At 49.2% G+C, this 126925-nt stretch overlaps 5 protein-coding genes and 1 long non-coding RNA gene across 17 annotated transcripts; 3 read left to right on the top strand and 3 right to left on the bottom strand.

Moving 5' to 3' along the window:
* Positions 1 to 6017: 6017 nt before the first annotated feature.
* LOC128338459 (ATPase family AAA domain-containing protein 3) lies at positions 6018 to 30515 on the bottom strand. Its single transcript, XM_053280939.1, has 16 exons — positions 30214 to 30515; positions 28556 to 28632; positions 27232 to 27333; positions 26263 to 26322; positions 24177 to 24246; positions 22922 to 23087; positions 21569 to 21638; positions 17549 to 17704; positions 17241 to 17297; positions 17010 to 17135; positions 15598 to 15722; positions 13576 to 13627; positions 13259 to 13329; positions 11184 to 11351; positions 10187 to 10295; positions 6018 to 6462 (listed from the first exon to the last, which is right to left on the bottom strand). The coding sequence occupies exons 1-16, from the start codon at positions 30422 to 30424 to the stop codon at positions 6295 to 6297; spliced, it is 1788 nt and encodes a 595-aa protein (XP_053136914.1). The 5' UTR covers positions 30425 to 30515; the 3' UTR covers positions 6018 to 6294.
* Positions 30516 to 32747: 2232 nt separating this feature from the next.
* LOC128338665 (uncharacterized) lies at positions 32748 to 37360 on the top strand. The gene is made up of 2 exons (XR_008312665.1): positions 32748 to 34474; positions 35237 to 37360. It is a non-coding gene; the product is annotated as an uncharacterized LOC128338665 (long non-coding RNA).
* On the bottom strand, positions 34573 to 50146 carry SLC35E2B (solute carrier family 35 member E2B). Of its 2 annotated transcripts, none has more exons than XM_053281403.1 (9): positions 50012 to 50146; positions 43779 to 44277; positions 42663 to 42798; positions 40961 to 41088; positions 40605 to 40725; positions 40148 to 40201; positions 38329 to 38401; positions 37394 to 37539; positions 34573 to 35598 (listed from the first exon to the last, which is right to left on the bottom strand). In XM_053281403.1, exons 2-9 carry the CDS (start codon positions 44113 to 44115, stop codon positions 35346 to 35348), a joined length of 1248 nt encoding a protein of 415 aa, XP_053137378.1. In that variant the 5' UTR covers positions 44116 to 44277; positions 50012 to 50146; the 3' UTR covers positions 34573 to 35345. The 2 variants fall into 2 exon arrangements, with proteins under 2 accessions (XP_053137378.1, XP_053137379.1); XM_053281404.1 differs by lacking the exon at positions 50012 to 50146 and adding an exon at positions 45768 to 45893.
* A 1540-nt stretch (positions 50147 to 51686) lies between these two features.
* On the top strand, positions 51687 to 67073 carry LOC128338707 (uncharacterized). Of its 5 annotated transcripts, none has more exons than XM_053281492.1 (9): positions 51687 to 51887; positions 57404 to 57524; positions 58387 to 58540; positions 59371 to 59516; positions 61048 to 61224; positions 61425 to 61541; positions 62495 to 62581; positions 64458 to 64605; positions 65505 to 67073. In XM_053281492.1, the coding sequence occupies exons 1-9, from the start codon at positions 51868 to 51870 to the stop codon at positions 65534 to 65536; spliced, it is 1002 nt and encodes a 333-aa protein (XP_053137467.1). In that variant the 5' UTR covers positions 51687 to 51867; the 3' UTR covers positions 65537 to 67073. The 5 variants fall into 5 exon arrangements, with proteins under 5 accessions (XP_053137467.1, XP_053137471.1, XP_053137469.1 ...); XM_053281494.1 differs by lacking the exon at positions 51687 to 51887 and adding an exon at positions 53513 to 53737; XM_053281495.1 differs by lacking the exon at positions 51687 to 51887 and adding an exon at positions 54585 to 54671.
* Positions 67037 to 71553, top strand: LOC128338708 (integrator complex subunit 11-like). Of its 2 annotated transcripts, none has more exons than XM_053281498.1 (3): positions 67037 to 67165; positions 70118 to 70247; positions 71390 to 71553. In XM_053281498.1, the coding sequence occupies exons 1-3, from the start codon at positions 67113 to 67115 to the stop codon at positions 71501 to 71503; spliced, it is 297 nt and encodes a 98-aa protein (XP_053137473.1). In that variant the 5' UTR covers positions 67037 to 67112; the 3' UTR covers positions 71504 to 71553. The 2 variants fall into 2 exon arrangements, with proteins under 2 accessions (XP_053137473.1, XP_053137472.1); XM_053281497.1 differs by lacking the exon at positions 67037 to 67165 and adding an exon at positions 69322 to 69442.
* A 3602-nt stretch (positions 71554 to 75155) lies between these two features.
* Positions 75156 to 118041, bottom strand: NADK (NAD kinase). 6 transcript variants are annotated; one of them, XM_053281185.1, is made up of 12 exons: positions 117835 to 118041; positions 109468 to 109662; positions 100056 to 100139; positions 90330 to 90459; positions 87953 to 88061; positions 87373 to 87458; positions 86519 to 86621; positions 85270 to 85424; positions 83800 to 83899; positions 82932 to 83089; positions 81145 to 81227; positions 75156 to 80884 (listed from the first exon to the last, which is right to left on the bottom strand). In XM_053281185.1, the coding sequence occupies exons 2-12, from the start codon at positions 109647 to 109649 to the stop codon at positions 80734 to 80736; spliced, it is 1341 nt and encodes a 446-aa protein (XP_053137160.1). In that variant the 5' UTR covers positions 109650 to 109662; positions 117835 to 118041; the 3' UTR covers positions 75156 to 80733. The 6 variants fall into 6 exon arrangements, with proteins under 6 accessions (XP_053137160.1, XP_053137159.1, XP_053137162.1 ...); XM_053281184.1 differs by having other exon boundaries at positions 109468 to 109666; positions 117835 to 118040; XM_053281187.1 differs by lacking the exon at positions 117835 to 118041 and adding an exon at positions 116568 to 116978 and having other exon boundaries at positions 109468 to 109666.
* Between the last annotated feature and the right edge of the window lie 8884 nt (positions 118042 to 126925).

Raw genomic sequence — 126925 nt, 5'->3', positions numbered from 1 at the left:
AATGGAAGTTCAGCTGGTCTACTCGGGAGCTAGAGGCTGTCTTGCATTTTGATTTGGGTTGGGTTTTTTTTAAAAGGATCGTAACATATGTGTGTGTGTGTACGTACACGTGTTTAAGTCACGTCTCGGCCATTTTAATCATGGGAAACTCCTTCGATGCTGCTTTGTTTTTCCCCCCAAACTTCCACGATCGGTGGCGCTGAAATGATATTTTTCAAATTCAGGGCTCAAGAGATTCAGATCTTGCACTGGTAATCGACTTGGCACCAAAAGCCAGATTGGCTCAGAAAATAAGCAGAGCTATTTACAGGTTTTAAAAATCTTAACTTGGCTTATTTTCTGAGCTGATCCAAAATGAGCAGGGAGGAATTTCGGCATCTCTAGAGCTTATGATTATTCAGTCTCCTAAATGATCCATGTCCTTCTTTCCTCCCCACCCTCAAATTGTGTTTGAAACTTTTTTTTTCCAGCTGCAAGTTGCCAATATAATTATTAAAAGTAATCAGGGGCAAGAACCAGGCAATGATGAATATAATTTTGCTCCAGGTAAATAGTCAGAAACTAATTTTTTAATTGTCAGAATTGAATTTTGCTCCAAGTAAATAGTCAGAAAACATGATTAGAAACAGACTCGTTAAGTACAAAAAAGGACAAGTTTTGCCAGGAAAGTATTAGCATGGCTTCTGGAAAGAAGCCTCACTTAATTTTAGAGTGCTTTGAAGAGGTCAACAAGCATCTGTAGACACTGTTTACTAGAACTTCCAAAATGTTTGTACCAAAGGCACTTGAGTAAACTTAGCAGTCATGGTTTAAGTGGTGGATGTCCTCTTATGGATTAGGAGCGAGTTAAACAGCAGGAAAGAGAGGGTAGAAATGAATAGAGAAGGCTTCACTATCGAAGGCAATACAAAGTAGGGATGTGCAAAAAATCCAACCGAATCGATTTGAATTCGAATCATATTCAAATCAATTTGCCTCGAGACAGCTGGCACAGAATAGGATTCATTCAAATCGGGGCGAATTCTAATTGAATTTGAGAGAACGCGATTCAAGGTGCATTCGAATCAATTTGAATGAATCCCATTCTGTGCAGGCAGTTTCGGGTCGAATCGATTTGAATTCAAATTTTGCATTCAGATTTGAATTCTGATTCGGAACTCAGATTCTGACATTGAATTCAGATTTGAATTCAAACCGATTCAGCCATTTTCTTTGCACATCCGGGGTCTCCCAGGCATCTGTACTGGGGCCAGTGTTGTTTAAAAAACAAATTAGAAGAGTTTGGAAAAGAGGAGAGGGTTCCTATAGAATGAAATGTGTGTGTGTGAGGTTCAGTTGTTGCTCATCCAGGTGAACATGCGTGGATGGTGTACAGGCAGGGCAGAAGAGCTCTCCCTCGAACTTCAGAATTAGTGGGTGGAGATGGCTCTCGTCCATGGTTCATTTTAGCCTTCGTTCAGAAGCTCTGGGGAATGCTTTGGCAGGATCTGAGCGTGGGGGGAACCTTCCGTCACCTCGGGCTGGCCTCTATTTTTAGAGCAGGCAGGCACTTTGGGGAAATGAGGCTGATTGACTTTAAGATTTCAACCACAGAGAGAGGGGTTGGAAGGTGTGGGCAGAACAAGAGCGTGCAGGGGGAACCGACTGAAGCAATTCCAGTGTGGGCAAGTCACAGCGGTGGGTTCCTTTTCAGCTGGGCCTTGGTAACCAAGCCTCAGCAACTCTGAGGTTTAGGAAGAGGCGGTGGTGGGGAGGTCTGAGAGCAGGTGAGGGGGAAAGGGAATCAGACTGGGGCAGGGAAGGGGGGGGGGACACAGGATGCACACATCATGTCTTTGTTCGCCACAGGAAGTGATGAGACACCATCAAACCAAATCCGGAGCATTACTTGCAGCCCTGTGCGAACCGAACGGGTGGCAGAGGCATCGGAACAGATAGGCTGACCTTTTTGAGGTACACAGTGGGGAAATGGCTGGACTAGCAAGCCAGAGGTTGTCGATTCGACTCTCCTCTGGTCTGTTTCCTAAACTATGGGAAACACCTCTATTGGACAGCAGCGATAGAGCAAGATGCTGAAAGGCACCATCTCATACTGCACGGGGAAGAGGCAATGGTCAACCCCTCCTGGATTCTACCCAAGACAACCACAGGGCGCTGTGGTGGCCACGATTCGACGGCACAGCTTTACTTTACAGAAGGGAGGAAGTAGTGTTGTGTTTTCCTGTATGCCAGCATTCTGGCTCTGCACTACTGCAGCCCTCTGGCTGTGTTAGACTACAATGCCCATCAGCCCCGGGCGCAGTGGTCCATAACCAGGAATGATGGGCGGTGTAGTCCCAGCAGCAGCTCTCCAGCGGTTGGACTACAGGACCCATCATCCCCGGTGCAGTTGCCCTTAGGGATGATGGGAGTTGTAGTCCAGCCACAGCGCTCCAGCTGCAGTTGGTCTGCAGCTCCCGTCATCCCTGACTACTGGCCCCTGTGGCTGGGGATGATGGGTACTGTAGTCCAACAGCTGGACAGCTGAGGATAGGCACCCCCCAAGCTAGATAATTGGTTGTGGGGTATTGGGGCTTTTTTTGGCAGGGGTGCATTTGGTTTGCCGACAATGATAACCGATCAGTCCTCCGTTGCAGCATCTTCTCCCACCTGTCCTTCCCCCAGTCAAAGCAAAAACCGACTTCCACAGCCACCTCCCTATTGCCGAAAGGGAGATTTCTTAGATGCGTTTAAGCAGGCAAGCTCTGCCTCCGAGAGCCCAGCTGAATCCAAGGGAGTGAGAAATGTTACATTATGCATGCCACACTGCAGTTTCAGGCCCTCCGGATATGTCAGGAAGGGGGTGGGGGGGGGAGAAAGATTTATTTATTTATTTTTTTAAAATGGCAATTGAAAATCTGCAGCACAACTGAATCCGGCGATAGCTCGGACTTTCCTCGAGAGGTTTCCAAAAGGGCCCCAAGTGCTGGACTACAAATCCCATCACCCCACCACCACCACCACCACAATGGCCAGAGAGGGCTGGTGGTGCCGTCCAACAGAGTCTGGGGCTTTGGAGCCAGATTTTAACCAGGTCCTGAAAGACGAACCACTGGAGGAACAGAGGGAGACGGTGCGAAGGTCTCTCTGCAGCTTCAGGTAAGGCTTTTGGATCCTGTCCCGCTCCTCTGTACAGCTTGGAGCTCGGGGCTTCCCATAAGAAACCAGACAGCCTGAGAAAGGCCCCACTGCAAAGGCCATCAAGAGCTGCTGCCAGCCAGTGTAGGCAATGCTGAGCTAGATGAACCAACGGGCGGCAGCATCGCGACAGGGGCCTCAACACAGGGGGTACAATTCCACAGCAGCCAAAGGTTTGCCTAGCCTTACTCCAGTCTAGCCTACCCCATCGAGGGCTGGGCAAGACTCCTGCACGAGACCCTGGAGAGATGCTGCCAGTTGGTGCCGACCACCCAGAGCGACACCGACCCATGGCCTGACACTGGCTGGCAGCTTCCTGAGCGCATCGGAACTTTGACGGTCCTTTTCTCGGCGGTGGGTTGGGATTGGATTTTTCCGGACCGCTTGAAGCAGCGGGGCGAGGCTGGGGTAGAAACGTTCTCTCGAAACGAAGCCAACAGGTGCGATTCGAAGCCAAGGAAGCGGGGAGGTTGGTGCCGTATAGCAGCCAGGGCAGAATCCAAACGGCGGCCACGTCCCACGGCACCCTGCCGCCTCTCCAAGCTGCCAGCTCTCATTAATCGCGTTTGGACGAGAGTGCCCTTGTCTCGGAAAAACATTAACTCTGTTGACAATAATAAAGAGGCCCAGATTTCCGCACGGCCCAAAGGCATCCTCCAGGGATTTGCCTCCCCTCTTAGCAGTGGATTACGAAAAACCTGCCAGATTAAAGTGCTCCGTTCCACCGCAGTAGCAGGACGGAGGGCACAGAACAAAGGAACCTCTGGAAGACCATTTCAAGTCGCAAAGCTTGAAACGACTGCCAAGATCACGAAGCTTTTCCCGGGCCATATTTCTTTCTTTTTTTTAAGACGCCGTTCCTGCAAAGCGTGCATGAACCCCATTCACAGGTAAAGCCCTGTCACTTTGATAATAGGGTGGAACCTGAGGTCCACAGAAGCAACGAGATAACCCAGGTAGGGATGTGCATGAAATTCATCCAAATTCAATTCGAATTCATGTAAATTTGGAACCACTGAAAAGCGATTCGTTCAAATCGATTTGAATTCAGCCAGCCTCGAATCGGATTTGGTCAAATTTGCCTCAATTCGATTCGAGGTCGGCCAAACCCAAATCAATTCAAACGAATCTCCACTCTATTCGATGGTTCCAAATCAAATCAAATTGTGTCCACATCCCTCATACCAGGTTGGCAGGGGGAGATCTTTGCATAAAATGAACACAAAGGCACACTCAGAGACACAGCGTGAGGCAGGAGTTCACATCTAAACCAGAGGTGGTCGCCTTAAATTCAGAGTCCTCTTCGATTCGGGTAAACACAAGCCTAAATAAGTCACACTCCAGAGAAGATTAACTCTTCATCCTTGCTGTCAAATGTACTTTTGTCAGAAAGCCCCCGAGAAGTAAGATCTCGGCAAACTGGGAGAAATAATCACCGTTGCGGAGCTAAATCAAGAAGTATTTGGAGAGTGGATAACAGTGACAATGGTTTGAAGTTACAGGGAGATGGGGTGTGTGTGTGTCTGCACCCCACCTGTGATTCCAGATCTTCACACCTGCCTTCTGGTGGATGGGAGGAGAGGATGCCAGCATCTGGACCACTGGGTGATGAGAATGAACAAAATGTGTGTTGAAGGTTCACGTGTTATTTTGTATGTACTGTATTTACCCGAATAGAAGACGACTCGGAATTAAAGATGGCCTTCTGATTTCTAACATAAAACCTGGTCTTGGATGCAGGTAAATATGGTATTTTTGTGCAAATGCGCCATCTGTGGTGGTTGTTACCATGTGGGGGTACAAATGCTCAAGGTGATTTTGGACAAGCTGGGCCCCCCTAGAGATGGGAAAAAAAGGTGTGACAACATTGAAAGGCTTTCAGCTTTCAGTGTGTTCTCATGCTTTGATTGTCCTGGCCATTAGGCCAAATTTGCAATGCTTTCAATACTTGTAAACAAAATGTAAAGACACAGAAACTACCACCAAATTTTATTGATGTCGACAGAGAAATGGAAAATGGCAGAAGTGTCCTCTCTCTCCGTGGAGTAATCTTTGGAGGACAAGAGTGTGTTCATTGCTACCCTGACCCTCTCCTCTGCGCAAAAATGACTGCAATTTTACCCTAATGGTTTGGGGGTCAGGATCAGGAAGTGGTGAAAACAACCCAAGAAGCTGTACGTGCCACAATGCTATCACCTCTTTTCCATCTCTAGTGGGTTGGGTGTTGCCCAAAATAATTACGAGCATTCATCCCGAGATGGTACCTATAGTCAAAATTTGTGAGCCTGGCTGGTCTTGTGGTAGCAAGCATGGATTGTCACCTTTGCTAACCAGGGTCCACTCTGGTTTGCATTTGGATGGGAGACTACATGTGTGAACACGGTAGGATATTCCCCTTAGGGGATGGAGCTGCTCTGGCAAGAGCATCTGCATACCTACATGCAGACAGTTCCAAGTTCCCTCCCTGGCAGCATCTCCAAGATAGGGCAGAGAGAGACTCCTGCTTGCAAAATCGGAGAAGCCGCTGCCAGTCAGGGTCGACAATACTGAACTAGATGGACCAAGGGTCTGACTCAGTATATGGCAGCTTCCGATGATGGAGTAACTGTAAACGTGACTCACTTTCAGAGTCAACAAGGGGACGATAACCTTCAAAAATGTAAAAAAAAACCAGACTGTGTTCTGCTGCCTCTGTGTGGCCAACTTCTTGAGCAGAACTACTGATGTTGATAAAGGCTATACAGCAAAATGCACCCTCCTTCCCCAGAGACCCGTGCTGTTCTGTTGGGCAGAGAGTGTCGCGTTCAGAAGTGTGGGTGCACAAACCACAGGTTTTGCTGTTTGGCAAGGAAAACCTTTTTAATGGATCTGTTCTCGGCTGCTCCGATACACACAATTATTCCAGGTGGGTTGCACCCCGAGAGAGAGAGAGAGAGAGATTGAGAGAGAGAAAGAGAGAGAGAATGAATGGACCCTGAAGCATGGAGTTCTGGTCCGCCCGCTTCCTTGACATGATTCCGGCGAGACCGCAGCCGTAGGACAGAGACCAGTTTCCCATCATCCTTCGCTTCCCGTACAACGGTCCAGATTTTCCTCTTCTACGCATGCAGAGACGTCTCACATGCCTTTCCCCAGAGCGAGAGGCAAGGGCTGACTCTTCCCCAGTTCCATCCCTTCGGCTTTCAACCAGTCCATTTTCTGTTTGTGCTGCTGAACAGCATCCACAACCCGGGCGTCTATCATGGCCTCAGTCAGCACTCCGTCCTCCGAGGCGTACGCCGCGGCCTGAAGCGGAGGGGAAAAAAAACACACAGGATAAAAGCTTGCTTCGAGGTCCCTCGAAAGAGCCCTAACTTTCCCAGGGTGCTTTGATCGGCAGGTTTCTCAACCCCCGGCACCTCTCTTGCAGCAGGATTGGGGCCTCCCCACCTCACAGCAACGGCAGATGAGCGCTGCAAAGCAATTATGCTGCATAACGAGCAGGGCTGAAATGTTTATTCATCTAACTCATTAACTGATTTTGGCTTTAAAAACAAAAACAAACTTTGCAGAGACGAGAAAGAGGCTCCGGTTAACGCAGGCAAGGAGCTTTAAACATTTTTTTTTTTAAAGGTTGTACGAAGCCTAACGGAGCGTCGCGGTTGGCAAGCAGTAACGTGGGACTGGGGATGGGAAAGGGGCATTCCCCGTGATTGAAAAGAATGCCTCTTCCAGGAGATGCCTGCCGACGTGCATCGGCTGGAAAAAATAATGAAGTAGGTCTTTCCTTGAGTTATTTCAAATCCAGTTTGGACTGGTTTCTCAACATAGTCACACAGTATTCAATCAAGACTGCAGTTTAAAAAAAAAAAGTCAGAGAATGATAAGCACTGGAGATCATCTCCAAGATCATCATATTTTAACTGATACTGATTTGATTGCTTTTAATGTTTTAGAATATTGTTTTAAAAAAATTTAAACTGTAATATTTTAAATTTCTTGTTTTTGTTTTAAACTAATGTTTTAATGTCGTTTTTATTTTGTTGTAAACCGCCCAGAGAAGCAAGTTTGGGGCGGTATAAAAATACGTTAAATAAATAAATAAACAAATCTAGTCCAACCCCAGCGCAGGAAGTTGCTACAGCTTCCTTACAGATGGCCACCCAACTTGCTTGAAAACCTCCAGTGAAGGAGAGCTCACCACTGCATGAGGCAGGCTGTTCCACTGTCAAACAACTCTTATAAATAAGAAATTCCTAAAAATGTCCAGCCTGAATCGGGTTTTTGTCATTTCAACCCACTGATTCTAGTCCTGCCCTCAGGAGCAAACTAATCCACTCCTGTCACGATGGCAATGTAGAACTTCCTGATCTGGAGGCAGTCTACCTCTGAATGTCAGTTCAGAGGTATGCAAAAAAAAAAATGCAGAAGAGGGAGAAGAGAGCCTCTCCGTCAAGGCGACAAGCTAAACGGCATATTGCATTTTCGAATACATTCAAATAAATCTATTTTTTCCAAAAATACTGCCACCTCCGTGAGGCTTACAAGCCCTCGTCTTTGCCAAGCACCTCGCTGGGCCGAGGCACACACTCCGAAACGGCTAGACGACACGGCTGCGTATCGCTCCAACGTATTGGATGCCGTAACTGGAGGACGTCCCTTGAAGCCACAGACGCACGCGCGCACTCTCTCTCTGGCGTCAGGAAGATGCAGAGCTCCGAAAAACAAGCACTGCTTCCCCCTCGGATATGGTCTGGAGGGAGGGAATCAAGATGCTGACTTCATCCCCACCCTCCCAGAGGTTTTTTTTTTTTTTTAATTTCTTCTGCGTGGAGGCTCCAGATGGGGCCACGCGGGTGCTCCACGCCTGGCCGCTTCTCTCAATGACTTGCTAAAAATAGGTCCCGCCCGGGGCCCCGGGCTGTCGAGAAAGCGAGCGGGAGGAGAGCGGCCGGCCGTTCCGGAAGCAGGCATGTGCCGAGCTTCGCCGGGATGCCAGGATCTCGCTGCTCGCGCAGATGGGGCTTTGACCCGTCTGCTCGCCGAGAACTGGCGTGCAGGCTCTGGCTGGCTGCGCCGGGAATTTTCGCACATCCCCCCCCCAGCTTTGTCTTCTTGCCTGTAAGGGACGGACACTTGAGAAGTGATTAAAAAATCGTCGCGGTGGATCTCTGATCTCGGGACGCTGCGTTCTGGCCACGAACAAATCTCTAAGCCTTAAGGAGAAGACTGAGAGGGCAACCAGGGTTATCAAGTTTCTAGGAATGTAGGAAGCTGCCCGACTGCCGGGTTATAAATTTAGGAAGCTGCCGCCTACTGAGTCCGACCATTCTCCATCTTGCTCTGCATTGTCAACACTGACTGGCAGCTGCCCTCCAAAACTTCAGACAGCCCTACCTAGAGATGCTGCCAGGGACTGAACCAGGGACCTTCTAACGGGCAGCTTTTTAAATTGGCAATTCTTTTTATTTAGCAGGGGGAGAGCAACTGGCCCTGTCCATCCCCAACACAGCATCCCTCCAGTGGTGGACCGGTTGCTGGGGTCTATCTTAGGTCCTTTTTGCCCAGAGGAAAGGGTTAGGATAATGATGAACCAATCGTCTTACTGTCTCCGTGGAATATTCTCTACACCGAGTTAGACCCTCAGTCTTAGCTCAGGTTTGTCTACACTGACTGGCAGCAGCTCTCCAGGGTTTTGGACAGCAGTCTTTCCCAGCCCTATTTGGGGATGCTGCCAGTGACCCAAACCTGGGATCTTCTATAAGCAAAACAGAGGCGCTATCAATGAGCTACGGTCCCATCCCACAAGATAATGCGGTCTGGCAAACCGTTTTATAGCCACACGGATGGTCAAAAGTGTTCAAATGACCATTTCCCTGTCTGAACATGTGGTGTAGTGGCGAACCAAGGCGTTCTCTGGGTGACCTCGGATCGGCCAACTCTTTCTTCTTTAGCCTTCTAACCTACTTAGAAGGGCCGTCGTGATGATCCAGCAGCATATATCCCTCCGAGACTCCTGCCTGAAACCTTGGAGAGCTGCTGCCAGTCAGTGTCGACAACGCTGAGCTAGACGGACCAAGGGTCTGACTCCGTATCAAGCAGCTCCCTATCACACAAAGACACCCGGCCCGCCCAGGTTCAATCAGCCTTCTTGGCAGAAGAGCTTCCGATCACGGAGCCCGGGTCGTACCCAAGCACAAGATCTGCTCGTGACTGCGCAGGAGGAGAGCTCCGAATCGTACGGAACGATACGGAGAGAGATAAACACAGCGAAGGTGGGGGAGAGAAGGGGGAAAAAACCAATTAGAGGAATTAGAACTATGAATTGGAGGCGAATTAAGTCAGCCACGAGCGGTAATTAGGCCTCTCCTTTGGGATTCACCCAAAGACGTGCGTGGGGGGGGGGCGCGGGCGGGCGGCGCATGGCGCAACTGAGCTCTCCTCCACCTCCCAGAAGAGACGGTGAGAAAATTGCTCTCTGCTCACATTGGCCAGTTCTGGCGCTTGTGGCCTGCGGGAAGCTATACGTTCATCTGAACCATCTATATTTAGCTCAGTGGTAAAGCACCTGGTCTTGCACGCAGGATGTTCCAGGTTCAATCCCTGGCAATATCTCTAGGTAGGGCTGGAAAAGGCTCCTGCCAGGAACGTTGGGAGAGCCGCTGCCGGCCAGTGTTGACAAACCTGCGCTCGATGGACCAAAGGTCTGACTCGGTGTGAGGCAGCTCCTGATGTTCCTAAAGACAGGACTATAAAACCAGTGGCACAAAAAGCGCGTTATTAAAAAAGGCTTAGAGAAGAATACGGTTCGGGCCGATCCAAATGGGGGAAAGAGTGTAGGGTCTTGGCAGATCTCTCTGGGGAGAGGATTCTACAGCTGTGGTGCGGACACCAAAAAGGCCCTGCTATGGCACCCGCCAAAGGAATCCACATTTGGGCCCCAGGAACAGAATTATGGGGTGCAGATCCTAGGTCTTGCAGAGGGCCACTGAAGGGCAGTGTCGCTGGTCTGGCCGCATTTGGATCTTACCTGCCAGGCCACGGCGAGCTGCGAGATCTCTCGACCGGACATGCCTTCCGTCAGCCTGGCGATCTCCGAGCACTTTTTCCCATAGTCAAACTGGGCGAGCTTCAGGCGTCTAAAAGGAGCAAATGCAACTATCAGCGTCAAAAGCTGGAAGACAATAAACGGAAAACAAGCACAGATCCGCAACACAACGCTGCAGTATAAACCAGGTGTGCATGTATTACCTGAGTCACCTCCCCCACTCAGAAGCAGAAGGGGTTGTGTTCTTCAAGCTGAAAAACATCCTGTTCTTGTTATTCAAGCCCTCCTGGCCGAGTTCCATTAGCCCTGCCCACCTGATTGTCTGCTAACTGCCCTCCGGGTCCCCGAACATTCCGCTCCATTGAATTATGCTGGGGCAGTTGAAGGCAGAGCCCTCTCTGGGTTTCTTCCTTCAGGTTTTTGTGAAACCAACATATCCGCAGGTTTCCCCGAACATGCCGGTACCACCCTCTCACCCACACGTTATCCGGTTACGCATCCATAAGGATCATAAGATTTCCGGTTCTTTCGGGAATAGATAAATTTTTAAAACCCAGACATTCTTTTCTTTTGGGCATATGTAAACCTGTCTGAGCTCTTCTGCCCTCTGGAAGTGGGAGCTGCGAGCACCTGAGCAGAACCAGGAGTTTCATGAGGCAAGTTTGACAAGCAAAATACCTATGCCGAGCTTTCAATTTGAAGTGTGCTTCAAACATTTGCCTGGTAGAAATCCCAACTGAACACAGCCAGGCTTGCCTTTGAGAAAACTGCTACTACGAATCCTTATATACTACAGTATATAAATAAGATTGAGCTGAAAAGGACAGAGAAGGTTCTGGTGTGGCTCCCATGGCCAGCCAGAGCCTGTGGAACTCTCAGAGACATGGCACAAAAAACCGCAAAGGATAAAATGCGATCCTTCTCCTTGCTCTGAACCCAGATACCAGTTGTCGTCCCACTGCAAATACATTTCACTCACTGCTTGCCCTCCGTGGCTGGCTTCAGAACGTGCTTGTCGAAATACATCCGGACCAGCCGCTCTCTCTCTTCCAGCTCCGGGAGCTTAAAGTTGACCATTTCGTCTATCCGGTCGTTGATGGCCCAGTCAAACTGTTCCGGCTGGTTGCTGGCTAAAACGAGCATGAACCTGGGGAGGGGAAAGGGGCCATTTTGCAAGAGGCACAGATATCCCTCCTCGCCAACCCATCAGGTTTCTACTCGCTTCACGAGGAAGCCATCCGGTTTAATCCGATCCCCCCCTCTGTATCGGGATGAATCGTATATGGGCAGGCTCAGAGGGACCACACCCATTCTCAAGTGTGTATTGCCACAAGGTCATAAAAGACGTTAAAGTCATATTCACTGGTGGCTGTTAAGACGTCTACGGGACCCTTGCTAAAAAGCCGGTGTTCTTCCAAGAGAATTTAATGCACCCGAGGCTAATTTTGCTCTCTTCTCTCTCCTTAAGTCATACCACTTTTCCTTGGCTGAATAGGGATGTGCACAAATCGATTCGGCGCGTCCAGCGGGGAAGCGCCGAATCGTTTTGGAAGGGCGGGGAACGGTACCTTTAAGCACAATTAAAGCCGGTCCTTACCTGCTCCTCCACATTTCCCGGTGCACGGCGGCAGCGGCCACGTGTACGGTCAGCAACCTCAACATTTCAGACTCACGCATCACAAAAATATGACCCGGGTATTGAAAAATTGCAAGACAGCCATCAGAAAACCTTACCCGGGTATTTAAATCTGACGGGGTGAAGAAAAGTTTCGGACTAGTCATTGCTTCTGTACGTCAAAGGGGATGGGACTCCAGGTGTGGAAGCCAGAGCTGTGTGTACTAGACACTCTCTTTAAAAGCTTCAAAAAGTCCACTCCCGGGCACTCAGCATTGCGCTGGTCACAGGCAGGGCCAGAAGCGACTAAGAAGCTCCTTCGCACAGAGCTAGAAACCGTTTTTTTATCCATTTCTGAGATTTTGGGCAGGCATCGCCCACGCCCTTTCCCAGCCTGCCCAAGCCGAGCCTTGAGGGCTAGAAACTTGTTTCCTAAAATGAACACCAAGATTCTCCTGCGGGTTAATGTTGTGTGTGCGTCTAGCTGCCATGGTTACGGGACCGTTCCTCTCCAGCGTGTGCCTCTGGGTCCTATTCAGCCTCTGCCTCTCGTTCCCCTTAATGATGCTGCCAACTGCACGTCGAGACGCCCGTGCAGGGACGGGCACAGAACTTTACGGGCTCTTGTTCTCCTCGCACTTTCCGCCGTCTGTTCCCGATCTCCTCTGCGCCGCCCCAAACCCCTCCGGCCCTCTTTCCACTGCTTTTAATGCAGTCACCAGCTTAATGGTGCATTATGATGCAAAATGGCCCCTTTAACGGCACCATCTGTCACGAGCTGGGGCCGATGCGAGGAGGGGGAGATGCTACATTTATTAGCCTCTTCTACATGGGGGCTGCGGTGGCTGCAAAGATCTCCCCCCCCCACCCGCCCACACCAAAGAGCAGTGCGCACGCAAAATTCAAGCGCGAAATGAATCGGACGCCGTTAAAAGACGTTAAAGTCGGACGTCAAAAGTGAATCGGACGACAAAAACGGCATCCGATTCATTTAGCATGCGAATTTTGTACACACACTCCTCTTTGGTGTGGGGAGGCGGGCGGTGTGTGTGTGTGTGTGGGGGGGTAGATCTTTGCCGCCACCACAGCCCCCATATAGAAGTTGCAAGTTGCCAATAAATGTGGCATCTCCCCCTCCCACCTGGCCCGGCTCAAAAAAGCATGTGCGCATTGGTTCTTACTGGCTGTTCTGTGGCACAACTCCAGCCCTCCTGCAGATCCTGGACTACAACTCCCATCATCCCTGCTGGCCACAGCAGCCAGGGTTGATGGGCATTGTAATCCAGCCACAGCTGGAGGGCTGAAAGCCCTGCTCAAAATAAGAAGGGAAGAAGAGCCCGGCTGGATCAGGCCCAAGACCCATCTTGTCCTTGTCCGAACCGACCGAGGCGAGACACTAAGTTCTGCCCCGTATCGGGGTGGGTGGGGGGGTTCCTTACTTGTTGCTATGCTGTCCCGTTCTGTGCAGGAATGCGTTCAACGTTGCCCTCAGGTCCTCGCTGATCTTCTCCTGCAAGAGACGCAAGGCTTATCTAATCCTGCACCCTGGTTTGCAAGAGTGGCCCACCAGAAGCCCCTGGGGGGGCCCACAGGCAAGCGATTTAAGGCATGCCCTCTCTCCTGCTGTGGCTCCCTTGAAACTGTGTTTCGCCCGCCAGGGACAAGTAATCGGGATATGTGAGAAGGCTCCCGGCTGCCTGATCAGCCGTGGCACATGAAGATGCGTGGAGAGGAAGGGGCGGCCGGGAGCGTTTACCGTTGCTCTCTTCCGCAGGAAGGCGTCGGCTTCGTCCACGAACAGCAAGAGTCTGGAAAGTGGGGGAGAAAGGGAAGAAATATGAATCCAGATGAAGCTTATGGGAAGACGGTTCGCGGTGGAACTTTACAGAACACATAGGCTCCCTCCCGGCCACTCAGTGCCAAACTGGCCGTTGGAACTCCCCGCCACTGGATGCAGTGCTGGGCAGTAACAAAGGAAAGACGGGGTTCCCCTTGGCTCTCTTTCCTGTTTCCCTACTGTCCTGCTGTAAGTTCCTTGGGGCAGGGAGCTGGGTTTCCCCCTGATCTTTGCAACTCGCAGCTATGGGAATGTCGGAAGGACCTGGAGGCAGGGATCCGAGGAGTTCTTTTGAGTCTTCAATTCCATTTCAATCCTGACATTTAATCCGCCAACATTCCATTGGCATCCATGAGATAACACCTAATTTAATTTATGGCGGGGGGAGGATGCATTTTTAGAAATGAACATTTTCCGTAGAACAACAACATATGGGACATTTTTTCTGTCGCACAGTATGAACCCCACATTTCTCGGCAATCGATGCGAAGCAATAATTCTTTGAGCGCAAGAACTCTGAAAAATACCCCCCCACACACACACACACGCTTTAGGGTTTCGCTTGAAACGCACCCCTCGCCCTAGGGAGGAATGCGCATCTCTGTTGCGTTCCAGGATCCTTTTTCTGGCTGGCATAGCCCGTTTCCCAGCAGGCCGTGAGCAAGTAAATAATTTAAGCAGCACTGCCGATCCATTTTTAAACAGCCTCAATGTTCTCACTTCTCCGCCTCTCTCTCTCTGGCCTCACAAGAACGCCGGCCACAAACTCTGCCAGAGGACGTGTGTTTTGCCGAGTTTTAAATATTTCATCTTATGGGGTTCCTCCCCCTGTTCTTTAACCAGGAAAAAGGGTGGAAAAATAGAAACATCTGGGTGATGAATGTGGCAGTGTATCGAGGCGGACACGGGGAGAGGAAGTCTGTCAGAATCAATCAAGGGACACATATATCATCAATTAGCCGCACTCAGCGCCCCCCCCCCGAAAATAGGACAGCAGAATATGCCGAACCCCAACCCTTTTATTTGATTCTAAATGGGTATTCGGCCGGGGGGGAGGGGGGACGAGACGGAAAGCCAAGATACGTCATTGTTGCGACAGATGTCCGCTTCGTTCGGTGCGGCAAGGGAGAGCTTACGTCAACACAATTCGGTGTATGCTTGATTCGGAATAAAGTCATTTCTGCACCGCAGATTATGAAGCCACCTCGGACTGAGGAGAGCAAGCCATTTCCCACCTCCACGTTTAATGCAATTCAGTGTGTATGTTCGATTCGGGATATTTAATGCAATTCGGTGTATGCTCGATTCGGATCATTTCTGCACTGTGGAACATGAAGCCACTTCGGACCGGGATGAGCTGGCCTTTCCCCAACTCGCCCCTGGTCCAAGTTTAATGCAATTTGGTGTATGTTCAGCTTGGGATAACACCGTTCCTGTGCTCCGAATATGAAATCGTCTCGGATCGAGGCGAGCCAGGCTTGGGAATGAGGTTAGCTAGCTTTCCCCACCTCACCCTGCGATTTTAACACAATTTGGTGTATATTTGATTCGGGGAAGAGTCATCCCTGCGTTTCCGAATATGAAGTCGTCTCGGACCGAGTCGAGCTGAGCTTCCCCACCTCTCCCCAAATCCAAGTTTCAGACAATTTGGCGTATGCTTGATTCGGGATTAAGTCCTTCCTGAGCCCTGGAAGATGAAGGCATCTCCGATCGAGGCAAGCCAGTATTCCTTGCCTCTCGAAGTTCAGCAGCAGTTCTTAATTGTGTTTTCCAGATTTGCAATGGCTAAGCATTGAAAAATGTTTTGCAAGGATTTGGGAGGGCAGGCAAGGAAAAAAGGGAGTATGGAGATTTGGAAGGGTCCCTAGAAATAAGGGAAAACACATTCCACCCAAGAGAACGGGATCTGAGAAAGACACAGCAAAAAGAGGCTCAACTCACCCTCTCCTACTAGTATTGGCCCAATCAAATACTTTGTGCATGGCAGTAACTCCTTCCCGCCCCATGGGGGCGACGTCGCCACCGGTCATGATGGCGTAATCCATGCCAGAATGCATGGCCAATTTCTGGGGAAGGAGACGGGAAAAAACCAGACAAAGCCATGATTCATAAAGAGTGACATGGGGCTGTACGATTCTTCACAAGCAAGGGAAAGGAACAGAGGGAACTGCCTTATACCGAGTCAGGCCCTTGGTCTTAGGGATGTGCACAAACCGGTTCGGCAGTCCTTTTCCGGACCGCCGAACTGGTTCGGAGGGTCCGCACTCAGCCAGTTTGACAGCAGTTACTTTAAAGGAGATGGGAGGGTGCCCTTACTCCCCTCCCCTGATGGTGCTGTTACCAAAATCGCTGGCACGGGGCGGCAACATACCAAAAGTGGCCGGTGCGCATGCATGATGTGCGCACATGTACTGGACACATCTCATACGATGCTGACCGGGGCAGCAAGGAGGTATGCTGCCGCCCCTTGCCACTGATTTTGGCAGCAGCGCTGGTGTGTGTGTGTGTGTGTGTATAAGGGCACCCTCCCTGCTCCTTAAAGGTAACCCCTGCCGCCGCCGAACCAGCCAGACCGCGCACATCCCTACTCGGTCCACCTAGCTTCGGATTGCGTACTTGACTGGCAGCAGCTCTCCAAGGTCCTTGGCAGGAGTCCTTCCCAGCCTTACCTGGAGTTGCTGCCAGGGGCTGAAGCTGGGACCTCCTGCCGGCAAGGTGGATGTTCTCCGAGTCGCCGAGTCGGAATTCTCCGAGTCGGAACTCCCGCAGGCAGAGCTGCGTCCGCCGTTTTTGTTTAGTACACGTAGACCAGGGCGGCACAACTGCGGCCCTCCTGCAGAGGTGGGACTAAAACTCCCATCACCCCATGCCTCCATAACCGGGGATGATGGGAGTTGGAGTCGAAACGCTGGGCGGGAGGGGCCAAGTTGTGCACCTTCGTGCTGTCTCGCGGCGGCTTAACCAGACATCTCTGGAGGATGCTTATCTCTCCCCACCCACCCACCCCCGCTGTCAGAGAAGGGACTATACCCTCCGGATTGGCTCGACACCCTTGGCGGGCCTGGTGGCATTTAACGAGCTCGGCCTGCCAGCGACGGCCATGGCCTGTCACCGCTGCCTCCATTAATTATGTCAAGCTCTCTGCGTTTGCAGGCTGCCTCGAAAGCTCTGGGTGGGTGTGGAGCGGGGTCTGGCTGCGCCGTCGCAAGAAGGCCATCATGGAACTGGAGGAGGTGCCTTACACCCGGCCCTGGCGGACTACAACTCCCATCATCCCCACCACAACGGTGAACAGTTGTGGACCTTCTCCAGCACCCCGCAACTCTGTCCTAACGTCGATGAGAACGGGCTACCTTAGCAAAGAGCGTCTTTCCCGTCCCGGGCGGCCCGTACATGAGGATGTTCCTGTAGAGGCTCTTGTTGTTTCGCGTATTCCGCGTGGCGATGGCAATGTCTCGCACTCGCTCCTCCAGCTTGGGCTGCCGGAAGAAAGGGGGAGAGAGGCTCAGCAGAGAGGCCACGGCCGGGGATACTCAGAAGTCACGGAAGTAGCCGTATACACAAAGCAAACCCATGTTACTCACACTGAGCACGACTCCTTCGAGAGCATCTTGGGGCTTGCTGGTGAGCCGTTTGCCAACCTGGGAGGGGGAAGAGAGAAGGCAAATAGGTGGAAGGTGGGAGTTTGAGAGCAGAGGGAGAGTCTGCTACTGCACTGATCAGGACCAATAGCTCCTCCGCGTTCCCCACGCTGAAAGCAGGCTCCACCCTTCAGCAAGGCGACTCTCCATTGGCCCAGCTGGGGCGGGATGTGGTATAAGGACCATCAGGTGCTTAAGCGGCAGGTCTTTGGCTGTTTTTCAGCAGGCCGCCCCAATACTGAAGGGTTTACCTTGATGGGATGCTTGAGGGCTTCCAGGACAGTGATGCGGGAGGTTTCCCTCACCAAAGACGGCTTGCCCAACCGAGCCTCAATGTACCTCCCGGCGACAGCAGTCGCGTTCTTTGCACTGTAAATGCCAACGGCGAGGAGGGTCAGCCCGGCCACCTGTCCAAGGAGAGGGAGAGGAAGAGAGAGAGAGAGAGAGAGAGAGTCACTCAAATAAAAGAAAAAGAAAAAGAAAGAAAAAAGAAGAAAAGAAAAAGAAAAAAAGAAAAAAAGGGAAATAAGGAAAAAAAGAAAGAAAAAAGAAAAAGAAAAAAAGAAAAAGAAAAAAAGAAAAAGAAAAAAAGAAAAAGAAAAGAAAATCCAGATCAGGGGCTCCCAAACTGAGTCTCCCAATTTTGTTGGGTCTGGGGCCATACCTCAAGGGGAGAGTGTCTGGCAGCAGCATCTCCAGGTATTATTATTATTTTACATTTATATCCCGCTCTTCCTCCAAGGAGCCCGGAGCAGTGTACTTCATACTTGAGTTTCTCTTTCACAACAACCCTGTGAAGTCGGTTAGGCTGAGAGAGAAGTGACTGGCCCAGGGTCACCCAGCTAGTTTCATGGCTGAATGGGGGTTTGAACTCAGGTCTCCCCGGTCCTAGTCCTGCACTCTAACCACTACACCACGCCGGCTCTCCACACCGGTAGGGCTGGGAAAGGCCCCTGCCTGAAGCCCTGGAGTGCTGCTGCCAGTCTGTGCAGACACTACTGAGCCAGATGGAGACTGGTCAGACTCCGTCGACAGCAGCCTCCTAAATTTAGAATCCGGGAGTGAGAACTAAGCTGGCCGTCTCCCTCTAATCTGACAAAATGACCAAGAAATTGGAAGGAGCACTGCTTAACTGGCAGGCACCCTGCCTCACCCCCTTCAATAGGGGGAGACAGTGAGGACTAGTAACCTAGAACAGAAAAGAACTCTTAATTGCATGCTAGCCTTCTCAGCCCTCGACCGCCCACTTCTGCACCGTGGCCCGCCGACAAGCTTCCAGGTCTTCTGCCAGAATGCACAGACTGCAAAGGAGGAGGTCCCTTTCAACTCCGAAGACATCCTCGCAGGAAGCTCGCTAAACGCACCCACCTGGCCGCTCTCCTTTGGGAAGGCCACCAAAAAGGCCGCCTGCCTCTTCCGCCTGCAGCTGTTTTCCCCGACTTCAGGCTGCAGAAGGCTGGCGCTGATTAATGGCCTACTCGGATGTCGCTAATGGCTTCTCTCCCTCCTCCTCCTCCTCCTCCGAAGCACCAACAAATTACGTTTGCAGGCCCAGGGTCCCCGGAGACAGGACAGTCACACTGCCTGTGCATTATGCAGGATGGGGCCGTGGCTGGTGCCGGAGCGAGGGGGTGTCAGCTGAGAGACAAGACAGGGCCCTGCCCACCCCACGCCTGCCCTATTACTTGCCCCCAGTGTGGGCAACACAAATCCAGTTGACCTGAACAGTGCCACCCAAGTGGCCTGGAGTCCCGGAGGTTACACGCAATACGGCTTGTGGCCTCCCTGGCGTGCCCCCGTCTCGCTCTCGCCACTGCCGCAGTCTCCTTGTCCAGCGGCTGTTAAACCGACAGCACCGCCAAGGTTTCCGATTTCTGATGGCGCTCCATACGAACCGAGGGGTCGGGAGTCACGCCGGAAGCATGGAAACGCAATTGCCCTTTCGTTCTGCTTGGCCTCTATGAGCCTGCCCAGGAATTACCAGTCCAGAAGGCTCTGGGAACAGAGGACGCTGCTTCATACTGAGTCCGGCCACTGGTCTATCGAGCTCAGGATTGCCAGCACTGACTGGCAGCAGTTCGCCAAGGTTTCGGGTAGGGGCATTTCCCAGCCCTACCTGGAGATGCTGCCAGGACCTGAATCTGGGATATTCTGCCTGCAAAGCAGACATTCTGCTATTGAGATATGGATGCTGCGGCGGAACATCTGCAGCTGCCTCCCAAGTCAGACCCTTGGACCTTCGAACTCAGTATTGTCTACACTGATTGGCAGCGTTTTGGCAGCGCATATTCCTCCAAGATTTGGAATATATAGGGATATAGGAAGCTGCCATATACTGAGTCAGACCCTTGGTCTATCTAGCTCAGGATTGTCTTCACAGACTGGCAGCGGCTTCTCCAAGGTGGCAGGCAGGAATCTCTCTCAGCCCGATCTCGCAGATGCTGCCAGGGAGGGAACTTTGCCTCTTTGCCAAGTCAGATGCACCTGCGGAAAGGTTCTCCGGCTGTTGCCCGGAAACCCCGGACCTGCCCCTTTCTCCCTCTCCTGTAGCAAAAGAGCTTCTGCTGCCGGAGGAACAGCCACGGCAGGAAGCCGAAGAAGGAATGCCTTCAGCGGCTACTCTTGCTCGGAGCAGCGGAAACGTCACATTGGGAAGACACACGCCTGGGGGACCGCTGAGCGGCAAGCAGCTTGGCTTCTGTGCAACGGCTGGCAATCAAAGGGGGCAGCTGTGAAGCCAAAGAGCAATTGCCCCCCGCACCCCGGTACCGAGATCGAGTCAGCAGCAGGAACAGCAGACAGGACTGCATACTGGTGCATCTGGCCACTTTGAGGGCACCATCTAGTGGAGGAAAAGTGCAACAACCGCTGACGCCCGCACAGAGATGCCCCTCCGGGGATGGGGTCGCTCTGGGAAGAGCATCTGCACGCTTGCAGGCAGACGGTTCCAAGTCCCCACCACAACATCTAGAGATTGGGCTGGGAGAGACTCCTGCCTGCAGCCTTGGAGAAGCTGCTGTCAGCCTGGGTAGACAGTCCTGAGCCCGAGGGAGCAAGGCTCTGACTCAGTATACGGCAGCATGCCATAAACTCAGTTCTAACTTCACCGAGTACCATAACTCAGTGGGAGAGCAGCTGCTTTGCACGCAGAAGGCCCCAGGTTCAGTCCCTGGCAGCATCTCCAGGAAGGGCTGGGGAAATATCCCGCCCGAAGCCCCAGAGTGCTGCTGCCAGTCAGTGTTCCCCTCCAAGGTGTGTGCACACAAGCTTTTTGAGGTCCACGTTAATTTTAGATCCCGCTCAGATTGAATCAGGAAGGCTCCATTCTGAATAAATATGCACAGACACTGTCTTGACACTCACCTAGAAAAAAAATTCAATGGGCACACAGATAATTTTTTTTTAGCGAAAACATTGCTGCCAGTCAGTGTAGAGAATACCGTATTAGGCAGACCAAGGGTCTGACTCAGTAGGCAGAACTTCCCTAAGCTCCACTGTCTCTCACACAACCTAACCTACCCTTGCAGGCTGGTTGTGGGGTTAAAAACAAACACACACGGGAAGCGGGAGAGAACTGAATATATTGCCCCGAGATTCTCCGAAGAACAAAAATGCGGGGGATGAATAAATAAGACTACAGCAGCTGCGTGAGCGGCTGAAGACATAAAGCACTTCAAATTTCCGGCACCACCACCTGTGGGGAAACGCTTGAATTCTCCGAGAGGCCCTGAACTTCCCCGCTAAACAATCCCCTTCCGACATCTCTCCAGCAAGCGCCTGAGATTGAGTGCTCTTGAAATCAAGTGTCAGATTTCAAATGGGCCTGATTGGCAAGAAGTGGAAACACTCAACTCTTTAGGCATCTACAAACCCACTTGCGAGCGCCCCCAGCCCAGGCAAACAGGACATCCAGCACCACACAGATCTCCTCGGCAGAGGTCTCCTCTCCACTGATGTTCTGGAGGAGGCAAGAACCGGCGGGAATCTCTTTCTGAGCAGCAGGAGAGGGGTCCCCTGGTTTCTTACCCTCTCCGCCTCCCTGTGCAAAGGACAGAAGACCCGCTCCTCTCCCAAGCCCTCTGCCCCGAGGGCCAGAAAGGGATCCAAGGGAAGAGAGGGGATCAGCGGCGACCACAAATCATGGCTAGTCTGCATTTCAGGAAGCCGCCAAACTGCCGCTGCTTATTAATTTCTAGCCCGAGGCTTCGGCCACGATCACTGTTCGCAACGCCCCCGCACTTTGCGAACCAGACAGCGCCTCCGATGCTTACCGTGGCTGTGACTTTGTCCCAATCTGTCACAAAGGCGCGGAATCCTTCCCCAAACAGCGTCCCGGCTGTCCTGCGGAGAGGACAAGCAAGAAGTCAGGATCTGGTGGCAGCGGTTTCTTCTCACCACTGTGGTTGATGAGGCCATTGTGGTTGATGAGGGATGAAAGATCTGATTCGGCCGGGGTCACCACATCTCCGGGATTGGCCTGGACAGGCAAAGGAAGCTGGGAAGCTGCCTTATACTGAGTCCGACGCTTGGTCCATCTAGCTCATGACTGTCGGCACTGACTGGCAGCAACTCTCCAGGGTTTCAGGCAGGAGACTCTCCCAGCCCTACCCGGAGACGCTGCCAGGGATTGAACCTGGGACCTTGGGCATTCAGAGCAGGTGCTCCGTCACCAAGCTATGGACGCTCCCAATGAAGATATGCAGCTGCTTCCTACTGAGTCACCCTTGGTCTATCGGGCTCAGGATTGTCAGCACTGGCTGGCAGCAGCTCTCTAGAATTTCAGGCGGGGTCTTTCCCAGCCCTACCTGGAGATGCTGCCAAGGGCTGAACATGGGACCTTCTGCATGCTAAGCACGTGCCCCTCTAAGAAGCTACCGATCTTCCCCTAATGGGACTGCTTCAAACCCCACGAATGCCCTATCTAGCCCAGTATTCTCTAGGAACGTAAGATGCGGCCATATACTGAGTCAGACCCTTGGTCCACCTAGCTCAGGACTGCCTACACTGACCAGCAGCAGCTTCTTCCAAGGTTTCAGGCAGGGGTGGAACAGTCCTAACCCTCCCCAGTGCAAAGATCACTATTTGGGGGCAAGAGGAATTGAGCACACTTTCCAATTCCGGTTTTTAAAAAGCAGGATTCGAACATGTGCTTCCCCGCCCTTCGACAGCTGTGTCCAGGAACTCCCTGGGATGAACGTGGCAACCCCAGATTCAGGGAAAGGTGGCATCAGAAACTCATATATGCGTGGAGTTTAATAAGTATGCCGAGAATCACTTCACACAGATGAGCTACACCTCGAGAGGTTCCTTCCAAGGCTTTGTAATTTTAACCAACATTGGTAAATGTTAGTTTAAAAGCCAGAGATCCTAGTAACAAAATTTTGTCATGCAGGATGAAAACTAATCCGCCAATTTCAAGCACAACATGCTTATTTATTGGTTGGTTTATTCCATTTTTATACCACCCTTCCTAAAATGGCTCCGGGCGGTTCGCACGAAAACAAAAAATACGTACCAATTAAAATCAAAAGCCACTTAAAAGCAGATTAAAATGAACATTAAAACGAAGTATCATTAAAAGCCAGGTTAAAAAAAAGGGGGGTCTTTAAGGCTTCGAAACGTACTTGAGGGAATCCAGCACCGTCTGGCGGTGCTCGGCTGCTTTCAACCGGATCTGCTCCCGGATGAGGTCTGCGTTCTCCCTCTCCGCCTTCGCCCGGGCGCGAGCTTCGGCTTCGATCCGCAACATCTCGTTTTTGTGCCTCAGCTCCATTTCTCGCTCGACTGTAGCTGTGGAGGAAATGCGTCGTTGCCTTCAGGGGGGGTTATGTGGCAGTGAAAGGGATTTGGAAGGAGGTGGTGGGAGGAAGGAATGGGGGAAACCAAGGGTAAGGGAAGGACAAGAAGATGGATTTCTGAATACCCGCAAGGGACCAGAAACAACTGCACCCGTGGGAGAGCATCGTGAGGTCTTTAGGATCAGGGACGTGCACGGAATTTCCACAAACCGATTCGAAAGAGAATCAAATTCAAACCGATTCGATTCGAAACCACTGGACAGAGTGGAGATCCAAATCCATTTCGAATTCACCCAAAGTAAAACCAAATTTGACCGAATCTGCCCAATTCGATTAAACTTCGGGCGAATTCAAATCGATTCGAACGAATCTCCACTCGGTTCAATGGTTTTAGATCAAATCAATTCAAATTCGATGCCATTCCAAATCGATTCATGAGAATTTCACGCACATCCCTATTTAGGATGTTAGAAGTTTCTGGCTGGATCAGTCCAAAGAAATGTGAATGTAGCAAGCTTCCTTCTGTTGAGTCAAGCCTTTGGTCCGTTCAGCTCAACACCGTCTACACCAGCATTCTGTATGCTGAAACGTTGGAAGAGCCCTGCCACTAGGGACTCCCAAACGTTGGACTACAACTCCCACAATCCTCAGTCACAATGGCCATCACCCAAGGTGGCTGGGGGATGATGGGAGTTGTAGTCTAACATCATCTGGGGACCCACATTTGGAAATCTCTGGTGTAGACAACAGAAAAGCTATGTGGATCAATAATTTAACTCCGTTTCATATATTCAACAAGGAAAACAAGATTGTAGGGATGTGCACGGAATTTGCATGAATAGATTCGAACCTGAATTGATTCTATTTGAAACCACTGGATAGAGTGGAGATTCATTCGAATCAATTCCAATTCACCCAAAGTCAAATCTAAATCAATCAAATTCAATTTGACTTGGGGCAAATTCGAGTCGATTCAAACAAATCTCCACTCTGTTCAATGGTTCGAAATCAAATCAATTCGAATTCGAATCGTGCACATCCCTACAAATTTCATGCGCATCCCTACAAGATTAGACATTACCGCGCCTTGTGGCCTCCTGCTTCTGAACCGATTCCTCCTGTTTCCTTAAGTTCTCTTCATTGAGGAGTTGCTGTGGAGACAAAAATCCCGTCCTGAATTCATGTTGTGCCTCAACTTTAAGACAGTGTTGTCCAGATTACTGCTGCACACTTGAAATTAAAATTAGAGGTATGTTCACAATCTTACACCTGGACTGGTTTAGCTTAAGCTAACAAAAGGAGGTGGATTTCACGGAAACAATCAGAAAAGGTTCCGAATCCCCTCACCTCGCTGCCAAAGCACTACGTAGATTGTCATCTGATCTGCCGCATCGGACTTAATCAACCAAGCTTTAGAAGTGCCTCATGCTAATTTTGTGCACTGCATACAGAACTAAAAAATGTCCTGAAAAATCACAAGTGTTTCAACTGGAATTTCCAAAGAGGGGGAAAAAAAAATCAATCAAGCATGTTTTATCCTGGCTTATTCGGTTACACCTAAACAAATTCAAAAGCTTTGTGTCAAAATGTTTATGGGGATACTTGTCGGAGCAACAGTGTTTACAATGCATAGCAGCGTTTGTGGCAAACACTTCCAGCCTCACCTGCACAACAAACAAATCGGTGGACTGGCTGGAAATGAGAGTGCAACTGTTTTAGTTTTCACTTTCACTTGCAGTCTGGGACGGAGAAGGAATTTTAGCTTTGGCTTTGCAGCTTGAGTAAATAACCAATCTGGCGAATTCATAACATGGGAATGGGGCAGTGGTGAAGAATCTGTTTTGCAAAGAAAAGCTCCCAGGTTCATTCCCTGGCAGCCTCTCCAGGTAGGCCTGGGAAAGCCTCCTGTCTGAAAACCTGCTGCTGCCAGTCAGTGTAGACAATTCCGAGCGAACTAGATTAAGCCTGACTCAGTAGGCAGCTCATAATGTTCATCAGAAGCATCCATAGTGCATGGCGAGAGCTTTAAGCTTTGCATGCAGAAGGCCCCGTGTTCAATCCTTGGCAGCATCTCCCGGTAGGCCTGGGAAAGACGCCAGCCTGAAACCCCGGAGACCCGCTGCCAGTCAGTGACCAGGACTGCAAAACCTTAATTATAAAATTATTAAATTTATTATTTCTTGTTTACACAGTCAGACAGGTGTTATTGACTGGTTTGTTTTATCCAGACATCGAGTCCTTCCCAAGGACCTGGGATGATGATAATGATGATGATGATCAATTTGATTTCTATACTGCCCTTCCAAAAATGGCTCAGGGTGGTTTACACAGAGAAATAATGAATAAATAAGATGGCTCCCTGTCCCCAAAGGGCTCACAATCTAAAAAGAAATGTAAGAGAGACACCACCAACAGTCACTGGAGGTTTGCTGGGGGTGGAGAGGGCCAGTTACTCTCCCCCTGCTCAATAAAGAGAATCACCATGTTAAAAAGTTGCCTCTGTGCCCAGTTACCAGGGGTTTGGTGTGGGCGCGTCCGTAGGATAAATACCTGACTCCAAAGGAACTGCAAAACTGTCCAGTTCGCTTCTACTGAGATCCACGCATTATGTTACACTGTTTTCATTTACTGCTATGTAATATTTTTGGGGGGGTGGGTGGGGGGAGAAGTGGCAAATGTTGCAGCAACATTTCTTCTTCTTCTTCTTTTTTGCAAATTCAATTTTTATTGATTTTAACAATAGTAATACTGTCATTCATATACAAATACACAAAAGTGGACTTCCCGCACACATCTCTCCGTGAATCATCAGCTATAAAGTTTACCCTTGCTATAATAGTAATTCAAAACATAAATTTAAACCCTTACAAACACAGTTAATCTGCCCAACCTGCAGTTTTTTTTAAACTGAATTTCAAACCCTGCTGTAAAGTCCATAGTAGGAAAATAGTTCTTGAGATACAACAAGAATGGTTTCCAATCTTCTTTAAAGCATTCAAATGTTGCAGCAACATTTCTGGTTCGGAAGACGTCCCACCCTGCCTGGCCAATCCTATCCTCCTGCAACCCCACCCCTCCCACACCCTTTAAGGGCACCAGGAAAGCTTTTGCTCCCCTTTTGTTTCCCGCCGCCAGAAACCCACCTGCTCACCCAGGCTGGGACTTACCTGCTGCCGTAACTGGTCTTCGTAACGCTGCCGGGCCAGCTTGTCCTGGTACTGCGCTCTCTGCAGAAAGAAAGGAGAAAAAACAGGGATAGGAAAGAATTAAATACAAATCACAGAATGCAGTGATGAAAGGGGCTCAGGAAATCCACTCGTCTACTAGTCTGTGGCACGTAGAAAATGATGCCCGATGAGCGGGGGGAAATCCTGACGAGTGCTGTACCGACATAGTCGGATGAGTAAAAAAATTTTGTCTGGCTGATGGACAGAGCCAACATTTCATGACCAGTGTTCCCCCTAACGGGAGTTCCCAGATGTTGACAACTACAACTCCCACAATCCTCAAGCAAAAGCCACTGCAGCTGGGGATTCTGGGAGTTGTAGTCAACGACATCCGGGAATCTCTGTTAGAGGGAATACCGTTCTTGACCCCCAGCCCCGATGATGAGCGTTGAGTGGCAGACTCTGGATCACCAGCCAAATGGGCCCCGGCACTGAAATGACGTGACAAGGCCGTAACTCAGGGGTGGAATCCCGGCTCTGCTTGCAGAAGATCCCAGGTTCAATCCCCGGTGGCATCTCCAGGTACGGCTGGCAAAGATGCCTGTCTGAAACCCTGGAGGACTGCTGCCTGTTAGTGTGCGCACAGCTGGACCAGAGGGACCAAAGGGTCTGACTCGGTTTAGCAGCATCAGATGTTCATCGGGAGAATCCATTGCTGTGGTAGAGCACCTGCAGGAAGTCCCAGGTTCAAGCCCTGCCAGCATCTCCAGGTACGGCTGAGAAAGGCTCCGGCCTGAAACCTTGGAGAAGCCGCTGCCAGTCTGGGTAGACAATACTGAGCTAGATGGACCAAGGGTCAGACTCAGTATATGGCAGCTTCCTATGTGGATATTTAAGGAAGCCCGTTATTTTCACTGCAACCCGACTACTCTTCCAGCCATAATAAAACGTCATAATTAGATCCTTTACCGCTTGCTGCTGTCTCGTCTCTTCGCCGAGCGTTTTCCGTCTCTCTTCGGCTTGTATCCGGACCTGTTCGTTTTTCAGCTGTTCGATAGCAGCCTCATATTCCTGGAAGACAAAGAGGATTAATGCCTACTATAAATCCCAATTTCTCGACAGAGTTCTCAAAGCACGCGACGCGACAGAAGAAGATAATGCCCAGTCCCAAAGGGACTTGCAGCCGACACTGAACTGCAATGCAAAGACCACAATAGCTACTGGAAAAAATGCTCAGCTGGGCTGAAGAGTATATGACGATGGATATTTATACATCACTTCTCAACAAAAGCTCCCAAAGTGGTTCCCACAGATATTCAGTTCAGTTTATTATGATCATCGATCAAATACACAGCCCAAACCCAGATAAAAGGATCCTTAAAAGGGAATATCACGTGTGTGTATACACACACTACACACACACAAACTCTCCGAATAGGGGACCTTTTAAACCTACCCTCTAATATCACAGAGAGCAGCACATCCAGCCAGACTAAAGCTCCTCTGTGTGTTGAATATGAATAAATAAATAAGAATAAAAATAAATCAATAAAGTGGCTCCCTATCCCCAAAGGGCTCACAACCTAAAAAAGAAATGTAAGATAGATACCAGATAGCCACGGGAAGGACGCTGTGCTGGGGATGGACAGGGCCAGTCACTCTCCCCCACTAAACAGAAGAGAGTCACCACTGGAGGGACACTGTGCTGAGGATGGACAGGGCCAGTTGCTCTCCCCCGCTAAACAGAAGCGAGTCACCACTGGAGGGACTCTGTGCTGGGGATGGATAGGGCCAGTTGCTCTCCCCTGCCAAACAGAAGCGAGTCACCGCTGGAAGGACACTGTGCTGGGGATGGATAGGGCCAACTGCTCTTCCCCCTTATACAGAAGTGTGTCACTACTGGAGGAATGCTGTTCTAGGGATGGACAGGGCCAGTTGCTCTCCCACGTTAAACAGAAGCGCGCCACCACTGGAGGGACACTGTGCTAGGGATGGAGAGGGCCAGTTGCTCTCCCCTGCTGAACAGAAGAGAGTCACCGCTTTAAAAAGGCGCCTCATGGCCCAGTTTACAGGGATGATTCCCAAACTGCATGCCACCAGAAGGCCTGAAGATGGTCCCCTGAGAACAAGAGGCTCACGTTTTAAAGAGAAGCACAAGAGAGACACCAGCAACAGTGACCAGGAGGAATGCTATGCTGGGCTGGACAGAGACGGCTGCTTCCCCCTGCTAAACAGAACAGAAAAGCAACCAGGAGGCAGAAGATCGTCGTTTCGATCCCGAGGCGCCGCTCACCTTCAGCTTGGACTGCTGCTCCAGCTGTACCGTCTGCTCCTGCATCTGGGCCAGGCTGAGGGCTTCTTTGGCATGTCCTGAAACGAGTCCGGATGGGAGCCATCAATCCCACCAACCAACGTCGCTGGCGGGCTTGCAGGGCTGTGCATCGGGCGCTCCGAAACAGATGAATCGGAAGCCCCAAGCGGGGGCCCTCCTGTGTGCCAAGCAGGTGCTGGACCGCAGTCCGACCCGGGTTCAAGGCACTATAGCTGGTGCTCAGCGGCAGAGCATCCCCTTTGCATGCAGAAGGTCCCGGGTTCAAGCCCGGGCAGCATCTCTCGAGAGGAATGGGAAAGCCCCTTAGAGAGCTGCTGCCAGTCCGTGTAGACCAGGCCCACTCAACTTAAGCCCCCTCCCCAGCTGTTTTTGGACTACAACTCCCATGATCCCCAGCCACGCAGTGGCCAATAGCCAGGGATTGTGGGAGTAGCAGGCCAGCATCTGCAGGAAGGCCGACGTTGAGCTGCCCAGGAGCAGACAAGACTAAGCTAGATCGGCCGATTCCATAGAAGACACCTTCACATGTTCCTAAAATAAAAAACACTGAGTTGGTTAAGGGACAGGGCCACAGATCAGCGGCAGAATATCTGCTATGCATGCAGAAGGTCCCGAGTTCCATTGCTGGCAGCATCTCCAGGCCGGGCTGGGAGAGACTCCTGGGCTTGAAATCCTGGAGAGCTGCTGCCAGTCAGGGCAGGAAATACTGAACCAGGCAGAGCAATGCTCTGACTCCTTTTGGCAGCTTCAGCTGCTCATCTGGAACACTGGGGGCGGGCATCTGTTTGGCTTGCAGAAGGTCCTGGATTCAGTTCACGGCTGAACCTGGAAAGATTCCTGCCCGAAGCCGAGAGGAGCTGCTGCCAGTCAGTGCAGGCAATACTGAGCCAAATGGACTGAGGAGCGGACTCAGTCGGAGGCAGCTTCAGGCTTGGACCGGTGGGTCTGTTAATCATTCACACTGAAGCCGTGAGTCGCGCAAGGGTCATAAGACAAGGGGGCACCTCCTCTGCTAAACCACTGATGCAACGGCTGCCATAAAATAGCAATCGGTTCCCAACAAGACGGCCTCAATGCTGCTCCACCCAGAAATGCCTCAGACTCGCATTTCCCAAACAAGACAAATCCACCAAGAACAAGACTATCAATGACTGTGTATAAGACTGTTTATAAAGAAGAAAGGACCGTAGTGGAGTGTCAGGACATCTGCTTTGCAGGAAGAAGGCCCGGCTTCAGTTCCTGGCAGGATCTCCAGGTTGGGTTCGGAAAGACTCCTGCCTGAAACCTTGGAGAGCCGCTTCCAGTCAGAGCAGACAATCCTGAGCTAGAGGGACCAAGGATCTGACTCTGTGTAAGCCTGTTTTGCTTGTCTTTTTAGGGAAGAATCGTAGCTCAATGCAACTACATCTGTTTTGAATGCAAAAGGCCCCCGCTTCAATCCCTGGCAGCATCTCCAAGTCGGGCTGGGAAAGACTCCTGCCTGAAACCTTGGAGAGCCGCTGCCAGTCAGTGCAGGCGCCATTGAGCACGGTGGAGCAAGGGTCCGACTCGGTTTGGCAGCGCCCCAGGTTTCCTTGGGAGCTCCCCGGCCCCTCTGCCCACCCCCAGCCCGCACTCACGCGAGGCGTCGAGCTCCCGGGCGGCTTTGGCGGCGCGCTCCAGCCCGGTGGGGTCGAAGTGGCTCCATTTGTCCTTGGGGCGCCCGCCGCTGCCCTCGCCCGCCCCATCCCCGGGGGAGGAGGGAGGCAGCGGCGGCGGAGGGAGAGCGCCGCCGGCTCCCGGGCCCGCATCGCCGCCGCCGCCGCGGTTCAACCCGAACAGCCACGACATGACCCCGCCGCCGCGTCCCGATGAGCCTCGCACACACGTGTACCCCGCGCCGCCGCCTCTGCCCCGCCTGTTCCGGCCAACGCCGCACGCTCATTGGCTCGCTCCCCACCACTTCCGGCTCGCCAGTCGGAACCGGCTCCTTGGTAGCGATGTTGGGGGGAAGAGAGGCTCGTCGCCATCGAGAAGCGGAGGCCTAGAGCGCCACGGCTGTGGCCTCCTAGTCTCTCTGTGAAGCTTTTGCTGCCCTTCTTTGATGTTTCAGATGCAAAACAACACATACAACACCTGACGCTTTTCTGCACAACTTGGATTGCCTTTCGTCGATATTTTAAGAAGGAATTAAAATGTGATAGGGGTTGTGGGCAGAAAACAGAAAGGAGCTTCATTTGACCCTACTGAGCATGCTCCAATGCTTTTGAGCATTGCAGTGTTGCTACGCCGGCAAGGGAAAGGGGGAGGTGCGCCATAGAGAAGCTGCGGCCTAGAGAGGCGCCACTGAGTCGCCTCGGCTTCTCTACCGGGAACTTCCCTTTCCGCTTCAGTTACCAATGCAAAGCATATCGGGGAGGGCATCGCTGGCCGAGCTCTTTGCGTAGTCTTAGAAATGGTAGACTCGCATACCAAAGGTCAACTCCTGGGTCCGTTTGAACGGTTTTAAGTCTTTAGGCATATAAAAGTGCAAGCATGCTTCCTCTTCTTCCTCCTCCTCAGTATATAATTGCATTCTACTACTACTGAATAAAATAAAATAAAAATAGTATTAAAAAATACAACACCTCCATATACATGTAATGCTTACCAAAATTGAGGGGAGAGGTCCCCGCCCCAAGGGTCTTACAATCTGGAAAGTAACAGCGCAGAGGTGCACAACTCAAACACTGTACCCCCAGTGTGCTGGAACCAACCATCACTTGGTGTCTGGGGGCAGAGGTAAGTGTTCAGCACACTCATGATCACATTAAAATTAATTATTAAACATCAATGAAAGCAATTATTAGTTACCTGCAGCAGGAGGAGAGGAGGCTGCTAGCCACCTTTCCTCCTCCCTACACCTGGTGCACTTTCAGAGCTTAGGGACATAGGAAGCTGCCACATACTGAGTCAGACCATTGGTCTATCTAGCATTGGTCTATCAGTATTGTCTTCACAGACTGGCAGCGGCTTCTCCAAGGTTGCGAATTGCAAGGCAACATTTTGCACCTCACCCAAGCCTACTCAACTTAGCCCCACCGCCAGGGGACGGAAAAAGAAGGGAGGGGTAAACGGAAGATTATTATTACTCATAATTTAATTATATATCACCATCCACCTACTTGGCAAAGATTGAGATGGGGAACTCTCTGCCCTGAGAGACTTAGGAATGTAGGCAGCTGGAGATGGAGAGGAGAGCTGGTCTTGTGGTAGCATTCTGAAAAGAAAGAATGCAGGCGTCTCTCTCAGCCCTATCTTGGACAAGCTAGGGAGGGAACTTGGAACCTCAGATGCTCTTCCCAGAGCGGCTCCATCCCCTAAGGGGAATATCTTATAGGGCTCACACTTCTAGTCTCCCATTCATATGCAACCAGGGCAGACCGTGCTGTCAAACCACTATTATGGTTGGGGATGATGGGAGTTGTAATTCAGCAACACCCAGGGACCCAGGTTTGAGAACGCCTGGCTTAAAACGTTTGAGGGATGCTTTCAGAAAATGCATCAGTACATATTGGGGAAAACACATTGGGAAAAACACATCCAGAGGAATCTCCACACAGACAACTTTGGTTTTGAGTTTTCCTTTATCAAAACAAAAACAAGGACAGGTAATTGCCAAATTCCTTTTCCTAAAAACATACAAACACTGCAGTAAGGAATTCCTGTAGCTAGTTAGCCTGCATTTGGCAAAGGCCCGAAAGGTTATCCACAGGATGATTCAATGTCAGCTTTTAAACAGACCTCACAGTTTCAGAGAGTGGATTGTCGCTGGTGTGGCAAACGCACAAACGTTCTACATTAAGTGAATACTGCAACAAAGCTTACTCAAGAATATTACATATAGGTGTTATTGTTTTTCTGTTCCCAGTCTCTGATTGTTATCAAATACATTTGAGGTTTAGCTCCATCGTACAAGCACCGGTAAAATGTTCCATTTCAAGTGTCCACAGGAAAATAAAATGTGGCGGCATTTGCAAGAAAGGAGTCTGAGGGACTGTGCATCTGAGAAGCATTTCTTACTAGGGATGTGCCTGAACCAGCTCAGACAGCTGCGGGCAAGGTGGGAATCAGTTCCTTTAAAAAGCAAGTACACAGGTCCTTACCTGCTCCTCCTTCGCCCCACTGTGTTTCTGGGCATGGCACTCACTTTCCAAAAGATCATGTGCAGCCTTTTGGAAAGTGGGCATTGTGTCCAGAAAAAAGCAGTGAAGGCGATAAAGACCTGATTTTTAGCGGAACTGCTCCCTGCCCTGCCAAATCAATTTGAATGTGGGCACCTACACTGGTTCGGCGCTTTGCTAAGGAGGCACCGAACCAGTTCGGGCACATGCCTATTTCTTACATTGCTCTACAAGTGAGGGATTTAGATACCACAGAATTCAGTCGATTCTGAAAAGATGCCCCAATGGACACAGTGGAGACGTCTTTCTGAGTGGGCATGCGTAGGATTGTGCTGAAATGTGCAGCTGGTTAGATTTCTCATAGTACCCCCCCAAAGCAGGGGTCGTCAACCTTGGCTCTCCAGCTGTTGCTGAACTACAACTCCCATCATCCCCAGTCACAATTTGTTGAGCGCCAAAGTTGCCTGCCTCTGCCCCAAAGAATGTTAGGAGAAAGTGCTGAGAATTTGGTTGGAGGCCTCTCTTGGAGCTACAGTTCCTAGGATTCCCTGAGGAGCAGTAATTATTAAAGGTTTGTCAAATATAGGTGGCCTTCACATGTTCTGTCACAAGTCTGGTTTCTGGGGAGTGTGTGGCAGATTCGTTGTCCGAATCGACCCAAAGTCCAGTTCCAGAGCTGGGCGTTGTCCGAATCGACCCAAAGTCCAGTTCCAGAGCTGGGCGTTGTCCGAATCGACCCAAAGGTTCCGGTTCCAGAATGCTGATATTCATCCAACATTTACAACCAACATTTGAAGTCGGGTGGCGAATGTCGGGCATATATCCGCAAACCAGCTCGAGAACCGGACTTCAGCAGATTAATCAGACAACATGTCTGCTACCTGGGAACTGGATTTGTGGCAGAGCAGGTGAAGCCACCTCTTTAGACTACCCCTTGGCAAAAGGACAGTACCTCCAAAAGAGACTCCACAGCGGAACTCACGGGATGAGATAGGACTCCTGGGAAGGCCGTCTTTCAGACAGAAGGGCTGGCCTCACTGCCCTAAACAGGAGTTTGTTTTCTAACATACCCAACAAGGCATATGCGGGAGAGTGCTCAAGAGCTATGGGGTAAATATTTAATTGCTCACTCATCTGTGATTAAATCAATGTTGTACTCTAAGTTGCCTTTGGCCTCTTCTTGTTTGTTTACTCTTGGTTATAGCAGGGATTCTCAAGTCTTGGGTCCCCAGATGCTGTTGGACGACAACCAGCTGGCTAACTAAAACAGAAGGCTGAGCTGCAGGATACCCTCCACGTCAAAAGCCAGCCACTGGCAGCCCGTGGGCCCAATCCACCCCTCACTGACCAACCCAGAAGAGAAAGAAGCAGCATCTGTGGAAAAGGGCTACAAGGACACCATAGATCAGGGCTGTACAAAGTGGGCTCATCAGCTGTTTTTTTGGACTACAGCTCCCATGATCCGCAGCCACAGTGGCTAATAGGAGGTTAAGGGAGCTGTAGGCCAACATCTGTAGGAGGGTCCAAGTTGTGTCAATCTGCCACACAGGGATTATGGGGGGTAGGATGGGTGCTCTTGGTCAATGAATCCTTGCTTCCTTCTCAGAGCGGACTTCCGGAAAAGGTAGCTGCCGACCATGGTCCTACATCAATTCAAACCGAAACCAAAGCAAAGATTTTTCTGTCTCACCCTGTTCCTTTTACCATCTTGTGTGCCAGCCTCAGACCTCAAGAAAAGGTAGGAACATCTCCGTTACACATTTTTAAAAAATAACGAAACAGGGAAAGACTCCACTTTGTCTAACTCGACACATCAAAACTGAAACGACAGCCAAAAAACCCCAAACACCATTGGCCCTTTATGTTCAGGAAAAATATCGCCACAATCCCACATATTCTACCGCCAACCATATATTGCCCTATCGCTTCCACCTATTAAAAAAAACAAAGTTCAGGTTGGTCTGCCCAGCCATCCTCTGACGGATCCGACATCCCAGCCTGGATCCTAAAAGCTCTGCACATTGCAGTTCAGAGAAAACCTGAAATTAAACTTGGGAGAATGGCTGTCAAAATTGTTAATATATCATCACATTGACAGCTGAACATCTCCAGAGGCTTTCCCCCACACAGAGACAGTGGTTATCAGTTTCCACTTTTGGTCCATCAAAAGTGGATGTTTCGGGTTCAGTGTCTTAGATGCAGATCAGACACAGAATAAAGTAGTGGTTATGAGTTCCTGGAGCTCATATGAGTCCCCTTTGCTGGTTTGCATCTTCAGAAGACAGTGGTCTCTTGTGTTCTTGGAATTCTGCAAAACCGACCTCTGGACTGACAAGATGTTGTCCCACAGTGGGCGTGCAGATGATGGAAACATTGCCGTATTTCACATTTTTTTCAGTGGAGGTCCCAAAACCCTAATAAACCACACGTCATTCTTCTAGAACGGAACGCACAGTCAACTTACTGATTATTCTTCTGTTCTGTACACCTATTTCTCAAGGAGTTCTCTATCGGAAGACATAAACAGGAGGTCTCAGGCCCCGCTGATCGCTGGGATAGTGGACTTCGGAAAACTAAGCATCCTACGGTGGAGAGACAAAGGGGTCACCTCACTTGTACGGCTTTAAGTCCTGAGGGATCAGTGGTTCTGTATCTTCGCCCGGGCTCTGTGATGGTTGGAGTGCTGATGCGGCAGAGGCCAGGCTGTGGATGGTTTCTTGCTGGTGTCGCTTGGCTTTGTTATAAAGGAGAACGCCGACAGTCACCAGGACGGTGCCGACAGCCGAGAGACTGGTGATCTTGTTGCTGAAGACGATAATACTCAGCCAGATGGACAGCGCATGCTTCACGGTGCTGGCAACACTGGGAGGAAAACCGAGGAGGTTGAAGGATAAGCAGGAAGAACAGGCAACAATTCTTCATAAAAATGGCCCGCCCTACCACCTCAACGTCAACAAACCGGAACGGAAGTCGAGAAACTGGAAGTCGACAAAACCAGAACGGAGTCTAAATTCTCTTGTTTGTTTTCAGCTAGAACCCTTAAAACCAGAAGTGGTGAATCTGAGGTGCTTAGTTGGACTACAGCTCCCATCACCCCCACTACCATTTGTTACAGCAGGGGATGATAGGAATTGTAGTCCAACTATAGAGCCTCAGGTTGGCCAGCCCTGTTGGATTACAACTCCCATTATCCCCAGCTTTAAAAAAACAACCAAAAAATCAACCACCACCACAAACATTTATATATCAGCTTTCAACAGAAATGATCACTCAATGATAATTATTGATAATTATGACAATAATGGTTTAATTCAATTTAGTGAGGCTGGGGGGTGATGGGGTTTGTAGTCCAACAACAGCAGAAGAAACCCAAAGTGGCTACTCCTGTTGGACCACAGTTCTCATAATCCCAGCTGGAATTTACTGCAGCAGGGGATGATGGGAGTTGTAGTTGAATAATAGCTGGAGAGGCTCACCACTGCCTTTAACATGAATTAGTAATGGATTCAAAAATAAGCAGTTCCATAATCAGGCAACCAGCTTTCCAAAGAAGGATTCTTTTTAACAAAAATCCTGACATATGTATTTTCTTTGTAAAAAAATGTTAAACAACCCATTTTTAAAGAATAATGTTCTTTAAAACCTCTCCTCAAGTTAAACAGTTAAACATTGAACTCATTTTATGGAATAACATTGTAGGCAACAGAGTCTGTGTTTATTTGGCATGAAATGTATCCAAACCACTCCACGGACTTGGAAAAAGAATATTCTCCAATTCGAATGTTTTCCAATTATCCGAAGGGATGAGAATCATCGAACCGGTTACCAAATCACTTCTTATAGCCGGTGGCTGACATCCAGACTAAGCGACTCTAAAGTATTACTCCAGAGTTACTCTAAAAGACTACTACATTTCAATAGGAATACTCAGGAGTAATTTAGTCTGCCTGTCAGCACAAAATTACTTGCATTACTCAAGTCAATGGGCAGTATACAGACGAAGCCATGTCTAAGCACCACTGAAATAAACAAGGCAAGTTAATCATGACTTATTTTAATTGTCATTTTTATAGTCTTGTTTTAATTTTTGTGTTAACAGCCTTCAGATTGTTTTAATGAAAAGGTAGTATTTATTTTATTTTATTTATTAGAAACTCTGGGCGGTGTACAAAAACATGCAAAGCAAGACAACATTAAAATCACATTCTAAATTAAAAAACTAAAGTAACTAACAAAAAAGAAAAAACCAAATAGGTAAACTACAGGGCAAAAGCCTGGCGAAAAAGCTGGTATACAAATTTAATAATAAATAAATAAAATAAAAATGACAAACGAGTCCCATGAATTCTGACGGGATCTCAGTCACGGCAGACTTAGTCTGGATCTTGCCAGGATCCAAACTGCGGAGTTTTAAAAAATAAACCTGGATGGACCTCAACCGTAATGAAATGTGTAATGGTTGTTTTGAAATTTCTGAATTTTCTTATTAATTGTTAATATGGTCTGTGACCGCAATAAACTTACAACTACTACTGTAATGGTTCAACTCCTCATATACAGTTTCAGAGGAAATCTTCAGGGAGATCTTGAAAATAAATAAATCACACATTTATTTGAGAACAGATGTCGCTCCGTGCCACACCCTTTTGTATTTTACCTGAAAGTTACAGGGGAAATTTTGCCCATCAGAGCATATGCTGTGACGCTCTGAAAATGGAACAAGACTCCGTCTATCAGTAGTAACACAATGATGTCTTGATTGTACCGGAAGCTTCTTCCACTTTTCCCAATAACTGGCACATCCTAAAACAAAACAAAACAATCATTGTCTCTATGTCTGTATCTATAGCGCATCCCTCGGGCTCTTTGCAAAGTATCAAGAGAGAAGTCTCTGCCCCCAAGGAGCTTACAGTCAAATTATGTATCTATTTATTTCATTTTTACAGGGACATCTCCCACTCTGCCTCCAAGGAGCCCAGACATGGTACATGGTTCTGTCGGCTCTCACAACAACCCTGCGAGGTAGGTTAGGCTGAGAGAGAAAGGTCAGAGTCCCCCAGTGAGTTCCATGGCTGAACAGGGATTTGAACTCAGGTCTCACTGGTCCTAGTCTAACCACGATGCCACATCCATGTTCCACACCAAAGGCCATTGCAGATGGGATGATGGGAGTTGTAGTCAATAACATCTGGGAATCCCTCCCACAGGGAACATCGGGTCCTCAGATGCTGTTGGATTCAAGGTAAAGTGTGCATCAAGTCGGTCTCGACTCGTGGCGCCCACAGAGCCCTGTGGTTGTCTTTGGTAGAATACAGGAGGGGTTTGCCATTGCCATCTCCCGCACAGTATGAGGTGATGCCTTTCAGCATCTTCCTATCTCGCTGCTGCCCAATATAGGTGTTTTCCCATAGTCTGGGAAACATACCAGCGGGGATTCGAACTGCCAACTTCTGGCTCGATAATCAAGTCATTTCCCCGCTGCTGGATTACAACTCTCATTATCCACAGCTGCAATGGGGGTCGCTGATGGCTGTCTTTATGATCAAAGAAGAGGGGCGGGGGGAACACGATCTTTAAAATCCAAGCTCTCACCATGAAAAATATCCAGGCTGGAATTAGCATTATTACCGCAGCTGCACTTGTGTAGAACTGAAGTTCCGGAGCTCTGTAAAAAGAGAGGAAGAAACTCTAAACAAGCGAAAAAGCTTAGGTGGAGGAATGTATCTACCTAGCTCCAGAACTCTCATTCCCGGTCCAATAAAGCATGCTTTGTTAGATCAGGAACTTTAATCAGGAACCAAAGACAAATATGAGGAGAAGGAAGAGGAACTCGGGCTATTGCTCAGTGGTAGAGAATCCGCTTGCATGTAGAAAGTCCCAGGTTCAATCCCTGGCAGCAACTCCAACTAGGGCTGAGAAAGACTCCTGTCTGAAACCTTGGAGAGCTGCTGCCAGTCACTGTAGACAATCCTGAGCTGGATCGACCAATGGCCTGACTCAGTTTGGCAGCTTCCGATGCACCACGAAGCAAGAGCAGAGGCAGCCAAAGGTGATCTGGGAGGGGATTGCAGGCATAGAGGCACAACAAGGGAGACAGGGTGGTATCATTTGAGGGAGGAGACTTCTGGAGAACCAAGGAGCCAAAGGAAAACCATGATTTATTTTACTTTATTTATCATATTTATATACTGCCTGCTACATGCATCTCTAGGCGGTGTACACAATCCAATCACACTATGATGTGAAGTTTAATCTCAATTAATTGGTGTTTTTCATCAGTTTACATTTAATTTAAACCCTGGATCCACACATGTTGCTGTGGGCCTTTTCGGTGGTGGCACCCCGTTTATGGAACAGCCTCCCCCGCGAGGTATGCCTGGCTTCATCACTTTGTTCTTTAAGATGCCAGATGAAGACATTTTTGTTCACTCGGGCCTTTTAGTTTTTAAAAACTTGGATCTGATTTTTAATTGATTTCAACAAAGAAAAAGAAAGAGTGGGAAATCTCTCAGCTTGAAGAATACCCCCTCAAGCCAGTCACCTACATATAACTGTAGAACTAGTTCAATCCTGTTGCAAACACAAAACCAGACCCTAAACAGTATTTCCCCCCTTACTGAGCAATGCCTGAATTCTTTCTCTTCATTGTTTGACAATTATAGCCTTTTCTCTTCCTTATTTGGCAATTAAAGGTCAGATCTTCTTCAGTTCATCACCTGGGCCTCTTGAAATTTCCTCTGGGTTCAGTCTGACTGGATTCTGTCAGCTAGCATGCAAAATCACTGCAGCTATCTCTGGAAGAAACCAGGTTTGGTTAAACTTGGACCCACTCTATATATGGCAGATTGTTGATGTCTCACATACACAATAAGGGAAATAGGAAAGAGTGCTCAGGATTATTACAGAAGATGTTAACTGCTTTCACTCTGTGGCTAAATACCAACAAATCTCAATGGGGCAGAATGTTTGCAGGCTCAGAAGGCAGTTGACAACCAGGTGGGCAGAGCTAACGGAACTCAGTAGCAAGAAGCAGGGAAGGAAGGTATGAACAAAAAGACCTTTCTCAACTTGAAGAATACTCTCTCCCCTGCTGTAACCTACAAAGCGCCTTTGGGAGAAGATCATTATGTCCCTTTTCTGTTTGTTTGTTTGTTTGGCCATTTTTGGAAGGGAGGTATAGAAATCGAATAAATAACAACAACAATAGTTCCCCACAAAGATCGTAAGTGATTCGGAACAACTTCTTTGAGCATTAGAAAAAGATTCTTAGTGGTAAGAGCGATTTGACAATGCCCTAGTTCTGGATTTCCAGCATCAAGCACGGGGTTGGCCTAGATTGCCTCCAGGGTTCCCCTCCATCTCTAAGAATCAACCTAGTTATAATGCAGGGGAGAACGCAGCAGATACTTACGAGAAGCGGTACTTATCTCCGCTGAGCAGTTTTTTGGAGAAGACGTTCTGCAGGCTAAAAGGAAGGGAAGAGGGTGAGAAGAAATCCCAATATATGTTTCAGGACAACTGAGAAGGAATGTCACCACGATACTAGCTACTTCCTTCCTTAACCAAAGATAATTTATGGTTGTAAAAAGGTACTGTAAACCAGCACTCTCTGTAACAGGGATTCCCAGGCGTTGTTGACTACAACACCCATCACCCACTGCTGTGCTGGCCTTCAGCAGGGGATGGTGGGCATTGTAGTCAATGACATCTGGGAATCCCTGTTATAGGGAAACTGCTATAAACCCAACTACTTGACTGAGCCCTAAAGATTGTTACCAGGCTGCTGATGCTTGTTCACCACCCCTCCCTGCTGCCCCATCTGTATGGGTCATCTCCCCTCACACGAAAACACACCCCGGAGCACCTACCAGTCCATGATGTTCGTAGACAACGCCGCGGAAAACCCGAGGACGTTGAAGCTCAGCTCCGTCGCTGTGCACAAGGCCAGCCCTCCCATAACCGGGACGAGAGAGAGATTCACGAGCAATCCTGGGCAGAGCAGACGGCACGGGGAGATCAGGGAAGAGAAAGCAGATGGAAACAAAATGAGAATTTGAAAGAGGGTGCTTAAAAACCAACGGCGTCACTGACACGCTTCCAGTTAGTCATAGAGCTTTACTTCGGCGCTCCGATACCCTCAATTTGCTCGTTCGCCACTGTGTATCGTACACCGATACGCTGCGGCAAAGTCAGAATCAATGTTTATTTCATCAAACGCACTCACCAGTGTATTCCCCTAAAATCATGCGGGACATGATGACCGTGAAAATGGGGGCGGAGCTTTTAACCGTTTCAGCAAAAGAAACGGCGACGTTCTTCAGGCTGACCAGGCCTAGGACTACAGTTGCAAACCTGAGGAGAGAAGAGGATGGCATCACTCATTATTATTATTTTTTTTAAAAAAGAAGTGGTTAACAGACAACTGCATATTCTTCGTTTCTCTACTCCTGCCTTCCCCTCAGGGTTGATTTGATTGTAAACAAATCGATTTTAAATCATGATTGAAATCCCTTACGATTCAAATCACAATTTGAATCACTAGTCGGGAAGATGCTATTGAATCATCACTTCCTTGAAAAAGTACATTCTTGTTGTCTAATATAGCCTTAATAGATATTCAGGGATAGGTGTGGGTTTTTAGAAGCAACGTGCACTCTAAAAGGTACACAGATCTCATGAATGCTGATTCATTGGGGCAGCCAGGCCTTGCATATCGTGGTTGCACGGTTTGCATTTTGCATGCACACCTGTCTGACCCACAGATTCAGGAACGCCATTAAAATATTCCTAAATGGGGTCACTTTAATGGCCTGCTGCCATGTTGGGTGTCTCCCTTCTACAATGGAGAATACACTCAAAGTAAGTTTCCTCTGGGCTGCATGAATAGGTTCGGTTCACTTTTGGTTTCACTTTCTGTTTTGCTCCCCTATCCCTGGCATTCCTATCCAGTCTCTGACTCCTCCCTCAGATCTACTCCCCCCCCCCAAATCTTCTATTCATTGATTGGCCTTCTTTGTTTTGGGGTCACTTTTATGGCCTACTGCCATGTTGGGCATCTCCCTTCTACAATGGAGGATACACTCAAAGTAAGTTTCCTCTGGGCTGCATGAATAGGTTCGGTTCACTTTTGGTTTCACTTTCTGTTTTGCTCCCCTATCCCTGGCATTCATATCCAGTCTCTGACTCCTCCCTCAGATCTACTCCCCCCCCCAAATCTTCTATTCATTGATTGGCCTTCTTTGTCTTGGGTTCACTTTTATGGCCTGCTGCCATGTATGGCGTCTCCCTTCTACAATGGAGGATACACTCAAAGTAAGTTTCCTCTGGGCTGCATGAATAGGTTCGGTTCACTCTTGGTTTCACTTTCTGTTTTGCTCCCATTTCTTCTCATACATCATAACACCCCATCTACTTGGACAGCATCTTTCTAAGAACCGCTGAAAAGTGAGAGATTAAGGGCACTGGTCCCTGCCCCGAGGTGCTTCCAATGTAGACATCGACACAAGGAAGACCACAGAGGAGGGGAAGCGAAATGGAGCTAGGCTAAACAGGAAGAAAATATTAATTAAGTCAGCAAGTTATTAATGAGAAGATTCTTCCTTTGTTTACCCCGCTTCAATTTCCCTTGCGTTCTTCTGTGGTCTTCCTTATGTTGAAGTCTAGATTGGAATTCCCTTGGGGCAGGGATCTCTCCATCTTTCACTTTCAGAAAGATCTTAGAAATTGAAGCAGGGTAAAAAAAAAAATCACTAATACTATTGACTTGGTTTATTTAATGAGTAAATAATAATATTCTTTCTTCTTTTACCACAGCTCCATTTCCTTCCGCTTCCACTGCGGTCTTCCTTATGCAGGTGGTCTGATTGCATGCCCCTCAGGGCAGGGAATGCTTGCACTGCGCCCCACAAAGCTTTTGAACGCCTTACCTCATCAGTCCGACAAACAGCATGATCATGATGAAGTTGGGGGGGTACGAGACGCGCGGTTTGTGCTGGTACAGACAGCAGGGCACAAACATTTTGATGCAGCCGATGAAAGTTGTGGAAAGCATCTGAACAGCACCTAAAAAAAAAGACACAGACAGGAACAAGCCAGCAGAATTAAGAACAGAAGGACTTCCGGATGTTGCACAGGAACATAGGAAGCTGCCTTATACTGAGTCAGGTCCTTGGTCCATCTAGTTCAGTATTGCCAGCACAGACTGGCAGCAGCTCTCCAAGGTTTCAGGCAGGAGTTTCTCCCAGCCCTACCTGGAGAGACTGCCAAGAATTGAACCTGGGACCTTCTGCATGCAAAGCAGATGCTCTCCCACTGAGCTAGGGATGCTTTGATGAAGCTGCCAAACGGAGTCAGACCCTTGGTCCATCTAACTCAGTATTACCTACTCTGATTGGCAGCAGCTCTCCAGAGTTTCAGGCAGGAGTCGCTCCCAGCCCTACCAGGGATTGAACCTGGGACCTCCAGCATGCCAAGCAGATGCTCTGCCACTGAACTACGGCCCCATCCACAAATGGAATGGTATTTTCCGTCTAAATAAAAATTGCTTACATAGGTAGCTGCCTTAGATCGAGTCAGGCCCTTGTGTTGTCTCAATGTCATCTACCCCGACTGGCAGTGGCTCTCCAAAGGGGAGACATTTCCTATGGGCAATATCTTACAGCAGACGGTGTTCACGTGTAGTCACCCACCCAAATGCAAACCAAGGCAGGCCCTGCTTAGTAAAGGGGGACGGTTCACGCTTGCTGTCATTAGACCAGCTCTCCTACTTTGCAAGCAGAAGGTCTCGGGTTCAATCTCTGGCCTCTCCAAGCAGGGATGACCAAGACCCCTGTCTGTAACCCTGGAGAACTGCTGCCTGTCAGTACAGACAACACTAAGCTAGAAGGACCACGGGGTCTGACTCAGTCAGCAGCAGCTCCCTAAGCGGCAGAGTTCAGCCGGTCATAAAACTTTTGTGCTTAAAAAAAAAAAAAAAGCGCACCCAGTATACCCCAGACCCACAGTAGACCCACCAACCATTTCCCTAGAAAAGCCACCATTACCCAGCATGCTCGGTTCCCCCTCCAGCAGCGAAAGGATGTATTTGTTCAGGAAGAGGGTGCAAAAGCTGAAGAAAAACCACAGGGTGAGGTAGACAAGTGCATGGGAGTTCCAGATGCCCAAATCCGACTCAATAACAGTAGTCTCCGTGATGGTGATCTTCAAAACGTTCTCGTCCGGCACGCTGTCACTCCTGGCAATGACAAATTTTTCACTGCGGTTGAAGAAGAGAGACCCGGAGTGGAAGAGGCCTTTGCTTTTGGGTTTTTCTTCAAGGAGAGGAGAGGCAGAAACAGCATCAGAGGCTTCTAAATTCTTGCCGCTCGGAAGGGCAGCCATCTTGAGACCCAAACCCGAAGTTTCGTCCTTATCCAACGAGCATCGATCACACGTCTAAGTCGCCGAAGCGAGACGAGACCGTTCACTCCCGCCGTCCGTGCACTCGCTTCGGAGTGCACAGAGATCACGTTCGATGCTTTTTCCAGAGCATCTTCTCATTTGCTGTAAATAATTTTTTTTTTACGTTAGATAAATTGTTTCCAGGCACGCATGTTTGAATTCACAATTTGTACCGTTTGCCTTTACAGCAGGTTAAATTGAAACGGAACTCGAACCCAAAACACGGTTCAGGTTTCCACCCCCCCAAGTGAATCGGAACCGAAGCAAAATCTAAAATCTCTTGGTTATCTCAAGCCAGAACAGAACCCCTAACACACAAAACTTGGTAGCCAGTTCAAAAAATCAGAGGTTCAATAATCAGATACTCCATTGAATGCTTTGTTTTCCTGTTTTTCTAAGGTTGTTTGCCATTTTCTTATTAGGGGGAAAAAAAACAGACTTTGAAATCCTTAAATATAAACAGTTAAAATTTAATACATATTTTGTTCTCAGGTTAGAGGTTTGTCATATTCATTTAGCAGGGTTATATGACAAGCAAACATGTCTACATGGCATGCGTTTAAACCAGTTCACTGTATTTGAGCTGGTACGGAACCACTTTTTAAAGTTAGAGGCTTTGACTACTTTTTGGTGCCAACTGAAGTTTTTTTTTTTTTAAAAAAAAATCTGTGTTAAACCTCACAGATTGCTCAATCTGAGTGGTTCTTGGCTGGTACTTCTGTGGTTTACATAGGTTTTTAGAGGAACACAGAAAGCCGCCTACTGAGTCAGACACTTGGTCCATATAAATCAATATTGTCTGCTCTTACTGGTAGCAGCACTTCAGATTGTTACAAGTGGATCTCATGAAAAAAAAATTCACTCCCTGTGAAATGCACCAGTCCGGGAACCAGGAGAGAAACATTCTCACATTCAGAGCAAGGGCAGAGAGCATTGTCCTTCACTCCCAATAGGCTATGTGATGTCACAAAGCCAACGCCACCTATTGATGCATGGTGCAGAGACATCACAATGTAGCTGATCCCCGATTGACGTAACCAGAAAGAAGCACCCGCTTTTTTTAAAAGTGGGTCAAAACAGCACACCTCAAGAGGTTGTTTTTAATGGGGTGGGTGGGTTGCGTTCTTTAAGAAAACAGCTACAAATGTCTATGCACTGCTTCCCCACGAAAGTGCAGAAAGCAGTTTTACACAGAAATAAATAAATAAATAAATAAAAATGCCTCCCTGTCCCCAAAGGGCTCACAATCTAAAAATAAACATAAGGTAGACACCTGCCACAGCCACTGGAGGGATACTGTGCTGGGGACGGATAGGGCCAGTTGCTCTCTACCTGCTAAATATAAGAGAACCACCACTGTTAAAGCTGCCTCTTTGCTCAGTTAGCAGGGGCGACTGAAATTTGTTGTACACCAAAAAAAAAAAAAAAAAAGAGAGAGGAAAAAACTGTCCATGAAAACAGGGCTAAAGCCGAGAAGGGAGGCCTTCCTTTTCCTCAGAAGGCAACATCTCATTTCAAGCTTCTCCCCAGTTAACCACAGCCAGCTGACGGGAGATGCAGACAAGTACATTAAAAGCTCATGAAATATTTACCTCGAACCTCCCCAGAGGCAGGAGAGGCCCGCCACCCTCCAGCTCCCGAATCGGTTTCCCGCACTGCTCAAGGCGAAGGCAGACACGCCAGTGATTAGACGCCACGTCCTTCCAGAACTCTTTCTTTCTTGTTTTCTGGCACAACGTACATCCTGTGTGTGTGTGTGTGTTTTAAAGAACACAGAGGCCGAAGGCAACGCTCTGCAGAACACACACCACCCTCCTAACCCCCACAGCAGGGCCTTTTCAAGCCAGACGCGCAAAGCGTGCGGTTACAAATGAAAAAGTGTGTGTTTCTAAAACCGGAGTGGGCAAACTTGCCGCTCCCGCGGTGGCTGAACTACAACTCCCATCATCCCCCGCCGCAATTTACTGCAGCTGGAGAAGATGGGAGTTGTAGTTCAACAACAGCGGGGGGGGGAGCAAATTTGCCCACCCCCTGTCCTGTAAGAACCTTTGAGCAGTGCAAAAACTCAGGCTTTGCAAAAATTGTATTTATGATGTTAGACAATGGTCAAAGAGGTTGTTCATGGAGGAGAGGTCTATCAGTGGCTACTAGTCTGGTGGCTATAGGCCACCTCCAGCCTCAGAGGCAGGATGCCTCTAAATATCAGTTGCAGGACAGCAACAGCAGGAGAGAAGGCATGTACATACCTCTTGCCTGTGGGCTCCCCAGAGACATCTGGTGGGCCACTGTGTGAAACAGGATGCTGGACTAGATGGGCCTTGGGCCTTAAAGAGACGGATCACAAAGAGAAAATGAAAATGCATATCTCACAGAGAGGGAGGAGCAGACTAGTTCTCTGTTGTTCCCGAGGGCAGGACTAGAACCCAGGACTTGGAATTTCCAGGACGTAGATTCAGCCTAGGCATTAGGAAGAATGTCCTAACTGTCGGGGGCTGCTTGACCATGGAACTGTCTGCCTCATGGAGTGAAAGGCTCTCCTCGGCCAGAGGTTTGCCAGCAGAGGCTGGATGGCCATCTGTTAGGAATTTATTTATTTATTCTTGAGTATTACATTTATATCCCGTTCTTCCTCCAAGAATGGAGTTGTGTTGCATTTCTCCTCACAACAACCCTGTGAGGTAGGTGAAGCTGAGAGAGACGTGACTGGCCCCAAGTCACCCAGAGAGTGTCATGGCTGAACGGGGATTCGAACTCGAGTCTCCTCGGTCTTAGTCCAACGCTCTAACCACTACACCACACTGGCTATAGGAGATTCCTGAGTAGAGCAGAGGGTTAGACTAGAAGAACTCAAAATGCTCCTTCCAACTCTAAAAATCCAGGATTACCATTGGCTCTGCTCTCTCCATGGAGTGATTCCTACCAATTTCCATGCCTGTTCCTCTAACTACATCTCATAGCAGTTTTTTAAAAAAGCTTTTAAGAGCTTTTCAGACAGCACTGCAAATGTGACCAGGGCAGGCCTGATGATCTGGACAATCAAAGCGTGCAAACACACCGAAAGCCGAAAGCCCTCTAACACGATCACCTCCTTTCCAGCTGAGGGGTTTTTTTTGGTGTGTGTGTTGGAATCACCTTGTCAAAAATCACCATGAGCATTCAACCCCCCAGCTGGTACTGCCCACCCCAGCGGGCTCACAGACGAAGGCAGAGAAGATCGAACCGACGCTGGAATCAAAACTACCCCAGAGAGACCTTTGCCTGCCCCAAACCAAGCCGATGTGGCCATTGCCCAATGCGCAAAGTCCACAGGGCCAGTGATCAGACGCCTTTCGACACAATCTTTGTTAGGATATCTGTAATCAACACCAGTCCCGGTATGATGCTGATTCTGAATGGTATTAATCTTGATCGCTCTTAAGAGTGGATATTAACTCTCGCTATCTATTGCCAGTTGCCATGTCATCAGCATTTTGATTGGTTGTTTTGAAACTGAAGCCACTCTGCTGGGGTGATTGTTTTCTATTACAGCCATTCCAAGGGTAACGGAATCAGGCACGTCCCACTTTTTCCCAATTACTTACTGTAGCCATAAAAGTTGATATACACATACACACACATACCACAAGAGTGGATATTAACTCTCGCTATCTATTGCCAGCTGCCATGTCATTGACATTTTGATTTGTTGTTTTGAAACTGAAGCCACTCTGCTGGGGTGATTGTTTTCTATTACAGCCATTCCAAGGGTAACGGAATCAGGCACGTCCCACTTTTCCCCAATTACTTACAGTAGCCATAAACAGTTTTCAAGTTGAGATATATGTATACACACACACACACACACACACACAGAGGAAAGAGAACCTTTCCTATCATACGGCCATATTTTTACCAAACCGTTCAATATTATAGTGTTTGAAATGGGCAAAACCCATCGGTAACGGAATCAGAAAATGTCAAAAAAAATTTCTGGTGCTGTTACCGATGTATTTTGCACATAAAGACCCCTGGACTTTAGTAACTAAGGTGTAGATTTGGACATGTTTGCAGATCAGCCCAGCATTTTGCTCAGGGGGTGCAGTCTGCAACTGCCCCCACCCCAGAGATTTTGCACCTGGCTCCGACCTGCCCAGCCCTTCATTCTTTTGCATGGGGTTCCACTAGGTCGCACAACCTTGACGTTTGCCCACCTCTGAATTAAATTAAGGGTTCCCAATCTTGGATCTCCAGCTCTTGATGGATTACAACTCCCATGATCCCCAGACACATAGCTTTTGGTTGGGGATGATGGGAATTGTATTCTCCTTGGTGGCAGGGATGATGGGAATTGTATTCTCCTTGGTGGCAGGGATGATGGGAACTGTAGTCTACCAACCTCTGGAGTTCCAAGATTGGGAACACCTGAGTTAGGGGGATGTTGACCAGATGCTCTTTAAATTATGACAGACAATCACTTTCTCATGTTCTATGCTTTGAGAATGTTCCCCATCAGAGGGGAAATAAAAACAGATATGCTTTCTGCCATACCTTTGTAAGATCAGGAACAGATCAGGGTTTGGCCATCTTTTAAATGGCCAGGCCAGGAAATATATAGTCAACCAAACCTTTCACAACTAGCATGCAAAGCATGCATTTTGTATTTCGATTCAGTGGACCTACTTTGCAATGCAGAAGGCCTCAGTTTCAATCCTGGAAATTTCACCACTGCCATTCAGAGTAGACAATACTGAGCTAGCGAGACCAAGGGTTGCTCCGTTTGAGAGCTTCATATGTTCAACCGGAGATCCGTAGAGCATCTGCTTTGCATGCAATAAATACAATCCGTGGCATTTCCAGGGAGCAAAGACCCCTGACTGAAAACCTGGAGAGCTGCTGCCAGTCAGAGCTGACAATACTGAGCATGGACAGCTGCTGCCAGTCAGAGCTGACAATACTGAGCGAGACAGATCAGCTCCTATGACCAAATCTTTCACTGACCTGCCACTCAATTCGATCCTTGACATATCACCTTTGAAGAGACTCCTGTTAAGGCCTTCTATGGCTTTCCCATTAGAAACATAAACGTTTACGGGAAAAAGACACGCAGACATCCACATTTTCGAAAAGCAAAAAGATTTGTCCCAAAACATAAACATCCAGCCAACCAACACATTACTGAATGAAACATAACCAAAACAGAAAGGAGACACCCTGCCAAAACATTTCGATCCAGCAACGTCCCATAAAGACCCTGTCAGCCTCCCTGAAAATTTTATTTACAAAATATTCAACTTTAAGGGTGGCTTTTACTCATCAGCTGCTTTGGGGAAAGCCAAGGCACAGATATGAATATGTAAAATCAATACTTAGCGTAACACTTTAGAACAGAGATCCCCAACCCCAAGGCCCCAGATGATGGGAGTTGTAGTCACCCCAACATGATCTCCATCCACCATGGTGGGACGTCCAGAAACATCTGCGGAGCCAAGTGTGAGAATCTCTGGTGTAGAGGATCGAATCCAACCAAGTGCGATACATGGATCGAATTTTTTTATTTTTTAAAGCTTGGCTAGCGAATGCACTGCCCGCTGCCCTGGCCTAGGAAATAGGTGCTGGAGCTCAGCCCTGGAAAGGTCTCTGCAGCAACACCCTGCTCAGCCTAGCAAACGGCTCTTTTGCAAAAGACATTCAACGCTGCAAAGAGGTGCCGGGGCTCAGCCTTGCAAAGAAGAGCTGCACGCAATCGTAGCCCTTTGCAAGGGATTCCTGCCCCCAAGCACCTTGCAAGGGCCACCCCCCCCCGCGCAACCACCTTGCAAGCTTCTTCGGGTCCCCTCGCCGCTCCTGGCACACCCACCTGCCTGTGGCCCCCGACGCTTCTCCTCCTCCTCCTCGGCAGCCATGATCGCGGCCGACCATGTGGCCCCGCCCACGGTAGAGCTCCTCCCCTGCCCGGGAGGAGCAACCCCAGCAAGGCATGGCAATCTCGTGCATGCGTTACTCAAAAGTAAGCCCTATATCGCCCACGGTGGCTCTCCAGGAAAGCCAGGATGGCAATCTTCCTAGAGAGGTGCCTGCAAGGATCCAAATGCTGGCTTTCTCAGGGTGATGGTGCTCCTCTGGGCATGTGCAGAGTGCCATTTGAGCTCCCTTACTGAGACTGCGCGGCGGCCTCTCTTGCTTTTGAGGAATGCACTTGCGGAGTGGAGCAGATTGGATACATTAATGCATTTCTTATGTGATGCATGCACTTTAACGCATTTCTTCTTTGATGCATGCACGTCTTGGTTGGTGCCCCTCTGAGCATGTGCAGAGGGCTGCGGCCTCTCTTTTAAGAATCCACAAAGGCATCTCTACTTTCAAGAGATGTACTTGGGGAGTAGAAAGGTGTGGGGACAGATTGACTGTACTAAATGCATGCATTTATTTTACAAGGATATTAGTCCATTTTATCTCTTCTGTGCTCTGTCCATATCCAGGGAGTCTGGTTTTGTGTATATATACACACACACACACACAAACACCAGACTGTTCATTCTAACACAATTTTACTGAAAAAATAGTTAATGTTCTTATGGTACCTGTTAGAACAAGGTCAGAGATACTGAGAGAGGCCAAGCTGTGTTAAGTTTAATTTAAGTTTATATGGTATTGAGAATGTATCAAGTTTTTTGAGATTTAATGCTGCTGTGCAATTTATTTGGATTCGTGGTTTTTAGATTTTTAACATAAGGTGGATGTTCAAACCAAGTGATTTGTCGTTGTTTTTACGGTTTGTGAACCAAAACGAACTCTGTGTGTGTGTTTTGATTCCTCAAGTGAAAAAATTTCCACATTGACTTAGGAGGAAGTGTCATTGAATACAATGGAATTTACCTGGGATCACACTTTATTGAAACAAAGAATCCAGGCATTTCCAAGTTTTTGGTTGTTGTTGGTTTCGGGGGGGGGGGGGGAAGGAAAACAGAAAGAAATGCATATGAAATTTTTCTCATATGCATATGATATTTTCTCTGGTTTTGCTGCTCTCCAAGTTCCTAGTCCAGTTGATTGATGAGATTTTTCTTGTTTGATTCATCATCCACAGTATGAGTTTTAGACGTGCTGCTGCTGAGGATTGCCCCCTCTCTTAGAGAAAACCTATTGTCATCCATTCCTCCCAGGTCTGGGATGCAGGGATTTCTCTCTGCAGTGGATGAGGGACCCATTCATCATCCTGCCTTTGTCTCAGAGGGAGAATTGCTAAGCCTGGCCCAATGTGTGCATGTTCAGCCTTCCCCACCCCATTATCTGAAAACCCAAACCTAAGTTTCTAGTCCGGTTGAGGTGCAACAAGCCAGCGAGAAAGACTGCGACAGAGGAGCATATTATGCTCCTCTGCAAAGCTCAGCATAAGCTTTGATTGATGTTTTCACTGGAAGTGAGAGCTGCGCTGGTCACTCTTCCCTTTCCTAGCTCTATGGGCTTTTCTGCGCCGGCTTCCGGCGCCCGGCCGGCAGAGGGCGGCTCACAATAGAGACGCGGAGCGGGCCGGCCTAGAGCGGCATCACACCGCGCGAGAATGGCGGCGACCAAAATGTCGGTGCCGGAAGTCCCGCCTGCGCGTGCTGCCGCCGCCTTTCCCCGGGCCTGGGCTGCTCCGCCTGGCAGCCGAGCTCGCTCCTCGCCGCCCCGCTGGGCCATGTAAGAGCCGCCGCCGCCGCCGCCGCCGCCATGGAGCCGCCCGACACGAGGTAGCTGCTGTTTGTGCCTCGCGGGGACCCGCGGCCAGCCAAGGGGTGGGGAGGAGGGCGGAGCGGATTGGTTGCCCGTGGAGAGTTCTCCAACTCCTCCGCTAGGGGGCCCCCTTCGCCCGGCCATGCGACGTCACTGCAGTGACGTCATGCAGCAGCAGCACATTCTGTGACGTCACCGCCCTCTGGGCATGGGAGGAGCCAAACAAACTGGGCTCACCATCCCTACCCACCCCTTTTTGTAGTGTTTAAAGTCAAAACAAGGCACAGGGTCCTCTACGCGCCTTAGGGTGTTGCTGCCACCCCCAAAGGGACTAGAAACTTGGCTTCCTGGTTTACATTTAGGCTGATATGCCTGGCCATCTTGGAAGGCATCACTTTCTTAGCAGCTTAGGCTCACCCTCTGTCTTTCGTGGAGGGCGGCGGGAAGGGACGTCAAGCCGCCTTTGCTGCAGCTCACGGTGCTGTCTGGTCCCCAAGGATGTGCACAGACAGGATGAGGCGCTGTTCCTAATGCAAGCTCAGCCCCACAGTTTATGTTTTTTTTAAAGGTCTTGGGAAATGCTGCAGTGTCCTGCCCCACACTGGGCTATATGGCCCCACAGGCTGGCCTACGAGGAGGCAGCTGTATGCCTTCACTCTATTGGAAGGGCCGTCCATGGCTTAATAGGCATCATCGTATGCGGCAGGTCCCCGGTCCGGCTCCTGGCAGCATCTCCAGCTAAGGCTGGGGAAGTCCCTTCTCTGACTGGAGAGCCGCTGCCAGTCAGAGCAGACAACACTGACCGAGGCGGACCAACGGTCTGACTAGGAAGGCAGCTGCAAATGTCCACCTGGAGCATCTGCAACTCAGTAGCAGAGTACCTGCTTGGCACGCAGAATGTCCCAGGTTCAAGACCAAAGGAGAGTGGTCTTGTGGCAGCAAGCATGACTTGTCTCCTTAGCTAAGCAGGGTCCGCCCTGGTTGCATGTGAAAGGGAGACTAGAGTGTGAGCACTGGAAGAGATTCCCTTTAGGGGACAATGGGGCCGCTCTGAGAAGCACATCTAGGTTCCAAGTTCCCTCCCTGGCTTCTCCAAGATAGGGCTGAGCCTGAGAGAGACTCCTGCCTGCAACCTCGGAGAAGCCGCTGCCAGTCTGTGAAGACAATACTGAGCTAGAGAGACCAATGGTCTGACTCGGTGCACGGCAGCTTTCTATGTTCCTATGTAAACCGCTTTGGGACCTTTTTGCCGAAAAGCGGTTTATAAGGATTTGTGGTGGGGGTGGTTGTATTGCACCGAGTGTGACATGGATTGCTTGAGGGACAGAAGTCATGGGCGTTGTGGCATCGTGAACAATCCCTTCCCGGATCTGTCAGCCAAACTGCTGACGCTTTGAAGACCCAGCAGGCTTCTCGAGACTTGCTACGTGACTGAAAAGGATATAGATGGTGCAGGGGGAATGCTAGAAGGGAACAGGACGTGCTGAAACACTGAAAACACACCAGAAAATTGCAATTAGTGGGGACGTTTGTTAGGCATGCAAAAGCTCCGTCAACATACAATGTTGCTTTTATGGTTATGCTGTTAGGGTGCCTCTCTTTTCTCACGCTTTTGCAGTCCGAAAGTATACAACTCTGTGTGTGTGTGTGTGTGTGTTTCATATGGTTGTTAAGCAGCACTCTGAACCCTTGCAATTGCTTGAGTTAATAATTGCTGGATTGAATCTCTGATCTTGAGTGGGCGAAATGCAAGGGTGGAGATTGGAGTTTTCTTCCACGGTGGGCGCTCGCTGCAAAGAGCTCCCGGCTCTCTGGGAAGACGTGACCCCCAGGTGGCTGACCTGGAGAAGCTCCGGGGGGCAGAGAGGTATGTGGGTGAGACCTTCAGGGATGGGATCGAGGCATCCCACTCCAAGGCGGATAGCGGGACGGCATTCTCTGCTGTCACGGAGAATGGAGGTCTCGGGGAATTTGGACATCGTTCCGAGGAAAAGGCTTCCGTAGAAGGGACCCCTTTCTTGAGAGATGCGCCCATATCCTCTCACACAGGGGGATACTCCGGGGCTTGTGGGCCAGCTAATAGTGGAAGATTTGCACATTAGGGGCATAGGAGAGATGGGTTTGCGACCCACATGTAAGCCGCACGGTGACTTGCCTGCCTGGTGCAAAGATTGCGGGCGTCACACAGTGTCTGGATAGGCTCTTATTTATTTTTATTTTATTTATTTATGCGATTTCTGTACCGCCCTTCCAAAAATGGCTCAGGGCGGTTTACGCAGAGAAATAATAATAATTTAAAAAGATGGCTCCCTGTCCCCAAAGGGCTCACCAGCTAAAAAGAAACATAAGACAGACACCAGCAACAGTCACGGCAGGGATGCTGTGTTGGGGACGGAGAGGGCCAGTTGCTCTCCCCCTGCTCAAGAAAGAGAATCACCACGTTTAGGCTGTTCTGGGGAGGAGCCAGCTGTCACGGTGCACGTCGGCACCACTGAGGTTGGGAAACGTAGTCGGGAGGTCCTGGAAGCCAAATGAAGATGATGGGGGAAGCAGATTTTTAAAAGATCTCTTATTCCCGGAGGCTTTGGGAGCTGTATTTTCTGTCTGTTATTTACTTCCTTGTGGGGGTGCTGCCGGGAGGTACCCCGTAGGAGTCAGAAGCTGGAACAGCTGGATTAGTGGGCTGTTCCCTTCCAGTAAGACCAAAAAAAGAAAGAAAAGAGGAAGTTACCTAACTGGGGAGGAGGGGCTGGAGGAAGCTGGGAAGACGCTCCCTGCTTGGGAGGGTTTGCTGACTGCTGGTAAGTTGGCTCTTTTGCTAGCATGGGTGTCTGTTTGGAGCGGGGAGGGGGAATTGCAAACCATAAGAGCTGGCCTTGCGGTAGAGCCAGCAGAGCACAGTGGCTGGAGTGTTGCACTCGGACCGGGAAGACCCGGGTTCAAATCCCCATTCAGCCCTGGAACTCATTGGGTGACTCTGGGCCAGTCACGTCTCTCTCAGCCTAACCTACCTCCCAGGCTTGTTGTGAGAATAAAAATAAGCATGTCCTCTGAGCATCTCGGAGGAAGCGCGGGATATAACATGTAATAAAATAAAATAAAATAAAATAAATAAATAAATAAATAATCGTCCTCTTTGATAAGCAGGGGCCACCCTGGTTTGCATGTGAATGGGAAACTGCATGTGGGAGGACTTGTAAGACTTCCCCCTCCGGGGATGGGGCCGCTCTGGGAAGGAGCATCTGCCTGCTTGCATGCTTGGCCTGGCCTTCCGGGATTTTTAAATAGTTGTAAATGGTTTTTAATATTGTAACCTGGTTTTTCAGTTGTTCTGATGGTTTAACTGTTGTTTTATGTTTGTTTGGTTTGTTTGTTTGTTTCTTTGTTTCTTTATCACATGTGTACACCGCCCCAAACTTTCGTCTCTGGGTTAGGGTTAGGGCTTTAATTGTTGTTTTCTGCTGTTTTATAATTTCTGTTTTAATCGTTAACTGATTTTAAGGGTTTTAATTGTAAACCGCCCTGAGCCCCTTCTGGAAGGGCAGCATGAAAATTGAACAAATAAATAAATAAGTTCCTCCCTGCTGGCGTCATCTCCAGATAGGGCTGAGAGAGAGATTCCTGCCTGCAACCCTGGAGAAGCCGCTGCCAGTCTGGGTAGACAATACTGAGCTAGATGGACCTGTGCTCTGACTCAGTATATGGCAGCTTCCTATGTTCCTTAAGGGAGGAGAGCTGGTCTTGTGGTGGCAAGCATGACTTGTCCTCTTTGCTGAGCAGGGCCTGCCCTGGTTTGTATTTGAATGGGAGACCACATGTGAGAGTACTGTAAGATGTTCCCCTTAGGGGATGGGGCCGTTCTGGGCTTGCCATGCTTGCATGCAAAAGGTTCCAGGTTCCCTCCCTGGCACCTTCAAGGTAGGGCTGAGAGAGACTCCTCCTGCCTGCAACCTCGGAAAAGCCGCTGCCAGTCTGTGTAGACAATACTGAGCTAGGTGGACCAAGGGTCTGACTCAGTAGAAGGCAGCTTCCCAGCGTTCCTATGCTTTCTCTCCCTCCCTTGCCTCTTCCTGCCTTTTGCTTCTCCTTTCTGCTTTTCACCTTTGCTTTTCTGCTCCCCCCTCTCACTTTCTCTCTTCAGCTTTTTGTTCCCCCCACCCTGCTCTTTCTGCCTTTTTCCTTCTGCTTTTCTGCTCCTTCCCTCCTCTCCTCTGTGCCAGCAAGATTGAGTAATGTTCCCTCTAATCCCACCCCCATCTGTGCGCAGAATGAGTTTTGTTCTGGGCGGCAGTATCACGGCAATGTGTGCACACCTGCATTAACTGTGTGGATGTCAAAAAAACTTGTGAGCAGTGTACGGCAGCTTTCTATGTTCCTATGTAAACCGCTTTCCTGAAAGTGACCTGCCGTATCATTGCTGTGAGTATCCCCTTAAGAGTGTGTCATCGAGCTAAGGGTTCCCGGCGTCTCCAGTTAGGGTTGAGAGAAAGTCCTGCCTGAAGCCATGGAGAACTGCTGCCAGTCAGAGTAGGCAGTACTGAGCTAGATGGAGCAAAGGTCTGACTCAATGGCAGCATCCAGTGTACTTTTCATGTGGGGGATTGGCCTTAGCTCAGTGGCAGAGCATCTGCTTAGCATGCGGAAGGTCCCAGGTTCAGTCCCCGGCGTCTCCAGTTAGGGTTGAGAGCAAGTCCTGCCTTGAAGCCCTGGGGAGCTGCTGCCAGTCCGAGTGGGTCATACTGAGCGAGATGTACCAAATGTCTGACTCACTGGCAGATTCTACCCCTTCTGGAAGTTTGGTAGGGCTGAGGTTCTCAGGCCTGGGTCCCAGATTTGGGCTAGTCTTTCCTAGGGTTTGATTTCTGGCTGGCTAACGGTTTGGTTTTTTTGACAGGGCAGTTTCGGTTGTGCTTAGAGAGATGGGGGCGGGGATTAGCTGCAGGCAGGCTCCCCTGTGGACAGGTTGTTGGAGGGGCCACGTTTGTGAGGTGGCTCAGTTTGGAAGCAGCTTTTGGGAAGACAAGGCTCGCACCGGGGAGCTCTGCGACACAGAGCTTTGCGAACCAGAGTTTTGTGTGGGCCTGATCCAGCAGGGCTGTTCTTACGTTCCTATGTCCCCAGATGTTGTCGGGCTACAAATTCCATCAGCTGTCACCACAGTGGACAATGGGAGTTGTAGTCCAACATAATCTCGAGACCCGCGTTTGAGAACCCCTATGACAGGGTAAAGTTCCGTAAGGCTTAGGAGAGGCCCATAAACGTCTTAAACTGACAGGCAGGTGCACATAACTAAATTGTACATGATTCTCCGGCATGGGCCACAGCTCTGAACTTGCAGTTGCTCACAGTGGCCCGCTTTGTGCTCTCCAGATCTTGTGCAAATGCCTTAGAGGGAGCAGCCCGCTGGTGGAGAGGAAATCTCACCCCACTGCCTACCTGCTGTACCTCCCATCACCGCCTAGACCACCTGACTGACCGCTGGTTTCGGCATCTCACTGGCTCCAGCCATTTGAATGGTTATTTATTATTTCAGGGTTCTCCTTTCACCGCCCGGGGAGACGCCAGATCCTCCACTGCTAACTGAGATGGCCGATGCCCCATTGCCAAATTTAACCCCCAGACATCAGGAACTCATCCCTACGCCATGTGGCCCCGTAAGTACCCAAGGGACTAATGTTCTTAAATTCAGCTGTGTTTTATTGGAGACTGGGAAACGGCCTGGTCTGATTGACTCACGGATTGAATTTCTTCTGCCACAGAAAGAAAGCTGATTTGCGGGTGTGTGCACAATGCTGGATGTCTTGATCACTTCAAAAGCTTGAAAGTAGGATATTTTGGTGCCTGTGGATCATAATTGACAATACAGCTGGACCTCTCTGTACGCAGATCCACCGTCCACGGATATGCGGTCGGGTGATTGACACCCGGCCTTGGCATATGCAGGGGGAAACCGGCCCACAAGAGGTTAATTCTGCGTATCCGCAGGTCGGAGGCAGCTGGAAATCCTCTCTGCGGAGGTCATTTCCGGCCACCATTTTTGTGAAACGGTGCAATTTTGTGGCTCATAGAGAGACACAGAGACAGAGAAATTATATGTGTGTGTATACGTATCTATCTATCTAAGGCGTACCCGTGGCTAATCATGTGCATGGCAGTGGGAGGAAGCAGTGGCTGTGGGGGCCGAAAACAAAGGAGGGGGCTGAAAACAGGGGGAGAGACGAGAGGGAGTGGGGAGAAAAAAGGGGAGAACTAGAGGCACAGATGCTCTCCACCTGGGCCAGCTAGTTTACTTTTAAAACCCTGTGAAAAATCATGGAAAAATACCCCCCAAAGGACTATTTCCAACTTCTGGGTGGCATTGCTGGATCTCTAGAGGTCTGCAGAGCACAGATACAAAAATGTATCAGGGCGGTTGACATTAAAACATAAGGATAACAGTGGCCTACATTGCAGGGCGGTTGTAGATCACTCTTTTCTGAGCCGTTTGGGGGACACTCCCGTTCATTTTCATTCCAGATCAAACCTTGGTCGGAGCTGTCCTCCCCCGTCAAGATCTACTTCTGTGTCACCATCCTTTCCCTCCTGAGTATCATCGGCTTAACGGTAGAGAACCTCGTCCAGCAGACTGATGAAGACTTCACCATCTCTCTCATTCAGTTAATTGGTGTCGGTAAGCTCAATGAATTGGCGTTCCATCTGTGGGCAGCAGGGAGAAATAAACATCTCTGCACCCAACCGCATTTCTGACACGTACCGTTATTTACCCGAATCAGACGACTCTGAATTTAAGGCGACCTCCTTACAAAGTCGAGGTTATTATACCGGCTTATGTCATTTAAGCTATGTAAATATAATTTATGTTTGTATATTTAGTATTTGGGATTTCACACATTCAGTTGTTTATTTTTACCTTTCATAGTGTTGTGATTATTTCACAATGGAGATCTTGTTTTTTGTATTATAATGTTTTCAGTATATATATTATGTTTTTGGCGTCTTCAGGGGAAGCAATTTTCTTTATGACAGTTTATACATGCATTCTCTTTAGCGAGTCCTATAAAGAGGTTCCATCTGATATACATAGTCTATAGTATTTTTCAGACTTTATTACATTAGTGTGACACGGGGGATTTTTTCGTCTTTGGTCTCTTGCCCTGCGTGGTCCCTAGTTTTGGCATATTATACCAGCTATGCCTGCAGTAACTCGAAAGGAACTGAATTCAAGATGACCTGATTTCTGATAGCAAAAAAGTCTCGGATTCAGGTAAACCCAGGACGAGTTTGCCCTTAGAAGGAGGTCACATCAGCCAGAACGTTTGCTGCCACTACAATTTGAAATACAGCGTGTTAATTTCATTTTATTGATTTTTTTTTAAAAAAATATTTCTTCCATACAAGAAGTGGCCGCCACTTAGGGGGCAGAAACGGAACAGGTAAACTTGGTGGTGTGTCCGCCTTGGGGTGAAACCTCCTCCTGGATTTCTGTCTCTTCCTTGGCAGTCTTCTGCATTTATTACGTGAGCCGGGGGATCCTCCAAGAAAACCGACAGGAGCTCATAGTCTTTGTTCTTTCCATCTCGCTGGTCATGCTGCGCTCGGTCATCAACTTCGCGGTCCTCTCCTCGGAGCAGAAGCCCAAGTTACTTGTGAGTGCTCGTCCCCCCGGAACCCAGCTCTTTCCACAGCTCTTCCGTTGATGCTTACGCCGCTATTCTGTAACGAAACGAGGCTTACCACATGCCAGACTTAACTTTCTGGTCTGATCCAGCGGCAGCTGTCGTGTCCTTACGAAGGATCGCTCCTGGCAGACAGGTCTTTTCATTTGCTATAGAACGTCATAGCTTAGTGGAGCTTCTATGTTTGGATGCAGTATACCTTTGTTGAAGGGAGCAAGAGAAAGCTGTTGCCTTCACGCCTCACTCATGAGCTTCCCAGAGGCATCGGATTGGCCGGTTTGTGTTGGATTAGATGGTCTAAGGCAGTGGGGCACTTCTGATATTCTCCTACATCACGTATAAAGAATCACCCTGCTCTCTTCCCTGCAGATTTAACCACAGGGCCATCACGGGCCATCGAAGGTGCGGGACAGAGCAGGAGAGTTTATTTGCAGCGCAGTGTAGTGGTTGGCATGTTGGACCTATGAGACCTGAGTTCAAATCTTGGTTCAGCCATGAAACGCATGGGGTGATAACTCGGGGCCAGTCACTTCTCTCTCAGCCCAGCCTACCTTGCAGGGGTGTTGTGAAGAGAAACATCATCTTGTAGAGCAGGATATACCTGTAAAAATAAATGGCAGATCTGAATTTCTCCCCAATCTAGAGCATATGCCAGTCTCTGTTAATACCTTCCCCAACAATCCCTGGAATTTGAATGCCACCTTCCCTTCCGGCAGTATTTGCGAAGCCGCTGTGCTAGATCCAGGGTATTCTAGAAAATAAACATCAGGGTCCTCCTTTCCGTCCCAACTGTGCCAAGCAAAATATTCCAGCTTTGCCTCCGCTCTCTTGACAATCAGCATGAGAGCCAGCGCGGTGCTGTGGTTAGAGTGTCGGACCAGGATCGGGGAGACGCGGGTTCAAATCCCCGTTCAGCCACGAACCACACTGGGAGACTCTGGGCCCATCACTTCTCTCCCAACCTGGCCTGCCTCACAGGTTGTTGTGAGGCTAAACATTCCCATGACTTCGTGGGTTCCTCGGAGAGAGAGAGAGACGCACACACACACACACACACACACACACACACACACACACACACACCAACCAGTGTTCCCGGATGTTGTTGACTACAACTCCCAGAATCCCCAGCCAAAGGCCGTTGCAGCTGGGGATGCTGGGAGTTGTAGTCAACAACATCCGGGAGTCCCTGTTGTTTATATTTATTTATTGTTTGTTGTTAAATTTATATACCGCCTTTCATTAAAAACAATCCCGAGGAGGTTTAGAAAAGTTTAAAAAATTCAATTAAAAAGACTACTAAAACTATTCAGCTAAAAATATAAAACAAGTCTAATTTAAAATATAAAACACAAACATTAAAATATGTATTTATTTCTTGTTAAACAAATGTTAGAGGGAACACTGATGTCCGCATCGAGACATCGGGTTCGAATGGATCGTGGCGGCGGGCGGCAAAAGGGGCATGTTGTCCTCACCGTCTGTTCCGTTCCCCCGCCAGGCCCGCTTCGTCCTGATCCTCCTGGTGGGCGCCTTCGACGTGATCTGCGCCGTCGTCCTCATCCAGACCGACAGCACGATGGCCTTCCGGGTGGGCGGGGCCCTGGAGAGCCTCCAGTGGCAGTACTTCATGCAGAGTCTCTGCTTTTCCATGCTGACCTTTGACCTCCAGGCACAGGTATGTCGGGCCCTCCAGCCCTGCTATCAACCCGTACTCTCTCGTTGTCAAAACCTTGGTGGTGGGTGTTTGCTCGGTCCTTGCTTTGGTGGTGGCAATCGGCCTGTTCCTCGTCTGTCCGAATCCCCTCAGTCTCACGATTCGGGCTGTGGAAAGCGTCCCAGTTTCAGCCTCTCAACCAACTCCCCTCTGCCTTCCAGCTCTGCCTGTGTGTCCTGCTGCTTATGACACTACACAGCCTCTCTGTCCTGCACAGCGTCATCCTGGCACTTGGGATTTTCTGGGCTTTCCTGAAAGTCACCTGCGGTATCATTGCTGTGAGTATCCCCTTAAGAGTGTGTCATCGAGCTAAGGGTTCCCGGCGTCTCCAGTTAGGGTTGAGAGAAAGTCCTGCCTGAAGCCATGGAGAACTGCTGCCAGTCAGAGTAGGCAGTACTGAGCTAGATGGAGCAAAGGTCTGACTCAATGGCAGCATCCAGTGTACTTTTCATGCGGGGGATTGGCCTTAGCTCAGTGGCAGAGCATCTGCTTAGCATGCGGAAGGTCCCAGGTTCAGTCCCCGGCGTCTCCAGTTAGGGTTGAGAGCAAGTCCTGCCTTGAAGCCCTGGGGAGCTGCTGCCAGTCCGAGTGGGTCATACTGAGCGAGATGTACCAAATGTCTGACTCACTGGTAGATTCTACCCCTTCTGGAAGTTTGGTAGGGCTGAGGTTCTCAGGCCTGGGTCCCAGATTTGGGCTAGTCTTTCCTAGGGTTTGATTTCTGGCTGGCTAACGGTTTGGTTTTTTTGACAGGGCAGTTTCGGTTGTGCTTAGAGAGACGGGGGGCGGGGATTAGCTGCAGGCAGGCTCCCCTGTGGACAGGTTGTTGGAGGGGCCACGTTTGTGAGGTGGCTCAGTTTGGAAGCAGCTTTTGGGAAGACAAGGCTCGCACCAGGGGAGCTCTGCGACACAGAGCTTTGCGAACCAGAGTTTTGTGTGGGCCTGATCCAGCAGGGCTGTTCTTACGTTCCTGTGTCCCCAGATGTTGTCGGGCTACAAATCCCATCAGTTGTCACCGCAATGGACAATGGGAGTTGTAGTCTAACATAATCTCGAGACCCGCGTTTGAGAACCCCTATGACAGGGTAAAGTTCTGTAAGGCTTAGGAGAGGCCCATGAATGTCTTAAACTGGCAGGCAGGTGCACATAACTAAATTGTACATGATTCTCCGGCATGGGCCACAGCTCTGAACTTGCAGTTGCTCACAGCGGCCCGCTTTGTGCTCTCCAGATCTTGAAAGAGTTAAAGCCTCTTGCCTGGATTTTCCTCAGCCAGAATATACCTGAAGTGGCTTATCTCGCCTACCTGCTTTACACGGTAAGTTGTGCCACATGGGTTTTGTTCAATCAGCCAGACGGGCATAGGGAGTTCTCCTCATCCGTAGGGCACCCCCGCATCACAGGTCTCCAAGTAGAGTGGGGAACGACTCCTGCCTGAAACCTTGGAGAGCTGCTGGCAGTCAGTGTAGACAGTACTGAGCTAGATGGACCAAGAGTCTGACTCAGTTCGGCAGCTTCCTACATCCCCATATGATTGCAAAGATTGCGCAAGATACCCTGCCCATCTGTGTCTGCAAGATAAGCATTTGCCACCCAGAATTCTGCATCTATTGGAATCAATTTACATTACAGTATTTTGGTGGGAGGTGGGATGGGATACGAGCGACCTTTGTTAATTAAAAGAAAGTCAGCCCAGTTTCAGGTTCTCTGCCTGGTGCTCCATATCAGGACATCATGGAGCCTAAAAGGCAGAAAATGCCTGCATTAAATAAAAAAGAAAGGGGTGTGGGGGAGAAGGCACAAGTGTAACTGGTCTACGGGAGGAAAGCTGGTCTTGTGGTTGCGAGCATGAATTGTTTTCTTTGCTAAGCAGGGTCTGCCCTGGTTTGCATTTGGAGGAGATAAATGCAATTTATTTCTTGGTTTATATCTGTCTAAACCGCTTTGGAAACTTGAGTTGAAAAGTGGTATATAAATATTCGTTGTATTGTATTGTCCGTGTGTGAGCCGCTGTAAGAGATTCCCCCTTCGAGGATGGGGCCATGCTTGAATTCTTTTTTTAAAAGGATCCACTCAGACATGCTGCGTGCGGAAGGTTCCAGGTTTCCTCCCTGATCTGACTACAGCTCCCATCATCCCCCTCAAAGGCCCGTGCAGCTGGCGATGGTGGCAGGTGTAGCCCACCACCTCAGGGAATAATGTACAGGGTGCATTAGCTGTCCAGCCCAGCTTACAGAATCAACAGAAAGCGTTTCTCCAACACGTCCTTGAGATAAGGGGTTATGTTTCCAGCACTCTCCGTCCACTAGCCTTCGAGGCAGACCTTGCAAGCCGCCAGCTCCAACCAGTCTCTTAAACATTCCAGGGTCACAGCTCCTCTCGCGTGCCAGAGATTCTCCCGAGCCCGCCTTTGCCAGACAGTCAGAGTTAGGGGCAGAGGCTTCTGGGAAACCTGCCAGCTCTTCGGTGTCGGAGCGCCCCAGAGTACATCTCCTGGGAGAGGAGGAAACGGGGAAATTAAGACATAACATCCCCTCTGTTTTGCATAGCAGAGATAGTGCCAAAGAGGGCTATCGGCCTGTGCCCATAGGCGGCGGGGGCAATCCGGATCTGATTGGATCCGGGCATCTCTCTCCAGCCCAGGATAAGTCACTCCATGCCAAATCAAGTTACGGGAACACAGGAAGCTGCCACATACTGAGTCAGACCCTTGGTCTATCTAGCTCAGGGTTGTCTTCACAGACTGGCAGCAGCTTCTCCAAGGTTGCAGGCAGGATTCTCTCTCTCAGCCCTGTCTTGGAGATGCTGCCAGGGAGGGAACTTGGAACCTCAGATACTCTTCCCAGAGTGGCTCCATCCCTGGAGGGGAATCTCTTCCAGTGCTCTCACACTTCACAAACCAAGTCGTGAATTTTGCTGCCATTGGCTTAGAGGGCTTGGAAAGGGATTTCGGCAAATCCTTGTCTCTCACTGGCTGCAAAAGTACATTTGAATAGGAGGCATTTGACTAGCTTTGGATAAAAGGAAAAGTACACTTGAATCCCTGTGTGAGCACTGTGAGATCTTCCCCATAGGGGATGGGGTCCCCGCTCTGGTAGATGGGGGAATACAGATGCCACCCATTCTGCTAGGCTTCCCCCCCTCCCCACGTTGTTGCAAATGTTGTTTCTGTGTGGTGTGTGGTTCCTCCTCAGGTGACCGTCAAGTGGGGCCAAGGTGACTCCTACGTTCTCGAAGCCGCCCTCATCACCGGAACCTGCATCTCCGTGGCCATCAAAAGCGTCCTGTTTTGGTCTCTGTTCCACGTCTACCGGAGCTTTGGACAAGGGCTGAGAGAAAGGAGTGAGTGCTAACCGGGCATAGAACATCTCAAGTGAGGCTGGGTTAGACCAGCCAAGGAGAATGGTAACCCACAGGAAACCCCAAAGGCTTCTGGGACTCAGGCCAACCAAGGCAGCGCCCTAGCGCTGCTTTGCGTGCAGACTGCCTCAGGCTCGGTCCTTCATATCTCCCTCTTGGAAACGCTGCTGGTTAGTGCAGGCAACCCTGAGCTCGACGGTCCGGTGGTCGGACTCAGTAGGCAGTCGCTTCCTAAGTTTGTGTTCGGTTTCTCTAACCCTACAGAGATGGTCAATAAGAGTTGTGGGACAAAACACAAAAGAACCCAAATATGTGGTGTAGTGGTTAGAGTGTTGGACTAGGACCGAGTGGGCCCGAGGTCCAATCCCCGTTCAGCCATGAAACTCACTGGGTGACTCTTGGGACAGTCACATCTCTCTCAGCCTAACCTACCTCACAGGGTCGTTGTGAGGGCAAACATAATCTCTGGCCTCCTGGCAGGAAGATCAGGATATGAATGTAAAAATTTTTTTAAAAAAGTGAAATAATATATAAAAGCATATTGTTTAGAGTTACAATACCTAGAACATAGTTATAATATAATGAAATGTACAAAATGTACAAAAGATGGTTAATTCAAGGATAAGACCAGTATCATCCCAAAGTAAAAAGTGGAAATATGTTGCTTAGTACGAGACGTTTCCCCAAGAAAAGGCAATTTTTCCTAAGTTAATAGGGGGGCCGGTAAGTTCCATTTGAAGAGAGTGTTTCTATCAGATCCAGATTTTGTTTTAAACCAGCTCATTTTTAGAAGGGAAACGGATTTCCGTTTTAAAATGATTGATGTTAATAACGTCAGGGCTGTTGCGTTTCAAAACTCTCCTCCCGTCTCCCTCTTCCAGTGTTTTCTTCCTATGGAAGCATCGCTTCATGAAGACAGCTCCTTTTGCCGGACCCTGAGAGGTGCTTTTACAGCATGAGAACTAACCCAAGCCGGCAGATTTCGCTCGCCCACTCCAACTGGGGACACCGAGATCACCGCCGGGCCGAGTGGAAGGACAGGAGGAGGGACTCAGTTCCACAACTCAATCCAAGATGTTCACACGGCCCCTTTCGACATTCCGGGCTCCCAGCCGGAGTCCCAGGATCCAGTTGGGCCCCTTGGCCAGGAATTCACAGCCGCGGATCCTCGGAGCCCGTCAGATTCCCCGACCGAACGCTGTTGTGCGTGTGCACTTGTGTGTTTTTGAAGAGCGACCGCTTCGCCCACCGTCCCGTCCTCACAACAGCGTCCACTTGACGTAGCTTGTGTGGCTGTGATAAATGTGAGGGCTGTTCTGCTCCTCCGCACAAATGATCCCCGCTTGGGCACTGTGGTCCAGGCCCAATAGACAAAAGGTTGCCCGTGTGTTACGATATAATCCAGCAACCAGGCCCAGAGTGTTTCAGAAGCCTTATCCTCCCGGGCCAAAGATGTGCCTCCCAGCGCCTTTTCGCTCAGCGGACATCCGTGTTTCTACCTACAACAGTTGCAGGGTGTGAGATCTTTAGCCCGGCCGCTTTGCTGTTGATGCCATCGGTTGTGGTGTGTGTGTGTCCCTGTTGGAGAAACTGGGAGAATTTGTAGTGGCAGCTTTGCCTTGTCATTCATTCCCCACAGCTAGGCCGGAAAGTGCCTAGCCCAGGAGGGGCTAAATCAGCACAATGGCGTGTTGAAGGTTCAGGGCAAGGGGAGATACAGCTGGAGGGAATTGGGGCCTTTTGACTGCTTCGCCCCCTGCACCCTTTCCCAGCCTCTGGCACTGGCAATGTGGTCCTGTTTCCCCACCCTTTGGAAATGAAACGCACCAGGCAGGAGTCAGACTACAACTCCCATCATCCCCTGTCACTGCAGCGGGGGGGTGATGGGAGCTGTAGTCCAACTTCTAGGGACCCACGGTTGGGAATCCTGGCCCAGGCTGCCTGACTGCGGGACATTTCTGTATCTTTGATCACAAGTGGCGTATTACAGCTTCAATGCGAGCGGGCCCGTCTTTTACCCGCTAGAGAAGCAGTCTGAACCTTGCCACTATTCAGAAGCTTCTAGAAGCTTGTCACTGGCCCTTTGGCTATCTCAGCGTCCAGTGGCTATAGCGATTTGCTCGTGTCTGCCTTAGCATGGCTCCTTTCTTGCTAAATCCAAATAATTTTTTTTAAAAAAATAAACAAATAAAACCCTCAGCCTCCCAACCTGACCTTCACCCCATTTTTAACTTATGTCCCACTCTTTTAAAAAATAAACAGGTATCAGCCCCGGGAGTGTCTTAACTGCTATGCTCTCTCCCAGCAGAGTGAGTTTGGGTTTTTTATTTTTTATTTTTTGAAGAGAGAAACAATAACGGTGTTTAATACTGTACTTTTGAAGCTTTGTTATTTTATTAAGAAGTTTCTTACAGGTCTTGTATTTTTCAATAAAGAGAGTCAAGACCGGCTGTGGGGTTCCCCTTTTTTGACTGCGGTTATTGAAAAGGATGCTACTGTTTCTCAAGCCAGGCCTTGGCACCAAAGAAGCCTGTATGCACAAGTATGTCTTCAGAATTTCTCTCTCTCTCTCTCTCTCTCTCTGGCTCTTTTTCTAAATTGGGCACCTTCATATTCGGTGTGATCGGGACTGCATGCGGAATTGCTAAGTCACAGAACTTGCTCAATCATTTTCAAAGCCCGTCCTGCAAGGTTAGGTAAAGAAACCTCCTCCCTGCGGTTCTGCCAAAGAAGATTTCACCATTATTATTATTTTTAAAGATACCTTTCCAAATCTCTCCTTTGTTGACTTCACTGTAACCCTACCCTCCGGCGCTGCGTTATATCAGATCTTAAGACCGCCAGATGCAGAATGCTGCACAAATGTTGCTCTTTAAAAAGCACCTATATGGTATGCTTGTGATAAATGTACAATACGCCTTCTGGAATGATGTTTGCTTTAAAAATAAAATTAAAAAGTAGTGTAGAAACATTCTTATCCCCAACCTAAATCTACAGAGCCAGACTCCTCTGCCGTATTCCATCTTCTTGTTCAGTCTTTTACAGCATGGCCAACTTTACTGGACATGTGCTGCATTCATATAAATATGACTATAACAAACATTTATGTTCCGCGTATCAACCAAAGCTCCAAAGCAGTTTACATATATATAAATAAGATGGCTCCCTGTCTCCAAAGGGCTCACAATTCAAACAAGAAATATAAGCTAGACACCAGCAAACAGCCACTGGAGGGGTGCTTTGCTGGGGACGGATAGGGCCAGTTGCTCTCCCCTGCTAAACAGACAAGAGTCACCACTAAACGGTTCCTCATTGCTCACATTCTGTTTCTGAGTGTTGTGTCTCATAACCTCTGAAATCCTTTACTGCTAGCTGATGGGAATGAAGGCACGGACTCTTTGCCAATCAGGTTCTGCAGTAATGAAAGGGTCTATTTGCATAGCAGACGGGTTTTCTCACAAAGGTGCATGGTGAGAGGGAAGCACGATCTGATCCAAGTCGATGGGACTCAAAAATATTTTGGACTGATTGTAGTCAACAAGGCATATTACAAAAAAAAAATATTTTGAGTGAGTTATCTTTGTTAGAGCTGTTGCTGGGAGTACAACTCCCATCATCCTCAGCCACAGTGGCCAATAGGGGTGATGGAATATGTAGTTTAGTATCTGCAGCCCTGCAGTAGGGTATGGCGACTAGGGGTTATGTTAAAGGTTTTCAGCACACTGGGGCATTTAAGCTGTGCACTTCTGCAGCAAATCCTAACCTCGCAATGCAAAAATTGGCCACAGGAGGGCACTCTCTTGCCACACCACAAAGATATATTGCCCTTTGCCACTCATACAGCAAATCCTCACCTTGCTGCAGTGCACAAGTTGGCCACAGGAGGGCAGCCTTTTGCCATCCTAGGAAAATGCATTCCCCTTTGTCATTCATGTAGCCAAACCTCAGCTTGCTGAAGTGCACAAAGTGTCCACAGGAGGGCACCCTTTTGCAGCCCTAGGATAAGAAATTGCCCTTTGTCATTTACATAGCCTAGCTTCAAGTCTCTGCAGTGCACAAATTGGCGACAGGAGGGCATCCTTTTGCCATACCACGACAAGACATTACCCTCTGTCATTCACATAGCCTAGCCTCAACTCGGTGCAGTGCACAAAGTGGCCACAGGAGGGAGCCCTTTTGCCACACCCAGATAAGACATTGCCCTCTGTCATTAATATAGCCTAGCCTCAACTCAGTACATTGCACAAATTGGCCACAGGAGGGCACCCTTTTGCCACCCTAGAAAAAAATCCATGGTCCTTTTGCATTCACATAGCCTAGCCTTCGCTCAGTGCAGTGCACAAAGTGGCCACAGGAGGGCACCCATTTGCCGCCCTAGGGGGAAAAAAATCCATGGTCCTTTTGCATTCACAGAGCCTAGCCTCAACTCGGTGCAGTGCACAAAGTGGCCACAGGAGGGAGCCCTTTTGCCACACCCAGATAAGACATTGCCCTCTGTCATTAATATAGCCTAGCCTCAACTCAGTACATTGCACAAATTGGCCACAGGAGGGCACCCTTTTGCCACCCTAGAAAAAAATCCATGGTCCTTTTGCATTCACAGAGCCTAGCCTTCGCTCAGTGCAGTGCACGAAGTGGCCACAGGAGGGCAACCATTTGCCACACCAGGCAAAGACACGGCCCTTTGTCATTCGCGTAGCCTTGCCTATGTCATGGCAACGGGCAGCAGCACAACATTCCCTGGTCTCACCGCAGGGATGGGGGCTGCTGGGGAGGGAGAGCGAGCACAGGGCGGCCCACCCTCTCCAGCTATTACAATGTAAGTTAATTTTTTTTTTAAAATCAATCCTTAATGCTTTTAAATTATTAAGCTATTTTCTATTCGTTTTGAGCTTGATCTCAGTCCCTGCAGACCAAGTCATGGTTGGTTTGGGCCCATCGGGCCATTTGAGTTGTGCACCCCTGGTCAGCACTGACTGGCAGCAGCTCTCGAAGATTTCCGGCCGGGGTCTTAACTGGTGAGGCTGCCAGTGATCAGACCAGGGACCTTCAGTTCTGCATCAACGCGGATGCTACAGCCTCATCTTCATTGTGGCTGAGATGATGGCAGCTGCAGTCTAACCTCGGGGTGCTCAACGTTGGGCACAAAGTGAAGCCAACTTTGTGGCTTTAATTTTAAAAAGCAGCGGCAAAATTGGGTTTCCTTTGGTTGGTATTAAAAGGGCAAGTTTCTAGCCCTCCAGCTGATCAAGGAGCTACAAACCTGGATGACGGCAGAACGCTGCAGAAATGAAAGCAAGAGCTTTCCCGAAGCGCAGAATCGTTCTAGGTATTTGTATGTTTGCTTTACAGTGAATGTTGGCTCCTAAAGAGCTCAGAATGCACCCACAAAAAAGGATCAGTTAGGGATAGAAACAGGGATTCGCCTCTTTAAGGGTAAAGGAGGCTTGTGGAAATGGTTAACGTGCTGTTTGGGGGGGGTGTTTTCTCCTAGTATCCTGAAGGATTATTCTGTCCAGCATCTCTCGGACGCCTCCATAATGGTCGAATCCATCCTGATCCAGGTCACGGTGCAGTCGGAAGATCCTGCAACCAAACTCCTGGTGGTGTCGTGGACTTACCAGGTGAGGTTTTCATTTCTAGTGATTGGCAGCGCGTGTGTTGATCCAGCCCGAGTCACGCCCGATGCACACTGTGCAACACAGCTGGGCAATTGGCCTAGTGTGGATTTTGCTTTTTCTGCCCAAAGGGAAGGATTTAGGCGTAACGTCAGCACTGCAGCCTTAGCCCTTGATTCTCGGAAGCCTTTCTTAGCGTGTGTCTGACTTTTGTCCGTGTTGTGTTAAGTGCATTTTTGCAGTCATGAGGACTAGGGACTTGGGGTTTGTTTTTGTTTTTAAGGCAGCCGGGATTCTTAGGATGCTGAATTAGGCTCTAGGTATCTGGTTCATTGCATTTAATCCCCGCTGTGATTGTGGGGAAATGTGAATGTTATAAAGCCATCCGATAACTGTTGTATTGTGTGATGCATCAGGGGCCAGATTTATCGGTCAGTGCTTGCTTACTCCGGGCTTACCAGATGCACGAACTGACTCAATGGGAAAGCAGTTATAGCATAGAATAATAGTGTCAAAAGGGGCCCTAGAGGTCTTCTAGACCACCCCACTGCAGGAATCTGCTGACAGCTAGAGTCTGAAAATCTCTGGAGAAGGAGAGTTCCCCCCCATGGCATGAGGCAGACTGTTCCACAGTCCAACTGCTCTTACAGTTAGGAAATGCCTAATGGGGGTGTCTAGCCTGAATCTGCTTCCTTGTAACTTCAGTCCGTTACAAGGACTGAAAACACACCCCTGACTGGAAGCTCGGGCACAGAGGGAAGAACCATCCCTGTCTGCTTCGTCCCGAGCATTCAGGGGTAGACTTCCTCTGAACGTGGAGGCTCTGTTTAAGCCAGCGTGGTGAATAAGAGCTGCCTCAGACTTCTCTAGCCCAGCAGGAGTTGTAAGACAAGGTTGCTTCTCTGTTTCGTGTTCCCTGGTGTTGGGTGTGTAAAGGTAGACTGTGTCTATACCTGGAGGTTCTCCTGGCTAGCAGCTGTTGGCAGATCCATTTGCCAGAAAACTAAGCTCCTAAAAACAAATTACGTGCCCTCACCCCTTCCTGTGCTGTGCATTCTTTAAGATGTAAGGTTTCCAACCCCAGATTTGTTTTTTAAAAAGCAAGTAGAGATCATGGTTAATTGTGTCTGTCTGATTTCTGCACACAGGATGAAGAGATGGGCAGCTACGTGACTTCTCTGCTCAAGAAGGCCTTGCCCCAAGTCACGGCGAGAGACTTCTTGGGAAAAAGTGACATCAAGGAACCATGTAAATATATTTAAGTGGCGGAGAGGGGTGTGAGTGCTTTAAAATAAATGTCGTGTAGTTTCAATATTCCTGGCCTTTATTGTCACAGCTGGCTTATGCACTTACAAGTTAAGATGCTGCCTTCTGAGTGAGGCCTGTGGCCTATCAAGCTCAGCATTGTCAACACTGACTGGCAGCAGCTCTCCAAAGTTTCAGAGTCGGGTTTTAGAACATAGATTAGAACATAGGAAGCTGCCATATACTGAGTCAGACCATTGGTCCATCTAGCTCAGTATTGTCTTCACAGACTGGCAGCGGCTTCTCCAAGGTTGCAGGCAGGAGTCTCTCTCCTCCCTCTCTTGGAGATGCTGCCAGGGAGGGAACTTGGAGCCTAGATGTTCTTCCCAGAGCAGCTCCATCCCTTAAGGGGAATATCTTAAATGCTCACACGTCTAGTCTACCTTTCATATGCAACCAGGGCAGACCCTGCTTAGCTATGGGGACAAGTCATGCTGGCTACCACAAGACCAGCTCTCCTCTCCGAAATAAAACAGGGTATTTGATTGGGTATGTTTTGTTTTGTTTTTAATGGAGGGAACTCAAATTGTGTTGATTGGTTTGTTTGCGGGGGGAATTCGAGGGGGAAAAGAATGCAGTTCAAGTGAAGTTGTTCAGTGAGAGTTGGTCTGTGGGAGGAGAGCTGGTCTTGTGGTAGCAAGCATGAATTGTCCCCTTTGCTAAGCAGGGTTTGCTCTGGTTTGCATTTGAATGGGAGATTACAAGTGAGCACTGTAAGATAGTCCCCTTAGGGGATGGAGCTGCTCTGGGAAGAGCAGAAGGTTCCAAGTTCCCTCCCTGGCAGCATCTCCAAGAGAGTGATGAGAGAGATTCCTGCCTGCAACCTTGGAGGAACCGCTGCCAGTCTGTGAAGACAATACTGAGCTAGATGGACCAATGGTCTGACTCAGTCCAGTTCGTCAGCCTTTTTAAAAAAAACCCTCTAGTTCTCATTCAGCCATTCACTTTTCAAAAGTAATTTGGTAACTTCTTAAAGCCCTTCTTAAAGCCCCCCCAGGCTGCCACCCCATCTTGTGGCAGTGAATTCCATAGGTCAATTATGTGTTGGGTGAAAAAGCACTTCCTTTTGTCGGTCTGAAATTTCTTGGCAATCAGTTTCATGGGACGACCGCTGGTTCTAGTGTTCTGTGAGAGGGAGACAAATTTCTTTTTTCTAAAATAAAAACCCCCTGATGTTGTAGCCTTTCCTTGTATGGAAGGTGTTCTAGGCCCCTGAATATCTTGGTTGCCATCTTCTGCACCTTCTCTAGTTCTATAATGTTTTTTTTGAGATATGGTGACCAGAACTGTATCTGCAAAACACACCCCTCACTACCTTATAGGGTCCTCAAAATTATACTGATGGGGGGGAAAGGCACCCCAAAATATAATCTACTTCTCAATCTGCTCTGATTTATTTTAATCAGAAATGTAAATAAAATTATAAACTGAATAATGTACATTGTGGATCTACTTTATTCAGTTTATAATATTATTTACATTTCTGGGTTTTATTTACTATGATATGCTGTACATTTTTTGCCCAGTAGAGTTATAGACTGTGGAACTCTACTGGGCAAAAAAATGTACAGCATATCATCGTAAATAAAACCGAGATATTCCTTATACAACTAGTTAACCAAATTCACTCTCCATTATGAAAATCAAAGTCAGCATAGAAAATCTATCAAATAGTGCTCGTATTGCAATGTCTTGGAAGAGTCCCAAATGATGTTTCTCATGTAGTTCTAATGGGAATCATGTGCTCCAAGGGAATTTCTCACATTTCTTTGTCTGGTATACACTATTGAATGTCCCTCCTGAAGCATGACCTCTTGTAACATAGGAAGCAGCCATTTGCTGAGTCCTTGGTCCATCTAGCTCAGTATTGTCTTCACAGTCTGGCAGCGGCTTCTCCAAGGTTGCAGGCAGGACTCTCCCTCAGCCCGATCTTGGAGAAGCCACAGAGATTCTGCCTGCAAAGCAGATGTTCTACCTACCACTGTTCCTCTGCCTTCTTCAGCCAACCATTTCTCCAGCCCTGTTCTGCCTTTTCCCCAGATCTTTCGAAACTTGGAACTTTCTAACCTTTGACCAATTGAAACTGCGAACTATTGAACCTTCAAACTGTTGAACTTTTGTATTACTGAACCTTTGAACTGTCAGACATTGGAACCTTGGAAACTTCACACTATTGACAAAGAATAAGCAGCCTCATTAGAGAAAAATCAGCCCCATTGAAGCTGCTTTATCTTTAGCCCCATTCAAGACAAAGCAGTGGCATTAAAGACAAAGCAGTGGCATTAAAGCTGCTTTGTCTTTAATCCCATTAAAGAAAAAGGGCTCCATTAAAGCTGGTTGGTCTTTAAACCCATTAATGACAAAGCAGCCCCATTAAAGGCGTTCAAACTATTGCCCCTTTGACCCATTGACCCACTGCCCCTTTGACCCATTGACCCACTGCCCCTTTGCCCCATTGACCCACTGCCCCTTTGCCCCATTGACCCACTGCCCCTTTGCCCCATTGACCCACTGCCCCTTTGCCCCATTGACCCATTGACCCACTGCCCCATTGACCCACTGCCCCATTGACCCACTGCCCCATTGACCCACTGCCCCTTCAATCTATCAATGTATTGAACTTTAATGGGCTTAAAGACCAAGCAGCTTCAATGCCGCTGCTTTGTCTTTATTGGGAGAGTGGTTCGAAGGTTCAATAATTCGAAGGTTCAATCGTTCCAAGGTTCTAAAGTTCTAAAGTTCCACATCCTCAGAAAGCGAGTAAATGTTGAGTTGGAAGAAGAGGGGGAGGGAGACAGGAGGGTTCAACTGTACACAACACGGTTTCACTGATGCTTCAATAGTTCATCCACGGGGCGCATGTGACGCTTCTGTCTACAGATTCAGACCCTCGTCCATCTAGCCTGGTGCCTCTGGGCCAGTCGCTTCTCTCCCGGCCTAACCCACCACGCAGGGTTGTTGTGAGGATAAACATAACTATGTACACTGTTTTTGGGAAGTGGCATCGAGTCTGTGTAACCAAACTCGAGGGGAATGCATGTAGATAAAAAGGAAGCGCCCCCTTCACACAATAGGTAATTCATTTTTGAAAAATCCCGATTTTACGAAGTCGTGATGCTCACCGAGCTTAGGTCAGCTGGGACCATCGCCCCCAAGATCTAAGCTCAGTGACCATCACTGCTTCTTGAAATCGGGTGTTTCAAAAATGAATCAAGTCAATAAGACTTCTGATCTTCAATGAAGTGGGACCACATCAGGGCTATCCGCATGGAGGTAAAGTGTGCCATCAAGTCAATTTCGACTCCTGGTGCCCACAGAGCCCTATGTTTTACTTTTGATAGAATACAGGAGGGGTTGAGATAGCCAACCATATATTTATTTTATTTATTTATCAAATTTGTACACCTTCCCAAACTTTCGTCTCTGGGCGGTTAACATATATTGCTGGATGACAGTTCCCATGGGCCAAAGGCGGGAGTTGTAATCCAACAACGTCGGGGAATCCAAGCCTGAGGGCTTCTGCTCTTATGAACCCCCAAAGCTCCACGCAAGTTGCCACTTTCCGATACCCTCTCTGGACCATGAAGAACACCATCGCCTGACACCAGCTTTGGAAAAAAAACAGATTTATTGAAAAGGTCTGGAAAATAGTTATGCTCTCCACCACGTGAAAACAAGTTTTCAAAGCATTAACAGTAAGAAAACAGTAGGCATTTTTCTTTTTTAAAAGTCCTGGGGCAATGCCACGCCACTGTTAGGTTTGTGGGAAATGACACGGTTTTGCTCACTGTAAAAAGGTAAGGTCAGAAGTCAGGAAGACTTCTGAATTTCAGTCAGCGGGGCCAGCCGCACGGGGGTAGCCGGTCAAGCTGCATTTCTTACTCTTACATCAGCCATGGTTCTGGCCACCATGTTTGATGATGCTTAGAACAAGATATGCAAGATCATAAGGAAACGGCCAGAGATGCTGGGAGAAGCAGGTGGACAAGACGACAGTGGCAGCGAGAAAGCAGGTTGGACCTCCCCACCACGAAAGAACCCCTACCAAGAGCAACAAGCCACACGTTTTCTCGGAGGCTGGCTTGACACAAGTCGTAGGTCTCTATAGCCACCCTGCCTCATGACCTGTAGTTCCCAATCTATGGCTCACAATTCTGCCTGCCGCTCAGACAAAATAGACACACCTCCCCAACACCGGATGAAGCACACAGGCCCCTCTGGTACCAACAGTCTCAGGCGATCTAGCCAAAATAAGATTTTAGAGAAGGAAGGTGCTGTGTACGGATCTCAGAATCACTGCTTAGTTTGGAGGGCGCAGTGTTGAATTAGGCACACAGCACAGAGAAGTGGGCTTTAATACTTATGCCTCCTTGCCCTTCCCTTCTCGAGGTCTGCGGCTAACCGCCTTCCCCTGCTTGTTGTAGGAAGCAGAAAGAAGGGTGGCCTATTGCAGCAGGGAAGGAACAGGTGGGAAAGCACAGTGCCTATGTCGTCAAGGTTTCCCTGGGTTGCCGTTTGGCAACTCTCAATGCCAATGGAAACAGACTCGCTGGGAATAAATTTTCCTAAAAAAACGCCAGCACAAGGATGATGGCCTCTACTTACTCAGTGGCCGGCCCCAAGAGGGAGCAGTAGAATTCTGCAGCTCTGTTATGCCGACATCCCTCCATGGCAGCCTCACATCCCTGTAAGCACTGGGGGAAATCTTAAGACATCTGCCTGGCCCAGATTGCAAAGGCTAGAATGAACCTGGACAAACAGGCAAATCCAAGGCTAACGGAATCAGGCACGTTGCCACTTTCTCAACGACTGTAGCCGCAAGCAAATATTCAAGTTAATACTATATATACCCACTGGCAAGAGAACATCTACTATATAAGGCCATATTTTTTTTAACAAAGCTTTCAATATTATTGTGCCTAAAATGTGCAAAAAACGTTATCGACGGAATCAGAAAATTTGGACATCGTTTCTGATTCCGTTACTGACTTATTTTGCATGTTCCCACTGCTATAGATAATATTTAAGGGTCTTGTTAAAAAAATTGGCCTTATATGTTCTCTTGACAATTGGGCATATATAAGATTAACTTGAAAATTTGCTGTTCTGGCTACAATCATTGAAAAAAGTGGCAACTTGACTGATTCTGTTACCCTTGGAATTGCCCCAAGTGCCTTAAGACAACAGAGCTCTGTGGAGCTGTGTTTTATCACCATGGTGCTTTACAGCAGCAAGTTAGATGCCCTGTCTGCAAATTATAAAAGCTATTTTGATACTTGCTGTTCCTGAAGGGCCCAGCTCCACCACCAGCCAGACTGCCTGCCTGTAGGGCAGAGAAGTCATTTAAACAAGGCGAGAAAGTTAAGGACACCGATACATATACGGATGTGTCCTTCAACTGAATTAGTTAGGAGGGAGTCATCACAGAATGCCATTACAGGGAAGAATTTATACAAAAGCTCTACTTTAAAAGAAAAACCAGATTTTCTTCACCTCTATGAAACAATTCTCTAGTTAAAAATATATATCTATTTCAAAATGCCAATTTTTTTCTGGGTTTTGAAAAAAGGAACTTTCAAACCATACAATCTAAATACGGCTAACTTTATTTCGCCGCCTAATTATTCTACTAATCTCGTTGCCCACGTCAATGCGTGTCATAGGAACGCTAAAAATCAGGTGCTTACCCCCTGCTCCTTTTCTTAATTATTGCATTTAAGAAAAAAGCAAACTGCCTTTCTAAAGCCAAGCTCCTTTTTGAACAGCTCGGGAAGTTAAGACTTCTGTTCGGAACAGAAAACCCTGCTGTTTGGAAAACCCGCAAGTGACTTTGAAGACTGCGGTAACACAAGAAGAACACAAAATTCAAGTGAAAACAAAGATCTGAAAAGCTGAACATCCTTCCAAAGAGGGGGGGACGGGACTCACAACTTTTTGCTTCTTCAGATTAGGCAAACATACCCCAATCCACTATTCTAGTCCACAAAACATTTACAAGACTCATTTTTATACAAACACACACACACACACACACACTTTTAGTGCAGTTGACACCATGGTCAAAGGTTGAAAAATTTTGCTCCATGCAAAATTAAAACTGACGAGGGCGAACACAAAGGATTGTGGGGAGAAGGAAGAAGAGGAGTCAAACAACACAGGCCCCCCCACCAATATTGTTGGACTACAACTCCCACCATCCCCTGCTACAATGGCTGGGGATGATGGAAGTTGTAGTCCAACGGTATCTGGAACTCAAGACTGGAAATCCCTTATGTAACAATCTAGACACTGTAAAGGTTAGGAGAAAGATCCCCCTGCCCCGATGTTAAGATAGCCACAAAACGCTGACAGAATTCTGTTTCACACACCCCCTTTCCACCAAATTTGTGCCACATCTTCACCTTTAAGCTGAAAACGTCCAATCCCTCGTAAGATTTTGACAGGAGAGAACCAGGTTCACCCGCTGGAATGTGGGGAGAAGACATTGGTGTAGACCAGGACTGCACAACTTGGGCCCTCCAGCTGTTCCTGGACTACAGCTCCCATCAGCCCCTGCCACAGTGACCAAAAGCCAGGAATGATGGGGGTTGTTGCCCAACACCTGAAGGAGGGCCGGAGTTGTACAGCCCAGGTGAAAACAGTGGGAAGGCCGCGACCACCCATACTGCGGAGTCGTCCTGAAATGGTTCCATTGATCTCTCCACCTCCTGTGAACTATAACCTTGCGTCCTCATGGAGAAGTTGTCCCCAGAAACAGTTTTAGGTCCAGAAACATCCTAGACGCTTCAAACAGTCCAGCTCACTACACCGCCCCCCAGCCCGGGTCACGACGCATCGGGATCTCGCAAAGAGAAACGGCACAATCTGAACACCCGAAACAAACCGGAAAGAAAATCATATCCATATATACACTCCCCGCATCCTTGCCTACGCAATGCCGAAAGAGCCACGTACAATCACATGAACGAAAAAATGCACCCACAAGAGAGAAGTTTCAAAAAGAGACGCCGTGTGGGGGGGAAACAACAACAATCGCGGTGTGCTTAAGGCACTGAAGCAATTGTACTAGGAATGTTTCGTGATCTTCGGATCGGACACTCGGGTTCTATCCTGCCCAGAACATGAGTCGCCTGATGGCCCTCTGCTCTAGCACCAGAAGCTTAATTGTAGTTCAGCGCCAAGAGGCCTCTTATGGGGTCCTGTCCCAAGCAGCCAAGGCCACGTTCAACGGTCCAGAAGACAGTATCCTAACCAGCCTGCATTTCCAGAGATGGCCCGCAATTCTAGGTTAGTTCCTAATGACTGGGAGGCTTCTGGGATCAGGCGAATAGGCTTGCTTACCCAATTCAAAAACTTTCAGAACTTGTTTCCTGGGCTGTTTCTAGCCTACCATGATGCCTCCGGTACGCAGCAGAGCAAAGAGGAGAAAAACGGACCCCACCTGAAAACCCCCTGCAACCGCTGTGGACCAGCCTTGCAAAAATCCATAGGGCAGATCCCCATGGAGTGCCAAAAGGGGAATTTCTTTATGCAGAAGGAGTTCATGCAGAAGGAGTTCATGAGCTCCCCACCACTCTACTCTATGTCCTCCGTTGCCACCTGAAACGCTGACTCCAAGATCTGGGGGCTGTTCACAGGGGCAATCGTAACAGGAAAAATCTCTGTAGCTGGGAGAGGAAATGGCAGAAATCCCATAGGTGCATACAATCGTGTTTGTTTTTTTAAAAAAAAATCTGCGTGTGCATGGTTGTTTTCTTTTTTAGAAAGCCTTGTGCACACAGAGGTGGCTTTTAAAAAAGAAAGCCTTGTGTGCACAGGAATTTTCTTTTTTTTAAAGAGCCTTTTGTGCAGATTTTCCTTTTAGAAAGCCTTGTGCGCAGAGATTATTTTTTTTTTAGAAAGCCCTGTGCACACAGAGATTAGAAAGCCTTGTGTGCAGAGAATTTTTTTAAAAAAAGAAAGTCCTGTGCACAGAGATTTTCTTTCTAGAAAGCCCTGTGTGCACAGGAATTTATTTTTAAAAGCCCTAGACTTTTTTGCGTCTTCTTCCTTGTATGTTATGGTGGAATCCACTGCCACAACAGCTGCATGGATTTGACGTGATCCACTGGAAACAACTCCAGCGCCAGCACTCTTGAAACCAAAAAAGGATCGTGCGGAAGCGTACAACTGCTTTCGCACATTTCTTTGCTCTTCGCCATTAGTCCTGGCCCGTGTTCCCTGGGACAAGGATTCCCTGATGCTGTTGACCACAACTCCCACAATCTCCAGCCAAAGGCCTCTGCAGCGGGGGATTCTGGGGATTGTAGTCAACAAGAGTGGGGAATCCCTGTCATACTACGTCGGCCTGTGTGCTCAGAGTCCATCGAAAGCTCTCCTGCGTCTTTCAAATACAACACGGGACTTTGCTTTACACACTTTAATGCCGCTGCTACAGCCAGAGCAGATCCGAGAAGATTAATCGAATCTCCACTGCTCTCTCTGCGGCACCGAATGCTAACAAAGTCTGGAGGTATAATGAAAACAGTGCAAATTTTTGTCAAGGGCAGGCGAATAATTAAAGGTCGGCTGTTAACACAAAGTGCAATCCTCTCCTAAGCCGCCGTCCAAGATATACTTCTTACACACCGAGGACAGAGGGAAACGAACATGAAGCAGATAAACGTATCCCGGTTGATCCACCTTTGGGAGAATTCGGCTGTAAACATAAGAGCTTTGTGGATTCGACAAAGAAGATAGGACGTTTTTGGTTGTTGTTTTTAAAGTGCCGTTTGACGAATGTCACATGTATTCGCAGAACGGCGACCAAGACAGAGAATTTGTGGATTTGCCAATATTGGTAAGAAGTCCCAGGAAAGGTCATCTGTTTTCACGAGGCCGCCGAAATGGTTCTCGCTAGAAGACACGGGATGCAGCCGAGAGCCTCTTTCTCTTTGCCCGGCTGGAAGCGCGCCCTCTGCTTTTCACCCGCCTCTCAAACCTTGCCGACAGACAGGAAAACATGATATCTGGTCATCAGCAGAACAGACTGATATGAGGTACACAGCTGTCTTTAAAAATATATATGTGTATATATATATTATATTGGTCTACTTCCAAGTAGCTACAGGCGTAAAAATACATTTTGTACACAAGGGGGAACTGCTGCCCGACAACTCCTCCCAGGAGTCCCTGCGAGTGCCGATGCTCAGAACTCCTCTTCCTCGTCCACGGCAAAGTTATTTTGCTTCTTCCGGACGTTCCAGTGCAGGCACTCGGCCAGGCTTTCGAACCAATCGCTCACGGGGTCTTGGAAACAGATCGAAGGCAGCGGGTAACAGGAGGTAGTGATGCTGATGCTGGAAGACACGGGAGAAGAATGCCCGGGGGGTTAGGATCATAGGAAGCTGCCATATCCTATCAGTCCATCTAGCTCAGGATTGTCTACACAGACTGGCAGCGGCTTCTCCAAGGTGGCAGGCAGGAATCTCTCCCAGCCCTATCTTGGAGATGCTGCCAGGGAGGGAACTTGGGACCTTCTGCATCACCCATTCATATGCAAACCAGGGCAGGCCCTGCTTAGCAAAGGGGACAAGTCATGCTTGCTGCCTCTCCTCACCTGTCCCCGTGGCAGATTTCCTGCCGCTTGCGTCCGTCGAACGAGACCCAGGCCATGTTCCGGGCGTCAGGAGACAGCATGATCTGAGGGGGAAAGAAAAGCATGTGATTTCCAAGAACCCTCAACAGCCGCTTGGCTCCGTAGCCTAGACGTGGTATATAACCCTTTCCTGATAAATACTTTCCTGGGGATATCGGAAACTTGGGCACATGGCTTTAATTCTACCGAGCTTGCCCAGAGGACTTGTGAGCTGAAGGGTGGCAGGAAATATATATATATATATATTTGAAAATTAAAACCTGCCACTAACGTTTGACCAAAGCCCTCGGCCGTGGCGACCCGCTGGGAGTGCCAAGCTTTGGAAAGGTTTAATGGCCTTTAGGCTTACTCTGGTGCGCTTGTCCGAAAACCAGGATGGAAGGGGGGAAAGGGAAGGAAGTTTTCGTCCAGGTAGACGACGCACGGGATCCTTTGGTCCCAAGCATGGGATGCAGAAGGACAGAGGAGGCTGCCTTAGACCAAGTCGGGCCCTCAACCCATCCAGCTCAGGACTGTCTACACTGACAGACCACCAGCCCTGCCCGGAGAGGTGGCCAGCCATTGAACCTGGGACCTTGGGCTACTAGTCGGAGGGCGATGGGCCACCTCCAGCATCTAAATCCCAGTTGCAGGGGAGCCACAGCAGGAGAGAGGGCCTGCCCTCAGCTCTTGCCTGTGGGCTTCCCAGAAGCATCTGGTGGGCCACTGTGTGAAGCAGGATGCTAGATAGGCCTTGGGCCCAATCCAGCAGGGCTGTTCTTATGTTCTAATAAACCCGCTGCGTGCAAAGCAGACCTTCTACGGAGCTAGAGCCCCATCCTTTCAAAATAGGAAGCTGCCTTCTAGTGAGCCAGACCCTTGGTCCATTCAGTTCAGGACTGTCTACCCAGGCTGGCAGCAGCTTCTCCAAGGTTGTGGGCAGGAGGAGTCTCTCCCAGCCCTGCTTGGAGATGTTGTCGGGGACTGAACTCTGGATCTTCTGCATGCCAAGCAGATGCTCTTCCAACGAGCTATCATCCCTCCCCATAACACACTGCAGAACAGGAAGCTGCTGAGTCAGAACCTCGGCCCGTCGCGTTCAGTGCTGCCAACTCTGACTGGCAGCAGCTCCCCGAGTTGTCAGGCGGGCGTCTCTCCCAGCCCACGCGGGAAATACTGCCAGGGATTGAACGTGGGGCCTTCTGCATGCTCTGCCACTGAGCTTCAAAACTAGGGAAGGCGGCAACGGACGGTTTTTGCCCAACCACATGACGCGTAGCCTCCTTTTGTCTCAAGGGTTGGGGTGGCAGCGTGAAAGGTAAAAACGATGATTGGGGGGGGGCTCCCTCTCCCGATGTGCCTTGCCGGATGGAGATGGAGCTGCCACGCACTAGCAGCATCTCCTCGAACAGGGACTCCCAGAGGTTGTGGACTACAACTCCCATCATCCCCAGCCAAAGGCCACCGCAGTGAGGGATGCTGGGAGTTGTAGCGTCCCTCCGAGAGAGAGCGGCTTGTCAAGCCGAAGCGAGAGCGGCAGGCTTCTCGCACAGCTGTGGATGACTCAGTCAGAGAACCTGATCTTCCTCTGGGGATTTAAGATGTTCTCGCCCCCCCCAGGTTATGTAAGAACGGTGCGATTGTTTTGTGGGGCAAGGGAGAAACCTGATCTCGCGCCCGGGCTGGGTCTGGTTAAACAACAGGCGGCTTAGGCGTGGGCGGTGGGCGTGTGGGTGACGTCTGAAGAAGGGATCACGTTCAGAGCACACCTTCAGTTCCACTCCGGCGGGGACGACGATCGGCCGGAAGGAGAGCGAGTGGGGGCAGATGGGGGTGATCATGATGGCCGGGACGTTCGGGTGGATCATCGAAGCCCCTGCGGCCGCCGCGTAGGCCGTGCTGCCGGTCGGCGTGGAGACGATGACCCCTGAGGGAGGGGAACAGAAGCGGTTAGTCCGTCAGGCTTGGGATGGGCCAGACCCCATCCGGGCAAGAGGCCCGGGTGACCCCGCAGCCCATCACAAGCCGGCAGCTATATAGGAAGCTCCTGGGGGTTATGGGGGCTGTAGTCTTAACCACACCTGGCGGCCCAACATAGGAAGCCGCCACAGACTGAGTCAGGCCGATCTAGCTCGGTACTGTCAACCCAGACAGGCAGCGGCTTCTCCAGGATTTCAGGCAGGAGTCTCTCTCAGCCCTACCTGGAGATGCTGCCGGGGATTGAACCTTCTAAACCCGACGAGCATCTGTGGCTGCCTTCTGAGTCAGACCCTTGGCCTCTCGAGTTCAGTGTTGTCTACACTGACCGGCAGCCGCTCTCCAAGCTTTCTGCCTTCTCTTGAGTCAGACCGTCTAGCTCAAGACTGTCTACACTGACTGGCAGCAGCTTTTCAGGGTTTTGGGCAGGAGTCTCTCCCAGTCCTGCTGGAGATACAGGTTATACCTGTATTTACCCGAAAGGAACAGGACACTGAATTTAAGATAACTCTCCGATTTCTAACATCAAAGAACGGGGTGGGTGGAGAGAGAGCCTAGTCTTGAATTCAGATAAATACGGCAGAGCTAGGGCAGGTCTCTGGTTACTTCTGAACCGGGCTGCCGTCTCTGCTTTCTGGCAAAGGGCGAAAAGGGCCTTACCGTCTCCTTGCACTGTGGTTATAAGATGGCCATCTAGAAAGACATCCACATTGGAAAGGTAGGAGGAGGGGCCCCGATCCACGACAACTTCGTTCAAGACCTGCCGAGAGGAAGAAAAAGAGGAAATTCAACACTCACATGAGAGTCAAGTATTTCGTGCATTCAGGCCCTAATCCAGGTTCTTTGAAACTTGCTGTTTTACAGAATTTGCTATTCTTCAAGGAAGCTGAGTAACTAGATAAAGCAACTCTCAGTGCTTTAAACAAATATTTATTTTAAAGTGTTTCTATCCCGCCTTCCAGCATATAGCTACTTTGTACGGCTTACAGTAAAACAATAAGCAGCCATACAAACAAACATAAAACCAGGACAGCTGCTAAAATAAGAGGCAGGCAAAGACAAAAGAGCGGTCCAGAGGAAAAACCGACTAAAGCAGGATTACAGTGAATCTTAAGAGGCTTCTTTTCAAAGGAGGGTGTTCAAATTCTTTTTAAAATTCATCCAAGAGTTTATACAGAAAGAGGAATAGAATGGTTCTCTGTCTGCAAGGGGCTCACAATCTACAAAGAAACAAAAGAGATGCCAGCAACAGCCACTGGGAGAGATGCTATGCAGGGTCAGAGAGAGATTAATTATTAATATTTTTAATATTAATAATAATATTTATTATTATTAAATTTAGTGGTTCTGGGAAAAGAGAACAATCCTGGTGCCAATAGTTGTGGGTGCCCTTGGTGCAGTACCAAAAGAACTTGAACGCCATCTGGACACCTTGGGCATCGATAAAATTACAACACATCAGCTACAGAAGGCCACACAACTCGGGACAGCACGAATACTACGTTATCTTTAATTTCTCTTTAGTTATCCTAGACCCTTGGAAAGAGCCCGATAACTAAAGTACCAAATCCAGTCAATAACATCTGGTAGACTGTGTGCAAACAGCATAATAATAGAAAATATTTATATTCTGCCCCTCCAGGACAATATTCCTCGGGGCAGCTCACAACAACATAAACACAGTATAAAATTACAAACAAAACAGTAAAACTGATAAGGCACTAGACATCATGAAGTTAATACTAACTTTATAACAACTTTGCGGTCTCCCTGCTAAATAGAAGACAGTCGCCACTTTAAAAAGGCGCCTCGTGGCCCAGTTAGCAGGAAAAAATGGTGAACTTAAGATCCCATTAATTTCAGTGGGGCTTAGCCACCACTAACGCAGTCTGGATCCTGCCCACTGTGTGAAGTGGGGTAGAAAAACCCTAACGAAACTAGCTGAAGCTAGATCTGAAACGGTGCGGCGCCCTGCTCGAGAGACACAGGGTCTTCCGAATCGAGAATCGAAGCGACTCGGGACGCGAACCAGCCGAGAAACGAAAGCAACCGGGGAAACCAGCCGGCTAAGTCATATCGAAAGGGGGAGCAAAAATCAAGCATGACGTCCCCCCTGCCCAAGCTACCGACCTGATATTGCATGACTTGCTTGAACATTTCTTTCTCCAGGCTCTGAGACACCAGCCCGTTCTCTTCGATCCTGTTCTGGAGGATGGCTTTCTTCTCCCGGTGCTCTTTGACGACCTTCACTTTCAGCCGGCTTCGGAGCACCAGGGCCGCGTTGCCTGCAAGGGGGTGACAGAGAGGTGGAAGTGGCGGGTTCCAGGCAAAGCCGTGCCAAGGAGCTGTTCCTAGGCTTGAGCATCTAGCTAACTAGGGAGATTTAATTAAAAGCTCTCCCAGGATCAGGGAGTGTTCAGTCCCACCACCCAATCCTTTGCTAAGGAACCGCATGCTGCCTCCCCTAGACCAGATCTCCCCCCCCCCCAATAATTTCTATTTAAAAGAAATTAAATAGCTTAATTGCTGTTGAAACTGGATCATTAGGAAGGGAGCCTCCAAGATGAGGAGGGGTCTGGAAACCAAGTCTTTTGAGGCATGGCTGAAAGAGCTGGGTTCGTTTATATGGATGTGCAAATCGATTCAAATTGATTCGACTCCAATCTGGGTGATTCAAGTTTTTCCGAATCCAATCACCCCTTAAAAAGGACAATTCGATTCAAGTTTGAAATGAATTTTCGACATTCAGTTCGAGAGCCATTTGGCACCTTTTAAAAACCATTCGGGCCCCCTTACTGGTTAAAAACACACACGCCAAAACAGCGTCAAATCATTTTGAATCGAATTTTCAGACCAGATTCAAATTCAAAACGAATTTTTGGAGCTTGATTCAAACTCAAAATGAATAGAAAAATTCATTCTGTGCACACCTCTATTTTAGCCGGGAGAAGATAAGACTAAGGGGGAATAGGAGAGCTGCCCACAAATATGTGATACTCTGTCACACTGAAGGAGGAGTCGAATTGTTCTCTATTGCTCCTCGGGCAGGAGTAGAACCGGTGGGCAGAAATGGCAAGGGAGCAGATTTAGGCCAGATATTAGGAGGGATTCCCTGGCTAAAGCAGTTTATATAAAAAAAAGACGGTTCCCTCCGTTTCGTTTTGAGAGAAAGCCCTCTGACTTCTGTCTGAAATCTTGGGAGAGCTGCTGCCAGTCAGAGTAGACAAGGCAGAGCTAGATGGACCAAGGGTCGGACTCAGTCTGGCAGCTGCCTGTGTTCCCATATGGACTGGCAGGTGGAATTCATATGGCTGCCTCGTGGTGCCTTGTGGCATTCGCAAGAGCCCATGAAGGTTTATGGTTCGGCCCAAACGCTTACCTTCAATCACCTGAGTGACTTGGGACTGGAAGTTCTCAAAGTTGAAGGGGGTAAGAAATCCGAGCGAGCCCAGATGGAAAGCCATAACTGGGGGTACGCTGCCCTGTTGGGAAGAAGAGAGGTTCAATAACGGTGGAATGCTTTGCTCAGCAGCAGAAAGGAACTAAAAACATGCATGCTTCAGGCACCAGAAACAGGAAGCTGCCATCTACCGAGTCAGACCATTGGTCCATCTCGTTCAGTATTGTCTTCACAGACTGGCAGCGGCTTCACAAAGCTGCAGGCAGGAGGCTCTCTCAGCCCTATCTTGGAGATGCCGCCAGGGTGGGAACTTGGAACCTTCTGCATGCAAGCATGAAGATTCTCTCCCCTAAGGGGAATCTCTTACGGTGTCCACGTGTAGTCTCCCATTCAAATGCAAACCAGGGCAGACCCTGCTTAGCTAAGGGGACAATGCATGCTTGCGACCACAAGACCACCGCTCCTCCCATAAGGACTGTTAAGGTCACATCTTTCCCCCATTTTTTTTTTTAAAGAAAGAACCATTAACTTTGCAAGTGGGCTTTTTAAATGGCAAATTTTAAAGAGAGAACTCTTTCTGTTTTATTGTTAAAAGCTGTTACCCATCCCCTAGTTCTTCAGAAGGCTTGGGATGGAATCTGAGTAAAGGTGCCTCTTTGGAAAGCTGTAAGACGCTTCTTATCTGCCATAAGACCTTGAATCAAGGTTAAAGCTTTTGTGGCTGAAATAGATGGGTGTATAAGCATGGAAGGAGATCAGACAGACAGAGGAAGGAAGAAAAGCAGATGGATGGATAGACAGCAACCGACAAGGACGGAAGATCTCTCACTCACCGGGAAAAGTGAAGAGGCATAAAGTAAGGTCCCGTCTCCTCCCAGGCAGATGATAAAGTCTATCTGATTGGAGATATCATCATAATCTAAAAAAGGAAAGTTTCAAAGACAAATCGTAAGGAAACAAACTCCACCCAATTTTATCAAATGGATATAAGCAGAAGACAAGATTTTTTGTTGGGATTTTCGCCCCACCCTCTCATTTGATCAGGCACCTTCGGCACAAATGTGTTGTACGCCGCCCAGAGACACAGGTTTTGGGCGCTATACAAATACGTAAAATAAACAACCTCTCCCATCTGTGGCCACATCCCTTTTCTTTAAGAAACAGGACATTAAAAAGCAAAGTGCCTCTGTTCATGTACAGAGCACCTTCTCTCTCCCCACCAAATAGCAGCCTGTACCCCACACATGTGGGATTAAAAGGAGGCCCTCCCAGGTCCCGATTCGCACTCAGGCCTGAATGCTAGGCAGGGTGGATTTGATTTAAATCAAACTGATTTAAATCAAATCCACCATGATGCTAGGAGTCTTCTTCGGCCAGGAAGAGGGAAGGCTGAGATACAAACAGGGCCACTACCTTCACTGAAAGTGCAAAACTTCTTTTTCACTGGTCCAAAACTATCATCGTGCGCGATGGCTGGGTCCTCCAGCACTTTCTTCTCTACATAGACGATCATGTTGTTCACCTGAATGGTGGAAGGGCAAAGAGGTCAGAGCTAAAAGCAACTGCTACAACTTGTTCACCAGGTTCCTAATAAAGCACACACACCCCCCCACAGCTCTCCCCAAAAGGCAAAAGCGAGACAACCAACAAGGGAGCAGAAAAATCAAGACGACCCCTGGTCAAATGCAGAGAAAACTAGAACAGAAAAGCTCAGTGGAAGTGCATCGGCTTTGCAGGCAGGTCTCCTGCAAAACCCCTGCTAACTGAGCAAAGAGGCACCTTTTTAAAGGGGTGATTCTCTGTATTTAGCAGGTGGAGAGCAACTGACCCTATCCAACCCCAGAACAGCACCCCTCCAGTGGCTGTGGCTGGCATCCACCTTAAGTTTCTTTTTAGATTATTTTGTTTCTTTTTATATTACTTTATGTTTCTTTTTAGATTATTTAGTTTCATTTTCAATTACCTTATGTTTCTTTTTAGATTGTGAGCTCTTTGGGGACAGGGGACCATCTTATTTATGTATTATTCATTTTTCTACGTAAACCGCTTTGAGAACTTTGGTTGAAGGGCAGTATATAAATATATCCATCCGCGTAGTAGTCTCAGGTTCACTCCCTGGCAGCCTTTCCAGGTAGGGCTGGGAAAGACTCCAGCCTGAAACCTTGGAGGGCTGCTGCCAGTCAGTGTAGACAGCAAGGAACGAGCTAGACCATGGCCCGGCTCAGAAGGCAGCTGCCGATGCCCATCCATAGCTTAAAGGTAGAGCATCTGCTTTGCACGCAGAAGGTCCCGGGTTCAATCCCTGGCAGCATCTCTAAGTAGGGCTGGGAGAGACGCCTGCCTGAAACCTTTAGTTAGACATATACATAGTTCCTCTTCTTGATCATGTTATATTATTATGTAATGATGTCATCTTTAGTTGAAATTAAAAACAAACACAAAACAATAATGTAGATCCTCCTTTATTTCAACAGGACTTAGGCATGTCTGACTTGGTCTAGATCCTGCCCAGCCTGTCTGATTTCCCTTTTTTGAATAGTGACCAGAAATCACAGGGGTGGGTGTGTTTTAACTCTTCTTTTTCTGCCTTTCCTCAAACCTAAATTTCTTAAGACTCTCTCTAAATTATACTGCTCGCCTCTAGAAGGGGCCACACAAATCACTGAAGACCCAAGACCTCTTTGACTGCACCAGGGGCCGCCCACAGACTTCCAAGCATCACTTTGCAAGCATAAGGACTAGAAACTTGCCCCTTGTTTTTAAACTAAGATGCTCAGGAAGCCCTGGCTTTAAGTTGCGGTGGGTCCCATCTAGTTCAGCATTGCCTACACCAGGGCTGCACGTCAGCCTTCCAGCTGTTCTCGGACTACGACAACGGCATAACCACAGCCACGACTCCCATAATGCTCAGGGGTGATGGGAGGTGTCGTCCAATACCTGCAGGAGGGCTGGGGTTGTGTGGCCCTGTGCTCTACACCAACCGGCAGCAATTCTCCAAGTCTGCAGGCCGGAGTCTCTCTCAGTCCCAACTTGGAGATGCTGCCAGGGAGGGAACTTGGAACCTTCTGAATGAAAGCCTGCAGACGCTCTTCCCAGAGTGGCCCCATCCCCTAAGGGGAATATCTTACAGTGCTCACATGTAGTCTCCCATTCATATGCAAACCAGGGCAGACCCCGCTTAGCAAAGGGGACCATTCACGTTTGCTACCCCAAAGCCCACCTCTCCTCCTACAACCCAGCTCAGTACCGTCTAGAGCAGGCCTGCTCAACTTCGGCCCTCCTGCAGATGTTGGCCTACAACTCCCATAATCCTTGGCTATTGGCTACTGTGGCTGGGGATGATGGGAGTTGTAGTCCAAAAACACCTGGGGGGGCCTAAGTTGAGCAGGCCTGGTCTAGAGCAGCGATACTCAACGTTGGGTCTCCAGACGTTATTGGACTTCAACTCCCATCATCCCCAACCAAAGGCCGCTGGGGCTGGGGATGATGGGAGCTGAAGTCCAGGAACATCTAGAGACCCAGGGTTGAGAATCCCTGGTCTAGATCGGCGCTTTCCAACTCCGGCCCTTTTGCAGAGGATGGCCTACAACTCCCACAATCCCTGGCTATGGGCCACTGTGGCTGGGGATGATGGGAGTTGTAGTCCCAAGGCTGAGCAGCCCTGGTCTAGACTGACTGGCTGGCGGTTCTCCAAGGCTTCAGTCGGGGGTCTCTGCCAGGCCGGCAAGGAACTGCCAAGGCTTGAGCCGTGGGCCTCGTTCAGGCGTCCCCTCCCTGGCGTCCAACCTACCTCCGAGAGATAGATGCACAGGTCTTTAAAGGGCTGCAGGAGGCTGGCGTCCCGGATTTTCTTGATCACCAGGACACTCTTGGGAGGCTTGTTCCATGTCAACCGCTGGCTTGCTGGGTCCTGAATGTGCCTGCGGAGACCGAGACAGAGAAACAGGTCACCCCCGGCAAAGCAGTCCCATCCGACGCGGCTCGCAGTCTATGCGTCCAGAATGCCCAGTGGTGGCAAGGCACAGAACGTGGACTTTATTTATTTATCTGTGGTTTATTTATTACGTTTTTCTATCCCGCTCTTCCCCCAAGGAGCCCAGAGCGGTGTACGACATCCTTCAGTTTCTCCTCACAACAACCCTGTGAGGTAGGTCAGGCGGAGAGTGAAGTGACCGGCCCAGAGTCACCCAACAAGCCACATGGCTGAAGGGGGATTTGAACTCGGGTCTCCCTGGTCCGAGTCCAGCACTCTAACCACGACACCACACCACGCTGGCTCTCTTGGACCCACTCCCACCAAACGGCCAAAAAACGTCCTTTGCACGCTCAGAACAAGTGCGGCTGGGCCTTCGCTGGGCTATTCTGTTTTCCCAGGAACCGGTTTCACGGGGCAGAACTGATGTGGAATTCTCCTTCTGCAGCCTGAAGTGGTTAGCCCGTTTCAAAAACCAAATGTGTACCCAAGAAAAGCAAATATTTTGGACGGATGATTTACAGTGACATTAAAAAAAAATTTTTTTTTTCAAACATGGTGCAATGAATAATTTCTCTCTCTCCCTTTTGGTGCAATGTGGGAAGCTCCCCGCATTAAACTTGTCGGAGGATTTCCTCTTCTGTCCTTGTCACAGGAGAGCTGTTCCTCTTCTGTTGCCCGTGAAAGTAGTGGGCAAAGCGGGTGTTTCCAAAGACTAAATTACCAAAACCTTTCCGTCCCTAGGCAACCTCGGTGAAAGGCCGAACCACCCTTGTGTGTCTATCATTTTATGGTGGCATGCGCTCTCTGTTTACACTAGAGATGTGCAAAAAATGTGACCGAACCGATTCAACTCAAATCTGCTTGCACCGAATGGGATTCGTTCGAATCGATCCAAATCAGAGCAAATTGGAATCAAATTCACGTTTGAGTGAATTTGATTTCAAGCTCAGCCAGATCCGAATGAATCCCATTCTGTGCAAACAGATTCGAGGCGAATCGATTCGGATTCACTTCAAATTCAGTCCAATTTTTTTGCGTATCCTTAATTCACACTGGGCGCTAGCGGAGCCCTAAGCACATGTTCCCAGTTCTCTGGCTGTGCACTGCAGGAAAAGGTTCACTAATGACGGGCCACTCGTATTTCGTGAAAGCGTGTCTGCCATTACTGAGCTGGCTGTTGAGGAAACCTGGGAATGTTTCCAGGAAGTCCAGAGTTTCTAGGGGCAGCGCCTGGCCCTAAAATAGATGGGACAGCGGCAGTCCTGTGCACAGAATTGATTCGGCAGGGGAGTCCCTATAGAACGGAAAGGGTGGGGGTTAAAAGCAGAGAGTGGGCCCGCAGGGAAGAGGGACCTGAACCCCCTTCCTCCAAGACCACTCTTTTGTTTAGCAATTTTTCCTCCCCAAAGGAATGCATGATCAGAAGAACTCCCATTCAAATATATCAGCACAAGAAGGTGGCCTCCCACCGAGTCAGACCCTTGGTCCATCTCACTCAGCGTTGTCGGCACGGGCTGGCAGCAGCCCTCCAGGGTGTCAGGTAGGGGCCTTTCCCAACCCTACCGGGAGATGCTGCCCGGGATTCAAGCAGGGACCTCCTGCATGCAGAGCAGATGCTCCGTCACTGAACTATGGGTGCTCCCGAGGGACATATGCAGCTGCCTTCTGCGTCTGACCATGGCTCCATCTACCCCAGTCTTGTCGGCGCTGACCGGCAGCAGCCCTCCACGGATTCAGGCAGGGGTCTTTCCCAGGCCTACCTGAAGACACTGCCAGGTCTCCAACCTGGGACCCTCCACAGGCAAAGGAGGGGCTGGCCCCATCCTCAAGAAAAATGACTTTTACCATATTGACCTGAGATCAGGTTCCCCCTCATTTCTTTCCTGTTAAATATGGGTGGGTAGGTGCGTGGGTGTTGTCTTGGGTTCAGAGACCTCTTTCTTTTGGGTAAATACAGGCGTAAACCGAACCCGACAGGGTTCTGCTACCATATATAACCAGCCCTCTCCGTTCCAACTAAACAACAGATGTTCTGCAGATTAAAAATGCCATTATTCCCTGACACCGACGGAAAATTCAAGGGGGAGAGCATCACTCAGGGCAGTCGGCAGGTACCTACGAAAGATGATCTCTACCAGTTCACACCTGCCTGCCTGCCTGCCTGCATCCCCCAAAGATGGCAGAGCCGGAGATCTGGCAAGCGGCAGGCGGCGAAGGAGTCACCGCTCGCCCCGGGCAAGTGCCGACCAGTTGAGCTGGCTTGTGGCTCGCTGGATCGAAAGACGTGTCCTTCCGCAAGGCAAAGTGGGGCTAGGCACACAGGCAGCCAGACAGTCTGAACTGTCCTCCGGCCAAACAGCGTACTGAGGTTATTCTTTCATGGGGACATCGAGAGCTGCCTTCGGCTGAGTCAGACCCCTGGTCCATCCGGCTCAGCGTGTTCTGCACTGACTGGCAGCAGCTCCTCAAAGGTTCCAGGCAGGGGTCGTTCCCAGATCTGCCTGGAGATACTGCCAGGGGGTTGAACCCGGGGCTTTCTGTATGCCCAGCAGATGCTCCTCCGCTGAACTACGGCCCCGGCCCCCTAAGGGGCCCATATATGACAGCAGACACTTCTCACACGCAGCCACCCATCCAAATGCAAACCAGGGCAGCCTCTGCTTAGCCAAGGGGGGCCATTCATGCTCGCGACCACAAGACCGGCTCTTCCCCCGGTGGCTTCAACCTGACAGCCCACGCACCTTATGCAACCGGCGGTGATGGCGTCGAGTCAAGCACGGCGCTCTCAAGCTTGTTTTGTTACGATTATGCAACCTCCTGCTTGCACTTTTTCGCCCAAGCTCACCCTGCACACCCAGACCGGGGGTGGCTCAAAAGATCAAATGACATAATTCCTCCCCAAAGGGCGGGGCGGGGGGCATTTGGGGAGGGGGCGGCTCATCCATCCTCGGACCGCAGCACAGCAGGATCCACTGGAAAAGGGGGGGGGAGATCACAAGATGCGCCCCCCCCCGTTGCTTGATTTCTACAAAGATGATCTGGAAACACCCCCTGGGATCCGTTAGGACATCCCCTCTAAGACCCGGTTTGTGAGGATTCTCTGATGTTTTTAAAGTGGAGAATGTAGGAAGCTGCCTCCTACTGAATCAGACCCTCGGTCCATCTAGGTCAGTACTGTCTACACTGACTGGCAGCGGCTCCCCAAGGTTCCAGGCAGGAGTCTCTCCCAGCCCTACCTGGAGATGCTGCCAGGGATGGAACCGGGGACCTTCTGCATGCAAAGCAGATGCTCTCCCACTGAGCGATGGTCCCTCCCCGCAAAAGCCAGCTACAAAGGAAGCCGCCTCTGACTGAGTCAGACCCTTGGGCTCTCTAGCTCAGTATTGTCTACACTGACTGGCAGCAGCTCGCCATGGTTTCAGGCAGGGGTCTTTCCCAGCCCGACCTGGAGATGCTGCCAGGGAGGGAAACCGGGATCTCCTGAATGCAAAGCCGAAGCTCTCCCACGGAACTACAGCCCCATGATCATGGCTCAGACCCACATGCTCAGCCGAAACCACCTCACAGCCTCCTTTGCGAGCACAGAGGAGGAACGTCTGCTGCCCTGAGCATCAGACGGAGCGCTGGAGAATATTTTCATCTTCAACCATAAGGATGACTGACATTTCATGTGTGCCTCCAGGGCTCAGCCCTGGTGCTGAAGAAGAGGAGACACCAGACAGCCCCAGCACAAACTGGGATCTCCATACTCCCCAACGGCAGCAAAGGCCATCGTGGAAACCACAAGAATCAGTTCCCTCCTCGGTTGGCGGCCAGAGGCACTCAGAAAGTGGCCTTGGGCGTATCACTCCAAGTTCACCACCACAGGTTGTCTTCGGGAGCGTTCCAGACTTGGAGGGTGGCAGGACCGCAAAGTAACAAAGAGCAAATGAGGTCCCATGGACGGACGGACGCGCATCTTGAACCCGGAGCATCAAGCACAGAGGAAAGGCTCACGTTTCCTTCGAGGGCCACCTCTCGTAGGAGCTTCTGTTCTAGGCCATGTTTTGCCCCGTGTCCAGAAAGGGGCCCTGGGATTTCTCCACCTCCATATTATCCAGGGGTGGACAATATTCGTGAGAGCTTCCCCGGACGTCTGCTTGCCCAGGAGCAAAGCTGAGACTGGACACTGATTTTTATTTCGCTTTAAAATGGTAAAAACACCCACTGGATACAAGACAAGAGACACAACTGAAAGGTACCAGGGAATTTCGCCGGATTGCATGATCTGGAAAAGCTGGGCACTGAAATTCATTTTAAACTAAACTCATTCGTGCGCTGCGTTCCAAATATATTGCTCCTCTCATAGATACCCTGACAATTCGAATGAATTTTATATACACTTATTTCTTTCCGACAAACACACTCGCGTCTCACACTCAGTAGCCAAATTCTGTACGGCTGCGATTAAAAGCCGCCCGTGGTGTGTCAGAAACAGTCAATTTCAACCATCCCTCTTTTTTATTTCTTTTAAATTTTGTTTTATCCTATACTTTTTTTTATCTCCATCTTCCATGTAACAGAGTCTACAGGTGTATATGCACATATGTGTTTATATTGATATCTACCCTCAATGGTTTCTTTTATTTGATCTGGATTGTGTATTTGAGCAAAGACTGCAATAAACTGAACTGAAATAAACTCATTAAGCATTTAAAAAACACGATGATTTGTTTTCCAGACAGTACGACCATCATCTATATAATACATTAAAATGTATTATTGGCATGTGGAAGCTTGCCGTGAATCAATGCACACTATTTATGCACACCATCTCTGAAAGGCTGTGATACAATGTCCCCTCTTAACAGGGATTCCCTGACATTGTCGGACTACAACTCCCATCATCCCCAGCTACAAAGGCCTTGGGCAGGGGACAATGGGAGTTGCAGTCAAAATCTGGGAGCCCCTCTTACAGGCAACACTGCACCACCCCAACCGTGGGTCCTCAGGTGTTGTTGGACTACAACTCCCATCATCCCCAGCTACAAAGGCCATGGGCAGGGGACGATGGGGGTTGTGGTCAAGATCTGGGAATCCCTCTTACAGGAGACAGTGCTGCTGATCTCTGCTCTTTGACATATTGATTTCAGCCCAGATGTAGAATGTCAAACCATCAACCTTTACAGCGCAGGTCAAGGTGAAAGTGTGTACTTGAGACAGACCTAAAAGCTCAAAACTGGCCCAAGGAAGAGGAAAAAGCTGGAGTGTGTCAAAACGGACACTCCTTTGGAGATTATATTTTAACTGCTAGTAAGGGGGAAATACACCCCAGGGGCAAGGCGAGTTTCGTCTCTGAGTCTTATTTGCGTACTGATGCCATAAAGGATGTTTCAGAGTAATCCTCCCGTTCCCTCTGGAACTGGGAAAGGGGTGAAGGATCCCAGCACACGCTCAGCTCAGCCTCTCGGCTGGAACAGGCCACCTGATCCGCATGTCCCTTTAAGAAATCCAAAGCCACATCGAGGTGAAGCCAATTTTCCCTCTTGACATAACAGGGCGGGCAAACTCGTTGGTTGCATCTCACTACTCACCACTTCCAAGCAGCGGTACTGAACGAGCGGTCGCTCATCATACGCTGGAAAATCTTCATGGCTCTCGCCGGGAGACAAAAACGGCCAGTGGACCCGAGGCAGCAGAAAAGGCCTTGAAATAATCTCTCTCTTCCCCAAGGCAAACCGCTACCTTAGAAAACACATGGCGGCCCTGAGTCGGCCCTGAGTCAAGCCGCTCCGATTCGCAAGAAACATTGCCACGAGGAGCCTAACACAGCCGAAGAGTTTATGACAATATGACGCAGAAGCGACCCAATTAAAAACAAACAACAGAGAAGATTTGTTCAATATTCCTTTCTTTCTCCGAGTCGTTTTGCCAAAGAACTCCGAGTCGTTTCGATCTCCGAGTCGTTTCGATCCGAAGAACTCGAATCAGCGCCAGGCTTCCTGGTGTGTCTTGGTCTAGCAATTTCCTGCCGGGCCAACTTTCATCTGGATCTAGTTAAATCCCCCTTCTTCAAGAGCGAAAGAGCCCGGGCACGGTTTAAGCTGCCGCTTGCAATTTACAGGAGGGATCCGAAACAAAGCTACAGGCATTTTTTTTATTTTTTTTTTTTTGGGGAGAACGTAAATAAATCAAGGTTTTGAGAAAGCTGGCAATCTCCTGTAAAATTTCCAATGCGGGCACGCCTGATCTGAGAACTTCCCCGTTCTGCCAGTTGCTCTGGGTGGTGGTTAGAGGTCTGCCGTTGATCTGGGCAGTTAAGGAGCTTTGAGTGTCTCCCACAAAGCCTCTGGACTGAACTCATCTTGACACGGCGTCATTATATCGTACAAGCCCGGCTCAGCCCAGAGGGAGGAGTAACAGCTCAGTTGCCAGAAACCCGGTGATAGAAGAAGGCGTGATGTAAGTCCAAAGTTGAATGCGCTGCAGTTATGCCTTAACCCATAGCCTCCCAAGCTCTGGGGCAGACCCACTCTTTAGCAGGTCGGCTGGCAGGATACGGGGCTGCAGCAAGCAGGTCCGTCCCGTTTCTGCCCTTGGGTCCACGAACGGAGAAATGGACCCTGTGAACTTGTTATGATTCTGATTGTTTATTTAAAATATCTCTATACCGCCCAAAACTTGCGTCTCTGGGCGGTTTACAATGAAAATCATTTAAAACATCAAATCAATTAACAATTAAAATCATTTAAAACATTAAAAACACTTAAAACCCAGTATAAAAAATTTTAAAACTATAAATCTAATTAAAAGCCTGAATGAATAAATGTGTCTTCAGTGCCTTTTTAAAAAATTGCCGGAGAGGCTCTTATTACGACCGGGAGCGCATTCCAAATATAAATAGTTAAGATTGTGTCCCTCCAGGACACAAGTGCTCGTGAGCGGCTCACAACAAAGCAAAATAAAAAATGCAAAACAAAACACAGTGCAAAAATAAATGCAAAATAAAATACAATGCAAAAATTTTAAAAAAACAGATAAAGTTGAGCAAGTTGAAAGGCCAGACCAGCAGCGCATTTAAAATGGCCAATTTTAAAAGCTGCAAATTCAGAGTTATTCACTCAAGAGCTAAAAACTGAAGACCGCTGTTCTCGGGCCCTGCGGGTTCTTCGCATCCAAAGCTGCCATCTACTGAGTCAGACCCTTGGTCCATCCAGCTCAGTATTGTCTGCTCTGACCGGCAGTGGCTCTCTTAGGTTTCAGGCAGGGGTCTTTCCCAGCAGTAAAGGGACAGTTGTGCCGTCGGGTCAGTGTCAACTCCTGGCAACCACAGAGCCGTGTGGTTTCCTTTGAGCATTTCCACATGGGGGCTTTTAGCTCACATCTCCCCCAGAATGGAAGGTGTGCGTTTACATTTCAGCCAGATTTACTCTGGAGTCCCTGAGAACCATTGGGGAGCACTCTAGACACTATTCAGAGCTTAGCCTGATTTATGTCCGGGGCGGGGGGGGAATCCACTTTTGCGTCGGGTTTTTTGGGCAAATTCGAACTCACCGTAAAGCCTCGCAGGAAGCCTGCAGTCTGGAAATGCTGCTACGGACTGAAACAGGGGCCTTGCCCACGCAAAGCAGATACTCTACCACGGAGCTAAGAGATTCTGCATGCATATCCCGTCCCCAGGTAAGCGACCGCACTGACCCTGCACCACCCTATACCAGCCTGTCTCATTTCCTCATTCCCTCACAAACAAACAAGCTGGAAGCTAGAACCAAGTGACAAAAGATCAGCGCCAACCGTTCGAAAAAAGAATGCCCGCAACAGACTGCGAGGGCCTGAAACTGGAAAGACGTGTCCTCCCAAGGAGGGACCCAAAGGATTTTCGAGGGAAGCCACAGGGGCTGCCCAAATGTGAAATTGCTCAGGGCTCCATAAAATCCTAGTCAAGAGATTTGGGGCGAAGGGAATGCAAAGGACGAAGGAGCACCCCTGCTTTAAAACAACAACAAAACACTCTTCAATAGATCTCCACCCCAATCCAAAGATTTCCACACACACACAAGAACAAGCAGTTAACCACATGCAGGGATATCTGTGGGGCCACGCTTAGGAACATAGGCAGCTGCCATATACTGAGTCAGACCCTTGGTCCGTCTCGTTCAGCATTGTCTACACAGACTGGCAGCAGCTCTCCAAGACTTCAGGCAGGAGTCTCTCCCAGCCCTAGCTGAAGATGCTGCCAGGAACCGAACTTAGGACCTTCTGCACGCAAAGCAGATGCTCTTCCACTGAGTTACGGCCCCATCCCCTAAGGGGAGTATCTTAACAGTGCTTACATGTAGCCACCCATCCAAATGCAAACCAAGGCAGACCTTGCTTAGCAAAGGAGACAACTCATATTCTCTTGGGCCTGATCCAGCAGGGCCGTCCTTGTATCATTTGAGAGGGAAAGATGGCTTTGACTAATTTTACCCATTTTCCTGGTGTTTCTTTCCCGGCCGAAGTGGCCACAGTTCAAAAGATCAGCTGTAGGTAGCAGTAGTATGCCAAATATCATATGATATACCAAATATCATATACTATACTCTAGCATAATACAAGTAGACCAACAAACAAACAAATAAATAAATAAATAGAATAGAATAATAATTGACCAAGTACAGAAGGAGAAGAAAAAGAAAAGCATATCAAGTTCAACTGTTGTTTGTACAACGGCCATTTTGCAAACTGTGATTGAACCGAGTAAACACTTCAACAGAGCTTTCTTTCATTTCGTGCCTGCACTTGTGATGCTGCCATTGGATGCATTTTGCATATCTGATTGTGTTTTATCAAGGTGGGACGCTCCTACCCCTCTGCAAAGGACGCTATAGGGGGGAAAGAGACGCCAGTAGGGTTTTTAAAATTTGCACCCTCCCCGCTTGGATGGGTGCGGCCAGGAATCCTCTCCCACAAATGCAGCAAACCCTACACATTTGCAGCAAACCCTGCAAGGATCCACACATTTAGGCTGGGCTCGCGAGCCGGCAATTATCTGGGGTCACCACCAGTCCTCTCTCTTCCCTCACACGCTTTTCTGTGTGTGTCTCTGTGTGTGGGGTGTGTGTGTGTGTGTGTGTGAAGAGGTCATCGGGACGGAGATGTCGTCTGGACAAGGCATAGTCCAAAATGCAGTCAGAATGCTTGGAAGCATAGTTGTAGGCTCTAGAGCTGTCCACCACGGAAAATAGTGGATCCAATCCGATTATGAAAGTATCCGAATCGGACCCCGGGACCCCAGGGAGTGTCAGATATCGGATCGGAGTCCGATTTCCGGTCGGAATTCCCCAAACCCCAGGTGTGTGTGAGGGGCGAATAAAGAGGTCATGTGGACAAAAATATCATCCAGACAAGACAAGAGTCCTAAATGCAGCTAGGATGCGTGGAAGCATCGGTGTGGGTGTTTCCCCGGCAAGTGGATTTGTAGGTGCCTGCCTAGGTATGTCCGTATGTCCAGACACAAATGACCAATCAATCAATCAGACTAAACGGAGCAGGAGCTTTCTTGACGGCGAAGGCACTTACATGATAGTTTTGGGGTTCTGAAGCATGCACGCTTTTGGTCCAAAAGTGGTCACCGGGCATGGTCCATGTAAGGAACGCGTCCTCCTAAAAGAGAAAAAAAGCAAACAAGAGCATCAGTTCCTCTTATTTTCTAAGCCGCCAGTTTCTGGGAGGCACCCTTCTGAAAAGCGTGCGCTTTGTTTCAGTTTTTAAAAGCAACAGCCACAGCTTAGCCGCTTTGGCTGCACGAAGGAGAACTGTCAAAAGAAAGACAGCACCCCTCAGCCAAAATCAAGCCATTTGGAGTCCAACAGGAGAGCAGAGCAGAGGAACACAGTGACCTCGCCAACTGACTTAAAACTGGCTTGCCTTCTCCGGCCAAAAATGGCCTCCTAAAGTGGTGCCTCGTGTTGATGGCAAAATACAACGAACAAGTCAGAAATACAGCTCAGTTTAAAAACAAAAACGAAGAGGAGCAGCAGTTCACGTCACAAGGAGCAGCAGGAAAATGCTATTTATTTTATTTATTTCAAATATTTATACCCTGCCCCTCCAGTACACTACCGCTCGGGGAAGCTCACGCCATTAATAAAATAGCTCCAATGTGAAATAAAAGGTTAATGAAGTCAAGCAAGTTAAAAGACCAGGCTACAGCCACATTAATTACAATTTTTTCTTTTAAAAAGGTTTCAAGTTATAAATAAAAAGCTAAAAACTGAGAACCATAAAAACTAAAGAACCTCCCAGATAGAAGCAGCAGGCAAAACGTTTCAAAGCCTGACGGTGACGAAGGCAAGGATGCGAAGTCTGTTGCTGAAAATTCCTTTTATCAGGAAGTACTTTTTCTACACAGTGCATAAGCAACTTGTGGAACTCTCTGCCACAAGATGTGGGGACAGCCAACAACCGGCTTTAAGAGGAGTTTGGATAAATTCATGGAGGAGAGAGGTTTATCAATGGCTGTTAGTCTTGTGGCTATAGGCCACCTCTAGCCTCAGAGGCAGGATACCTCTAAAGACCAGTTGCAGGGGAGCAACAGCAGGAGAGAAGGCATGCCCGCAGACCCTGCCTGTGGGCTTCCCAGCGGCACCTGGTGGGCCGCTGTGTGAAACTGGACATTGGACTAGATTTTTACAACATTTTGCTGTAAATCGCCCAGAGACATACATTTTGGGCGGTATAAAAACATGTTAAACAAACAAACAAACAAACAAATAAAACACCAGATATAACTGTAGTTGAGAAGAAAGAAAAACAAGTCAAAATAATCAACATAGCAATACCAGGGGATAGCAGAATAGAAGAAAAAGAAATAGAAAAAAATCACAAGATACAAAGATCTACAAACTGAAATTGAAAGGCTGTGGCAGAAGAAGGCCAAAATAATCCCAGTGGTCATTGGCGCCCTGGGTGCAATTCCAAAACATCTTGAAGAGCACCTCAGCACCATCGGGGCCACAGAAATCACCATTGGCCAACTACAAAAAGCAACTTTACTGGGAACAGCCTATATTCTGCGACGATACCTATAATAACAAGAACAATATTGAGAACAAAATTCTGACATCCCAGGTCAGAATTGGGAAGGACTCGATGTCTGGATACAAACCAGGCAATAACACTTGCCTGAGATGTGTAAACAAGAAATAAAAATAATAATAGATGGGCCTTGGGCCTGATCCAGCAGGGCTGTTTTTATGTTCTTATCCCTACATAGGTAGCTGCTATATACTGAGTCAGACCCTTGGTTCATCCAGCTCAGTATTGTCTTCACAGACTGGCAGCGGCTTCTCCGAGGTTGCAGGTAGGAATCTCTCTCAGCCCGATCTTGGAGATGCCGCCAGGGAGGGAACTTGGAACCTAGATGCGCTTCCCAGAGCGGCTCCATCCCCTAAAGGGGGGAATATCTCGCAGTGCTCACACATCAAGTCTCCCATTCAGATGCAACCAGGGCAGACCCTGCTTAGCTAAGGGGACAAGTCATGCTTGCTATCACAAGACAGTGGTTCACCCAGCACAAATGGTGTTGTATAAGCTTTGTGTTGAAATGCTGCTTGGAATGATGAAGAGACACGCTTCTCATTAACTGTCTCGAGATCCCTGCTAATACACAAATTAGCATCACACAGACACAGACAGTATTTGGAGTATGCCCTGACATTCATCTCACCGTCAGCCGATCCAAACGGTGTGCCAAAGACCGACAGGTGGATTTCCCAACATCTGCACACTTGAGAGAGCAATCGCTCCAATTCTGCACAATTTATGGCACCTCGCACCCGTCTACAAAACGCTGTCATGGCTGCAGGCCAGATCCCTCTTTGGGGATACTGGGAAGAAACCCCTTCCACTGGGTGAAAGACGCAGCAGGGGGTTGATGGGAGTCGGAGTTCAACCACCACATTTGGGAAGCCCACTTTATACACAGAATTCGCACCCACTTCCAGTAATACGGCTCACAATGCTACTGTAGCTAGAAAGGCTGCGGAGGAAAATATTTCAAAACCACTGTAAACTGGGGTGGGTGGGCTTACTCTAATGTAAAAGGAAGGGGGTGTGAGGGAGCCCATTCTAAACCTTGGTCTTCTGGCCTTCATTGCTTAATTTCCCCCAGCTGAAAACAAAGATGACGAATATTGATATACCGCTTTTCAACAAAAGGCTCCCAAAGCGGTCGACATAGAGAGAAATAAAGGAATAAAGATGGCTCCCGGTCTCTAAAGGGCTCACCATCTAGAAAAGAAATATAAGACAGACCCCAGCAACAGCCCCTGGAGGGATGCTGTGCTGGGGACGGAGCGGGCCAGTTGCTCCCCCCCCGCTCAATAAAGAGAACCACCGCTTTTAAGAGGTGCCTCTTTGCCCAGTTGGCCGCCCCGAAAGCTATGCTAATAGGGCAGGGTATGCATCTTTTAATTGAGTGCAATTTTCAAAACAGCCATGCGTAACCGGCAATTAACAACAGCCGTAGGCGGTGAGGATCACCTGCCTTTGAGTCCTTGGGACATCCGTGGTAAAGAATGCTTTTGATGAAGGGAGGCGAGGGGACGGGGAGACGGGCCACATACCACCTGTCTGACTGTGTAAACAAACAAATTATTATTATTTTATTATTATTTTTACATTGATATCCCGCTCTTCCTCCAAGGGGCCCAGAGCGCTGTACTACAGACTTGAGTTTCTCTTGAGTTTCTTCACAACAACCCTGTGAAGTAGGCTAGGCTGAGAGGGAAGTGACCGGCCCAGAGTCCCCCAGCTAGTTTCATGGCTGGATGGGGATTTGAACTCGGGTCTCCCCGGTCCTAGTCCAGCACTCTAACCACGACACCACGCTGGCTCTATTATTATTTTTATTTTTCATTTTTCTATTATTAATAATAATGAGTCCATGTTCCTGATTATATTATGTATATATTACTACTATATTATGTGTATTATTATGTATGTAAATTTTGGTCTATGACCGTAAATAAACATGATGATGATGATGATGATGATGATAATAATAATAATTATTATTATTATTAATAATACAACTTGATTTGTTAGCAGCCCTACAACTAATTGTCCTCTGGGAGGCTTGATATCTTTGTTTGATATCTGCCTGCATTACCGATTTCTGCCCTTTCGGAGGGAGCTCATTCCTACAGAGTTGGTCATCGTGATGGAAACTCTTATTACCACAATTAGAGGAGCGAATGCTCTCGCAATCGTTTATGAAAGCCGTGTCATAGGCCATCTAGTCATCCCCTGGCGAAGATCCTCGGGGATTAGGGCTTAGGACACACCAGTGGCTATAAATACAGATATTATCCTCATCATCGGTGCTGTAACAGTGAGTAAGTACCTTGGAGTGGCCACCGTGCCTGAGAGTGACACACGCCTGGTCGTTTCTCAACTGGGGAACTGAATCCAAAAACGGAAGAGGGAGCGAGAAGGAGCAAGTGATGAGCTCGGAGAACACCTCTGGGAAGACAGACAGAAAGTGCCACAACCAGGGGGAGAGGGGAAGACCTGGATTCGAATCCAGCTCATTGGGTGATCTTAGGTATATAGGAAAGATGCCTTACACAGAGTCAGGCCCTTGGTCCATCTAGCTCAGTCTTGTCTACACTGACTGGCAGCAGCTTTCCAAGGTTCCAAGCAGGAGTCTCTCCCAGCCCTACCTGGAGATGCTGCCAGGGATGGAACCTGGGACCTTCTGCATGCAAAGCAGATGCTCTACCACTGAGCTATAGCCCTATCCCTAGCTCTTTGATTTGGCATTTGTATGTTCAAACAATTGATTTTTTTTAATGATTTTTTTTGCATTTGATTCAGAAGATGGAGCAATGTGATGTGAGCAAGAAGTGACAGACTATGCTGTACAGAGGACTTGCCCCCCATGTTTCAAGAGAAACAGACTTTAGCACGATGAGTTTGGGCTAACATCATTACCTATGAATTTTGGATGAGATTTTTTTCAGCAGTGGTATCATTTTATCAGCAGTGGTATTTCGGAAAGAGCTAGAAGTGTCATGATCCGTATGTACGTGTAAATGGAGCACCTGCGTGAGGACTTTCATAAAATAAAAGTGAAAGTCTGGACTTTGTTTCATAAAAATCTGAAGGGGGGGGGAACTAAAGAGGCCAACAAACAAACAAACCCCCCAATGGAGCGGAATGTTCATGGACTCAGTGGGCAGTTAACAGTCAAGCAAGTGGGCGAAGCTAATGGAACTCACTGCCCAGGACTGAGGGAAGGAGGGCTTGAACAGAAAAAGAAGGAAATTTCTCAGCTTGAAGAATACTCCCTCAAGACAGTCGCAAACCCTTCTGCTTCTGAGAGGGAATGGAACTTTCACCATGATCAAGCATAGGCTCTGTTAACAAAGGCACACCAGGGATGTACTGCAACATTTTTTTTGCAGGTCAATACTTGTTATAACAATATTATTTAACATGCCAACTTGCATTTCACTCATTATTCTGAATGAGAAAATGTCACATCCGCTGCAAATTTCCTAACGCTTTTGACTTTTCCCGTGGGATTTTTTTTTTTAAGGGGTGGCGGCGGAAACACCCACGTCGGATTCTCCATATCTCCCATGGCTTCAGATCTTCACTTACTGCTAAAAGGATGCATGTCTGCAGCCACTCTGGAATCAAATTCCCTCCCGAGAAAGACCTGGTATCCACTCAGAGAAGCAGCAAAAGGGTTCGCTCAAGGTAGCACCACCAAGAGACAGTTTGCCAACCTGCTATTTGGGGCACGGACGGTGGTGTGGCAGGAGATTGCCCTATGGCCAAAAGGATTATTTCACAAGATGGCAGCCGACATGCTTAATCTATATCCAAGCCTGGGGATGTTGCAGATATGGCCGGCTTCATTCGGTGAGGAGGGGAGAGACGGGTTTGTATCCAGAATCCGGATTCCCTTCCGTGCACCGACAGAATATTCTAGTTCTCATTCTGGTGCCACTATGATAAGAAACAGAGAAGTCTCTCTCAGGACCTGGCTCATATTACCAGCGCTGCACCGAGGAAGGATTTTATATCTTTTCGTTTTCAGATTATGCCTTCAGCAGATCTTGGAGGGAGATCTGGCAAACGCCCAGCGGGACGGCGCCGTGGTCCACGATCCACTAGGTACGCTCCTGCCCTATTGATGATGAGATCAGGGGGGAAACACTGAAGACAGATCAACTTAAGGGGTCGTATGCAGAATATTGCACTTCTCTTCTTGCAGATGCAATTCCACCTGTCAGCTTTTTTTATTTATTTATATTCATTCATTCATTCATTAATTCATTCATTCAATTTCTTTCAAAGCCGCCACTTTCGCTATGCTTCCTTGTGAACTCAGAATGAAACGTAGATGGTCTAAAATGCAGCACTGGTTCTGGCTCGACCGAACTGCTGTGACTTCTTCTTTTATGCGAGGCTGTCTTATGACCGGCGATCCCAACGATAAACTTATCACGACTGCACTTTGACAAGGGCGTCCACAAAGCCGCCGAGGAAAAGGTATCAATACGAGCGAGGCTCTCTCGCAATCACCCTAAAGCACAGGGCGTTGTTGGAAGTTCGGATGGTAAGAAGCACTGCCTAGATGCACTTCGGGCTCCTCCTCTGCTCTCTGCCCTGCCCAAGCATGTCAATACTGCCTTTCACCTGCTTTCAACACCAGCCCTTTCTCTGCCACTTTACGTCCTGCAATCCGTTCCAAGATTGTGGGGGTGTGGGGGTGTGCCATCAAGTCGATTTCGACTCCTGGCGCCCACAGAGCCCTGTGGTTTCCTTTTGGTAGAATACAGGAGGGGTTTGCCATTGCCCCCTCCCGCACAGTATGAGATGATGCCTTTTAGCATCTTCCCAGATCCCTGCTGCCCAATATAGTACCAGTGGGGATTCGAACCGGCAACCTCCTGCTTGTGAGTCAAGCATTTCCCCGCTGCGCCACTTAACGTCGGCTGCAATGAGGTCTTCTACAGAGAGCTCTGCAGAGCTCAGGGGCGCGCACAGGTCTGGAACCGTCGACTTCCGCCACTGAGCTTCAGACATAGGAAGCTGCCTCATACCGAGTCAGACCTTAGTCCATCTAACTCAGGATTGTCTGCACGGACTGGCAGCGGCTCCTCCAAGGTTTCGGGCAGGAGTCTTTCCCAGATCTCCTGCCTGTAAAGCAGGTGCTCTGCCTCCGAGCTATGGATGCTCCTGATGAGCCCCTGCAGCTGCCTTCCGAGTCTGGCCCTTGGTCCATCTAGCTCAGCGTCGTCAACACTGACTGGCAGCGGGTTCTCCAAGGTTCCAGGCAGGAGTCTCTCCCAGCCCTACCCGGAGATGCTCTTGGGGACTGAACCCAAGACCACCTTCTGCATTCAAAGCAGATGCTCTGCCACTGAGCTATGGTTCAGTGCATCACACCTGAGGGGCATTGCTGCAGTAGACCTGATTTTTTAAAAAGTATTTTAAGAAAAGGTGATAAAAGGAACAAGAGAATCTTGTGGCACCTTAAAGGCAAACACATCTATTGCAGAATGAATTTTCATCAAGTTAAGCAGGCCTCAATGAATTCTTCCTCCTCTTCTTTTTAATCTAGGAGCAGCCCCCAAACTTGGGAGCCGGACAAGGGACAAAATTACCAGACTTAGTGACAGACACCGTGGAGCGGGAGAAGAAACAGGCTTCTCTGTATTCCCTGTACAAGCAACATACTTTGAACAGAAACAAGGCTGACTGGGACACATACAGACTTTATTCAATAACTACCTCTGATCAGCCTAGTCTAGGCAACGCTGTTAAATTTCTGAGTGCCTTGGCTCCCTGGAGCCTGGGATTTGTCAAGTCCTGAACTAACGTGGAAAAGCAGGGCTCGGAGATCAAGCGATTTCTCCTTTAGAGCACAGAACGCGATGCCTCAGGAAAGCTTATGCTGCAATAAATGTGTTGGTGGTTAGTGCTACAAGGGGTGGGGGGGATTGAACCGAAGAATCTCTAACTAAACGTTGAGCAGGCGCCAAGAACCTTGTGAGACCTTAAAGGTTGCCATTTATTGTAGGACAAATCTGCATTGACTAAAGGGGAAAGATCTTCCTCCTTCAAAGCAGAGAAGGCTGTGGCCCAGGAAACCTTCTAGCATAAGAAACCTGCAAAAGCCATTGCAGCTGGGGATTCTGGGAGTTATAGGAACATAGGGAACTGCCATGTACTGAGTCAGACCATTGGTCTATCTAGCTCAGTATTGTCTTCACAGACTGGCAGCGGCTTCTCCAAGATTACTGGCAGGAATCTCTCTCGGCCCTATCTTGGAGAAGCCAGAAAGGGAACTTGAAACCTTCTGCTCTTCCCAGAGTGGCTCCATCCCCTAAGGGGAATCTCTTCCAGTGCTCACACATCAAGTCTCCCATTCAGATGCAACCGGGACAGACCCTGCTTAGCTATGGGGACAAGTCATGCTTGCTACCACCAGACCAGCTCTCCTCTCCTTAGCCAGATGTTGTTGTGGTCAACAACATCTGGGAATCCCTGTTGGTGGGAGACGAGCCCTCGGGCTTGAAAAAGTCGAAATTGCTGTCCCAGAAGATGAGAGATCTATTTACACCCCCCAAGTTCTTCTCCCGCACAGCAGTCCTAGAGGAGAGAAAAAGAGTTCTACCTGCCCAGCAGATCCATGCTCTGGAGCTGTGCAGAAAGGGGCACGCAATTCGGCAAGAACCGTCTCCCGAGTTCCTCCGGCAGAGAGACTCGGGTGGGGAGGCGATGATCCTTGCACCCGAGCGATGAACCTTGACGGCAACCAGGCTGGCGAGAACAGCAAGCGGGAATCTGCGTGCCCTGAAGGCCGCCCTCTATGACAAGCGACCTTTGGACTGCCAAGAGTCGTCGCCATGAGACCGAAGCCACAATAGGGACGTCAGAGGGCCACGGCGTGGACATGAGCCAGCTGGGAGGCGGGGGGGGGGAATGCTCATGGTGATTTCCGACAAGCTCTACACCCCTAGAGATGGAAAAAGAGGGGGTGGCACTGCAAGGCGTCCAGCTTTCAGGGTCTTCTCGGGCTTTGATCGTCCCTGCAGCGGCCACACTGGCCGTGGTGTTTTAGAAAACGCGAAAACCAGCGAGAAAATGTGATTGATGTCGGAGGAATGGGAGTCAAAATGGGCAGGGATGTCCTCCAGAGGCGACTCCCTGAAGGAAGTGCAACCACCTGTTCATTGCTACCCTAAACCTGACCCCCCCTAACCCTTTCCTTGCTGCCAAAATGACTTGCCATTTTCCCCCTAATCTTTTGCAGAGTAGGGATAAAGCAGGGGTGATCACAAAGGAAAAGCTGTCCAGACAACAATGCTATCGCCATTTTTCCATCTCTGGCAGGGACAGAGACATTGGAACATAGGAAGCTGCCATATACTGAGTCAGACCACAGGCCCATCTTGCTCAGTATTGTCTACACAGACTGGCAGCGGCTTCTCCAAGACTGCAGGCAGGAGTCTCTCTCAGCCCGGTCTTGGAAATGCTGCCAGGGAGGGAACTTGGAGCCTAGATGCTCTTCCCAGAGCGGCTCCATCCCCTGAGGGGAATATCTTCCAGTGCTTACACATGTGGTCTCCCATTCAAATGCAAAACAGGGCGGACCCTGCTTAGCTAAGGGGACAAGTCACGCTTGCTGCCACAAGACCAGCTCTCTTCCCCAGCACCGGAGACACAGTGGGGCACCTAGAAGGTATAAGAGGAGGTCTACTCTGTGCTAGGGCACCACCTGAAAATGACATCAACCCTCTTCCTCAAAGCTGAACTTGGCAGCTCTTCCAAGAAAGGAGAGGCCATAGACACGAATCTCCAGGGACATTCTGGTGTCCGATGGACAGAGTTGTGGGGGCTTGGCTTGTAGACTTACTGCCAGCCGGGGTTATGGACTTCCAGCTATCTGAACGTAAATTGTTTTTCATACCTGAATTCTTTGGTGCTGCCCAGGGCCGGCGTAGAAGCCACGCTGCACGTCCTTGCCGGGCCGCGTGGAGAGGCGGCACAACGCCACTCTTCGTCTCCGCGGCACGCGGAGCACTGGAAGCAGGCAGATTTGGCGCTCATGTCTTCTCCGGCGGGGCCAAAGTGCTCTGGCTCCATCTCCATTCAGGGAAAAGAACTTCCTTGAGAGAAGGAAAGGGGGAAGAGGGTTACATGCGAGACCGCGGCCTGCTGTGCTGGACCAAACCACCAGCCCGCCTGATCCAAGACCCAGCAGCACTTACAAGCAGGGCATGAAAAGTGAAAGCCGCCTCCTGATTGGCTCCAGTATCCGGTGCCACGAGATAGACTGCTCATGCACACAGAGGTTCTACTTCTCTGTTTAAAAAAACCCAGAATAGAGACCCGGCTTCCAAAATCTGTCCTTGTTTTTAAGTGAAAGATACCAGAGGGGGAGAAACCCTTCAAAACTACTGCAATCTGCCCTCACACTTTGGCACAGGGCAGGTAATAATAAAAAGGGAAATACACGACGACCACGGAGAACATGGATATACTGCTTTTCAACAAACATTTCATATTACGTAGATATAAAATAAATAAATAAAATGGCTCCCTGTCCCCAAAGGGCTCACAATCTAAAAAAGAAACATAAGATAGACACCAGCAACAGCCACTGGAGCGATGCTGTGCTGGGGACGGAGAGGGCCAGTTGCTCTCCCCCTGCCCAATAAAGAGAATCGCAACTTTTAAATGGTGCCTCTCTGCTCAGATCTCATAAAAATGCAATCTCAGTATCCATATAGAATTCTGGGCTATTTAGCACTGGAGTTCTCAGATGTCCGCTCCCCATTTTATTTATTGATTTGATTTATACAACCCCTCTAGGCGGTTCAAAAAACAAACGCACACAAGAAAATAAAACAAACCATTAAAAACAGCAGTTTAAAAATCTAAAACATTCCACAATTACTAAAGGCCTGGCTGAAAAAATGTGTCTTAACTTCCAAGTGGAATGTGATTTCCAGAGATGCCACAGTTTCAGAGCCGGTATACATAACACTGGATCTCAAAGCCGTCCAGCTTTTTCTGGGCTAAGCCCAATACATGTGTCTGCAGACCGATCAGCCTAATATTTATTATAAGAGTCGTAGTTATCCTACTACTACTACTCCTCCCTCCCTCGTTCAGCTTTTGAGATGCTCCATTCTCTCCCTTGGATCTTTTCCATTTCACGAAGTGGGGTGCATTGGACAAATTCATTGAGGATGAACAAAAATGGCTATTTGCTATATTGGAAGCTGCCTCAGACTGAGTCAGACCCTTGGCCCATCTAAAGCAGCACTGTCTACACTGACTGGCAGCAGCTCTCTGGGGTTGCTGATGGATCTCTCCCAGCCCTACCTGGAGGCACTGCTAGGGATGGAACCAGGGACCCTTCTGCATGCAAAGCAGATGCTCTTCCACTAAGCAATGGCCTCATCACCAGCTGCGATGACTGGGTGCCAATTCAGTCGCTGTTTACATACCTCGTACGTTAGTAATGCTGGCGTCGACATTAATGGCGGCCCATCGCTGCCTCAGCACCCTTTTCAACTGAGCTCTGCCTCCTGCAGTCGGCACTAACTTTGGCCCGATTCGACATCCCTGCCGCCTGCAGAACGGGGTCCATCTATCAGAAGAGCATCGGGCTTTTAATTTGGCTTCCGCAGCAGAATGGACAACACTGAGCCAGTAAGACCGAGGATTTGGCTACCCCAGGACTGCACAGCTGCGGGTAGACTACAACTCCCATCATCCCCCGCCACAGCGGCCAATAGTCAGGGATGATGGGAGCTGTAGTCCGACATCTGCAGCAGGGCCGAAGCCTTGCAATCCTTGCAATGGTCTGCTACGGCCGGAACTAGCCACAAGGGGACATAGGAAGCTGTCCTAATACCGAGTCAGACCCTTGGTCCATCTAGCTCAGTATTGTCTACACAGACTGGCAGCGGCCTCTCCAAGGTTGCAGGCAGGAATTTCCCTCGGCCTGATCTTGGAGATGCTGCCAGGGAGGGAACTTGGAACCCCTTCTAAATGCAAAGCAGATGCTCTGCCAGTGGCCCATGACCCCATCACGACGGCTCTGTCTCTCTACAGCTTTTGCGGCTGGCACAGATAATTGCACAACTATGCACTGTATAATTGTACGATGTACGACTTCTGCAGCTGGGCGTAATGTGCCTCTGGCCACAGCCCTGTTGCTGGATGCTTTCTCTCGGCCTCCCCCCCCCCCCCACAACACAGCCGAGAGCCGTGTTAATATCAAATTACTTTCTCCATTAGAAAGCCGTACACATTTCGGTCCTTGCTCGTATCAAACACGGTTCGCAGTTCTTAAACACAACCAGAAAGGGTACCAGATATTCCGAGTCGGGGGGGGGGGGGGAATTCTCTTTGGCAAAAGGGGATCGTGCTTTCTAGTTCTCTCGCCTCCGATACGCCGCATCGGAACAGTCATTTCCCGCGAAGCATAGCACAAGAACATTTTAGGGGGCCTTACTGAGAAATGCACAAAGTGTGACCCAACGAAGCTAAGGAGAGGAGAGCTGGTCTTGTGGTAGCAAGCATGACTTGTCCCCATAGCTAAGCAGGGTCTGCCCTGGTGGCATATGAATGGGAGACTTGATGTGTGAGCACTGCAAGATCTTCCCCTCAGGGGATGAAGCCGCTCTGGGAAGAACAGAAGGTTCCCAGTTCCCTCCCTGGCATCATCTCCAAGATAGGGCTGAGAGAGATTCCTGCCTGCAACCTTGGAGATGCCGCTGCCAGTCTGTGAAGACAATACTGAGCTAGATAGACCAAGGGTCTGACTCAGTATATGGCAGCTTCCTATGTTCCTATGAAGCTGCCCTAAGCAGGATCAGGCCACTGGTCCATCCCGCTGAAGCTCTCTGGCAGTCTTTTACTAACCCTGTCGCCAGAGGACCTTTTCCCTAGACGCTAGGGGTGAAGAACATAAGAACAGCCCTGCTGGATCAGACCCAAGGCCTCTCTACTCCAGCTCTATGTGGGTCGTCGTTTCGGACCGATTCGCAACGAGTCACCCGCAAGAGGGGCAAACACATTGCTGGGCTTCTCAGATGAGTGTAAGCAAATCTATTTAAAAAATTAAAAAGGAAGAAGCTCAAACACTGAATTATGGAAAGAGGGTGCGTGTGCATACACATGTCCACTGGCGCCCAGTTGACTTTGCTTGTTTAGTTTGCAAATCGCTCTGGAATTCATTTCGCTGGGGCATCAGGAAAGGCGGGTTTTCCCTAGACGACATTCTCTCATTTCTTCATAACTTCAGTTTCCGTGTTTAATGCTGAAAAGCCAGCCTTTGCGGCTTGGATTCTCAAAAGAGGAGCGGGGGAAAGAGAAGAATCATAGGTAGACAGGAAGCTGCCACACACTGAGTCAGACCCTTGGTCCAGCTAGCTCAGTATTGTCTTCACAGACTGGCAGCGGCTTCTCCGAGGTGGCAGGCAGGAGTCTCTCTCAGCCCTCTCTTGGAGATGCTGCCAGGGAGGGAACTTGGGACCTTCTGCATGCAAGCAAGCAGGTGTTCGAGTGTCCCCATCCCCCAGGAGGAATATCTTACAGTGTAGCCTCCCATTCAAATGCAAATCAAGGCAGACCCTGTTTCGCAAAAGGGACAAGTCATGCTTACAACCACAAGACCAGCTCTCCTCCTGACCTTTAAGGTTTCACAATCAGCCCATGTGGATTCTGGCCTTAAACAGGAGGGCTCTAAAAACACCCAAAGACACAGATGCTGCCCACATGGGAAAAACATTCTTCCAGTTTTGCCAATCGTCTTGCTGTACCAACCTCCCACCCCGATACAGATTCAGAGGTGCAGCCTTATAAATACTTTGAAAATGGAACTCTTCCAAGCTGAAGAAGGGATGGATGAACCGATGCAGTTTCTTTGGGTCTGTGACCAATAGTCACAACCAACAACAACAACACAGCCTAATTAACCAAACAAAAAACGAGTCATATCAATATTGTTAATAACATCTCATTAGAGACAAACGTTGATCCACACACGTCTAAACTGGACTATTATCAACCCTTAAAGGGATAAAAATAATGCTTATGTGGAAGAGGATGGGGTCATAGCTCAGAGACTTTACATGCAGAAGGTCCCGGGTTCAATTTCTGGCAGCATCTCCAGGTAGGGCGGGGAGAGACCCCTGCCTGAAACCTTGGAGAAGCCGCTGCCAGTCAGTGTAGACAATATTGAGCCAGATGGACCAAGGGTCTGACTCAGTATATGGCAGCTTCCTACGTTCCTAAGAAGCAAGGTCTCTCTATGCCAGAGTGTTGTTTTGTAACTGAGTTACGTTAACAGGAGAGGAAACGCTGCACACTTTCAATATTTACTCTCCATTTTCATGAGGCGGCAGAACCCTGGACTGTCGCTGTTTCCTTCCAGCTGGTCAGCAATTCTGGAATGTCACTCCCATAAATTCAGGGGTGAAAAAGTTTACTCTGGGTTGCGTTAGGCTAACGAACCGACATCCTCTGCAATCGATGCAAATGCAAACCGGGCCAAAGTCTCTTGGGAAGCCGTAACGTTCCTGGAAAGTACACACTTTCATTCGCTGGCTTTAGGGGGAAAGCGTCTAAGTGTCCCAGAGGCAAATCAAAAGGAAATTAAACTGCTTCCGTCGGTCGGGACGCTGGCTCAGATCAATCGTCGCGGAGCCCAAGGATCCTTTATTACCGTCACCGACCAGATAAATAATCGTCCTGCCGTTTGCGGCAGGCACTTAGAGCCTACATCAAGGTAAGCATCTCTTTGCGTATTTTGCAAGCTATAACAAGCATCGTGCCCAATCGCGGTTTAAACCAGGGTTGTGTAACTTTGGCCCTCCCACTGTGGTCAAGAACAATGGGTCCTTTCGGGACTTTGGGTCAAACCAGCGTTGGGTCCTCCCAGCGAGGCCTGACTGGAGATTTTGAAGAACACAGAGGAGAGGAGAGCCGGTCTTGCGGCAGCGAGCATTAACTGTCCCCTTTGCTAAGCAGGGCCCACACTGGTTTGCATTTGGATGGGAGACTCCATGCAAGTGCTGCAAGACGTCCCCTTGAAGGGATGGGGCTGCAGCTCTGTGGCAGAGCATCTGTGAGGCCAGTCCGTGGCAACATCTCCAGGTAGGGCCGGGAGAGACTCCTGCCTCAAACTTTGGAGAGCTGCTGCCAGTCAGGGTAGACAATACTGAGCTAGATGGACCAAGAGCCTGACTCAGCATGAGGCAGCCTCTTATGTTCCTACGCCAAGGAGCTAGCCATCTAACTTTTAACTGTGAAACACCAACAGAAGTAAACACAAGGGTTGGGGATGAGTAGGAGCATACGTTTTAAAAACAGGTCCAGATTTTCTCCCGCCGTTCGCTGAGTGCAGATATGCAACATCTCTCGCAAGATTCTAGTCCTCCATTGTCTGGACGCCAGATGCAGCGGGTCCTGGATCGACACGCGGGGCACCCAGCGTCACCCGGTGCAACCCGTCATATGGCGCGCGTGAAATACTTCTGGCTCCCGTTTGTCCACGCCATCAATAACTGGCCAGAAACGCTAGATTACTCCATAAGACGTCGGCTTATAAATGGCACGATTAAGAACTCGCCGTAACCCTCATAACACAAAGAGGACAGTGGCACATTCAGAAGGCAGAACAAGCAGGCACTTGAGCTTCATTTACATTCGTGCCCCTGTGTTTTAGACAGTATTTTATTTAAAAAAAAATACATGTAAACATACCACCACCGCCCTGAAAGCATTCAGACCAAACATTCCCCACGCCTGCACTCAGGAGATAAAAAATAAATTATAGACACAGCAAAGTCTCGGCTTCTTCTTTCTGCAGCGGATTACTTCACTTTTACTAGCGGAGAAGTGAAAAACAGAAGCATTCCAGTAAAAGGCCCGCAACACGTAATTTTCCATCTATGCTTCCCCAATTTACACACCTTCCAAGCACACAGTGAAGTGTCGTTCTTTCTTTTAATATTTACTTTCCTTGCATTGTTCAGAAAAGTAAGCAGCCCATTAGAATAAACAAAGCGGGAACTTTCACGTTCAGGTTTATAAATATCAGAAATTAGTGCACTGTAGTGAACAGAGCATTAAGCCTTGAACTAAGAAGAACAAAGTTCAAATCCCCACAAAACTTATGGGATAACCTTACGAAAAGTCATTGATCCTATTCAGATTTCACAGCAAACCATGGTTTCTACTAACCATGGTTTGAGCTTTCCAACATACCAGAGGCAACCAGAACGGTTTCATTTCTATTCCATACCTCTCAGCACTTCCTTTTGGTGACAGAGCTATCTTTGCAGACTTTAACTATGGCTTTAACTTTAGTTTGAAAATTCTGATATCACACTAAACCATGGTTAGCAAAAAAAAAAAGACAGGTTCATGCATAATGCAGAGCCAACTTGCAAAACTGGTAATCAACTTGATTGAGATAATCTGACTCTCTGCCAAGTCAGGAACTGGAGAGTTACACGGGGCCCCTTTATCAAAATAAAATGTAATCAATGTGTATCTTTGGAGTCAAACTGACATTTACTAACAAAGACAAGTTTTGACCAATCTGTGCTGAGACAGTGAGTATTCCACTTCTTAGTAAACAGAACTAAGAGGAAGAAAGACTGCAACCAAATTTGCACGAATGTCCGACCGGAGATATACGATGAAGTAAGAGAAACTAAGTCAACTAAAAACACAGAGAACGGAACGAGACTTGTGGCTCTTTTCCATTTAACTTGATTGATATAACTCTGATAAATCCACTCATTTATGCCAACAGTTAAACATAGACAACAAAACTCAAATTGCTTCAGAGTCCACACCCATCCCTGGGTCCGTCTCTACCAGCCCATTCTTCTCTCTGATCATTCCCAACACCCCACTTGCACCCCGCCCCAGACCTCACCCACCTTCTTTCCTCGTGCATCACCTTGTTTCCCCTTCCCCGCCCCCTCCCCTTTCATAACATTTGCTCGTTTATGCAGGTTGCCTCTGAATTGTCTCTCATACCTGGTCAGCCACCTGTCAGAGACCCGGTAGCAGTTTCCTGCAACGAGCAGGGGCTGGGTCTAGAAGACCCCTAAGGTCCCTTCCAACTCTTACATTCTATGATTCCACCTTCACACCCCCAAGCCCCATTCCCTTCTTGCACCTCAGTTCCCCACACTTCACATGTGTCTCCCACAGTGACTCCTTACTTCCAAGGGTATCGGACCGTACACAGGCCAGCCTCTCCAACTTTCCACCACAGCCCGCCAGCTCCTCCTATTAACCCCCCCCCCAATTCTCTAAACTGCCCAATCCAGCATGGTGTAGTGGTTAGAGTGCTAGACTAGGACCGGGGAGACCCGAGTTCCAATCCCCATTCAGCCATGAGACTTGCTGGGTGACTCTGGGCCAGTCACTTCTCTCTCAGCCTAACCTACTTCACAGGGCTGTTGTGAAAGAGAAACTTAAGTAGGTAGGTCCTTGAAGGAAGAGTGGGATATAAATATAATAATAATAATAACCCCTCTTTTACCACCAGGTTCTCCAGTGGCCCCCACACAGCCCCCCCCCCGATTCTCCAGCTCTCCCTGCCTTTCCCAATCCTCCCGGATCCCAATCCCCCAATGACCCCTCTCCTCAACTCCTCCCACCCCTCCCAATTCCCGAAACCCCAAATGCCTCCTATTAACCCCACCAATTCTCCATACCCCTACCCTGTCAATTTCCCACTTGCCCATGTCAATTTCAGTTTCCCCGAACCAGTTCACCTCCTCGCCAGATTCTATTTATTTATTGTTGTATTTATATACCGCCTTTCATTAAAAACAATTGCAAGGCGGTTTACAAAAGTTAAAAACACACACAATAAAATGACAAGAAAAGTATTAAGCTAAAAAAATATTTTTAAAAAATGTTGTGCTTGTGAAGGATTCCCCTTCACGAGCACAGCCCCTCGAACCGCCAAACCGGTTCGGCCGGACGGATCGGACTGGCTGGTCGGTTCGGCCGAACCGGTTCGCGGGCCAGTGGTTCGGTCCAAATCCAGCCCGAACCGCAGACTTCGGTTTGTGGTTTCGGTTTGGTTCTCTAAACCCCACCCCTCCCCACTCCCCCCAACCCCCCAGTTTTCCCACTGCCCCCACAGTCTTCTAGCCCCCCCACATCACCTCTCCCCCCTCAATTCTCCAGTTTCCTCTCCCCCTCCCTCAACTCCCTCTGCCCCCACGCTCCCCACCCCACCCCTCCCCTGGCCCCGCCCCCTCTTACGTCACGCCGCCCGCTCGCTCACCTGCGCGCGCGCGCCTCCGCCTCGGGGGGCACGAGCTCTCTCCCCGTCTCTCTCTCTTCTCTCTCTCTCTCCCTCGTTTCCCTCAAAGGCCTCCCGCTGGCCGGCATCTGCTCCGGCCCAGCCAGCGCGGGCAGCCTCCGCCCCGCCCCGCCTCCTCCATCCTGCCTTGTCTCTCCTCCCTCTCTCCGGAGAGAAGGAGCCGAGGGGGAGCGCAGCAGTGCGCATGCGCGCGTCACGGACTGAGCGGATAGGCCGGCCTCGCCGGGAGGGCATGCGCAGTGCAGCCCCACTAGGCATGGGTGCCTTTTTATTTTTATTTTTCAAAGTTTCCAACGTTTCTGCACCTTAGACGTATTATGGCCACAAGGGATAATGCGGACGGTAAAATGTTGTTGTTTTAAAACCATAGGAGGCTCTGCGCAGGCGCACAAGGCTTCTGTAGCGCGGGTTAGGTCTTTCCAGTGCGCATGCTTAAGTGTGTGTGAGAGCGAGGGAGGTGCCCGGAGTTCCTGCGCAGGCGCAAAAGCCGTTGGCCCAAACAGCGCCCCGACGAAGAAGCGCCGTGATGCCAACCTCCAGACTCGCGCGTGCTCAGTGTGAGGCAGAGGCGGGGCTCAACGGAGGAAAAGCGTCGGGCGAGCGTTTGCGCATTGAACGTAGAGAATACACATAAATAACAAAGAGTCACGCAGACTTACAGACTTCCGAGGTCTTTAGTTTTTGTTCTTTTGGGAAAGAAGTGAGATTTGCCCATTGAAAACAATAGAGAAGTCCAGGAGAATGGATCTTCCTAATACTAAAGCTGGTCTAAGGACCGTAATAAATTTACTTACTTACTCTTAATGCTAATAAATTAAATAAAACTCTAACATTAATAAAGTTTTTATTTTTAAAAAAATACTTTTTAAACAATTAGTTCCTTTTTTAGACAACGAACTGAGTTGCTCTGACAGTTTCTTATCTCTATGTTACTAGGCATCATCTCAGCTTGCATTCCTGGGACGCGGTGGTGGTGTGCGCCAAGACACTCTGCACGGGCTCAGAGACACTTTTTTAAATGTTGCACACACATTCCAAAGCAAGAGCCAGCCTATGGGACATATAATAACAGTATCACAATAAAGACTAAAAAAATGTATTGTAGTATAACTTTCCATGCACTTTTCTGTATTCTAGTTACCAAAAAAAAAAAAAAAGGCAGAAATCCCTACTGTAGCAAACTATGTATTATATAACCCATCCAAATGCAGACCCTGCAGAGCAAAGAGGACCATGCATGCTCGCTACCACAAGACCAGCTCTCCTCCCAGAGTCCCCCAAATCTGGAGACCCGGCAACCTTTCTGGATTCCGAAGCGAGATCAATGTCATCAGAGAGAATTCTGGCCGGGCTCTTAAAGCCGCCTTAAGAGGGGCCTTAATCCGAAGGGAACATTCTTAAAGGCAGTTTAAGGCAAGCTTTGGCAGCTGGGCAAAGCCAGCAGAAACCTGCAGGGAAGGTCAGCGAGAGGCCAGCTGGCCTAAGAGGCTGAGCAGCAAGTTCTTCTCTGCCTGACTTGCTGCTAATTGAGCCAAAGAGGCACCTTTTCAAAGTGGTGGTTCTCTTTCTTGAGCAAGGGGGGAGAGCAACTGGCCCTCTCCATCCCCAGCACAGCATCCCTCCAGTGGCTGTTGCTGGGGTCTATCTTATGTTTCTTTTTAGATTATGAGCCCTTCGGGGACAGAGACCCATCTCATGATTTTATTTATTTATTTCTCTATGTAAACCACTTTGCACGCTTTTGTTTAAAAGCAGTCTATAAATATTTGTTGTTCTTTGTTGTCACATAGGATGCTGCCATATACTGAGTCAAACCCCTTGGTCCATCTAGTTCAGGATTGTCCACACAGACTGACAGCGGCTTCTCCAAGACTTTTTTTTTTAAAAAGTGTGCGCTCAGTTAATTTTATTTCCCACCCAGGTTGAATCCAGAATGCTCCATTCCGAATGCACATGTGCACACACTGCCTTGACACTGCCGCCCAGAATAACACTCATTCCACACACTGCTTATCACTCCTCCTTTATCCTGACCCCCGCAAACCCTTGGGGTAAAATTGCCATCCTATGTGCACAGAAGAAAGGGTCAGGGTCAGGGTGAGGGGAGTGAACAAAATGCTTGTACCTGCTTCATGAAGTTATCTTTGGAGAACCTTCCTGTCTATTTTCCTGCCCGTTCCTCCGACAACTTCAACACAATTGGATAGTACTTTTTGTGTGTTTAGCCCCCTCATGGTAGAGCAGGGACATAACTGCCTAGGGAACAAGAGGTTGCTGGTTCGAACCCCCGCTGGTATGTTTCCCATACTATGAGAAATACCTCTATCAGGCTGCAGCGATGTAGGAAGATGCTTAAAGGCATCATCTCATACTGCGTGGGAGGAGGCAATGGTCAACCCCTCCTGTATCCTACCAAAGACAACCACAGGGCTCTGTGGTCGCCACGAATCGACACCAACTCGACGGCACAACTTTACTTGTGTGTGTGTTTAAAAGCTTTGAAAACAGGACCATCCACGCCTGAGCAGAAAGTCTTGAAATGCAACCCCCTTCTCCATCTCCAGGGGCAAACTCTGTCCAAAATCACCATGAGTATTTGTCATCCTACCCCCTGCCCCACCCCGCTCCCCCCAGACGGTACCGACCCCCCAAAGCCAGGTCATGGGCCTAGAGGAAAGTATTTCTTTCATGCCTCATTGTTCAGCTCCTCAGAAGTGCCCTTTGCTGGAAATAAGACGACAGTTAGATAACCTGATCCAACAAAGCTGTTATATTCTTACATAGCCAGCTGACGCTTACAGGTGCGTCTCAATGCCAGCTTTCTCTAGTGCCGTGTTTTGGCCGTGCCCGCCAGACAGACGCCCTCTAAGCTGAGCATCCCCTCCACCCTTCTCTGTGCTGCTAGACCTCATGATAATCCACAACGTCAAACTCTATTCTTCTCCATTTATGCTAAGCACTTCTGTTTCATCTGCCAGCCGCCAGCAGCCGGAAACACATTATACATCAAATGCTTTGCCTTCATTATTTCCCCCTCTTCAACCTTTCTTCTCCCATTCATATGCATTACATTTTGGTCTATTTTTGTACCTGTCGGCCCCAGATGGTCAAGAGCACAGGTGCATTTGAAATCCTACCCATCTGAAAGCCCACCAAAACGCAGGAGAAAGGAAGACATGGAATCAAGCCCTTACCTTGCGGCTCCTGGCTGCTAAACTGAAGTAGCTTCACCGTCTGGCGGAATTAATCCCTCTCCCGAAGCGAGGGTCAGATGAAAGGATTAGGTGACTTGACTAAGTCCTGCCCACATGGTTAGAATCTCCGGGCTCAAATTCCGACACGTGGCGAAAATAAATCAAATTGCCCACCAGGGTGGCTAGTCCTCATGGTTTGATATCCGGGAGCTGTGACTTTCCCAGTGGCTGTGTGACATTGGGCCCAAAGCAAGATCCAGTTGGCACCAGGGGTGCCTATGTGCGTGCGTGCTTAACTTTGCAGGCTTAACTTTTTGCCCTGAACATAAGAACAAAGAATTATCCAGGTACGTGCCAATCTTGCATTTGGGGACATTCTGGGGTGGGGCGGACGTCCCTCCGCTAGAATCTACCTGCGGAGCGATGTTTAAGCATTCGGGGGGGTGCTCTGGGGTCACTTGTTGGCACTACTTCCCGTTGTCGAGGGATCATCCTGTTTTGGTATTCAGACACCTCCTCATTGTAGGGACATCGCAAGCTGCCATATACCTAGTCAGACCATTGGCCCATGCCCATCTTTAATATAAAGAGAGTCACCACGTGGAAAGGGGCTTCTTTCTCACCTGATTACTGCATGGCCTTCCATGGACTAGAGAGCCCATTTCATCAGCTTCCCACAGGGAGGGGGTTACAGACCTGTCAAGGAGACTTTTCTTTTAGTTTTGCACAACCTGCTACACCCCGACTGGCCACCAGGTGGCAGAGGGAGCTATGCGTTTCCTTTGCTCTCCACCCATCAGACGGAAGCAAGTTCATAGGAACATAGGAAGCTGCCATATACAGAGTCAGACCCTTGGTCGATCTAGCTCAGTATTGTCTTCACAGACTGGCAGCGGCTTCTCCAAGGTTGCAGGCAGGAATCTCTCTCAGCCTTATCTTGGAGATGCTGCCAGGGAGGGAACTTGGATCCTTCTGCTCTTCCCAGAGCGGCTTCATCCCCTGAGGGGAAGATCTTCCAGTGCTCACACATCAAGTCTCCCATTCAGATGCAACCAGGGCAGACCCTGCTTAGCTAAGGGGACAAGTCATGCTGGCTACCACCAGACCAGCTCTCCTCTCCACGCTCCAAGTTCGGCATCTTGAATCGAAAAGCCAGCTTCTGAAAGGAACAGAGGAATCTGTCTTACACTGAGTCAGGCCTTTGGTCCCTCCAACTCAGTATTGTCTACACTGACTGGCAGCAGTTCTCCAGGGTTTCAGGTAGGGGTCTTTCCCAGCCCTACCTGGAGATTCTGCCAGGGAGTGAACCTGGAAACGTCTGCATGCAAAACCTCTCTCTCTCTCTCTCAAATTGGGATACTAAGGACACAGGTGACACTGCCTTATCTCCTGTATCATTTGCACTCTGTACCCATGGTCCTGTCAAACAGAGAGAAATGCTGAGAGGCCATTTAGGTCATGAGACAGCGTGCAATCTTATAGATACTTCCTGAAGAGTAAGCCCCACTGATTGAACCACTAAGCAAAACACACACACACATACAGACAGGATTGCCCTGTACATCTCCCTCAAGAAGTTACTGTAAAGTCTTTGGGGCAGAGCCCTGTTTTTCTCCCCTCTCCTTCTTTGTTCTTTTTGTGTGTGTGCACGCTGATGTCAATTTTAAAAAGCAATTTCTAGCCATTACATTCTGTAAAGAATACTCTTTCTTCAAAAACTGGGACATCAGCCCTGTAGGAGACAGGAAGCAGGCAACGTCGTCTGACTTTGCACACACACACACCCCTCCCCAGGAAAAACACGTTGCCCTTCAACTCCTAACCGGCGAGGAGTTTGCCGGCGCATTCATGCACAAGAGAGACCCTAAATAATACATGGAGAACAGCTGGCAGGGAAGCTATTGACGCGGATCGGTTCTGACGAAGCTGAAAAACCACCACTTCCACTGAATGATGGCTAGCTGGCCTCCTCTCCGGGGTGGGGGGGGGGGAGATTTCAACCCCTCTCCAGGGTGGGGGGGGAGATTTCAACCCCTCCCCGGCTGCTTTCGTCCCCCACCCATCCGCTTAGGGCACACCCAGTTCTGGATTCGCCCTCTCCCTTCTCAGGGCTGACACTTATTCGGACGTTGCTAGGGGAGCAGGGATCTTGATAGACATCAAATACTTTTAGAGGCAAGGTAAATCCATGCCGTTGCCTTATTCATGAAGCGGGCTGGACGTTTCCAAATGGAGCCAGAAAATGGGACAGATTCTTTTTAGAAAATACTGTCTCTTTGGACTGGACCAAACCTCTGGGTGTGTTTTCCAGGCTAGTTTTCTCTTCCTGTCCAAGACCATGCTGCAGGAAAGACTGGGGTAGGGAGAGAGGTCAGGGAAGCGGAAATCTGCAGGGGAGATGATCCGACAGCCCTTTGCGAACCTGGTCTCACCCAGGTTACTCCCTGTCTAGGAAGGAAGGGAGGGGGCGGCGCCTCCGGGCTCCCGGGCAGCGCCTCCGGGCTCCCGGGCAGCGCCTCCGGGCTCCCCGGCAGCGCCTCCGGGCTCCCCGGCAGCGCCTCCGGGCTCCCCGGCAGCGCCTCCAGGCTCCCCGGCAGCGCCTCCTCCCTGCCCGGCTGCACTGGCTCCTGTTGCTTGTTCTGGGGTAGGGGGCGAATGAACAAGGCTTCTTTCAACCACAGAGGCCTTTAAAAACCATTAATTCAAGCTATAGGACCAGAATATACTGGGACTATTCTCAGACACTTTGCTGTACAGTTGGGTGGGTAAGGGAGAGTTTTTTACAGCGGGGGGGGGGGGGGACCATCTACTACCCCTTGGGAGTCATACTCGCCCTGCTTATCGCCTCGTCTTTAGGGAACTCGCTGGGATAGGCCCGGCACCCGTGACCACAAAGGAGAAACATGCTTCAGATCCCCCACCCAGGAACCTTCCCCGAGTCCCGTTGCAATGAGCATTCAAATCCAGCACCATATCTGGACTGCAACATGTTTCCAATTTGTCGTCATTATAGCTAGAGGCTTGGGTTTTGTTTTGTTTTTGGGCTTTTTTTGCCCCCCGCCCTTCCCTTGCAGTGGAATCAATCATTCTGGAAAGCAATTAAGGAGCCGCGGTGAATACCAAGACAAGTTTTGAATAAGAAAATGCACACGTTTCATATTCAAAAAAAGAGATGACTCATGCTGGCAGCAACATCAGCTGCGCACAGGCATCCCGGGCGGTGCATTTTTCACCCTCTCGTTTGTTGGCTGCAAATGGATGTTGAGCTTCTTTTTACCCCTGTAAAAACCCAACCAGCTGCAGAATTGCTATGGGGTAGGCCATAGTTCAGTGGCTCCATCCGAGGTCCCAGGCTCCATCCCTGGCAGCATCACCAGGTAGGGCTGGGAAGGACCCCAGTTTGAAACCCTGAAGAGCTGCTGCCAGCCCGTGCAGGCAATACTGAGCCCAACGGACAAAGCGCCTGACTCCGTACTACCACTGTGAATGTTTACATCCCGCTTTTCAACAAATGTCCTCAAAGTGATTGACACGGAAGCAGCAAACCAATACATAAATAAATGCGACGATTCCATGTCCCCAAAAGGGCTCACAATCCAAGAAGGAACAGACAGAACAGGCACTGGAAAAACACAGTGCTGGGGCTGAATACGGCCCGTGGTTCTTCCTTCACTAAAATAGGAGCGTGTCCCCAGTTTCACTAGGCAGCTTCATATGCTGATTTGGGGTCTGTTTTTATGAGAACAGTAGCTCTCTCAGTGGCAGAGGAGACAGATGACCCCAGGTCCAAGACCTGGCATTTCTAGCCACAGCTGGGAAGGACTCCTGCCTGAAACCTGGAGAGCTGCTGCCAGTCAGTGCCGACAATACTAAGCTTGGTGGACCAGTGGCCTGACTCAGTAGGCAGCTTTCCAAGTGCCTATGTCAACAGAAAAGGGAGGCACTGCTCCCTCCCCAAAATATCTTTGTTACAGGGGTTTGGTCACCCCTTTCCATTGGAAGGAAATCTGAGCCATCATCAACCCCTGCTAACTTGGCAAAGAGTCACCTTTTAACGTGGTGATTCTCTTTTGTTTAGCAGGGGGAGAGTAACTGGCCCTATCCGTCCCCAACACAGTACCTCCAGTGACTGTTGCTGTTGTCTCTCTTGTGTTTCTTTTAGACTGTAAACGCTTTGGGGACAGGGATCCTTCTTATTTATTTACTATTTCTCTGTGTCAACCGCCCTGAGCCATTTTTGGAAGGGCGGTATAGAAATTAAACCAACCAACCAACCAACCAACCAATCAATCAATCAGTTCCCATTCCAATCCCCAAATTTCTTTTGCTCTCGCACAGGGCAGCCTCGGCACCCTACCCGGGGAATCCGGCGTGCTTTTCTCCATCCCGCGAAGCATTGAAGACCTTGGCTTTTCCTCACATCCCTCTCTTGGACACCCAACCTGACGGCAACGTTTCTCCCCTTCAGGGAAGGTGACAGATGGGCACCGTCTGCGTAGGCAAATTAACGCCAGCCACAGTTTCCTCTGAGCTGATGAATAACAGTCACTTCTCTCTCAGCCTAGCCTACTTCACAGGGTTGTTGTGAAAGAGAAACTCAAGTATGTAGTACACCGCTCTAGGCTCCTTGGAGGAAGAGCGGGATATAAAATGTAAATAACGATAATGATAATGATAATGATAATAATAACTCAGGAGACCCAGGGCCTGGGCGAGGTGGGTGGGATCACCTGCTCCGATGTCCAGCCTGGTTCCCGTCGCTCTCAAACCCCTGCCGAGGATTCTGCAGCCGGGCTCTCCGCAGCCATTGAGAGCTGCCAAACGGGACAGCGTAGCTCTGTTCCTAGCATATGGGATCTTTTAACCCGAGACCCCGAGGATTGGATCTGGGGCTTTCGGCATGCTCTCGCCCCTCCCTGGCTCAGGGTAAGCGGCGTCGCGGCTGTTTTACAGGGCGGCCCTTTGATGAGGCGAGGTGGGCTGGTTTGCCTGGGCGGCAGACGATCGGGGCGGCCAGCTCTCGGGAACGGATGGGACCCTTGCAAGCTTTACAAGGAGCGTCCACACATCTTGCAAAGCTTGCAAGAAGCATCAGGGGAGGCGGTGGCTGGGAAGCGTCCTAAGAAGCTGCTTCAGGCCCGAGTCAGACCCTTGGTCCACCTGGCCTGGTATTGTCTACACTAGGGATGTGTGCGGACTTATTCGGAGGCCCTTTTACGGTTCGAACACTCTCTGGTTCGAAGATTCGAGTGTGTGTGTGTAGGACTTTAAGGGCCCCGCTTTCCCCCCCACTAACGCTGGATTCCTGTAAAAGGTTTCAGGGCGACAGCGTACCTCCCTGCTGCCCCCTCCCACGCTTCGGACAGAAGTACCGGGCGCGGGTGCACATGTCAGACGGGCTCGCGCACAATCGCGACGTGCACACGCGCCCGATGCTTCCAGCCAAAGAGGGGAAGGGGCGGCAGAGAAGTACGCTGCCGCCCTGAAAGCTTTTACAGGAATTTAGCGCCGGCGGGGGAAAGGCAGGGGGAGAGGGAAATGCCCCTCCCCCACCCTTAAAGTCCCACCACCACCCCTTCATACCACCCCCAGCCAGTTCTGTGCACATCCCTCGCCGACACTGACTGGCAGCAACTCTCCAAGGATTCAGTCAGGGCTCTCACCCAGCCCTACTCGGAGATGGTCTACCTGGAGATTGGAACTGGGACCTTCTGCGTGCCGTAGGGATGCTCTGTCGCTGAACTAGGGATGCTCCCTGGGACTACGTGAAGCTGCCTTCCGAGGCAGACCCTAGGCCCGTCCAGCTCAGCGTTGTCGACACTGGCTGGCAGCCGCTCTCCAAGGTTGCCGGCAGAAGT

This window comes from Hemicordylus capensis, chromosome 16 (assembly GCF_027244095.1).
Source record: "Hemicordylus capensis ecotype Gifberg chromosome 16, rHemCap1.1.pri, whole genome shotgun sequence".
NCBI lineage: Eukaryota > Metazoa > Chordata > Lepidosauria > Squamata > Cordylidae > Hemicordylus > Hemicordylus capensis.
Note: the sequence above shows the minus strand (reverse complement) of the source record. Positions and strands in the feature narration are given on the sequence as shown.

Coding starts and splice junctions, on each gene's coding strand:
- LOC128338459 (XM_053280939.1), bottom strand. CDS start 30,424: ATGTCGTGGCTGTTCGGGTTGAACCGCGGCGGCGGCGGCGATGCGGGC. Junction 24,247..26,262: donor AAGACCAGTTACGGCAGCAG/GTAAGTCCCAGC, acceptor TTGTCTCCACAG/CAACTCCTCAATGAAGAGAA. Junction 23,088..24,176: donor GCAGGAGGCCACAAGGCGCG/GTAATGTCTAAT, acceptor TTTCCTCCACAG/CTACAGTCGAGCGAGAAATG.
- NADK (XM_053281185.1), bottom strand. CDS start 109,649: ATGGAGATGGAGCCAGAGCACTTTGGCCCCGCCGGAGAAGACATGAGC. Junction 85,425..86,518: donor AGTCACTCAGGTGATTGAAG/GTAAGCGTTTGG, acceptor ACCCCCTTGCAG/GCAACGCGGCCCTGGTGCTC. Junction 81,228..82,931: donor CCGCCGGAGTGGAACTGAAG/GTGTGCTCTGAA, acceptor TTTCCCCCTCAG/ATCATGCTGTCTCCTGACGC.
- LOC128338707 (XM_053281492.1), top strand. CDS start 51,868: ATGGAGCCGCCCGACACGAG. Junction 58,541..59,370: donor CATTCAGTTAATTGGTGTCG/GTAAGCTCAATG, acceptor CTTCCTTGGCAG/TCTTCTGCATTTATTACGTG. Junction 64,606..65,504: donor ACAAGGGCTGAGAGAAAGGA/GTGAGTGCTAAC, acceptor TCCCTCTTCCAG/TGTTTTCTTCCTATGGAAGC.
- SLC35E2B (XM_053281403.1), bottom strand. CDS start 44,115: ATGGCTGCCCTTCCGAGCGGCAAGAATTTAGAAGCCTCTGATGCTGTT. Junction 41,089..42,662: donor CTGTTTGTCGGACTGATGAG/GTAAGGCGTTCA, acceptor TTCTCTCCTCAG/GTTTGCAACTGTAGTCCTAG. Junction 37,540..38,328: donor CAGCCTGGATATTTTTCATG/GTGAGAGCTTGG, acceptor GTTTTGTTTTAG/GATGTGCCAGTTATTGGGAA.
- LOC128338708 (XM_053281497.1), top strand. CDS start 69,336: ATGGCAACGGGCAGCAGCACAACATTCCCTGGTCTCACCGCAGGGATG. Junction 69,443..70,117: donor CCCTCTCCAGCTATTACAAT/GTAAGTTAATTT, acceptor GTTTTCTCCTAG/TATCCTGAAGGATTATTCTG. Junction 70,248..71,389: donor TGGTGTCGTGGACTTACCAG/GTGAGGTTTTCA, acceptor TTCTGCACACAG/GATGAAGAGATGGGCAGCTA.